Raw genomic sequence first — 144,179 nt, 5'->3', positions numbered from 1 at the left:
ATACATGGAAATGTAAGATGGAGAGTATTGTGTAGAAAACAGCAAGTAGTCCCAAATGGATACATCACAATGTACCAGAGGGAAATAATGTATGATAAGATTGGAAAAGCAGAAATGGACAGGTCATAAAAAAATAAATAACAAAGATATTTTTATTTTATCCTAAAGGAAATAGGGAGCCATTATTGAGTATTGAGGGTGCATATGCAACATAATCAGATTTTGATTTAGGATCTGACTATGATTTAAAAAAATAACATTGGGGATTTGTGGGGAGGATAAACTGCATTTGGGGAAAACTTGAGACTAAAGAATAGGCTATTGCAATAATCCATTTAGAGGAATGAGGGCATGAATTAGGATGGTCTCTATATTATTGGAAAGAGGAGGATATATATGAGAGATATTGTGGAGAAAGAGATGATATGAATTTCTAACTGATTGGATATGTAGAGTGAGAACTAGAAGTCAGTTATAAGACTCAGAACTCAAGCCTAGGTGATTGGGAAGGCTCATGGAATCCTTCATAGTATGTTGAGAAGATGTGGCTTTATAGAAAAAAAACCATTTGATTTTATTTTAGACATGTTGAGTTTGAAGTACCTGTGAGACATCCAATTTGAATAATCCAATAGGCAGTTCTTGATGTAGGAGTGGAGCTCAGAAGAGGTTACCTGATTTGGTAGTCATTTGTATAGAACTGATGATAGATAAAGTCAAAGAGGTGAGAGAGAGAGTGGAGCTAGGCTGGATTTGGGGGCTATGTGTATAGGTAGGTGGCATGACTGATAATAAAACATCAAAGACTAGGGGGTGGCTGGTTAGATGTTGTGGAGGGGAGGAATAGATGAGAAGTTTCTTGAAAGCCCCAAAAGGAGATGAAGGGTACATAGACCTTATCCTGTCCCTCCATGATTTTGATCTACTTGGCTAGTTCATTATTCTTTGAAAGCTGTTAATTCTGTATAGATTGGGGATAATGAGTACCTGGGATGACAGCATCAATTTTTGTTGTTATTAAGTAGCTATGTAATTCTACTTATACTTTTACCGGTGGCTAATGCATCGTTTCCTTTTTGTGATCTATTTTGTTTTTCTTTTTTCTCATTAGATCTTTCTTACAAGAGAACACTCACTGAGTGGAGTGAAAGGATATATGCTAACATAGATCCAGACCCTCTTTATGAAGAAACACCGAGAAAAAGAGAATAGACTTTGAAAGGTAGTCAATCAATCAATAAACACTTATTAAGCATCTATTATGTGTCAGGCACTGTGCTAAGCACTGGGGATGCAAATAAGCAAAAACACAATCCCTACTCTCAAGGAGCTTGCAATTAGATGAGGAAGACACCACATAAAGAAAGCTCAAGTTGGGAAGAGGGAGGGGGAGGGGGAGGGGTAAGGCACCAGCTGCTGGTACATAGTGGGTTGCCATTCAGGGACTACAGCCGGTGGAAAATGAAGAGTTGGCTGGCTTGGAAATCTGGATGAAATGATGAAATGAAGGCTTTGGGAGGGAATCTTTGCTCTGCCCTCCAGCCCTCCAATCAGAGAGGAAGAGGATATTGATACTGGTGAGGTGTAAGCACCACAGCAGATGTAATCTTTCAGGAGGGAAGTTTCCTGGTGATGAGTTTTCCCGGGGACATAATCGTGATCCTCTAGTCCAAGGAGTGCAGCTGGTGAGAAAATGGCAGAAATAAATGGAGAAGTCTAGAGCCTAGAATCTCAAACTGCATGTCTAGAGACTTCAGGGAATTTACCCTTGGGTGAAATTGAAGACTCTTTTAATTGAGCTGAGATATTTCATTCCTAATGAGGAAACTTACTAACTCTCTGTATTTTCTGGCATGTTATTACCTATGTACTATCTCTAATTTCTGTTTTCTTTAGGCTTGGATAATGGATTTATTCACCATTGACTATTTTTGGTGGTCTTTTTCAGTATTTGCTGGGAATGAATTAAGTCTATGGGCACAATTTTGGCTTACTCATTCCCCTCTAATGGACAATGATCAGGAAAGCATCTTGAACCTAAGAAGAAACCTCACTTCCACTAAACCAGAAATATAGGGGGGAAGCAAAAGGATTTAATTCTAGTTTTACCCCTTTCTGAAGAGAGCAGAGCATCCAGCCTTGTAGCCCTTTCTTATGACTCCAAACACGAATAAAAACCTATTGGATAGAGGTGGGCAAGATTTCTAATATTTCTATCAAAGCGTCCCCAAAATCCATGTACAGACATAGCCATGTAGATGTACAAAGAAGCTCTGTGAGTAACACCCTTCCACACACATTTGGACTTTAATCAGATAGAAAAACAAAATGCAACAATAAAACTAAAATAAATATGAAAGAAAGTTGTGCCAAAACAGAAAAGCCAAAGTCATCTGCATAACTCACTGCTAAATAAACTCTTTCAGTTCCTAAGAGGCAATAAAATGGAACAGAAAAATGGCCCTGAAATCAGAAGACCCATTGGGTTCAGAAGCCAGGCTATACACTACCGTTAGGGTTCTGGACAACCCTTTGAAATCTTAGCTTGAATTTCTTCACTGGTAAAACTGAGTGATTGTTACAGATGCCACTTTTAAACTATAAAGCCATTGCAGTCACTTCACTCCAAATGTTTAGGCTAAAAATAAAGAGATATTATTGCCTCAGCTACACCATTATTTGATGACCTTTTTTTTTAACCTGGTGTCATGCCACTCCCTGTAATACATGGATAGGTAGATATAAGAGGAAAAGAGAGAGAGAGAGAGAGAGAGAGAGAGAGAGAGAGAGAGAGAGAGAGAGAGAGATTGAGAGAGATCTAAGGGGTGTGTGTGTGTGTGTTTGTGTGTGTGTGTGTGCATGTATGCATGTATGCATTCTCTTCCTGGCCTCTCTTCAGAACCTCAGACCCTCTTTTCAAAAGACTGATAGATGAAACAGTTAACCTAGAAGGAAAGACCCTATCTGAGAAGCTGTTTTAGTATAACTTTTGAGACTCCTTTATATTTTCAAAACAATTTAAACTATGTGATATATTATAAATATATATAATATATATATATACACACATATACATATATTTGTTAAGCATATAAATACATATATATGCATATATATGTGTGGACATACTCATCTATACATATATACATGCACATATTTGTATAGCATATGTGTTGAGCAAACAAAATGATACAATCTCTTGGTGGTCCAGAGAGTTCTTAGCAAAATGAAGAAGAGTACAATTGGTATTTTCTATCCTCCTTTGTCCCACATGGTTTTTCTACCTCAAATCAAATTCTGGTTGAAAAATACGTAAACAACAGTGCACTGTATCTATAATGAAGCCTGATCCGCAGAAACTTTAGAAACCGAGTAAACATGTATTATGGGAGCAATCTTAAAGATTCTCAGTTGTTTATGAGAGCAATTATTTTTTTTCTTTCTCAGTTAAGATTCCCTCCATGTCTCTGGATCAGCATCTTTTCCCTATGTGAAAATTGAAAGGAAGAAACCATATTCAAGGAAGTCTCTGACTTGGTTCAAACAATATTATACTTTTCCAGTTCTCATCATGGCCTTTGATTCTTCCTTGAATCTTCCCTGGGACAACCGCAATAGGCTACAAAAGGAATCAAAAGAAGAAGAAAAAAAAAACTAGTGACTAAGATGCTTGCTGGAATCACCTCTTTGTCTTCGTGTCATTGCTCTCCCAGGCAGCCATAGCTGCTACTGGAGAAAGTCTGGCTGTGCCCCCATGTTTGGCCTCATTCAGTGACTAGGAGATTAGTGGAATTAAGTAAGTGTAAACAGCAATGATGCTGCTGATGGTAATGACCAGCTGAAACTGCAGCAGTCCGTGTATGGCTTTGATTTTTAATCTAGGGATCTATTTTAATATGGTGTATCTGATACGTCAAACAGCAAACCTAGAATTATGGTGATAGGAAAAGCTGTTCTGAGTATGTAAATATGCAAGATTAAATATTTACTTTTCATAAAGTACATTTTTGAAGGAGTTTCCTTATTCTTTTTTTCAACCACCATCTTTAGTTCGACCCCAAACACAATATGAAACATATAATCAAAACTATTTACATTGTAAAAGAAAAGAATATACATGATAGCAAAGCAATAACAACTCCTTTCTTCCATGTTTCCTTCTGATCTCTTCTCCATCTGCACACGGATCAAGTTTCAGTGGTAGGTTAACTTTGTAGGGAGCTATGGTCTGCACGGATGCTGTTCTAACTCTGCTTTCTCCACTTTGCATTATTTCAGGCCTTTCCACGTTTCTTTGTCCTTCCTCATGTTTTTCCCTTTTAATGATATTGTAACATAAGGGGAAAATGTTCCTTTACATTACTATAGATATAGATATATAAAAATTGGATTATTCACCAATAATTACATATACATATATATTTTTTTCCTTTATACAAATAAAGTAGGAATGAAAAATTTACTAGAGATGACTTATCTATTCTCAATTAAATTCTTAACATATAGGCTTAGTATTGAAATACCCAAGATAGATAGATAGATAAAATAGATACAAATGTATGCAAGTATATGCACACATATGTGTGTACATATGTATATCTATCATCTGTCTATCTATCTATCTATCTATCTATCTATCTATCTATCTATCTATATCTATCTATCTATTTCCATAGGTCTCTATCTACATCTATAGCTATATGTCTATCTATCTGTCTGTCTATCTGTCTCCTTGTCCAATATATGTACATATAGGTAGTATACAGTATGTAGATATGTATATATAAGTAGAGCACCAGCCTCGGAGTCAGGAAGACCTGCAAATCTGGCCTCGGACACTTACTGGCCGTGTGATCCTGGGTGAGTCACTTAGCCCTATTTGCCTCAGTTTCCTCACCTGTCAAATGAGCTAGAGAAGGAAATGGCAAAGCACTCTAGTATCTTTGCCAGGAAAATCCCAGATAGAATCATAAAGAGTCAGACATGGCTGAAAAATGAGTAAGCAACAAGAGCAGATGCAACGCATCAAAGCTGAGGAGATTGAGGGCGACGAGAAAACATTGGATAGGACTTCATGAAGCGACGAAACCAAAGCCAAGATCCAAGTACTCTGCATATATGAGGCAAAATAAATGAGAGTGAATGGAGAAATAAATCTGATGAGGACCTAGAAAGCATGACTGCAAAGTGGTTAGCTTTCAGTACTCATTGAAATTTAAATAATCATGAAGTAGCTACAGATGTGGTGATGTGAAGTATTCCCAGAATGTTCACGTTGTTTGCTTTCCATTGACGAGGACAAGATTTTTGCCGTCAAGATGGGAATTTTTTTTTCTGTCTGGCCTCCAGTGCCCGGCGCAGTGATTCCACACCTGTAGGTGCCTGTTTGGTTATTTCAGTCGTGTCAGATTCTTTGAGACCCCACTTACCATTTTCTTGGCAAAGACACTAAAGTGATTTGTCATTTCTTTCTCCAAATCATTTTACAGGTGAGAGAACTGAGGCAAACAAGGTTAAGTGATGTGCCCAAGGTCACACAGCTAGTAAGTGTCTGAGGCCAGATTTGAACTCAAGAAGAAGAGTTTCCCTGAGTTTCCACCTAATTGCTTAGTAAAAGCTTATTTGAATTTACTTCTCCCCATACACCTAATGGGGAGGGCTGGGGCAGTATCTCCCAAGGAAACCTGTTCCATTCTTGAATTGGTCATTTTTTGCTAATTCTTCCCCCCTTCTCATCCACCCCCAAGTCTAGATCTGCCTTTCTGTAACTCCCATTGCTTGCTCTTTGCATCTTCTTTGGAGTCAAGCAGAAAAGGTCTAACCTCTCTTCCACATGATAGATCTCCAGAAACTTCAGATTCCTATGTAATGGGGATCTGGCATATGTGCGGAGAACCACAGATGGCATCTCTCCACATAGAGGAGACTAGGGAGCTTGCTTCTTCCAGGCAGGCCCTGGAGCTACTATGGAATACCCACAGACATTCTTCAACTTGTTCTGTTTGGCTAACCACATTTCTGAAAGGAGACTGTCATTTTAAAAAGGATTGTCACGGGGCAGCTAGGCAGCACAGTGGATAGAGCACCAGCCCTGGAACCTGAGTTCAAATCCGACCTAAGACACATAACACTTAATAGCTGTGTGAGCCTGGGCAAGTCACTTAACCCCCATTGCACAACCGAAAAATAAAAAGATTGTCAGTTTCAGTGACATCCTCTTTGTTCCATTTGGTGACTCTAATCACAGTGACTGGTGAGAGACAGTACTATAAGAAGAGGCCAGGGAGCTTTCTCTCCTCTGGAGCCACACAATCCTGGGAAATGGGCCTCAATGTTTGTGTTCTATTCTAGGTGAAGGAAGAAGATCCTCAGTTTTGAAAAGTCCACAAAGCACCTCAGCATTCTGGTGTTCCAGAGTCCAAAGGATACATATGTGACTTATATTAACCTTGCAGTCCATAAAACCCATGATCTTCTTTTCTCAGATGAATTTGCACTTTTAAAGTGAATTACCTGAACATTTGTAAATCTTGGTATTTATCAGTCAATACTTAAAGAAATTAATTTAGGCTATTCATTGCAAGGTCAAATACTGAAGCTGAAGCTTAAATACTTTGGCCACATAACGAGAAGATGGGACTCTTTGGAAAAGACCCTGATGTAGGGAAAGACTGAAGGCTAAAGGAGAAGGGGATGAGAGAAGATGAGATGGATGGATCGTGTCATGGAAACAATGAACATGAAGTTGGACAGACTTCAGGAGGTAGTGCTATGGCCCATGGGATCACAAAGATTCAGACATGAGTGAACAACTAAACAACAAAAAATCATTGTATTTATCCTTCTGAAATTTCATCTTCTTAATTTGGCCCAACATTCTAGACTGTCAAGGTGTGAGAGGACCCTGTCCCCAACATGCTACCCATCCCTCTCAGCTTTGTGTCATTGACAAATTTATAAGCATGTTGTCTATTCTTTAAACCAACACATCGATAAAAATGCTAAACATTGGGGCAGCTAGGTGGCATAGTGGATAGAGCACTGGCCCTGAAGTCAGGAGGACTTGAGTTCAAATCTGACATCAGGCCAAACACTTGACACTAGCTGTGTGAGCGTGGGCAAGTCACTTAACCCAATTGCCTAAAAAAAAAATTTTAACCATAACAAGGTCAGATAGTTGAGGAACTCCATTTGAGATTTCCCACCAAAATGCCATCTGGTCATTAATGAGTACTCTTTGGGTTCATTCATTCAACCACTGATAGAGCTCATCTATCAGTGTAGTATACATCTCTCCATCTTGCCAGAAAAGAGAAGTGGGATATTTCAAGTTCTTTGGGAAATTTTCAAGTGTTTCTACTTGTAGACTTTATCTGATGTTTGCAACTTATCAAAAGGGGGTGGGGAGGGAATGAGGTTAGTCTTGTATGACCTGTTTTTGATTAAACTCAGGCTATCTTTTTGTTGTCAGGTCTTCCCTTTCCAGACCTTCAGCAACCATCACACTGATAATAAGCTCTATACTTTTGATAGAAACTGAAGACAGGGTCCACCTTTGGGTGGAGATTGTTTTCTTTTTTAATAATTGGACGTTCACAGTTTTTGAATTGTGCAGCAGCACCCCTCCCATTCTCCATGCTATTTCAAATACTCAGTTTTTTCAGGACCTTGGCATATAGTACCATTGGGCTTGCTGCCTAGAAGTCACTGAGCTCATATAGTATCTCCCTTTTACTTACTATTCCTAATCTTTTTTTTTTAACCTTTGTATCAGCCATTTTTGTTATATCTTTTTCAATCTAAAGGTTACTCTCTGTGGAAAATAATCACAGGGAAACAGAAACAAAATGAGAGTTGAATATTTATCTTCTTTCCATCACCTGTTTTCATCATTTCATTTATAATGAGTTGTAATCCTGTGCCTTCTTTTGCAAAAACCAGGTTTTCTGCTTCTCAGGTCAAGTAAGTATCTAAACTGTCTGAATATACTATTATTCTTCAATCTTCCTCTTTTCATATAATAATGCTAAAAACCCAAACCTTTTTTGGCTATCTTCATATTTTCTTGCCAGCTTTAGCTCATTCTAAGAGCCTCTAACTCTTGATACCGTAAAAGAGCAAAGTATTTGAGCTTATGGACATCAAAGTTTATCTGAGGGACAATATACCAATTCAAACAATTATAAGATAGAATTAAGGGCAGCTAGGTGATACAGTGGATAGAGCACCAGGCCTATAGTCAGGAAGACTTGAGTTCAAATTTGATTTCAGACACTTAGCTGTGTGACCCTGAGCAATCACTTAATCCTGCTTGCCTCAGTTTCCTCATCTGTAAAATGAGCTAGAGAAGGCAATGGCACACCACTCCAGTATCTTTGCAAAGAAAACCCTAATGGGGTCACAAAGAGTCAGACATGGCTGAAAAATGACTGAACAATAACACAGATGACGATGATGATGTAATACTTATTTAATCATTCACCAATCAAGGGTGCCGCCTTGGTTGCTTCTAATTCTTCACTACTACAAAAATAAGCCATTATGAGTATTTATGCATTTTGTGTCCCCCTTTTTTCTATCTTTGACATACTTGGGATATTTGTCTAATAATGGGTGGGATTTCTGGGCAAAAATATACGGACATTTTCTTTTCTTTTAAAACAGAGTTACAGCTTGATTGGACCAGTTTGCAGCTCCACCAACAGTTTATTTATAGATCTGTCTTCTTTCACTGACTTCTTAAATATCAAACCTCTGTTGTCATCTTCACCAATTTTCTGGGCATTATATCTAGCCTCAGAATTGTTTTAATTCATGTATCTTACGAATATTGATTTGGGTCCATCTTTCTCCCGTATGAAATAGGGTTTGTCACCAACATACTCACGCCTCACATTTCACCCAGGATTTGTACACACTTCAATACTTTCTGGGCTAGATTATTTACTCCAACCTGCCCTAAAGCTATCAGCTCTTGGGTCTCAGAGAAGGACCATAGTCATTTGGTTACCAAAAAGAAAACTGTACAGCATCCTAAGGGTAACTCTCTTATGGGGAAATATGTTAACCCTATTCACTACTGTGGCTTCTAAGACTCCAATGATGTCCTCCCATTTATACAAATGCAGAAATTCATAATGATGATGTTTAAATTGAATGTAATATTTGTTTAATAATGAGGTAAAAGACAAACATCACGGGTTCTTACGCATCAAAGCAAAGCAGGAATGACAAATTCATCACAGTTCACACTTAAATTTCAGTCACACTTAACCATCAATGCATCCAACAGCTGTGGGATTTTTTTTTTTGGTGTTTGCTTTCTGTCTTGGTAACAGTCTCATGAAAGTGTTCTCATAAAAGTAGCTTCTTTTTGGAACAGGTATTTTTACTTATATACTGAGATGATTCAGGCTATTCTTGCCTAACACTTCATTAGCATACTGGGCATGGCATCTCAGCCAAACAAATTGATCTCCTGGCTAACTTCTCTGATATTTCGCTTGTAGGATGGTGAGCTCAGCTAGGCCTATTCCTCAACAGCAACTGTAGTGTACGTCATTTGTAGCTTCAAGCTTAGTTGATGAAATTATGAAATCTGTCCTTTTGCCCTTCTGTCCCCATCTCCTCTTACCTTTCTAAATTCTCTCTATACACAATTCTACCATAACTCAGGTAAGAACAACATTCTCATCTTACGTTTATAATCAGATAAGTTATATTGGCCTCCCGATCAAAGGACTGTTATTGTGTTCACACTTCTCCACTATACTACAGCTTGTGTATTCAAAATGAATAATAACTGATCTCAGAACTCTGAGTCAGAGGAATTGCCTCCCAAACTGTTTCCCCCAGAATTCTGTTCAAAGTACACTTAACTCTGGGAAGCAGAGCCAAGATGGCAGAAAAAATGCAAGGATTTACCTGAACTCTCCCCAAAGCTCCTTCAAATACCTTTAAATAATGCCCTAAAACAAATTCAGGAGTGGCAGAACCCACAAAAGGATGGAATGAAATAATTGTCTAGCTAAATACAACTTAAAAGGTTGTCAGCATCAGAGTGAGAGTGGAGCATAGTCCAGTGTAGACTATACATGCACAGAACTGGCTCCATTGCAAACTAGGCTCCAGTAAAGCAGACCCCAAGAGCCAAGCCACTGAATCAACAGTGGCAGTCACTGCTTCTGGAGTTCTCAGCCTACCGATGGCAAGGAGGTGGAACAATTGATCAGAAGGAGATTACAGGGTTCTCTTTTTTGGCATTGGGGGCAGGACTCTGTTGCTTTGCCCATACTTGGATCTGGGTCACAGTCCTGAGCGGCAGTCCCAGGGTGAAGAGGAGCACTACCACACTACAACTTGAGGCCACAGGGGAGCAGAGACCTACATCATAGCGCCAGGACAGAAGATAGTGATTTTGGTCATTCAGAGATCAGAGCACAGACCAGGAAAGGAGTAAACACACCTCTCCTTAGATCATACCACCTTGGAAGAACTGAAAAGTTACAGGTCCCTAGAAGTATCTCTGAAAACAGCTGCACAAAACCCCTGAAGCTTGGGACAGCGTGCCCTCCACCTTGGAAGCAGAGCCAGACTTTAGCAAAGAGTTAAAAGTAAAGAAATGGCTGGGGGAAAAAATGAGCAAAGAACAAAAACGTTTTTGAACATAAAAAGTTACTATGGAGAAAAGGAAGATCAAAATACACACCCAGAGGAAGACAACAAAGTCAAAACTCCTACATCTAAAGCCTCTAAGAAAAATGTAAATTGGTCTCAGGCCATGGAGGAGCTCAAAAAGAATTTTGAAAATCAAGAACAAGAGGTAGAAGAAACATTGAGAAGAGAAATAAGAGCGATTCAAGAAAATTGTGAAAGAAAGAGTCAACAGCTTGGTAAAGGTGGCATAAAAATACTAAAGAAAATAACACCTTAAAAAGACTAGGCCAAATGGTAAAAGGGGTACAAAAATCCAATGAGGAGAAGAATGCCTTGAAAAGAAAAGTTGGCCAAATAGAAAAAGATTTACAAAAGTTCACTGAAGAGAAGAACTCCTTGAAAACAGAATTGTTCAAAAGGAAAAGAAAGTACAAAAGCTTACTGAAGAAAACAATTCCTTAAAAATTAAAATGGAGCAAATTTAAGCTAATGACTTTATGACAAATCAAGAAACAATAAAACAAAACCAAAATAATGGAAAAAATAGAAGACTCTGAAATATCTTATTGTAAAAACAATTGACCTGGAAATAGATGCAGGAGAGAGAATATAAAAATTACTGGACTATCTGAAACTCATGATCAGAAGAAGAGCCTAGACATTATCTTTCAAGAAATCATCAAGGAAAACTACCTTGATATTCTGAAACTAAGGGGTAAAACAGAAATGGAAAGAATCTACCAATCACCTCCTGAAAGAGATCCCAAAATGAAAACTCCCAGGAGTAGCATGGCCAAATTCCGAGCTGCTAGGCCAAGAAGAAAGTATTGCAAACAGCCAGGAAGAAACAATTCAAGTATCATGGAGCCACAATCAGGATAACACAAGGTTTAGCAGATTTTTCATTAAAGGATTTGAGGGCTTGGAATATGATATTTTAGAGGTCAAAGGAGCTAGGATTACAAACAAGAATCACCTACCCATCAAATCCTTCAGGAGAAAAATGGACATCTAATGAAATAGAGGACTTTCAAGCATTCTTGATGAAAAGACCAGAGCTGAAAAGAAAATTTGGCTTTCAAATACAAGACTGAAGAGAAGCATCAAAAGGTAAATAGGAAAGGGAAATCATAAGGGACTTAGTAAGGTTAAAGTGTTTACATTCCTACATGGCAAGATAATACTTGTAACTCAAGAAATTTCTCATTATTAGGGCAGTTAGAAGGAGCATATATAGACAAAGGACATAGGTAAGGGGGTGATGTCTAAAAAAAATAAAATCAAAGGGGTAAGAGGAATGCACTGAGAAGAAGGGAATGGGTGATGTAGAATGTGGTAAATTATCTCACATAAAAGAGGTAAGGAAAAAGCTTTTACAATGGAGGAAAAAATGGGAGAGGTGTCAGGGAATGATTGAGCCTTACTCTCATTAGAATTGGCTCAATGAGGGAATAACTTATACACTCAACTGGATATAGCAATCTATCTTATCCTACAGAAAAGTAGGAGGGGAAGCAAATAAGAGAAGGGAGATGATAGAAGGGAGGGCAGATTGGGGGATGTGGTAGTCAGAAGCAAAACACTTTTGAGGAGGGACAGGGTGAAAAGAGAGGGAATAGAACAAATGAGGGGAGGATTGGATGGAGGGAAATACAGTTAGCAATCATAACTGAAAAAAATATTGAAGCCAAGTTTCTCTGATAAAAGCTTCATTTTTCAAATGTGTAGAGAACTGAGTCAAATTTATAAAAAAATAAGAGCCATTCCCCAATTGATAGATAATCAAAAGTATGAACAGTTAGTTTTCAGATGAAGTAATCAAAGATATATATATATGTGTGTATGTGTGTGTGTGTGTGTGTGTGTGTGTGTGTGTATATATATATATATGATGTATATATATATATATGATGTATATATATATATGATGTATATATATATATATATATATATATATATATATATATATATATATATGGCCATATTAAAAAAATGCTCTAAATTACTATTGATTGGAGAAATGTAAATTTAAAAATTTCTGAGGTACTACCTCACACCTATTAGATTGACTAAGACAAAAAAAAAGACAAATGTTGGAAGGGATGTGGGAAAATTGAGACATTAATGCACTGTTGGTGGAGTTGTTACCTGATTCAACCATTCTGTAGAGCAAATTGGAACTATGTCTAAAGAGCTACAAAACCATGCATACCCTTTGACCAGCATATCACTACTAGGTCTGTATCCCAAAAGGGATTTTAAAAAATGAAAAGGACCTATATGCACAAAAATATTTATGGCAACTTTTTCTGGCGGCAAAGAATTGGAAATTGAGGGGATGCCAATCAATTAGGAATGGCTAAACAAGTTGTGTTATATGATTGTGATGTAATACTATTGTATTATAAGAAATGATGAGCAGGATGCTCTCAGGAAAAACAAAAACCTGGAAAGACTTACATGAGTAAATACAAAGTGAAATGAGTAGAACCAGGAGAACATTGTACACAACAATTGCAATATTGTAAGATGATCAGCTGAGAATGACTTAGCTATTGTAAGCAATATAATCATCCAAGATAACTCTGAAGGTCTTGTGATGTAAAATGCTATCCATCTCCAGAGAAAGAACTGATGGTGTCAGAATACAGATGGAAGCATACCTTTATTTTTTTACTTTATTTTTCACGAGGGTTTTTTGGTCTGTTTTCTCTTACAGTATGACTAATATGGAAATATATTTTACTTAAATGCTCATGTCCAACCTATACCAAATTGTTTGCTTTTTTGATGAGGAGAATGGGAAGGGAGAAAGGGAGAGAATTCGGGACTCAAAATTTTTAAAAATGAATGTTGAAAATTGTTTTACCTGTATTTGGGGAAAAATAAAATGCTAAATAAATATTTCAAAAAGCAAACTTAATTCTGGAACAAAGTGCTCAATCTTTTCAAGATTAATACCTTAAAGGAATCATACAATTGATAATAGTTTGGTTCTTTTCTCCTTTCTTTGAGAACGCTTGTTTATGTCCCTTGATTATTTCTCCACTGGCAAACAGCACTTGGCCTTATGTATTTGCAGGAATTACCTCTACGTCTTGGATATGAGACCCTTATAAGAGATGTTTGTTGCATTGTTGATGTTTTACTTTTCCCTCCATTCAATAATTTGCTTTTTTATCCTATGAGCTATATTGTCTTATTGATTCTGTTTGTGCAAAACTTTTCAGTTACATGTCACCAAAACTATTTATTTTATTTTTTGTCAGCCGCTTCAGGTATAATTCAGCTAAGAATTCTCCTTTCAGCTATAGTTGTTAAAGATCCCCCTACCTGTTTTCCTTTAGTTTTGCTCCCTGATTTTCAAAACATCGGTTATTATAGCACAGACCATACATTATAGTGATCTAAATCTTTTACAGCTGTGAAACACTCCCAATGTCCAATCCATCTGCAAAGTTTCTCTAGGAATAATGATGCTGCAGAGACCTAGCTTCTAGGGGCAGCATAAATATATTTGAAAACTTATTTGCTGTCATATTTTGCTGGGACCTAGAAAGGCAGAAATAGTTTAATCATTTATCTCCATTTATCAAAACTCCCTAGGCTTTGCGGGGTTCCAAACCAGTTTCAGCTGTGAGCCTGGGCTATACTATCAGCAGTTACTTTATGTGTCATAGATTGATATCTTTTTGCTTAACACTGGCCTATGTAAAAAAAAAATTTAAAAAACCCCACAAAACTTCCCTTTAGCAATGGGTATAATTTCCTTCAGGACTATACATGAATAGGATCCTAGAATATAAAGTGCTTCATCGCTTATGTTTCAATTTGGTTACTAATTATTGAATTTCCATTGAAAATAATTTTAGCTATTAAAATAATAATATAAACATATATTACAGGAAAGCATGGACTTGTTCCCAAGAAACACTTTCATCTCACACAGTTAGATATACCAATGAATGCATGATCTTGTTAATTAGGGAACTCCTTAGGTGATAACTCTCCCATATCTTCATCCTGCAAGATACATGTCTCTGTCATTCTTTAAATGTATTATACAGGACATACCCACTGTTTTGGAGGCTTTCCTCAGCATTTTGATATATCTAAGATACCAAATACCACTGAGCCTGATTTTTTATGAATCACTGGCTCACTAACACTCAAATCATACACATCCTCAGTAGCTTTAGTAACAACATTTCTACAAATTCTAACACAAAAGTCACAAACTGGTTCTATGGCTCTGGCTGCCCAGCCCATTCAACATCTTTCTATTGCCCTTCATTGTGATTCTCCTGAGATCATGGAATTCCATAGTTTAGAGTTACATAGTGTCAATAGGTGAATATCAGTGCTAAGAGATGGGCTTTAGCTTCTAGGAGAAACTTGGAATCACTGAAAGGAGTCTTACTTTCCCAATAAAGCCCAGCCAGTTTATCTCCTCTTATTTATCTCTCAGCCCCTTTCATTGTCTTATTCCACATTTTAAAAATAATATGGCAGAATGAAAATGACAGATCATTAAGTAATATCAAACTCTTCTCAGGAAGCAAACGGCCAAGCTCACAGTTATAAACAGTCAGAAAATATGAGGTGCTCTCGGCTAATTTCTGGCAAGTGAGTTTCACTGTTGGCAATGTGTCTAGAGGGAAATATTGTAAATTATACTTAAAAATGCAAAACACTAGAGTTTTCATTAAAACGTTATTTGCATATTTTTAAGAGTGTTGCAATTCTTTAATACAATTGCTATGTCCTCCTAACAGATCTTCTGACTTCCCTTTCACTTCCTTATATGCTGTCCTGTATAATAGTGTTTGTTATACGCAGCTCTTGTCAGGTCACTCTTCTGCTCAGAAATGTTCATTGATTGCTTGTAGCCTTCTGAGCAAAGTTCAAATTCCCTTGCTTCATTCTCAAGGCCGTTCATCGTGGGAGATCATCTTTTATTGAGGGGTTCAGGATCTGTCTCACAGTGTTTCTCCCCACCCACTCACAAACTAAGGATTTCAAAATAAAGATCCTTGCCCCCTTGAACACTGCGGACTTCCTTTCTATCAGTCTCTCAAGAACAATATTTTCACTTCCACTCAGCCACCTACTGGGATTTCACCACCACTCATAATCATGTCATCTCCATGATACTGACATCTGTAATCCCCTATCTCAGCATTTCCTTCTGTTCTTACATCTCTCAGTCTATTTGATTCTTTCTAAATCTACCATTTATCCACACAATAACTGATCTCTAGCAGGGCTTCTTAACCTTTTCCACTCACAACCCCTTTTCCCGTTTAGGCATCTTTCTGATGGCCTGAGGGCATGCATGGTGCAAAGTGTGCATGATTTGTGTTCTGAGCCAAGGCTGCAGTGAAGTTACCGAATGCAGCATGGACAAGTGCTGCCAGAAACGCCTCAGATTGAGTACACGTTTGATTTTGAATTAATTTTGGCCGTTGTGTGTTTTACTTTTGCCAATATTGTCCTGAGCCCAGATGGGGTCACGACACATGATTTAAAGAATGCTGCCCATGGTCAGTCAGTTAAAAACCAGTTATTAAGTGCTTGCTGTATTGAAAGCGCTGTACCAAGCTCTCAAAATCAAAAACAAAATGAAAATGTCTCTTCCCACAAGATTGTATCCTAATGGAGGGAGACAACCGGTAAATAACTAGGTGCATGCCAGTCATTTACAAAGTAGGTCCAAGGTAATGAGGAGGGAAGGTACTACCAACTTGGGGGGGGGGTATGGGTAAGTCCTCATGCGCAGAAGGAAGGATTGGAGCTCATCTAGAAAGAAGCAAGGAAAAGCAGGAGGTGGAGATAAGGGGGCATGGCACTCCAGACATTGGAGACAAACAGGGCCAAGGAATGCAGATGGAAGGTGGAGTGTCACATTTTAGGAATCAGAAAGCCAGTGTAGCTGGATTATGAAGTGTAGAGAGAAGAATGAAACATAAGAAGACTGGAAAGGCAAAAAATAAGTCAGCTATAAACAGTTTTTACTTATTAATTTTTGCAAGCAATCAGGGTTAAGTGACCTGTCCAGGGTCATACAGCTAGCAAGCGTCAAATGTCTGAGGCTAGATCTGAACTCAAGTCCTCCTGACTCCAGGGCTAGTGTTCTATCCACTGAGCCACCTAGCTGCTCCTACAATTTTAAATGCCAAACCAGAGTTTATTTTTACTCCTAAGTGTAACAGGAAATAGCTAGATCTCACTGAGCAGCAGAGTAACATAGTCAGAGCTACACCTTACAAAACGGAGGCATAATAGAAGGCTATTGTAATAGTCCAAATAAAAAGACCTGAGACCTGAACTCAAATGGAGGGCAGAAGACATAGAGAAGAGATGATGGGAAGGTAGAAACAATAAAATTTGACCATGGATTGAATCAACTATACATTATTCTCCATCCTTCAATTGCTTTGTCACTGCCCATATCTAACCAATCCTTAACCTAAGATATCCCCACTATCCACCTTTTCCATTCTTACATGCTGCTAAAGACTAAAATCATGAAACTTCGTAATGTGGATCCAATACAGACGTGGTTTAACTTAATTTCAATTCAGCTCTTGATATAGATATGTGTGTGTGTGCGTGTGTGTGTGCGTGTGTGTGTGTGTATATATACATGTATATATACACACACACACGCACACACACACACACATACATGTGTGTATGTGTTATGTATTTGTTTTTCCTATACTGATTAACTTTCTCTCCCACTTCCTATAACAGCTTTTGCTAACCTCTTCTATCCTGAAACCATCCTTCCCCCTTTGTACCAATGGTCATGAAGGCAGCTGAAGCAAGTACTGTGGCATACTTAGAGCTTAGTCAGACATTGAAGATGCCAAGGTCATCTACTGCATCTACTGCATATTAACTTTTGCCCTGCCACTGCACTTAGATGACTCTGGAAGAGAGAATGAGGCTGAGACTTTGTGCAACTCTGCCTCACTGAAGTCCAATTCATGAGCTAGTCAAGATATCGCCCACGGAGTCATTGGTCCTTGTCAAAAACAAAGGACTTCTCTCCTCCTCTGTTGAGAAAGTCAACTACCTGACTTGAAGGCTCTCTTGTCCTCTTCTCAAAACCTTAAACATCGCCCTAATAAGAGCCGCTCCCTTGTTTGCTGAAGTTCTTTTCGTTATATCTCTCTGAGGAATATTTACCAAGGAGACATTCTTACATAAGTGAAACCTGCTCTATTTGTCTATGATATCATCTCATGACATTTCCATTAATTTTCTTCTTTGGTCATCCCCTTTCATTTTCAATCTCCCTTTGTCTACTCATCCTTTCTTGCTGTTTCTATACATTCACAGCTTCCTGCCACCTATCATATTATAGAGAGTTAGCTTTGATCACCAAGGATTACATTTGGTATTTCTTTAATCATTCATTTCTGTCAATTTTTACAATGCCGTGTCCTATCGAGAGGCAACATGGCATAGTGCATGGGGACTTGGCTTTGAAGCCAAGAAGGTTTGGGTCCAAGTCCTGTCTCTGGCGCATACAATCTGTATGATCTTGGACAAATCATTTAAACTTTCAAAGCTCTAGGCAATTTTCTAAGATTATAAACTAGAGATAAGGTGCTGATCAAACTTGGTAAAGAATTCCCCACTTCAGAGTTCTTTATACAGTTTTCATATCATCAACCAACAAATCTTAATAAAGGATTATTATGGGGCAGACATCATATAAAATTCAATGCTTCACAATTTCTTTTTCTCCGTAGGTGAGATACTATCCCCTTCTCTCACAATTTTTAAAATTGTTTCACTATAGATATATAGGCATATGTGATTTATATGCACAGTAGCTGAGGAAAGAGTTGCATGAACTAGTGGATGATTTCAGAGAATCTCTCAAAGACAGATTTATAATAAATCTTAATGAAAAGCAGGAGCCAGTATCCTGTCAAATATGCCATACATTTGAACAGAGTTTTCCTAAGTAGAATCTTCTCAGTTATTATGAGGTGACAATGGGTGAGATTATGGAAGGCTGAGGGCCTTGAGGAGGGAAAGTGAGAAATTGATGAGAATTAAAGCAATAGTGATAGATCAGCCATAGAAAAGGAATTCTGAAACATGATGCCCACCAACTCTCTCCTCTGTAAGGTGAGAAAGTCACATTGTTCCAAAAGATCTCTAAGGCCCTTTTCAGCTCTAAATCCTAAAAACTGTGAATCTAGGCAAAGTTTTAAAATCAGGGACCAATGAGTAGGATTCCAAAAATGAGCACAATACAAGAAAGAAATATCAGTCAAAATGAAAAATATGTGAAATTTACCTCTATCATTTATATAATATATAAAGCATAACAAGTTGGCTGCTTTAACTGGAATGCAGTGTACATGAAGAAATCAGGGTGGAAAGTTAGGTTGGAAATAGACTATGAAGGGCCTTAGAAGCCAAACAGAAGAAATTGTATTTTATCTAATAGATATGTATCCAATAGAGCTTCTTGAGCAGTAAGGGACATGGTCATGCCTGTGCTTAATAAATCAGTTTGAAAGCTACGTGGCTTATAGATTGGAGAACAGAGAGAATGGATTTGTGAAGATCAATTGGGAGACTTCTGCAACAGTTAAAGCAAAAGTAGTGTGATGGCCACTGTAAGTGGAGAGAAGGGGACCAATAACAGACAAAGTATAGCAGTACAATCAACAAGACTAGGCAATTAGATGAAAAAAAGTGAGGGAGAAGGAAGAGTTGAGGATGACTCAAAGGTTGTGAATGGGGATGACCATGAAATTGATAATGATCATGACAGAAACTGGAAAATTAGGAAGATAGAATTGGTTTTTGGTCAAAATAGAATGAGTTCTGTTTTAAACATGTAGAATTTGAGGTACATAAGAGGCAGCCAGTTTGAAACATCCAATAGGTAGTTTGTAATGTGGTACTGGATCTCAGGAAAGAAACTAGGACTGAATTTATAGATCTGGGAAGTCATCTGCATGAAGATGGCAATTGAAGCCATTAGAACTGATCAGTTTACTGAAAGAAACAGAAAAGATGATCCACGATAGAGACCTGAGGTACAGCCACACACAAAAACTAGGACATGGATAATGAGATGACAAAAGAAGCAGAAGTAGCAAACAGATTGGTAACAGAAAAACAAGATGTGAACCAACATGGTGAAAACCAAAAGAGCAGAGGTTGTGAGGATGGTATACGGTGCCAGCTGTTTCAGAGAAGTTAAGATATACGAGCCTGAGAAAAGGTCATCATGAGATGTGGCAATTGAAAAATAAATACAAGACTAGGTTCAGTGGAGGGGATAACATAAAACTACTTAAAAATGCTTAGAATTGTAGAGCTAATGAAAAGAAGAACCATTTTTGCCCTTTCTAGCATTCTTGGTCAGCTAGAAGGCCTCATTCTATAACCTCTTTTATTTCATAGGATCATAGATTCATATCCAGAAGCTGAAGCTTGGGAATTTGGATAAAATCACCTGGACCTTCTCCAAGTCTTGCTGCTCCCTATGGGTATGATCAAAGATCACTTGCATATTAATATCAACTAAGGAATACAACAAAAAAAGACATTTCTCTCCTACTCTTAAAACATAAAACAAAACAAAATATATACAAAGCTAACTTGGCTCTATCATCTCTCCTACCTCTCCTCCTATAACATTGTCATCCTTCCAGAGTCAAACTTTCCATATCTCTCCAGTCATAAGACCACAAGTAAGTTTTGGCCCGTGCCACCTCTTGCTTGAACCATTTCAATAGATTCCTAAATGGTGCCCCTGTATCCAGTCACTCTCTTTTCTAATTGCTCCTCAATAATGCTGCCAAATAGCATTTTTTCCCTAAAGCAAAGGTCTGACCATGACATTATCCTACTCAATAGACACTGCTCTCTCTCTATTTTCTCTAAGATCAAGTGAAAACACTTTTATTTGGTGTTTTAGCTCTTTTATGATCCCATTCCTAACTACTTTTCCAGCTGTACAACATATATTTCCTTTATGAACTCTCTGATCTAGCCAAACTGGACTTCTTGCTGTTCCTTGTATATGGTATTTGATCTTCTATCTACATAACTTTTCCTAGGCTATCTACATTTCCAGAATGCACTCCCTCCTTATCTATGCATCTTAGAATCTTTAACTGCTTTCAGAATTCAGTTGACCGTGCTTGCCCCCTTAAATTACCTTGAAGTAATTTTGTATATATTCCTTATATAATTATATATGTACCTTTATTTCCCCCTCAACACAATATGAGATTTTGAAGGAAGGACGATTTAGCTTTTGTCTTTGTATCCTGAGTACCTAGCAAAATACCTGACACATAGTAGGTGCTTAATACACGCTTGTTTGTTGATTCAGCAATTGGTGGATGGATGGACATATGCTACCAAAAGTGTTTGCACTATGAAGTGTAATGGAACACGCCTATGCAGAGTCCAAATGAAAGTGGAATTCCCTACAGATAGTGAAGGTCTCCAGATGTCCTTTGCATTGTCACATTTGAAGGATTGTGTCCAGCCCTGGAGCCTTGCATAGCACCCTTACTTACATATACAGTCATTCCAAAGATATTGGCCTGACAACCCATACAGAAAAATAAAAATAATACTTGACATTTACATTGGACTTTAGAGTTGGCAAAGTGACCTATAGAGATTATAATTTGATTTTAAAAGTCCAACTTGATGTAGAATCTATATTGTCCAAACATAACATGCAGTTAGATAGACATTAAGTCATTCTTCAATATAATTTTCTTGGGCAAGTACTCCAGTTGAACCTTGGCCTACAACAAAGACTGTAGTAAGACTGAGTAGGAAGAAGAAAATAGGGTGAACCACATTTGAGAAAGTGTGCAGTGCTTCAAACATATGTACATGCATGACACACACACCCATCTTTCTGGGAAAAATTCTCTCTCAATAATGATACATGACTACAAATCATGGAATACCACATTATACAAACAGTTCAAATAAGTAGTTCAAGGAGGAGTGGAGAGATGCATGGGAGAAATACAGACAGGTCATGACTTGTGTTGGTTAAAGGAGAATATCAATAAGATAATGTTTGGGAACAGCTAGGTGATACGTGGAGTCAGGGCTTGGAGTCAGGAATTCAAATCTGGCCTCAGACACTTAATAGCTGTGTGATCTGGGCACGTCATTTAACTGTTTTGCCTCAGATCCTCATGCTAAAATGAGCTGGAGAAGGAAACGGTAAACCACTCCAGTATCTTTGCCAAAAAAATCCTAAATGGGGTCACAGAGAGTCAGACATGACTGAAACGACTGAACAACAACAACAGCAACAACAACAACAGTCTCTGTTTCTCTATGTTTTCACCATAATCATCAACATGACCATGGCTTCCATCTTTCTTCTCTTTTTCTTTTTTCTTTTCTTCTTCTTCCTCTTCCTTACCACCACCACCATTGCCATCATTATCATCATCATCATCATCATCTCACCATATTCCTGAACTTATAGCTAATTGTGATGACCTCAAGTTATGATGTGAGAGATATTTTCTAAGACATTCCCGATTTGAAAGGGAGATGAGTTGATGACAATAAAAGATTTAGGGCTGGAAAAGATCTTAGAGATCATGAAGTTCCTTATGGCCCCTCCTTTGTTTTAGAGAAGAGAGGTTCAGAGAGGAAAATGACACACACTTCAGGTGGTAAGTAGCAAAACCGAAAGTCAAATATAGATCTCCTGAGGCTACATTCAGCACTCTTCCTACTATTCACAGTACCCTGTTTACAGAGATGAAAAGGCTAGCAAAAGGCCTCCAGCAAGTTTATTTGATTCTCTGTAGAGGAATCATAGGGAGACATGGACAAGAATCACATAAGGTGAAAGCACACGGATGGATTTTATGCACATCTATGTAAAGAGTACCTACATTACCTAGACCCAGTAAAGTATAATGAAAGTTTAGTGGGGCAGTGTGAAAAAGAGAACATTGTATTGGATTTTCATGCACAAGACTAAATCACTACCACTTGCAGTGTGGATAAATTTGGGCAAGTAAGAACCTTATAGGCATGAGTTTTCTCCTCCACAGTATGAAGGATTTAGCCCATATAATTTCTATCATGTCTCTTCCAGCCCTAAATCCAATGAGTTCTAATTTTGGAATCTCCTTTTATTGCATGTCTTTAAAAAAATGACTTAGATACCATCTCATTATCCTGGTATGACATAAGTGTGATCCTGTCTGAAGTTAGAGCTTGACCTCTTGGGTTCCATTCCAGCCAAATTATTCTATAATTTCCATAACACAAGCAATGACTTAGACCATTACAAAAATACATAAATCAATAGAGAATATTGAAAATATTTGATCTCATAAGGGCAAAGTTTTACCATCTGACTCCACTGAAGCAATACTCCGAAACTTTATAAGACTATTTTAAAAAGTGGTCCTGATGACGTGAAACCAAGAACAGGTGCAGAGAAAAGAATTAGGTTTCAGCATATGCAGAAGGCAGCAAACACAATTGCTTACCATCTCATTAGAATAATGAATTGTGAGGCTCCAAAGATGAATAGTTAAAACCATATCCTTGATACTCTTTGACTCCAGGAGTCAGCTGCCAACATCTGCACAACAGAAAACCAAGTACCACAGGGCTTCCAGGAGTGAATGGGGCTCATGAGGACACTAGGACCCTCACACTGCTGATGGGCCATGGGCTTTTCTATGGAAAATTGATCACCTATAACTGATACCTAATCTACTCAGAGCAGCAAACAAGGCTGTTTGAATCACATAAGATTTCATTTACATCTGCAATTATAAATATCCTGGGTAAAAAAAATAAACATTCTAAGAGAATGAAAAGCTAAGACATCAGAATGGTTTTCTTGACATTAATTCAAGTTATCCCATAGACTTTGCGTCATAAATGATAGTTTATTACCTTCCAAAAGACTTCTTTTTCATTTTTACCTTCTAGAAACCATTGTACAAAATAAATCCAAACTTCCCCAGTTTGAAAGAAGAAACCATGAAATCAAATCAAAGTCTATATATGGTGAAACTAAAGTAACTCAGGACTTGTTACATTTTCAAGAAGACTGTTCACAGGGCAATACCAACTCCACCAAAGACAAGGTGCATATTTATCATTGTAGGGGTATCTTAGAGATCATGAAGTCTAACTAATTTCTTTTTACAAATGAGAAAGGTGAGACAAGAAAGGTGAGATGATTAATAAGGTTGCCTAGGTACCAAGTTTCAGAGCTGGGATTTGACTCCAGTTCTACTCATTGCAAACACACAGTTCTTTCTTTTCTTGTTCTATTTTTTAATTATTCTGCTTTTTGGTCTTACATCACCTAAATTTCCAGAATTAATCTTTTCCTCTCCACCCCCAGTTTCATCCCTTGCAATAAAAAAATAAATAAAATAAAACATGGTGTTGGGGGCAGGGTAGGTGGAATTGGCAGTACTGTGATCTATGAGTAAAGTAGAATGGCAGCATCTCAAAAGAAATGCACACTTTTAGAGACATCTCCACTCCAAATGTCATATGGACTACTTACACCCGACCATGGTAGAGCCTTCTGAGCTTTTATTGGTCCAATCAGCAACAGGTGGATACACTATAGCTTGACCCTGATATGTTGATGTCATTTTGATCCTCTTTGAGAATGGACAACAAGCGATAGGGCGGAGCCAAGATGGCGGAGTGAAAGCAGTGACTTGCTTGAGCTCTCCCTCAAACCCTTCAAAATACTCATAAAAAATGGCTCTAAACAAATTCTGAAGCAGCAGAACCCACAAAAAGACAGAGTGAAACAAATTTCCAGCCCAAGACAACCTGGATGATTGATCAGAAAGGTGTATCGCTCTGGGCTGGGAGCGCAGTGCAGCGTGGGCGCGCAGGCTGCAGCAAACCTGGAGCAAGCCTCAGAGGACTGAATCACAGGCAGCTGTGGAAGTTTCCAGACTCCTCAATACACGAATGCCAAAAACAACTTAGAAGGTCAGTGGGAAAAGTCTGTTTCTGCCAGTGCTCAGAGAGGAAGGTGGGGTTTCAGCTCCATTCCCCAAGAGCCTGGCCCTGGGTGGGCAGCTGCTTCCCAAGCTCCCGGCCCACAGACTGAGGGGGAATCCAGTGGCTGATCAGAGAGGGACTGCAGGGATCTCTTTGCCAGTGGTGATTCAGGAATCTCTTGCTTTGCCTGTGTGTGGTTCTGTGTCACAGTTCTGGGCAGCGGTGCTGGGGTGAGGAGGAGTGCTGGCATGGTGGAGCTTGTAGTGCTTTGTGCAGAGGAACCCCTCCTCACAGTTACAGGACAGAAAGGAGTACTTGTGGTCACAGTCCAGGAAAGGAGGAAACACCTCACCCTTATCATACCACCTTGCAAGAACTGAAAATTTACAAGTCCCTACAAGTATCTCTGAAAACAGCTATACAAACCCCTGAAGCTTGGGACGGTACACTCTCCACATTGGAAGCAGACTCTTACCTTAACAAAGAGTTTAAAACTCAAGTAATTGGCTGGAATCATGAGCAAGCAGCACAAAAAGAGTCAGACTATATTATCTTACTTTGGTGAAAAGAAGATCAAAATATACAACCAGAAGAAGACAACAAAGTCAGAGCTCCTACATCCAAAGCCTCCAAGAAAAATATGAATCAGTCTCAGGCCTTGGAAGAGCTCAAAAGGGATTTGGGGAGGCAAGAAAGGGAGGCGGAGGAAAAACTGGGAGAGGAATGAGAGTGAATGCAAGAAAATCATGAAAAACAAGTCAACAGCTTGCTAAAGGAGACCCAAAAAAATACTGAAGAAAATAACACCTTAAAAAATAGCCTAACCCAAATGGCAAAAGAGGTCCAAAAAGCCAATGAGGAGAAAAATGCCCTAAAAAGAAAAATTGGCCAAATGGAAAAGGAAGTCCAAAAGATTACTGAAGAAAATACTTCCTTAAAAATTAGAATAGAGCAATTGGAAGCTAGTGACTTTATGAGAAATCAAGACACTGTAAAACAAATCCAAAAGAATGAAAAATTAGAAAACAATGTGAAATATCTCATTGGAAAAACAACTGACCTGGAAAATAGATCCAGGAGAGAGAATTTAAAAATTATTGGACTATCTGAAAGCCATGATCAAAAAAAGAGCCTAGACATCATCTTTCAAGAAATTATTAAGGAAAACTGCCCTGATATTTAGAACCAGAGGGCAAAATAGAAATTGAAAGAATCCACAGATCTCCTCCTGAAAGAGATCCCCAAAGGAAAACTCCTAGGAATATTGTAGCCAAATTCCAGAGTTCCCAGGTCAAGGAGAAAATATTACAAGCTGCCAGAAGGAAACAATTCAAGTACTGTGGAAACACAATCAGGATAACACAAGATTTAGCAGCTTCTACATTAAAGGACGCAGGGCATGGAATATAATATTCAGAGGGCAAAGGAGATAGGATTACAACCAAGAATCACCTACCCAGCAAAACTGAGTATAATCCTTCAGGGGAAAAAATGGTCATTCAGTGAAATAGAGGACTTTCAAGCATTCCTGATGAAAAGACCAGAGCTGAATAGAAAATTTGACTTTCAAATACAGGACTCCAGTGGAACATGAAGAGGTAAACAGGAAAGAGAAATCATAAGAGACTTATTAAGATTGAACTGTTTACATTCCTGCATGGAAAGATGATATTTGTAACTCATGAGAACTTTGTCAGTATTAGGGTAGTTGAAGGAAAAAAATTATATGTATGTATATGTAGATAGATAGATAGAGGGCACAGGGTGAGTTGAAGATTAAGGGGTCATATCTGGAGAATAAAATTAAGGGATGAGAGAGGATGATACTCGGAGAAGAAAGGGAGAGGTAGAATGGGGTAAATTATCTCACAAAAAAAAACAGAAAAGAAAGTCTCTACAGTGGAGGGGAAACAGGGGAAGGTGAGAGGGAATGAGGAATCTTATTCTCATAGGATTTGGCTTAAGGAGAGAATAACATACACATTCAATTGGGTATGGAAATCTGTCTTACCCTACAGGAAAATAGGGGGAGAAGGGGACAAGAGAGCAGGGGGATGATAGAGAGGAGGGCAGATTGGGAAAGAGGGTAATCAGAAGCAAATACTTCTGAGGAGGGACAGGGTCAAAAGAAAGAATAGAATAAATGGGAGGGCAGGATAGGATTAAGGGAAATAGAGTTAGTTTTTCACAACATGTCTACTAGGAAGTGTTTTGCATAAGTGCACATGTACAATCTATATTGAGTTGTTTCCTTTTTCAATGAGGGTGGGTGGAGAGGGAGGAAGGGAGAAAATTTGGAACTCAAAGTTTTAAAAACATGTTTTAAAAAAAATGTTTTCACATGCAACTGGGAAATAAGAAATACAGGAAATGGGGTACAGAAGTCTATCCTGCTCTACAGGAAAATAGAAGGGGAAGGGGATAAGAGAAGGGGGGAGAGATAGAAGAGAAGGCAGACTAGGGGAAGGGGTATTCAGAATGCATGCCATGTTGGGGTGGGGGGAGGGGTGAGAAATTTGGAACTCAAAAACTTGTGGAAGTGAATGTTGAAAACTAAAAATAAATAAATGTATATTTTTTAAAAAAGAGAATGGACAACAAGCAAAACCAAACAAAACCAAACTAGCTAGGATTTTGAAAAACTTTGAAATTAAGTTTTGCACAATACCTTGTTGCAAAATTTGCTCATTAGTCATTCGACAATCATTTATTAAGTACTTACTGAGTATGAAGCCCTGTGTTAGGAATACAAAGGAATCCAAAAAAACAGTCCCTGCTCTCAAGTAGCTCACAGTCTAATTGAAGAGATAACATATAAGCAATTATGTACAAACAAGATATGTGTATGTATATAGTAGCTTGGAGTTTATCAATAAAGGGGGGGGGAGCAAACATTCTCTAGTTATTTAAACTGGAGGTAGCCATATGAGACACTCTGGAACCTGCTTCTGGGAGGTTCATGCCCTTTCATGGGGGAGGGCAGCCTCTTTCCATCAACGGCATCTTTAAAACAACACTCTCTGGCCAGCAGCATCCAGAGGAGTGAAGCAGAGACACCATTCACTGAGTTGGGTGTGGAGGGAAGGGTTACCTTCCCTGTCTCCTTAGGCTCTCTGGCTTTGAGGAACAGGCTTGGGGGGAATCTGTTTCATTTGTGCTTTCCAGGCAGTGGAATTCACCAATGCTAGAGACTGAGTCATGACGATCTTGGAGCCAGGATTATTGGAACCAGATGTTGCCGCCAACCCAGCAGAAAAGCGTTGAGAACCCATCATAATGCAATGGCTGGGGGAGGGCTAGTGCTTTGTTCAGATAGGACTGGTACTGGTTAGAAACTGAGCTAAAGTGTAAACATAACTTCCCTTTTGGCCCTGGATATTGAAGTGGTGTAGGGTGGATACCACAGGTGGGTGTTGCTGGTGCCAGTGTTTATCCTTCATTTTCCAAGAGGAGCAACCGCATCTTGAGCATGACTGTTTGACTTGCTAGTAAGTTGGATTTGAGTGAGGTATTGGGGTGCAAAGTCATGGGCCTTACCCTCTCCTCCAGATTCATCTAAGTCCAGGGGCAAGAAAAAGGTCGAGATGTGCTGGGCGAAGGTTTGTATGTTGTCCTTTTGAAGTAAATATTGCTTTTCAAAAGCTAATCTGATTGTTAAGTAGTTAAAGGGAACTGGGACTGGAGACCCCCTAAACCTGAAGACCACAATCAGTGGGGGACTGAGCCAATGGTAGAGATCACACACCTCCTCACCCCCTTAACATTACTGGAGAGAACTGAGGAAGGGCTGAAATTTAACACACCTGATCTGCAGGCAGTGGGAGTCAGAGTAATCACTGCTACAAAGATATAAGGAAAAGTGGGATGTAGCCAGGCTATCTACTATATACATATCTACAAAGGGCTTTGAACAACAAACTGATGACTTTATATTTTATTCTGGACTTGATTTGTTCAGTTTATCCTTAAATTTGTAAATTAAAACAAAAAGTATTGTCTTTTTTTATCATATTGGCACGGTCCAGCAACAAGTGAAGAATATCTCTCCAATTATTTGTTAGTTGCGTTTTTTTGTTTGTTTGTTTTGCTTTTTTAAAGGAGACTTGCGTAATTGCATGTGTAGAGTTATTAGATGTGGTTTGGCAGATTGGTTCCCTTGAATTCCACATATTTTATGCATTTTGTAGTTATTTTGAGTGGGACTTTCTATTTTTGCCTCCTGTATTTTTTATTGCTTTATAGAAATGTTATTAATGTTTATGGGGTTTTTTGTAGATTTGAATTTTACTGAAGTTATTTGTTTTCTCTATTTGTTCCTTTGCTGATTCCCTAGGAAATTTCAAATTGTTGCTATTATATTATCAGAGAAAAGAAATAGAATGATCTCTTCTTAATTTATCTTTAAAGATTTAAATTCTTTTTTCTTTCTTATTGCTGTTGATATGGAAAAAAATAAAATAAAAATATTGTGGGGTCCAAAGGCTAGGAAAATTCACTCTAGCCTTCAGTTCCATCTACTCTGGACCCAATGGGGTACACAGTTTGTTGAAGAGTTATTTTATATTTCACCTTGCTCTACATTGTCCTTTTCAAGGTCCATATCTTCTTTTGAACATGGCCAGGGATTAGAATCAGTCTGCATTTGGTTGCCATCTTTTTCAAGGGAAGAAACCACTCTTTCTCTGTTCACTTTGACTGAGAAACTAGGATATTCATTCAATCAGTTATCATTTATTTATTTATCTATCTATATTTTTTTGGGGGGGCAATCAGAGTTAGGTGACTTGCCCAGGGTCACACAGCTAGTAAGTATCTAAGACTAGATTTGAACTCAGATCCTCTTGACTCCAGGGCTGGTGCTCTAACCACTATGTCACCTAGCTATCACCGATAATCATTTACTGAGCACTTAGTATATGCCAGCCACTAGCTGAGTTCTGCAGGCACAAATAAAGGTAAAACCATCATCTAGTCCTGTTCATCACTTCTATAACTGACTTCCAATGTGTCTATTTATCCTCTAATGTTTAAGATTTCTTCTTTTGTACTTATTTTTATTTTGTTTATTTCATGATATTCTTTATAAAAACATATCATAATGTAATTATTTTTCTACAAAGTGGTGAATTTAAAGCTAATACATACGTGTGTGTATAAGTTAGGTTGAGAATGTAAATACATGTGTGTACACACACATATGCACACAGGGTGTATGGGGTGTTCGTGGAGGAGTAGCACCTCTGGTATGAGGGCTTTCTGAGCCCTTTTCAAGATGACTCTCACTTGTGGCTCCAAGAAGCTCTATCATCCAAGGCTATACTTCAATAAAAACCAAGGTGGCAGATGGGCTAAACCAGGTTGGGGGCGGACAGGTCTTAAATCTATTGGTGAGATAGGGGGTTGTCTACTCCAAGGATATGAAGATTCCCCCCAATTCCCCCAACAAATTCCCCCAATGGCCAAGAAGGCGGCTGAAGCTGGCAGTATGGAGTGCTTAGAGCTTGGTCAGACATGTAAGGCACCAGGATCATCACCTGCATCCTGGGCCATCCCCAGTTGTCCTGACTTTCGTCTTGCCAATGGATCTGATGACTCTGGAAAATATAGTGAGGCTGATGACTTTGTGCAGCTCTGCCTTGCTTAAATCCAATTCACCTGAAAGTTAGGACATCACCCCATGATGTCATTGGTCCTCTCTGAAGAACTGAAGGATGAACAACAACAACAACAACAACAACACACACACACACACACATACACACAGAGATGTTTATGGTCTGAACTTAAGCAACTCAAAACTAAGATGTGCATTCCCAGCAGATGAGAAAATAGGATCAAACACATAAGGCTGCAGATCTATATTATAAATAGCTTTCTTTTCTTTTTAAGCATATGACACATTCAGCATGGTTTTGTTTGTTTTCTTTTTTTAAAGATGTCTTGCTTGCCGGTTTCTTCTGTTCTTTTCTCTATATATTTTTAGGCAATTGGGGTTAAGTGACTTGCACAGGGTCACACAGCTAGTAAGTGTCAAGTGTTTGGTCTGAGGCCAGATTTGAATTCAGGTCCTCCTGACCTCAGGGCCACTGCTCTATTCACTGTACCACCTAGCTGTCCCCTTTTTCTCTATTTTTAACAGATTTCTATGACTCTTGCTATTTTCTTTCCTTTTCTTTTCACTTATTAGCTCTCCTTACAACTATTCTCTCCCCAAATTCCCTCCATCAAAAGAAAGAAAAACAAAATATTTGTATCAAGTATTCATAATCAAGCAAAAAAAAAAAGTCCCTAGTTTTCTGTGTCTGAAAATGCATGTCTCATTGTGTACATTAAATTGATTCTTTTGTTTTCAGGAGGTGGGGAATGTCTTTCGACATCAGCTCTTTGGAATCATGGTTGCTCATTGAATTGATCAAAATTTTTAAGTCTCTCAAGGTTGTTTGGCTTTACAATGTTGTTGTTGTCTGTATAACTTGTTGTCTGTATTCTGATCACTTCATTTTGAGCCATTTTATTCAAGCCTTGTCCAATGCTCCCAAAACTTGTTTCTTTCATCATTTCTTTAAGTATAATAATATTCCATTATATTAATAAGCCATAATGTGTTCAGGCATTCCCCAATTGATGGGCAGCCCTTTAGTTTCCAAGCTTTTTCTATAATAAAGAGAGCTTTGCAATACAGGCCTAGTAGGGATCTCTCTGATTCAAAGAACTACAAAGTTTCATGTCTTTGTGGGGCTGAGTATGGTTTTCAAATGATTTATACAATGTCTAGACCACTTCACGGCTCTATGATGAATGTCCCTGCTCTCTTTCTTCAACACTGAACATTTTATTCTATTTTTGTCATTTTTTCCCAATCTGTTGCACGTGAAATAGAACCCCAAAACTGTTTTAATTTGTTTTTCTCTCTAAAATGAAGGGGTTGGAATATATTACTTTTAAGGTAACTTCCAACTTTAAAAATGTGATCCTGTGATCTTATGGCTGAACAAAACTAGAATTAGAGAGTCAGAAAACTGGAATCCTAATTCTAACTGTACCACTTATTGGTTAGGGAAGAGATCCTAAGCAAGGCTATCGAGACTGTGAGCCTCACTTTCTTCATTTGTAAAATTGAAGTAATAATATGTGCCCTGTATATTATCTCATGAGTTTCATGGATCAGGATATGACTTTGTCCTTGATCACTGTGTGGAATCCCAAGCCATGCCTAGAAGTACCAATTCAGGCAACTTCTGTCTAGTGCCTGGACTTCTCTCTGTTGGATAACATCCAATACTGACCTCTGGTTAAGCAATGAGAATGTCCCATGACTCACATTTTTATGCGCTCTATAAATATTTCTGAAGCCTCGTTAATTTTTGCAGTCCTTCTTGTTCCTGGCCCCAGAGAGAACTGAATGAGAAGGTGGATTAAAAAAGAACCTGTCAAGTACAGTAGCAGCATAATGGGGAGATTAAGGTTAAAAGGCTAGATGAACTTTTTCATTCCAAGGTTTTCTTCAGGTCTAGTTTAAGACCTCATGATAATTTCCATGGCTCTTGACTTGGGAGTGTCTAGATGAGAACACAAACCTCCATTCCAGTAGATCCTGTTCTAAAGAGTCTTTTATCTTTTAAAAATTTTTCCTTATCTTTCTCTCCTGAGAAAAAGAATGTTCTCTTCAGCCCTGTTAGCACTGGTTAGAACAGCTTTCTAGGAGAGCAGTGACAATGTTCTCTCCTTGCCTTTCTTTGTAGCATGAGTGATCAGGAACCTGTGTTTTTTCTAGACTGGAAAACTTGTTTTTTTCCAAAATGGACTATGCTCTGGCCCTTTACTTGGGGATACTAAATACTTAACACAGAGACCAGCCATGGTATGTGCTTTATAAATATTAACCAATTGATTAATATGTGTTTCAGCATAACACAGTAACCATGATTGGTCTCCAGTGACTGTGGAGAGATGGTTGCATCAAATATGATTATTGATTTAATGTCAGGGAGGATGAACTCTTATGGAGAAACCTCTCACCTCTGTATTCTATATCAGGTACTATGGACACAACCTCAATCTTTTTTTTTTAATACCTTTCCTTTTGTATATACTTTTTTTCCCTTTGGTGTTATAGACTAAATCAAACTCAGGCTGATTGGATAGTATAAGTTTGAGACTGGGATAAAATAAGAAACTTGTAGATCTTATTAACAAAAGGGAGAATACTGAGCCATCACATGGAATGGATACTCAACAAGGCACCAATTGAAGTTGGTGTACCCTCTCCTTTACCCTGCTTCACCACATACCTTACAGTAATCCAGTATTCATCAGGATACAGTGTGGTGACTCACATGGCAGCAGAGTAGCCACCAAGTCTAAGGGGCATTGACTCTTTATGTCTTGGCTTCTTCTGTGCCCTGGGTCAACGGCTTGAGCTTCAGGCCCCTGAGACTATTAAGGTTTCAATACCTTTTAAAGAAAAAAATTAAGCATAGCTTCTGTATATTACTACTAACACACCTTAACATTTAAGTTCTATGAGATTTATTTTTTCTGCTGCCCCTCAAATGAATGGTGACTTGTAACAAAGGCCATTCAGAGTCTAAGAGACCTTCAGTCCCTGGATTTCTTATACTTCCCTCTTTCTTTCCCTAAGCACAGGCCATTGACCAGGAATCTGAAGAAATGGACATTTTCAGTCACAGTGATTACCTTGAATGTCAAGAGCTCCTGACTTCAAGATTGAGGCATCATCTTAATAAAGGAGGTGATTTCAATGACATCACACTTTTCAGAGTAGAAGAGCACCATACCCAGAAGGATCCTGCACTTGAAAGCCTAAAGGAAGCTATAACCTTGCTGGCTAAGATATCTAGATGTTGTTAATTGTGCCAGAATTGCAGACCTGAGGTAGCGAAATGCCTGGTCAGTAAGCTTTCAAAGTTGGCTTAATTGAGCTTGACTGAATGTCAACATTCCAAGGGAGAAATAATGTATGTAATGCCCATTTGACTTGTTTTTTTCCTGCATTTCCCCTTTGAAGCTTTTGTACTCCCCTGAATCTTTAGGATGCTAAAAAGATTCATGTAGCAGTGGAAATGAGCAGCTAGCTGTTTTGTGTGTGAATACCTACAATCACTGAGTAATTTGTCTGGAAAGTCCCTGGTACCACATTTTTAGGGAGACAGTAGACATAAGCCATATCTAAACTTTGTTTTAGAGATTTCCTTGGAATTGGGAAGATCTAGAGAGATCAAGAGAAAGCCAATCCTGGTTGGAAATCAGATATTCCAGGATTAGACCCAAACTCTGTACAAACCCAGAGTTCCTTCATTGTGGCTACCTGAAAGATGAGATACACAGTTTCAAAGAGATCTGGAAGGCTCATAAAGTTATAGAGCCATGAGAAAATAGATGGAGAGTTGGAAGGGAAATTAGAAATCATTAAGTCTATTTCCTCTCCCTCCCCCCATATTTTATAGATGAGGAAACTGAGGTCCAGAGAGGTTGTTACTTTTCCAAGTTCACACAGCATGTAAATGGCAAAGCCAGGATTTGAAGCCAGGTCTTGTGACTTCAAAGTCACTGTCCTTTCCACTACATCATGAATCCTGGAAATACTGTCAAAGAAAAGATACTTGGTTCCAAATGATTGGAAGGCCACCTTTTAATCCCAGACAAATTTAAAGTTCAACTTTCAAACACATCATTGACTCTCTAAGTCATACATGAACCTGTTATATGTAGGTTCTCAATGTGGAAAGAAATGTGACTGGGGCACCCTGAGATCTATCTTAACTAGTCACAAGTGGCATAGTCTTATCTATTGCAGTTTATGATAAAATTTCAGAAAAGAAAGATAAACACTTCATGACTTCCTCTCTACTCTTCTAGTTTGAATTTCCTCCTTTTTACCTTCTGGGCTCCCCCTCCCTTAACCTTGCAAAATATGCTAGGTTTAGACTGAAGTTTTAAAGGCAAGGGGGAAAAAAATTCCTGGACTGTTTTTGTCAGTGACTCAGTATGCACTCTAGAATATTTTTGGCTAAACTCCTTAGCCTCACTGAATGCAAACAAATTCTCCATAATTTATTCTTTTTTTCCCTGAGAATGCTAGGCTTTACACTTCATTTGCATTTGCTGTTTATACTAAAGCATAAAGTTGAACCAACAAGTTTACTAGGAAAATACTTAACCCTTGACAAAGGAAGTGAAGAGAAATTTGCTAAGAGTGGACACAGAATGAAGCCAATATGGCTCATAAATATTTATAGAGTTCAAAAGAAAAAGTCCCAAGATAAACAGCTGCAAGCAGAGTGGGGCCACTCTACTTCACATACAAATCTTATGGACTGTCCCTCTTAACTACATTGTTAATCCTGAAATGAATGGACATTAGGAGAGTCAGACTGTACCAATTCACCCAACCACAAAGAAATATTAGACACCATTGGCAAGACTTGGGTGAGGAAGTGATTATATCTATCACTCACCTCCCACATCCACTAGAAGCAATATTAATAGAGTTTGTGAAGCCCTATTCCATCTTATCCCAAGAAAAGTGAAACTAGGTAGCATAGAAAAACAGTCCTTTCCAATCTGTTGTCCAGTGTTGTGCTCAGTGATACAACCAGCAACTTGAATGCAAGCTTTAGAATCTTTGCAGTTGAGTCAATGACTAGCCTCCCAGAATCATCAAATGAGAGAGTATACAAAGAAGACAGATCAGTCTCCTGGTTGCCAGGCCACTAAGATGTTCCAGAAGGAACTATCTGTTACTACTGCTCACTCCTTACTCTCTGGGAAAGGGAGTTTATTTTATTTTGAGTTTCAAATTCTCTCCCTCCTGCCCACCCCTCCCTACCCATTGAGAAGGTAAGCAATATGATATCCATTACACATGTGAAGTAATTCAAAACATATTTCCATATTAGTTGTGTTGCAAAAAAAAATGTCAAGAAAAATAAAGTAAAAAACAACATGCTTCAATTTGCACTCAGAGTTAATCATTTTTCTCTCTCTGGAGGTAGATGGCATTTTTTATCATGTATCCTTTGAAATTATTCTGGATCATTGTATTGATCAGAATAACTGTTTTCACAGCCAATTATTATTGCAATATTACTATTACTGTTTATAATATTCTCCTTGTTCAGCTCACTTCACTTTGCATCAGTTCATATGAGATTTCCCCGGTTTTCTGAAACCATCCCCTTTATCATTTCTTGTAGCACAATAGTATTCCATCACGATCATATGCCACAATTTGTTTAGTCATTCCCCAGTTGATAGTGAGTCACCTCAATTTCTAATTCTTTGCCACCACGAAAAGAACTGCTGTAAATATTTTTGTATAAATAAACACTTTTCATTTTTCTTTGATCTCTTTTAGATACAGATCTAAGAGCATTGTTGTTGGTTCAAAGGATATGCATAGTTTTATAACCCTTTGGTCATAGTTCAAAATTGTTCATCAGAATGGTTGGACTAATTCACAGTTCCACCCACTGGGTAATATACCTTAGTATATGCCTTAGTTTTCAACATCTCCCTCATCCTTCATCACTTTCCTTTTCTGTCCCGTTTGCTGATCTGTGAGGTATAGGGTAGTATGATGGAGTTGTTTTAATTTGCATTTCTCTATTAGTGATTTAGAGTATTTTTATATGACTATTGATAGCTTCAATTTCTTCTTCTGAAAATTGCCCATTCATAAGCTTTGGCCATTTATCAGTTGAAGAATGGCTCTAAATTTTATAAATTTGGCTTGGTTTCCTATATATTTGAGAAATGAGTCCATTATCAGTGAAACTTTCTGTAAATTATTTCCTGGTTTCCTGCTTTCCTTCTAATTTTGGCTACATTGTTTTTGTTTGGGGCATAGGCATTCTTTAGACCACTCAAATTACAAATTGTCTTTTGGAAGTCAGCAGACTCTATTTCCAGCTTTCTGAAATACACTTTCTTACTAACAGACTGAAGGATTATAGGCTGATAAATTTAGAGTTGGAATAAACCTCAGAGCACATCTAGCTCAACCCTATCATTTTTCAGGTGTGTAACCTGAGAGGTCAAACAACTTTCCCAAAATCACACAGGACTAAGTGGCAGTCATAGGGTTTGAATGTAGAGTCCTTGACTCCAAATCCAGGGCTCGTTTGGAGTCAGAGTGTCTGCATTTGAATCTCAGCATTATCACTTATAAATATGATCTACCTCACAACTTTCTCTTCAGCTGCCTTCCCATCCTGGAGAAACTTCCACCATGAGGTGCACTCAACGAAATAATCACTTCCTGGCCCAGACCACCAGGTGAAGAGACTCCCCAAAGTGTCAGTGATAGGGTTCTGAGGAATAGGGAAATGAAGGTTGAGTTGTTACAGAGGGCACTGCCAATGTGGGTAGTAGATTGAGGAGAAGAAAGTGGACTTTGATTACTGCAATGCTTTCTATGAAGTGTCATCTCTAATTTATTCTTCTTCTCCAGTCATTTTTCAGTCATATCCAAGTCTTCATGACTGCATTTGGGGTTTTCTTGGCAATAATACTGAAGTGGTTTGCCATTTCCTTCTTCATCTCATTTTATAGATGAGGAAACTGAGGTAAATAGGGTTAAGTGACTTACCAAGGGCCACATAGCTAGTAAGTGTCTTAGTTCAGATTTAAACTCATGAAGATGAGTCTTCCTAACTCCAGGCCCAAAATCCTATCCACTGTACCACCTAGCTGCCCCCATCTGTAATTTCTATGACCTGTTAATTATGTATACAAGGATATGACTGCTTCATAGAATTCTATAACTGCAAGTGCAATCTTTACTCACTCTGAAAAAATGTGAATGACTTAATAGTGTTTGCTATAGAATACAAATACATATAAACCTTCATATATATATATATATATATATATATATATATATATATATATACATATACATATATATATATATATATTTCTAAGTAATCCTTTATATCCCTGCTAACATCTCAGTGCATTAGAAATTTTCTACCCCTCTCCTATAGAATCTGAGTCAGTGTATCCCATGTAGAATCCCAGAGAAGAGTGGGTGGTAAGGGGACCTTAACAATCTGTATGAAGCCTTTGATTCATTATTTGAGAGAACTCAGGGCCATTCTTCTGGCACTGGCAAGAATATATACCAGATATTCCAAGAGTCCCTTAAATGTTCTTTGCTTTTTGCTTTTACCCTTACAAACATCTGAGAACATCTCTCCTTTTTGCTTGGTAATAACCTCATTCTTGTCCTTCCAAAAATTTCCCAGAGGAGGATCTCTCAACATTCTGTAGAGATTCCTTATGACATCCTGACATTGTAAGGCTATTGGGAGAGTATGTGAACCATCCATCAGTTGTCCTTCATTCTCCTAACATTATTGGCCTCCCTTCCTTTCCTGTAATCCATTTTTGGTGACACTTCTCTATTTTTTCCCCATGCAATTTGGTACTTACTTATAGCAATAACTTGAAGCCTGCTCATAGGCACCATTTATCTGTCCATTACCTTTTTGTCTTTTCCAGCTTCACTTCTTTGATGCTTGTAGTGTACCATGATGTGGCATTGCATTTTGGGGTTAACATGATGGATGGGAGGAAGGGAGGAAGAAGGAGGGAAGGGAGGAAGAAAGGAAGGAAAAAAGGAAGGAAGGAAAGTAGAGGGAAGGAAGAAAAGAAGAGGGAAGGAAGAGTGAAGGAAGGAAGGAAGGAAGAGGAAAGGAGGAAGAAAGATGGAAGGAAGGAAGGAAGGAAGAAAGGAAGGAAGGAAGGAAGAAGGGAGAGAGAGAGAGAGAGAGAGAGAGAGAGAGAGAGAGAGAGAGAGAGGGAGGGAGGAAGGGGAAAAGGGAAGGATTTATTAAATGCATACTATGTGCCAGGAACTGTACTAAGCACTTTATAAATATCACCTCATTTTCTCCTCACAACAACCCTTGGAGGTGGGTGCTATTATTTTCTCCATTTTATACATGAGGAAATTGAGGCAAATAGATGTTAACCCACTCACCCAAGGTCATCATAGCTAGTAAGTGTGTGAGGATGCATTTGAACTCAGGTCTTCCTTACTCCAGCCCTGTAACCATGACACCACCTAGCTGATGTGCCTTTGTTAATGATAGGGTATGAGCCCAAGCTGAGACCTTTGCCCCTCGCCCCAAAAAGAATTTGGCTTCCATTTGTCTACAGACCCAAGAAAACCCTTATACCTCACTCAACTGGCCTTTCCTTATTTCTTATTCTTATTCTGAACTCTATCTCTCTAAGAAGCTGGTCCTTGAAATCCTAAGGAAGAAGCCTAGTCATTGATCTCATCTTTGATCTTATCAACCTCTTACTTCTAGTTCTTTATTACCCTAATAAAAGCCTAGCCCTTCCCTATTTGGACAGTCCCATTCTCTCTAAACTTCTCCCCAAGTCACCCAGACCCTCTTCCCAGCCCCTCCTCTGGTCACCCAAAATTACTTGAGTGTATATAAGATCCATCCTGACCCCCATTTAAATGCTGAGACTTTCTCATGCCCACTCATCCTTATGGGCATCACTAATGTTCAGATTCCTTAAGAGTCTGGCCTGTATTGTTTATCTCTAATAAACTTTTTCTCTGGCTGAAAGAAGATTTGGGCTGAATTCTTGCAGGTAGGGCCTATGTCTCATGATTTTGGGGTTCCAGCACCCCTAAACCTCTAGACCTCATCATTTGTATTTGAAGCTTGAATTCAATAAATGAGACCATGGTAATTTAGCCTTCTTTCTTCCTCCTATAAATACTGTAATGATCATCCTCTTTTTTCATGTGTGGGAATTGAGACTCAATTGGTGAAGTAACTTGCCCAAGATCACAGACAGGAAAATGATATTCACCCAAGTCTCCTGACTCTTTCCACATCCCCACCTTGCTCCTCTGGAATTAATAATAGCTACGTAACCCAGTAACCACTTTGTGTGGAGTTAAATCACCATACCAAGAGAATGGCCCAACAACAGCGCCTTAAAGCCTTGCAGCTTCAGTGGAAGTTGAGATGCAGAGTTTGGCTCTGGAATGTTGGGAAATAACTACGGTAGAGAAACTAACTAGAATGAGGATGATGATGGGCCAAAGTGAGACCAAAGGCAGTGGTGATGCAGAGCTACCCCAGAAGGCAGGATAAACTTTAAAAACTTTATAGCAGGCTTGAAGATGGGTTTTCTTTGTAAACAGGTTCTAAAGATCCTTCTACTCAGCCTTATATTCTTCAGGCTAGCCCACACAGAGGAGAAAACACAGGAAGCAGCCACAGGCAGCTATTCAAAAGTGAAAAAAAAATTAGATCTTAAATTCAACCTCCTAATTATAAGACATGAAAATATATATATATATATATATATATATATATATATATATATATATATATATATTATATATTTAGTCTTTTGAATGATAGTATCATTTGTGCTATATTATTTTCCATTCATACTCTGTCATGGTCATATGGCATGAAAACCTGCTATTTAAACTTTCCAGAAAGGGAAGAACTTGGGGAAAACATGAGTATTTATGGAAAATCTGTGAGCTGTTGTTCTTAGTGTTTTAAAGCAAGACACTTTCATAATCACTAGCATATAACACACAAGAAGGGAGATGAATATTGAGTCTGATCATTAGAGTTTAATTTTTAAAACTCAATGTATAGACAAGAGAAATTTAAAATGTTAACCATTTTGGAGCACAAAAATCAGCAATTAGGATATGAATAAGACCTGCTATTTCTTGGTAGAAGGAAACTTCCAGGTGAGGAAATTCCAGTAGAACATTTGCACATTCTCTTCCACTTAAAGTTTTAGAATTGTCTAAATAACCATGAGATTAAGTGAGTTGCCCAAGGTAAGACAATTAGTATATGAGTCAGAGATGGGATTTAAACTTTCTGACTTTTAGGCAGATTCTTTGCAACTAGGTGGTGCCATAGTGGGTAGAGCTCCAGGCTTGGAGTTGGGAAGAATCATCTTCCTGAGTTCAAATCTGGCCCCAGACACTTACTGTGTGACCCAAGGTAAATCACTTAATTCTGATTGCTTCAGTTTCCTCAATTGTAGAATGAACTGGAGAAAGAAATGGCTAACCAGTCCAGTATTTCTGCCAAGGAAACCCCACCTGAAACCATGAAGAGTTGGATGCAACTGAAAAATGACTAAACAACAATAACTCTGTCCACTAGGCTAGGCCATTTTTCCACATAAAGAAAAGCTAGGGGGAGAAAAAAGAAGAAAACTAATTACTGAATTAACCATAATTGCTTACAATCAGGTTGTTGCATTCATTATAGGAAGGCATCAAAAAGGGGTGAATTACAGGATCCACAGTAAAGAAGATGATCTGCTTGGGAGTTTAGAGGGGACAGGGGCGATATTGGAACCAAAGAAGATTAGATTCTTATGGTGAAATGTTTTTGGAATTTGTGTTACTCTTCTTGAATACTCTTCTTTTTCTCCTCCTTCTCTTCCTCCTCATCCTCCTTCTCTTTCTCCTCCTTCTCCTCCTCCTCCTTTCTTCTACTTTTTCTTCTTATTGTTGTTGTTGTTATTATTATTAATTATTATTATTATTATTATTATTATTATTATTATTATTATCATGACTCAGAACTTGAGAACTGAAGGATCCATAGAAGGATTGGAATTTATGGCCTCTAAGGTCCCTTCTTTCCATTCAACTATGAAATTCTAGAGGATAAAATGTACAATTTTGATTATATAAAATTAACAGATTTTGCACAAGCAAAACCCAATGTGGTTAAAACTAGAAAGGAAACATGTACTGGGGGGTGGGAAGGGAGCATTGCAAAAAAATTACTCTGATGAAGGTCTCATTTCCAAGATATCCAAGGAACTGATTAAAATTTATAAGAATAAAAGCCATTTTTGAATTATTAAATTGTCAAAGGATATGAACAGACAATTTTTAGAAGAAATCTGAGCTATCAATAGCCATATAAAAGAAAAAATGCTCCAAATAATTCAAAGTCAGAGATACAAAAAATTTAAAAGACCCTGATTTTCCACTTCACACATGTCAGATTGGCCAAGTTTGCTTAAGAAAAGGAATGACATACATCAGAGGATTTATAGGACAACAGGTACTTTAATGCACTGTTGGTGAAGTGATCAATTGTTTCACCTATCCTATAAAGGAATTTGGAACCATGGCCCCAACATCACTAAGTTGTGAATATGCTTGGACCCTGTTACTACTTTGTTCCTAGACTACTAGATCTATATTCCAAAAAAATTAAGAGAGAGAAAGAGAGTACCAGAGAGAGAGACACAGACACACACAGAGACACAGAGAGAAGAGAGACAGAGAGATAGAGAGACAAAGAGACAGAAACAGAGAGACAAAGACAGAGAGAGAGACAGATCCAGGGAGAGAGAGAGAGAGAGAGAGAGAGAGAGAGAGAGAGAGAGAGAGAGAGAGAGAGAGAAGAGAGACAGAGAGACAGAGACAGACAGAGACACAGAGAGAGACACTGAGAAACAGAGACAGAGAGACAGAGATAGGGAGAGAGTAACAGAGAGAAAGAGAGAGACAGAGACAAAGACAGAGAGGCAGAGAGAAAAAGAGAAAGAACCCATATGTACAAACATATTTACAGTAGCTCTTTTTGTTGTTGCAAAGAACTGTAAATAAACAGGTGTGCATCAGTTGGAAGAATGGCTTAATAAATAATGCTATATGACCGATATGATATTATTGTGCCACAAAAACCTATAAATGAACATTTTCAGAAAAGCCTGGAAAGATTTGAATGAAAAAGAAGTTCACAGAATCAAGGGAATAATTTATGAGATGGTAACAACATTGTAAAGGCAAACAAACATGTAAGACTTCAGACTTCTGATTGATGCAATCAAAAATCACAATTCCAGAAAACTCATGATGAAGCATGCTAATCATCTCTGGATAGAGAGGAGATGGACTCAGGTGCAGATTGAAACATATTTCTTGGCCATGGTCAATATACAAATTTGTCCTGCTCAACCATGCCTATGTGTTGCAAAGTGTTTTTTTTTTAATTACCATTTTAAGAATTGTCCCAATATAGTGCCGTTTAATATTTAACACTGTTAGGTACCATTCTTTCCCACTTTCTTTTCATTATTTTCTAGGAGATTCTTAATCTTTTGTTCCTTCAGGTGTATTTCATTTTTAATTATTCTTGTTCTATAAAATAAGCATTTTGTAATTTGATTCATATGGCATTGAATAAGTAACTTAATTTGAGTATTATTACAATTTCATTATTTTGGCACAACCCACCCATGAGCAATTAGTATTTTTTTCCAATAATTTATTATATCTTTATTTCTCTAAAGAGAGTTTAGTGGTTGCTTTCATATTGTTCTTATGTGTATCTTGCTAGATAGACTCCTAACCATTTTGTATGTTCTAGAGTAGTTTTCAATGGAATTTTTCTTTCTCTCTATTCAGTAAGAAAAGGTTTTATTACTATTCAGTAAAAAAGGTTTTGTTGCTAATATACAAGAATGCTCATGATTTGTGTGTATTCATTACATATCTTGCAACTTTGCTAAAATTGTTAATTGTTTCTTTTGTTTTTTAATAAACCACCACGTCATCCACAAAAAAGTGAGTTTTGCTTCCTTTTTACCTATGTTTCTTCCCTCCATTTCTTTTTTTCTTGTCCTACTGATATAGCTATCTTTTCTAACTCTATATTCAAGAGTAATGGTGATAATGGACATCTTTGCCTCCCCCCTGATCTTTTTAGAAAGGACTTTCATCTTTGTTACACATAATATTTCATCTTGGTTTTAGATAGATACTACCTATCACTTAAAGAAAAGTCCTTTTATTCCTATGATTTCTATTTTTAATAGATATAGGCATTGGGTTTTTCATAAACCTTTTAACATCTATTGATATCACAAGGTTTTCGTTTTTGGTTGTTCTTTTTAATGTGTTCTATCATGTTTATAGTTTTTCTAATATTGAACCAACACTAATGCCACCCTTTAGCACCCTCCAAGTAGTTCCCAGAGGATGAATTTTTCAAAGATCTCTGGGTGATGTACTGGCAGCAATGTGCAGGCACCAAACAGTTCTACATTTGTTGTTGTGTTTGACTCTTGGTGGCCCCAGGGACCAGAGCACACCAGGCCCTTCTACCCTCCATTATGTCTTGGAGTCTTTCCAAGTGCACGTTCATTGTTTCCATGACACTATCTATCCATCTCATCCTCTATCACCACACCCTCCCCTTTCAGCTTTCAATCATTCCCATCAGGGTCTTTTCTAATAAGGCTTTTTTCCTCATTATGGGGCCAAAGCATTTAAGCTTCAGATTCAATATTTGACCTTCCTGTATGTAGTCTGAATGAATTTCTTTAAGTATTGACCAACTTGATCTCCTTGCTCTTCCAGAGACTCTCAGATATCTTCTCCAGCACCACCATTTTGGAGGTGTTGATTCTACGGTGCTGTTCTCCTTATAGTCCAGCTCTCGTAGCCGTGTTTCCTCAGACAAATTTAGGCCTGGGAAAGACCTTCACTCAGAAAGGTAAAGGTCACCCACTGCATCTCGGGCCATTGCCAATCATCTTGACTTGTGTCTTGCCAGTGGTCTTTGATGGCTCTGGAAGAGTGATCCTGACGATTTTGCACAGTTGTGTTTCACTTAAATACAACTCACAAGCAGGTCAAGACATCATCCTTGTACTTACTGTAAATGGTCCTCTTTGAGAACAAAGAATCAACACCAACAATGGGTTTTGGCCATCAGCCCCATCAGTAAGGTGATGCTTCTGCTTTTTGGCATGCTGCCCAGATCGGTCATAGCTTTCCTTCAAACAAGCGAGCCTCTTTTCATTTCACAGGAGGAGTTGCTGTCTGCACTGATCATTGAGCCCAACAATGTAAAATCTGACACTGCTTCAATTTCTCCTTCCTCTACTTGCCAGGAAGTGTTGGGACAGTTGTCAAGATGTTAGTTCTGTATTGTAGGAATCAAAGGACTATAGTGGACCTTCCTTTGCCAATATTCATACCATGCTCACTCTGCTGCGTCCCGTGCATGTGCCTTCTCTGTTGCTGTTGTAATCCTCAATGCTACTCACTGCTGTTATTACTGGTGTCTAAGCAGTGGCCCATTCTACCTCCTGCTGACACAAACACCTGCCCCCTTCATCCTTTGCTAGTGTAAAGTGATATCCCCATACCAGGGCTGAATATTACCTCCTTTTATAACTCTTTACTATGTCCTGACTACCCCTCATGAAAGGGTTAAACACTTTCCCCTATATTGGAACATAGAATCAGTATTAGAGTGGTTGCAAATTATGCAAATAAAATCAATAAAGTGTCCATACCTTTTGACTTAGGGCTTCAAATACTAGGAATATATCCAAAAGAAATCAGTGACTTAAAAAAATCTCTATGTACACCAACATATTTATAGCAGCATTGGAAACAAAGTATATATGCATCAGTTGAGGGATAACTAAACAATCTGTGATGAATACAATGGAATATTACTGTGCTGTAAGGAACAATGAATAAAATGAATGCAGAGAAGAACAGAAAGACTTGCGCGGACTGCTAGAAAGTGAAGTCAACAGATTCAGGAAAACAGTGCACACAATGACAACAGCAACTTGAATGAAAAGAACAATCAAGAAATTACTAAAAGGGAATATTGCAAAATTACAAAGTACAAGTATGGCTACAAAGAAGAAATAGGAGAAGATACCCCCTCCCGCCTTTGCAGGACTGAGAGACCAGAGATGTGGAACATCGCATGTGTTTTCGGGGTGGGGTGATGCATTGATAGTTTTTTGATGATTTTTTTCTCTTCTTTATGTTTCTATTTTTAAAATATGCTTTGTTATATGGAATATCTCTCTAGGAGAAAAGGGGGAAGTGAAGCAGGGAGAACATCAGCAATGTAAAATAAAATATATCAACAAGTTTATTTTAAAAAATAAAACCAATAGCAAAGCTTATTCTGATTTTTCAAAGGCATCTGGGAACAAGAGTCACTCTAGTTAAAGTGTTGATGGGTCTACAAAGGCAGAGAGAATGTTCTCACTGAAGAGATTTTTGATCCATGAAAGAATCCAATGATCTAGTGCCCAGAAGCAAATAATTCATTCATCAACATGACAACATGTTTACACAAAGAATTTCTAGGACTTGTAATACATTTTAAGAGGAAATATGTATATATAATATGCATTCCAAATGAATACATACACAAAACTTATTTTGTGAGAATATTAAAATCTTAAAAGTTATTTCCTCTTTAACTACTAATGGGATACTCATTAAAATGTTTCTTTTTCATTAAAATTATGACATTAAAATTTTAAAAAAGATATCTTTCAGATATCTGATATCTTTTATTGTGATGGTGAAGAGAAGAATTCTTAATCAAACAAGGAATAGAGGGAATCACAAAAGAGAAAATTAGGAATTTCAATCAAATGACATTGAAAAACTTTTGTATGGATAAAATCGATAAAACCAGACAGGATAAGAAGCTAAGCAATTGATTATTATTTTTTTAAATTTTAAATATATGTGATAATAATATGATACCTAAAGATAATTAAAGAATTACCACATACATAAAAAGCCAGAAACCACTCTTGTGTGGATAAGTGGTAAAAAAGATTTGAACAAGAAGTTCTCAAAATAATTGCAAACTATCAAGGCCTACATGACATATACCTCTAAAACACATCAGGGAAACACAAATCAAAACTACATTTCACCTTCTACCCAGCAGATCAGCAAAGAGGATGAAACACTGAAATCCTAAATGTAGAGACTGTAGAAACACATGCACAAGAAAACACTGTTAATGGATCTATGCATTGGTCTTCCTATTAGAGAAAGTAACTTGAAATTATGCTAATAGCAAACATAATTCTAAACTCTTTGACTCAAAAATCCAATGGGTAGGCATAAACTCTAAGGATGTCAGTGACAAAAAAAAAGGCCCTATAGACACCAAAATGTTTACATCAGACTTTTTTTTTCTTAGCAAAGAACTAGAAATAAAGTAGATATCCATCCAATGGGAAATGGATACATGAATTGTCAAGAAATGTCATGTCAGTCAAGTCAATAAAGAAGCATTTATGAAGTTTTTGTTGTGTACCAGGTACTCTTTTCTTTGCACTGGGAACACAAATATAAGCTCAGAAAAAAAGGAAATTTAAGTTTCAAGAAGTTCACTTTCTAATGGGAGACGACAACACAAAAAAGGGAGCTGAAAGGGAAGGGGGTTGGGAGCTAAATGTAAAGAATTAGGGATGACTGGTCTGAGTCTGAAAAATGGAGGTCCTGTGTAGACCTCACCAATGAGAAAAGGGCCCCCACAGCCAGAGTCAGGAGTTATGAATCTACCACAAGAAACAATAATGATGAAAAATTCAAAGAAGCATGTTATGATTTATATGATGATGCAGAAAACAAAGTAAGTAGAGCTAGGGAAATAACACACAGTAGAGCTAAAATGATTTAAGTGGAAAGAGTAAGCACAGTGGTGTCAGAACTGAATGGCATGAAAAAATAATGGCCAATCTTGGACCCAAAGAACAGGTAGAAAGAAGTACTTTCCTCCTTCTTTGCTGAGATGAGGAAATGAGAGTATGTAACACTACATGTAGTGTGAGACTTGGTGAATGGTTACCCTATGGTCCTATGAGCTATGTTCCTGTGATCCTAGTTTTACTGAATTCTTTCTTCTTTTGCTTCTTTTTTCTAATAGATGCCTTCTTGGGGTGAGGAACAAATCACATATTAGGAAATTATGGTAATATAAAAGCAAAAGATATCAATAAAATTCTAAATTAAACAAACATTTATCTTTCCCTCCCAATCTTCCTCCTTCTAACTATCCATCTACCCATCCAATGTAATATTTACAAAGCAGGCAGAACAGTGTCTGGTGCATGGTACACACTAAATAAATACTTATTTCCCTCCTTTTCCCATCCAAGCAGCATATTGAGTGTCTTCTGTGTCTAAGAGATTGAGATTAGAGATAAGAAAGAATATTTTTTTAAAAAAATTAAAACAGCATATTTTACCAAATGAGATTTAATCATTACTGTTCCCTTAAAAGTGTTAGGTTGTCTTATTTTTTCCAGATCAATGAAATATTTCAAAATAAAACTTCATATTTATTTTTTTAAAAATATTTGGCACTAGATTCAGCAGAGAAACCACAGAATTTTTCAATTAATACTACTGTGTGTTGATTTAATTAGGTGGTGTGACTTTTTCTTAGTGTATTAGACAGTTTAATGTTTTATTTCTTACCACTTGGCAACATTTATTTACTTTGGACCTACACATAGAAACTCAAATGACTTCTCTTTTCCCTAAAGAGGCTATCACCTTCCTTGGTATTTGCTTTTTTCTCCGACTATGAAAACAAATATATGGGAGAGTTCTTTAAAAAAATATGGGGTCTATATGATTTGAAAATCAATTAGCCTGATCAGTGAAGGAGAGAAATTCATTGTTGTATATTAAAAACAAAATATCCAAGCTCAAAAGCAAATAATCAATGAACCAAAATATCCACTACCTCCCTACCCTAAGAACAGCAGCACACATTTGCATCGCAATTTCAAAGTATTTTTCTTTTATTCATATCATTTTAATATTTCTTTATTTTCATGCAGTGCATAAAATGCCAGGCCTGGAGTCAAGTAAACTTGAGTTCAGATCTGAATTCTGTGTGACCCTAAGCAAGGCACTTAACTTCTGTTTTCTTCAGTTTCCTCATCTGTAAAATGGAAATAATAATAGCACCTTCCTCCCAGGGCTATTGTGAAGATCAAAGGATATAATAATTGTCAAGCACTTAGTATAATGCCTGGCACATAGGAATCACTCTATAAATATTAGTTATGATATTATTATTATTATTATTATTATTAATTGCAGGGGTAGGGAGAAGCTGAACAATATGGATAAGTTCTTGCAGTCAGCAGAGGGATTCTCTAACTGGTTCATTCCTTAGAGAGTGCAAAGATACTCTGCCCACTTCCAATCTATCCATATGGAAACTTTGGGGAACCCATTTCTAGCCATGAGCATCTCAGTGTGATGATAACGTCTTCTCATTTTCTGTAAACCCAGAAGAACTGACAACTCAGGAGTTACTGAGCCAGAACTGAGTGTCCACACAAACAATGAGACCGACCCATCTCTCAGTCTCTTTATTTTGTGTCTGCAAGTTATCAAATCTCACCAAAGAAACACAACATGAATAAATGGATTGGGGGCTGATTAAGTGTCCTCTCATGCTTGGGAATTAACTTTTTACCAGCCTCAGTCTCTGCCTCAAGTGATTTCTTGGCAGATAGAAAAATAAAGCCACAGAAGTAAAGGAAATTCTGGAAGCAGAGATTCAAAAAGTAATAACTAAAAGAAAATATGATCTCTATTCAAGGCAAACGTTAATTTCAAAAATAATTTGCAGACACTACTTAAATAAGAATTAGAGGATTCCCAGAAGAAAAAAGCATGTCAAAAAACCTAATGATCATTAAGCCATAATACAAACTGCCTAGAACTTCTAGACAGAAAACAATGTGCAAACTGAAAGAATCCACAGATCCAGAAACAAAACAAAACAAATAAACAAAAACTGCACTGCAAATTCCAAGACACACAGCAGTTAAACTGAACACTTCCAGTAACAAACACCAAATTCCCTAGGGATCAAAGATAGACCTTGAAATATAAAGGGAAGGAAATTCTAATAACAAGACATGAAGTTAATGGGATGATGTGGTCCAAAGATCAGAGGAGTTCACGATGCAACCGAAGGAGATGTACCCTACAAGACTGAGCATAATCACCTGAGAGAAGTTCAATAAAAAGAGGTCTTTGAAGAATTCCTGCAAGGAAAATGATTCTGGAACAGATTCTTGGCTTTTCAAATGCCTCACACACAGAAATACCAAGTAAGTAAATGCAGCTACTAAGGAAATCACAAAGAATAAAAGAATTTACCCCTGTCCAACAAAAAGAAAAAAAAACCAGAAAGAGACAAATACTTATGTTTTTTTTAAATACCAACTGAGGTGTGGTTAAGAAATTTCTTTCTAAATTTTTGTACATAAGTAGACAAGGGTTAAAGTGGCACTTAAATGAAGCATTGAAGGTGGAGGAACAAGCCTGAAACACCACAAACAAAGCCTCACACCACCCAGCTGCAGGGTAATCAGTGTGGCCTTACTTTTGCAGGATTAAACTGAAGACTAGAGGTTCCATAAAAGGGGAGGGGGCAGGAAGAAGATAAGAGGGGGATGTGTAAGGGACCCAAATCAAGTCAGTGGGAAACAGTGAAGGGAAAATCACTCTGATTGGAAGGAGAAAGCTGATAGGTCAAGTGAGGTGGCAAAGGATGGGATTGAAATAGGGAGGGAGAGAAAAAATCTCAATTCAGTGGTGGGAAGATGTTCCACTGAAGAACATTCCCATGGAGGAAGAAAGCTATAAAGATAGATAGATAGATAGATAGATAGATAGATAGATAGATAGATAGATAGATAGATAGACGAATGGATGGATAGATGGATGGATGGATGGATAGATGGATGGATGGATGGATAGATGGATGGATGGATGGATAGATGGATGGATGGATGGATGGATGGATGGATGGATGGATGGATGGATGGATGGATGGATGGATGGATATGGAGACCTTACAATGGATATAACCTGTAAGGCTTTGTTGCTTATAAACCATTGCATCTAAGACAATGCTGTGCATGTGTAAACAGTATGTTGTCTCAGGAGAAGGGGAATTAGAGCTCACAGGGGAAACTGACATCCAGAAGCATGGAAGGGTATGAAACCAAAGAGGAAATTTCATGGTAAATGGGGGAAAATATCACAAGAATGGCAAGGGTCAATAATGAATGCATAATCAGAAACACATGAAAATTTGTACCATAGGGGCAATACTTCTACCCTCTTGATTTCCTACAGGAATTGATATTTATAAGAATGAAATACTAAATATAAAAGGAAGAAGGGTAGACAACAAAATCTCTAAGTCAAGAACATGGAAACTTTATAAGAGGGAAATCAAAGTAGTTACCTTAGATGTCAATATGGACTATTCAATTTCATTTTTCTCAAAGGCATCTACTAATCTACCTGAAAACACAGTTTCCTGAAGCAAAAAGAGTACTGGATAGACAGTCAAAAGAACTGGGGTAAGTCTTAGCTCTGCTACTTATTGCCTGTGACCTTGGGCAAATACTCCACTGGTCTCAGTTTTGTAAGGGAGGTTTGACTAGTTGAGCTAAGGTCCCTTCTTAGTCTGAAATGCCCTCATTTAATGAAGATAAAGTGAAGTAGCATTTTAAACCAAATTAAAAAGGTACTCTTGCCTACAAAATTAGCAATCAATTCATTATGTACAAAAACTTAAGGACCTGATAGAAATGCATCTTTTACATCCATCAATTACATGCATCTCCCACAAAGTCCTTCTGTAATGCCTCACCCTCAATGAAAAAATACATAAGCATTTATTAAGTACAGATTCTGTGTATGTGGAGGCAGCTAGAAGGCCCAGTGAATAAAGTGCTAGGCCTGAACTCAGGAAGACCTGAGTTCAAATCTGGCTTCAGGAATTTACTGTCTGAACCTGAGCAAGTAATTTAACCTGTTTCCTTTAATTCACTGGAGAAGGAAATGGCAAAACACTCCAGCATCTTTGCCAAGAAAACATCATGGACCATGTTGGCATGCTATGGTCCATGGGGTCATGAAGAGTTAGACATGAAGACACAGAAGCTAACAGAAGTTAAGTGACTTATCAGGGATCACACAGCTAATGATTGTCTGTGGCTACATTTGAACTCAGGTCTTCTTGACTTCTGGCCCAATGCTGTGTCTACTACACTACCTGGCTGCCTTTGTATAATAGGTTATGATCTTCATGGTTGAAGTGAACATCTACATTGATGAAATAAAAGATCCGTGAAGCATCCAAGATAAATTTAAGTAAACGGTCTTTGGCCTTCTTTTATCTTTAAACAATTCTACTCAATCTTTTATTTATTTATTTATTTGTTTGTTTGTTTGTTTGTTTATGGTGAGGCAATCAGGGGTTAAGTGACTTGCCCAGGGTCACACAGCTATCATTCAATCTTCAAAAAGATGGAGCCCTCAGCTTGGAAATTTCTTGAGTTGACGTATACGTTTGAGTTGGTAACTTTGCTACTGTTTATTAGTATTATTATCTTTAGTTTTAGAAGTATTAAGAGCAGAGAAAGAAAATACTTGAAACTGGGCTAGGCTAGCAAAACAAAAGGGACATCTCCAAATGGTTTTTTATTCTTTAAAGAGGACTAGAAAGAGAAGAATGATAATTGAAAATTTTCAAAATATTCTATATACATTATTTTATCAGTACTCAAGGCCATCCTATAACTACTGGCATTAATTTTATTCCCCTCTTACAGATAAACAAACTAAGTTTCAGGGACATTAGTGATTTAACCTCCAGCTGACAGAAAAGGACAGATGTAGGAGCATTCAGTGGAAATTGAAAAAAGAGTTAAAGTTATGTTTAACATCAGGGAAAACAAACAAAGAAAACAAAACAAAAGCCTTTCCACAAATGAGAGCTATCCAAAGTGGATATCCAAAGGGGAAGCTAGGTGGCGCAGTTGATAGAGCACTGTGTTTGGAATCAGAAAGATTCATCTGTCATGAGTTCAAATCTGGTTTCAGATACTTACCAGCTGCCTGACCCAGGCAAGTCACTTAACTGTGTTTGCCTTAGTTTCCTCATCTGTCAAATGAGCTGGAGAAGGAAATGGCACACCACTCCAGTATCTTTGTTAAGAAAACCCCAAACGGGGTCACAAAGAGTCTGACATGACTGAAACAACTGAACAACGATAATCCAAAGTGGAATGGTTGATACCAAGAGGCAGTGGGTACCTCTTCACTAGAAGTCTCTAAGCAAGGCTGGATAACCACTTCTTTTGCTAGGGATTCCATTTAGTATGAGTTGAAGGAGAAAGCCACTGAGGTCCCTTTCTCCTAAAGTGCAGAAATGCTAGATGATGAGCCTGTGTCTTCCCCAAGTCATACATCTAATGATGTGTTAAAGGTGAGATTCAAACCCAAGTCCTCCTGACTTCAAGTCCAACACTCCTCCTACTGTGCTACAGCAGCTCATACTTGCTTTATAACTGGGGCCTGAAATTTTTAGCAATGTGAGATCCAGTCACAAGTTCTTGATGTGGTCTTCTCTTTAAGAGAGTGCCAACAGTTTCCAAATCAAAACTGAAAGAATTTTAATACTAGACTGAAAAAGGCACACCACATATGAGGTTTGCCAGCCTCTGATAAGCTATCATAGGCAGTATGGGGCACAGCAAATCCACTGTCCCTACTTAAAATAAATTAAGAGAGATACACATTTCAGTCAAGCAAATCAATGTACTGTACCACTTTAATTGATTGCAGATGCCATTGACTACAAATGCAGGCATGTAGCTAGATTCCATGGGAACCGAACCATGCAAATTAAAGCCCAATTAGATTCCGAACCCAATCAGTGCATGTGGAAAGAATTTACATGAGATTTGATCCACCCTTCATCCAGCCAATTTTTCAGTGCCCCAGCCTCCTACAACATTCTTCCTTATTATTCTCAGAACCCAGACTAACAAACTTCTTCCACTTTGACCCAATAACTTTGAGGAAGTACTAGGTTTTATGAAGGAAATAACTGTCCACTGGTTGGACTTCATTTATATTAGTAAAAAAAGTTGAATATTTTCCAAATCAGTCTGATACAGTGAGATACAGTCCAACTGTAGCCGTGAGAATAAGCAAACCCCAGAAGGTATATCTGTAAAGGAAACAAGTCGCCTTGGCTAAAACGGTAATGACTTCACAGCCTTGGGTGAAGAGAAGAGACCAGCCTTCTCATCCACATAATAACCCAAAAGGAATCTACCCAAGGCCACATAAATTCTATGTCCATGTGTGTTGGCTTTACATAAGGAAGTAATATTTTCCTTGTTGGGTTTTTCTTATATGCATAAAGATAGTAAAACCAACCAGCAGAAAAACAGAATTCAAAAAAAATAATAAATTTCACAAGATATGATGACATTTTTTTTTCCTTGGAGTTCCCTTAACTTTCTGGTTACAGGGGAAAGGGCTATAGCTTTCTGGCTACAGGGGAAAAGGCTATGGGAAAATGCACATTCTCTCCTTAAAGGCATGTCTGGAGAACTTTTTCATTTTCCTCATAGCTGAAGTTAAAATAGTTTTGAGTGAAAATCCTTTTAATGAGGTCTTAGGTTGGAATACCAGGGGAAGCATTATTTGAGCATTGGATTTTTAGTCTGAGGAACTGGACTTAAATAATGGTTATGCTACTTATTACTTGTGTGATGTTAGGCAATTAATTCATCCTACCTGGGTCTTGTGCAAAATGAGAATGTCAAATTAGATAATTGCTGAGGTTTCTTCCATTTCTAGATAATATTCCATTCAATCCTATTTACTTATTAATTTATTCATTTAAGCATGATCTATGATGTAGGATCCTGATCAAGGAGCTGGCATTCCAGTGGAGAAGACTACACACACACACACACACACACACACACCCTTATCTATCTATCTATCTATCTATCTATCTATCTATCTCTGAATATCTCAGCTATATTCAGAAAAGATGGAAGGTAACATTAGAAAATAAGGCATTAACTGCTGGAGCAACTGAGCAAGGCCTCCTATGGCAGATGGTTCTTGAGTTGACTCTTAAAGATAAGCAGAACTCTAAGAGGCAGAAGTGATAGAGAACATTCCAGTAGTGGAGTGATAGTACAAAAGAAATAAGACATGAGGCAAGTGCTGCACACGAGGGACAGCAAGTTGGCCACTGTGACTGATACTGAACACATTGTGGGCAGCAGGGAGCTATAGGTAAGAAGACAGGAAGCACAGGAAGAGGCCATATTGTCAAGAGCTTTAAATACCAAATAGAGGATTTTCCATTTGAACAAACAAATAAGAAAAGAGGCCTTGCTTCGCTGCTAGTGGTAATGGGTAAATTAAAGGAAAGATGTAAATACTGACCACAAGGAGATCTATTATCATAGCTTGATTAAACAAAGTAAAAAACAAACAAAAAAACACAAAACCAAAACATTTTAATGTTTTATGCATATAATTCAATATTTCAAGTGATTTAATCAGTGTGAATATTCCTTTCAACATGGAAGAGCACAATAATTCTATGCCTTCATGCATGCTCTTTTGAGTTGCCATTTCCAAAAGAAAAGCAAGATTACCACTTGATGGCCAATGCTCTGAAAGTGATATTGTTTGTTGTCCAAATGCAGCTGTAATTAGTCTTCGAATGACAGACACAGGCCATCGTTGGGTTGTTATGCAAAGTGTTTCCATTTTTGCAGGAGTTGCCAATGCTCCCATTCCACAGTCTCAACCTTTGAGATCCCTCTTCTTGATTATACCTGTGTGGGAATTCCATCTGAAGTGGGCAATATTATCTCATGGATGCCCTATGTAAATATGAAGAATTGAAAATGATCATTCAAAAACCAGTAAAAGACTAACAGGAAACAGGAAATTAGACACAGACATTTGGGAGGTACAGTGGATCAAAGACAGAAAGTGTGAATCAAGAGCTGACTACTGAAGAAAATGGGAGCCAATAGAAACTGACATGGATTAGAAAGATTTATGGAGAGAAAAGTTGGCAAGATTTTGGAACAGGAGTGTCAATGTAAACTCATGAATTGTACCTGGAATCCAATTTTCCTCATGGACCAGGGATTAAGAAAATAGCTTAGTGGGAAAGGAAGTAAAAGTGTGGAACTGAAAAATAAGCTTCAGGTTCTGTGAGGCAAATCTGTATTCCCCAATTTATGTATCCATTAATTGAGATAATTGTGGGAATTGAGTGAACCACACTGACTCCATCTTGTGATTCAATTTTGGATATAGCTCAGTTGTCTTTCTATTCAATTATGGATCTAGTCCAATTTCTGTCTTGTGAGAACAACTCATTGTGTTGTTAGAACCTGGCTCTGCATGACTGGGAAGTTAGACCACCTCTAACTATTGTGTAGAGACCCACAACTAAGGAGCTAGGTTATGCTGATCAGAAATCTGCTCAGATCTGAAGATTAATACATCATAATTCTCAAACAACCCATATGTCTTATCTGAAAATTGGCCCTGTATTGGTCAATCAGTTATTATTTCCATGTTCCTTTGATTGAACACAGGCACTGGTGGGGGGCAGGGAGACCTCTTTTTTTTCTGATTTCAGGGAATTGAATCTATTTGCTTTTCTCCTCCCAACTCAGAAAGCCCCTAATCTTTTCTCCAATTAGAAATCAGATTACCTAATTTTGCATCCTGGCTAACTGTTTTCTTTTAATTAGTTGGATTTATTTGATTAGTTGTTTTAATACATAAAAATTTCTCTCCTCCTATATTTGGAGTTAAGTGCCAAAGCTGAGGAGGCCTGGTTTGGATTTTTCATGCAATTGGCGTGCATTGCTTAATAAATCAGTATGCTCAGAAGCTCAAACATTTATTTCCTCAGTTATTTCAGATTGCATCCACCACATAGATAAAAGTCATTATGGTAGAAACCAAGGAGAGAAAGTTAAAAAATAATGCTATGCATGCCCTCAGGGAGCTTATATTTTCTTGGATCTACTAGAGATCATACTTCCCTGGCTCATTCCTGGAGATCCCTCATATTATAACAAATGAAGTTTTGTTTCTCGAATGAGAATATTTAGAGTGCTAATACAGTGCCTGGCACATAGTAAGCAGTCAACAAATGCTTATCCCATTGCATTCCACAGAATACTGGTTGCTGCTTTTGAAACTCAGGAAATTGTTGAGCAGCGTCAAAGTTGCAAATTAGAAGTTTTCGAAGGAAGGATGCGTCCATCCTTTCGTGTATTCAGCCCTGAGGAAAAAAACTTTTTCTTTGAAATGGATGGAACAGTTTGACTTTTGTTAGTAGTATGCAATGGAAAATATGACTTAGCTTCTCACGAGGAACAACATCAGAGTTAACTGTCTAGGATGCATGCGATCTATCAGACATGCTCTTGATTTTCTTCCCCACCCCTCCCCACTCTTCTAACATGAAGAACTGCTGCTAGCCCCACGCACGCGGTCAGACAGCATTCAGTCGTTGATGAACTTGGCCTGTATGAAGGGAATTGGGCTCCATTTTCCTATGCTCCCTGCCTAACTTGTGAGAATCTCTTCCCTGAAGATTTCCCCAAGAAAAAATTGCTTAAAACTTAAGTGTTGTCTCATGTCTAGGCCTGGGACAGGTATTTACTTCCTACATACAAAAGAAATGGTAAAAAGAAACAAAAAAACTTAACTAATCAGTAATTTCTAACCTGTAATTTGTGTTACACTATTCCTATAGTTTAAATACAAACATCAGAACATTAAAGTCATTTGTATAACCACCAATTCCCATGGTCACATTTCATTTCATTTATACACTGTCTGAACAACTCCAGTAACCCTCTACTGGTGGTATCATCTCCAGTTAAGAACCCTGCCCCCCTTTCCAATGGGCACCTTTACCCAATAGACCCTAAGGGTGGGGACACAAGGTCACCCCAACCTGAGCACATCCATCTCAAGAACAGGATTTGGAAAGGAATCTACTCAGGAAAGAAACCACAGAACACAAAAGGGACCCAGGGGCCCAGGTTCATGTTCACCTACTTGAAAGTCACTGTCCATGTGGGAGCAGCAGAAGGGTAGGGCGGAAGATGACAGATACCCCCCAATACTGACTCATTACTTCTAGTGACTGAGTCCAAGGAAAAGAGTGAGTTGAAAGCTCTCTTTTCTTTTTATTTCCTGCAGTAACTACACGCTTCATCCCCCGCTACCTGCTGTCACCACCACCTCTTATTGTTATGGGTGATGAGGACAACCCTGGGAATATGGAGTAGTATACCACATCATACCAAAGTGCTTATATTATCCCTAATTTACACTAAAGATTTGTCTCTAGAATTAGCTTCAAGATTTCAGTTCATGATCATTCCCTCCATAGGACATGGAAGTTGGGGGATTGTGGATGGGCATCAATTGACCATATAAATTTCATGAGTATAGCATCCCCTAAGGGAATGATCTCTTTCTGAAGATAGCTTAAGAGCTGAGCATCACTTAGTGACGTATTACCTGTGCTTTAAGGTGAGGGTGTGATTCTGTCCATGGGACCTAATTATAGTATTTGTTTGTGACTGTGACATTGCTGCTCAGGTCCAAGGCCAAGGGTTGGGAAATGGAAAGCTTTTGCCAGGCCTTTCTAGGATATACATTAAGTCTCAATTGCTATACTAAGATCTAGATGACTATCCCAAGGATGGTGGACAAAGTAAGAATTCAACCAGATAGAATCAGGAAAACAAAACTAAAGGAAGTGTAAGTCCAAAAAAAAAGGGTTTTTTTCCTTTTTTTTTTTTGGCAATTGGGGTTAAGTGACTTGCCCAGGGTCACACAGCTAGTAAGTGTCAAGTGTTTGGTCTGAGGGCAGATTTTAACTCAGGTCCTCCTGACTTCTTCAGGGCCAGTGCTCTATCCACTGTGTCACCTAGCTGTCCCCCAAAAAGTTATAAGCTAGAGAAGGGAGAGATTCCAGAGACCAGGCCAAAGTCATGTAGTCCTTATTTTGACAATTGCCCAAGCAACTGCAGGGCTGATCCAATACTTGCTTGTGGAGATTAAAGCAGTTACTGGGGGATATTGGTCTTATTTTGTAAGAATCTTCTCATTCCCGTGGGCTGTTATCGAGCCCCTGCTCAAATGAAACCCGCAAAATAGTTGAAAATTTACCTATTTTTCAAGATCCAATTTAAATGTCATATCCTCTGTGAAGCCGTCCCGTATCTCTACGGTCAGAGGAGGTAGCTATGATGAGGAAGTTCTGAGTTTAAATCCATCTGCAGACCATTTGTAGGTATGTGACTATAAGCAAGTTGCTTAACCTCTGTCTGCCTCAGTTTCTTCAAGTGTAAAAAAGGGAACAATAATAGTACCAATAATAGCACCTCTCTTCACCCAAGTGACACTGGTCTCCTTGCTGTTTCTTGACCAAGATACTCCAGCTCTTCGTTCCAAGCATTTTCTCTGGCTGCACCACATGCTATCTCCAGTCATCCTGATCTCTATCTTGCCACTGGACCCAGAAAGTGAGGCTGGTGACTTTCCGCAGCCCTCCCTCACTTTGAGCCAATTCACTTGTGTGTTATGGCATCACTTCCCTGATGTCATGGTCCTCTTCCAGAATGAAGGACAAGTAACGAGAACAACAACAACAATGCACAGGCCTGGAAGGTTCTCACTCCTCATCTCTGCCTCCTAGCTTCCTTCCAGTTCCACCTCAAATCCTATCTTCCCCAGGAACTCTTCCCTAATCTCCATGAATTCTTCTGCCTTGCCTCATTGACTCAATCCAATGCATCCTCTGTATCTTGTTTATATGTAGAGATTTTCTTGTGGAGACAAAATTTAGATGGGGAATTCTTTGAGAACAGGTCCTATCTTGTGCTTTGCTCCTGTTTAGGACTGTCCTTGGCATACAGTGGGCTGTTAATAACTGCTTCTTTCCTTCCTTCCCTTCTACTAGCAGTTTTTCTTTAGTTTTCTTCAGGACTTTTTTGTATGGACCAACTGGACCAACATCAATACCAGCAAACACAAACATTTCAAAATCTAAATATCCAGGAAAAAAAAAAAAGACCAAGGATCATGTGTCCCCTTTGTAGCATCCTGGTCAAAGCACTCTGGGTTTCCACATACTCTCCACCCTCACAGAGCATTGTAGGTGGGCCATCCTTGGGCAGAGTCTCTGGGAGGTTTGCTAATCTTTCTACCTGAGTTTTCACAATTGTCCCTGGGGGCTCCTCTCTTCCAGCACCCACAAACTTCTGCCTATATTTTATGCAGCCCTGGGGTGAATAAAGGAGGTTATTCTGATTTCATTCTTTTGGTCAATATTCCATCTAGTGCCCCCTTTTAGGTACTTGCTGAAATATATGTGGGTAAGCTAGACACCTATATGACTTTTCATAGTGCTATCTTAACCAAAAGCAAGGAATTGCATTTTTGGGGATAACATAACATAACTACCCATCCTCTGAACCAGTTAAAGTCTGTGTTTCCTAAATCTAGGGTATTGTATTTATCTTTCCTTCACCTCACTAGGAGTTCTAAAATGTAGGTGCTATTTCATGTAAAACTCTCTATCATTTCCACCCCTCCCCCATCAACCAATTCCTTCTTATAAGTGAGAATTAGGCACAGAACTGTGTACAAGAATTAGGTAGAAATTGTCATTCCTGATGTTTTGAAGGATGTCTTATTATTTTCAAATGTAATTATCACTACAGCATATATTCATGCCAACAGCAAGAATATATAAACATTAAGGTAATAATGATAATGATGATGATAATGATAATCATAACAATAATAACAATAATTGCACATTATATAAACTGGTCACAACTCTACGGGAATGCTTTTGGAATAAGCAAACATCTTTTTCCTGAACAACAGTAAACGTTGATAACTTGTGCACATGATTAGAATGTTCCAATGCAACCAAAAACAGCTGACCTCCAGAAGAAGACTGTGGGACAACTACAACTCAAGAGTGGGATCAATGGGCCTTATATGAATGAAATTTTCATGAACTCACTCCACCAGAAGTTGATAAGAAAACTTCCTACAAATGGCTGGCATATGCATTGGTTCATGGAAATGAATGGATTTATATTCGTGGTTCAGGAGCAGGTCACTACTAGCAAAAGTCAAAGAGCTTATCCCTAAGGAGTCCATACTGAGCAACTGGTGTAAATGATGTAAGGAAATTGTAGCTGTAAGTAAAGCATATCACTAAGTGCTATAAAACTTTAGCACCTATGAAATCTCCATCAAGATGTGACCCGGTAGTCACAGCAAATCCATACATTACAAATAGAGATCTCAGAATATCCTGGCAAACTCAGCCAACAGATTGTTCTAAATCCAGCCCATCATCAATGATTAAACCATTGCTCATAGTTGCCCCTACTCATCACTTACTCATAAAAAACTTGAGGACAATATTTTTAATAGATTTTGCCTTCTCAAATACTCTTAATCTTCAATTTTTATGGAACAAAGTGTTTTCAAAGTATTGGCTGAGGAGGACAAAATCATATGGAAATAATATGAGGCCCATATCACTCCTGGGTTCTGTCTGCTACTGTATTGTACTGAGTGACCCCATAGAGCATGAATGTATATCCTGACATATTTTCTGGACCAGAAAAACTGGTTATTTTGTTCTCTTATGAAATTGATCATAGGTTGTTAAACATAAAGAAAAGTAGATAACTTTATCTGAAAAGAATGCAAGTTCAGTTGTAGTAGTAACAATATTAATAATAATTGAGAACAACTTCTACTTACAGAAGATGTATGGTTCTCATAATAGCAATGAACAATCAAAGTATTGCACTTATTTTACTGATGGAAAACTTAAGACTCAGGGATTTGTGTGCACATACACAGCTGGCAGGTATTTCCATAAATATCTATGTTTTTATTATCATTCTGTAAATTCCATTATGGCGGGGTCTTTACCTAGCAGAGTGCTCTGCAGATAGGAAGTGGTAAATAAATATTTCTTGAATTAATGGCATTTCAGAGTAGAACCTGGAACTTGGGTCTCCCAATTCTATCTCCTCCTATTTTTATAACACAATCACATGCGATTCTATAGGTTACATAAAACAAGAAAGATTGACCATCTTTCTTCTGGTTGTTTTAAAGTGTGGGGGAATATATGTCTTACTGTTCTTAAGAAAATGAACTACAAGATCATTTTCATTAAATCTTAGTGAGATCTTTTGTGGCCCTCTCTACTTTGCCTCAGTGACTCATCAGTTATAATATATATGAATATTATAAATGAGTTGAGCATGTTTGAAACTGCCACCTTACGTAATTCATTTCCAAACTAGAATTATTTGAATTAAAAAATTGTCATTAATATTAAAGACACCTATAATGTGTCCAGATGTTCTATCATCTGGAAATTCTTTAAAAATGGCCAGGGACAGCTGACAGTTGGAAGTGATGTAATTTCACAACAAACAGAAAAAATGACAATAAAAAGCTACTTTGTTAGGACACTGAAATGTCTCAATTATGTTTTCTAAAGACACCAAGTAACAGAATTGGCATATTTGTGCTGATATTTTCATGATTCCAATAGTCAGACCTTTGAGAGAAAGGAAATGGTCTATTAAAAAAACCCAAAGAGCTAGTGATTATTAGGAATTTTTTTTAAAAAGTATATTAACTAGCATTTATATAATGCTTTAAGGTTCTCAAAGCACTTCATGAACATTATCTCATTTTATTCTCATGATAACCCTGGCAGGAAGGTAATGTTATTTTCTCATCTTACAGGTAAGCAAACTAAGGCAGGAGTTTAAGTGAACTGTCCAAGATCACAAAGCGAGTACCTGGGGCTTAGATTTGAACTCAAATTTTCCTGACTCCAGGCCCAGCGCTCTATCCACCATGCCATTGATCTGCTTGTATTATACCCCATAATTTGTCTGTTCCCTTCAGCATTTGATTGGTGTTTAAATCTTGGGATTTGCTCTTGGTGATGTAATTATTTTTTGAGTAGAGACCACCAAGAATGCGTTATATCTATATCTACCACATACAACCTGAGGCCTAGCCTCCTAGCACTCATTGCGAGAATGAAGAACCCTCTGGTTGTATGGAGCAAGCCAGTGTAGAGATGGTTTGAATTGGTCATAAATCACCCAGGCAAGAGGAAAAAGGGGGGAACATAAAATGTGAAAGAAAGGAAGGTTCAATCAGACTGGAAAGGTCAGCCAGAGCCAGATTGTGAAAGGCTATAAATGCCAAAAGAGAGGGGCTTGCATTTGATCCTAGAAACAATAAGAAGCATCAGACTTCCTGCTCAGCAGAGTGGTACGCTCAGACACAGTCAAACACAAATAGCCGAAAATAGCGTTTATCTGCTCACTCATTTTGACGAGGTTATCTGTGGTCATGGACATCTCATTGGCCCTTTTCTATGGGACACAAAAACTGGACTCTTGCTGAGGGTCATGTGCCCTCCTTTGGGATTACACAACTCCTTCTGCTGGTTCCTGTGACTGGGAGTTGGGTTGAGGTGACTGGGGAGGGACAGAAAAGATCTATGCCTCTCTTGGGAAAGATCTATTCACAGCTTTCCCTTAATATTGGAGGGGTCGGAGAAGGTGAATTCTCCCACCATACACGCACTCACACTCACACACACCCACACCCACTCATACACTCACACACACACACACACACTCACACACACACACACACACACACACACACACACACATACACACACCTGTTACTAGCATAGCAACAATTAACAATGGGTGATATCATTTCAGCACATAGCAGCAAGAACATGAGGTGAGCCTCAGCCTGGACTTCAAGTCCCTGACTGTCTACTGAGTTTTCCTTTTCTTTCTCAAACGCTCATCACTGATCAGCAATACCACAATATGGATAGTTTGATCCATGGAGGAAGCTTCATGAGTTTGAAATGTTGCACGTTCCCAAATCTGTGCCAGTGGCTGAGCAGGGGGTGCTTCCTGAAACCTACATGAATCCTCAGAAGAGAAGGGGACCTCGAAAGCATCATCTTGCACCCAGAGGAGCAAAAAGCCTGGCTGCCCAGGAAGTCTGGTGCTTATTTCATCCAGGCCAGGTTCCACAGTCATTGTAATGTCCACCAACACTCCTCCCTCTGCATTCTGATGCCTCTGCCTGCTGCTGCCTCCACTCCCCTAAGCTGTCAAATTATGGTGCACTGCAACCCTTCCCGGCTACCTGGAGAGCTTTCCATGCCTCTAGCAGCATCTGGGTTTTCCTCTCACATGTATTCTTTCAGCAGCATTGGGTCTAGAGCAGATAAAAATGCATCACTCCTTGAGGAGATGTGTGAGGAGCAAATGAGAAAAGCACTCTGCAACTCTCAGGAGGTCATATCATCAATTCTGCAGACTGAGGAAGGGATTCCAAAGAGGAGATTCCCAATGGATTGTGTATTAGCAGGGTCATGGGGATCCTTGGGAAATCCACTCATTCTTAAAAGTGATTTCTTAAAATTGAAAAAACTTTTAAAATGCTTCATCATTTTGGCCATGCCTCTTCTGCAATAAGGTGCATGTTTACTGTTCAGTCACATGTTTATACTCTGATATTTGATAACGTTTTTTCTCATTCACTTTGCAAATTGTCAATTTACAAATATCAAAGCATCTGATGCATATTGTATATATGCACATCTGTATAATATACATATATACACATGCATATGTATATGTATAATACATATACGCACACAGATATATAGATAAGGGCATCTGTATGTGTGTATATATGAAGATATATACATATATATATATATATTTATGCGTTTTGTGTATGTACATCTATGTTGAACTGAGGGCCAGTCTTCCCAGAGTCTGGCAAGATTTTTAAAATTTCTCTTAAATTTCTTTTTTTAAAATTTTTTTTCATGTTGAACTTAAATATCAATAAATTTGAACATTTGAATACATAAAGAACAAGAGATTGAATCTGAATCTGAATTCTTTTCCATAATTTTTCCCAGCATGTATTAAATATAAAACAATAATTTGTCCTGCTTGTCTATGTCTCCATCTACACTTCCCTCTACCCTGTTCCATTTATTTTTAAATGTTTCATGGATATTCTTTTCCTCCTTTTTTGGAAGCACATTTAAAAGACACTTCACACTCAATTACTCCTTAGATGGTGAGTTGCTTCTATTTCAGGGAGTTCATAGTCCTTTGGGTCCTCCTTTCTACCCTCCTTACATTGCAGTGTAAAGAAAAAGATTGGCCAGATTGGAGCATCCTGTATACTTTCTCATATGACAAGTTCATGTTGTTTAATCTAAGGTAAGTCTTAGATGGGAATCACATATGCAAAACCCTTGAAACCAACCAGTGGCATTAACAAACATCAGGAAATCAAATTGGACATTGGGTTTCCATTTCCCTTTTTTCCATCCCAGGTCTGCAGAAACTTTAAACCCCTCTGTTGGGATTAATTTTAGGCTGAAGGGGAGAACAGCTTTATTCTGTTTCTCTTCAGAACAGCCAGCTCCAGTTTTCAACAAAATAAAGTGTGTTGAGTATTAGAGGGCAGAATGATGCCTTTCTGGTCAAAGGTGATATTGACATGATACAAAGTGAGGAGAAAAACATAAATAAATGGCAATGAGAAAACCTCATGAGATCAAACAGTTGAGTGAAACCTAAGCATATTTTCAAGTGAATAGATATTAAAAAAAAATCTCCAGAACCCTGCCTGGCTCGCTACTTACCCAGAATTACCCATTTGGTTTTTACTCAAAGATAAGCTAGCATTTTGTCTTATTTTATTACTTTGAAAGCATCAAAATTATGACAGAACAAGAGTAGTTTAGAGGAGATTGTTAGTCATAAATTGATAGAAAGGTTGACAGGGGAAAGGACATGATTTGTACCTTAGGAGACACCGGTGTATAAGGGAAGTAGGTAATTCAGTTCCCAAACTCCAATGGTTGATATCTCTTCAGGATGTACTCACAGACAACAGCTGTTGATAGAGTAACAAAGGGTTAACAACTAAAGTTCCCTTTTCATTAAATTTGAACACCTTTCTCTACTTAAGTCAGAGGAGGCATCCAGGATTAGCTGGTGGAAGATGGCCATGTTCCTAAGAGTGATCCTTGAAAGATAGCTTGAAAGTTCAAGATATGGCAAGAGAGGAACAGCCTTTGCAGTAGATCCCAGCAGTGGAAAGGAGGGATTTTTTCTCTTTATCCCACTGCTGGACTATTGGCTTCAGTTATAATCACCAGAGTTGGTAGTCCAGATGGAGACTTTCCATACAGTAGTGGAAGAATTAGTTCAAAATAATTCAAGTCAAAAAGAAGGACATGGATAGAGAGACAGTTTCTCAAGGGACAAAGCAACTTTAAAAAGGAGGGGCCTTGGGTATCAGAAAAGAGAGCTAGCTATAAAAATAAGAAAGGGCTAATTTTTGCAGTTAAGTTAGAGAGAGGAAAAGCAGCTGGTATCCCAGCCAAGAAAGGCACCCGGTAGATATGTCGAACCCAGGGAGGAGCTTTATGAGGACTCTACCCTGCAGTCATGAGTTACCTCAGCCACATCTATTTCCTATGTTTCTACCTCACAATCATCATACTTAAAACTCTTCCCACAAATGCTAGATATACTTGTGGGAAAGTGTGCCCCTAGGTTTATGGGAAAAATGTTTTGTAGCCACATATTCTTGAGTCCTTAGGGGCTCTCAAAACTCCCCCAAATAAGAATTATCCACACATGGTAAAGTGATTGTAGCTGTCTCTGAAGCCCAAGACACCAAGAACCCTAACAAGTTAAGAAACTGATCATGAACAGCAGAGAAGTCTAATCCCTAATTCCTACGGCTCCCACTCAGCACCCCCTCCTCCACTAAACCCCATCCTGCAGCAGGGTGATGCAAACCAATCTGCAGCCATTGCCAGGCATTTAGCCATTTGAAACCGTTGTAGTCTTGGCCAAGACATCTTGCCTCTAAATTCAACTGTGACCCCAAATGTGACCACCACCATCATCTCTCCTACACAACCCTGTCACAATGCAGATGCAGAAAGATGCAGGAAAGCAGAAGTATGCTTTGCTTGGAGTGGCAGTGTGATCTTAGAGAACTAAGCTAACAGAGAAAACTGTTTATACAACTTAGCATAGTGCCTGGTAAACAGTAGGCACTTAATGGTGGTTATTAAATGACTGACAAGCTGATTAAAGAACATCAGCTTGTGTGGCAGGGCTTCACAAGGCCTGGAGGAAAAAGAACTGGCTTGAAGCTGAAGAGAGTTCTATCCCTACACAAATTACTCAGGGGTATCACATGAGTCTTTGAAAACAAAATTGTCCCAGCAATCCAATCCCATACTGGTTAAATTCATTAATTCTCACAAAAAACAACAAATTTTGAAAAGAACTAAAAGGTTAGTCAAACATCAAGGAAAGAAAATTAAAACAGCACAAGATTATTCCATATTCCACTAGAAAATCCAGAAGGGAATGGAAACATGTGTACCAAATATAAAGGAGGTCAAGATATTACCCAAGGTGAAACATCTTGCAACCTTGAGTTCAATCAATGAAAAAAATGTGGCTATTCAATAAAATAACAGGCATTTGAGGCATCTCTACTTCAAAAACAAACCCTGAGAAACAAGCATATTATTCTCTTTGCAAAAACCCCAAATAACAGAAAGTTTGATAAATATAGCTACCAAGGAAAGCACAAATAATGTAATAAATTATTCTATGTATAAATACTATTAAAAAAAACTGAAGAAAAGTGACAATTATGGATGGGGTTATAAACAAATAACAACAGCATAACAACTGAGGACCCATTAAGGTATTTCTTTCTAAAAGTGTACAAGGAGATGAAGATGAAAGCAATACTTAAATTGAAGTGACAATAGAGGAAACAGCCCTAAAACATCATGGGCTACATGTTACAGCTCTCTTCCCCTTTCATCTGTCCCATCACTGCAGATAAATCAATATTTTTTTTTCCATAGGACTAAACTGTAGAATTAGAGGGTACATAAAAGTGAAGAGGGGAGGAAAAAGATAGAGAAAAATGTGATGCAACCCAAGTCAGTGGTAAAGAAAGAAAGGAAATTAGCTCTTTTAGTCTCCAAGGAAGAAAAGAAGATACAGGAGAATTGATTAGGTCACAAAGGGAGAAACTGAGATGAGGAATCAAAGGCAGAAATTTCTGTTCAGTAGTGGGAGTAGGTTTCCCACAAGTGTACTCTCACAAGGGAAAAAGTTATAATAAATAGGCAAAATCTGAAGGGATTTGGTACCTACAGACCTCTAAGTGAATATTATGCCCCAGTGAACAGAGCGTTTCTCAGGAAAAGAGAAATCAGAGCTCCTAGGGGCAAACCCGGAAGAGTAGGAGGACACAGACCCAGAGGACAGATTTCAGGGCAAATTGAAGAGAATGATCATAGGCAGGGCAGGGGGCAAATCATTCTTGGTTATAAGCATGTATCTTTTATCATTGAGATTACTGTATTTTAAGCTATCTGCTGCTTTGAAGTGATGGCTGATAACTCATGTGTAGCCACAAGGGAGGCTTCTCTGTACATGAGTTCTTTCTTTCTGGTTGATTTCTGGCTTTTTCTTTTTACCCAGAAGCTCTGAATTTTGGGTTTATTTTTATTGGGAATTTTCATTTTGAGATGTGTTACAATCACTAACTGGTAGATTATTTCTATTTCCGGCTTCGGTGAGCCAAGATGGCGGAGTGAAAAGGTAGTCGTTCTCACTCTCCCCTATCAACCTCTGCAAACCAAGAAAATATCAGCCCAGGAAAAAAAAATAAACAAAAAACCCTGGAACACCTGAACTATAAGAAAGACAAGGAGCAGCAGTGCAGTAGCTCAGCAAATGGATCTCTCAGTGCCTCAGCAAAAACAAGGGGTCCCAGGCAGATAAGTACCCTGTGGCATTCATCTGAAAGAAGGTGAAGAAAACAACCTAAAGGCTTCCTAAAGCCCCGGTCTTGCTGATACCAACCCAACACCAGGTGAGCTGTAGGAGCCCTGAAGCCCCCAATTGTGAAGAAATCCTGAAGCCCAGGTGGTAGAGCAGGCAAACACCAACACCTGGACCTCGAGTGCCTCAGTGAGGGCAGGGGAACCGGTGGAAACCAGCTCAGAAAACCACCAGGAGCCTGGCACTCCACTGCAAAGGAATCTCCCATTAGCAGAACGAGGGAGACAACACTGCAGGGGGCCCCAGGCAGATAAACATCCTGCAGCAGCCATCTAAAAGGAGCAGAAGAAAGCTAAAGGAAAGGAAAAGCAGGCAACCTAGAATTGCCTGAAAGTTCCAGCCTTGCTGATTCCAGCCCAACACAAGGTAACCTGCCAGAAACCTACAGCCTCCAATTCCCAGCATAAGAGGCCCCAGAACGCAAAGCCAGTGACCAAGACCTAGGCTCCCAACACAAGAAGCTTGGGTCAGTACCCTCTGTTCCCCAGCAGGAGAGCTCAATCTCTTTAAAGGCCAGGGAATAAGAAACACCATGAGTAAAAAGAAACGTACCATAGATTCATATTATGAGAAGAGTGAAGATCAAGACAGAAATTCTGAAGAGGACAACATTGTCAACAAACCCACATCTGCAACAACAAAAGGGAATATGAACTGGTCTGAAGCCCAAAAAGCCTTCTTAGAAGAGCTCAAGAAGGATTTTAATAGTCAAATGAGAGAGGTAAAAGAGTCCTTCAAAAATACAATTGGCCAGTTGGAAAAAAAATACACTGAAGAAAACAAGTCCCTAAAAAACACAATTGGCCAATTGAAGAAGGAAGGACAAAAACTAACAGAAGAGTACACTGAAGAAAACAAGTCCCTAAAAAACACAATTGGCCAGTTGAAGAAGGAAGTACAAAATCTAACAGAAGAGTATGCTGAAGGAAACAAGTCCCTAAAAAACACAATTGGCCAGTTGAAGAAGGAAGTACAAAAACTAACAGAAGAAAACAATCTGTTAAAAACTAGAATTGGACAAATGGAAACTAATGTCTCTATGAGAGAGCAAGAATCAGTCAAACAGAAACAAAAAAATGAAAAAATCGATGAAAATGTAAAATACCTCATCAGTAAAACAACCGACCTGGAAAATCGACTCAGGAGAGACAATTTAAAAATTATTGGACTACCTGAAAATCATGATGAAAAAAAGAGCCTGGACAGTATCTTTCAGGAAATCATAAAGGAAAACTGCCCAGAAGTCCTAGAACCAGAAGGGAAAATAACCATAGAAAGAATCCACCGATCACCACCTGAAAGAGATCCCAAATTGACAACCAAGAAATATAATAGCAAAATTCCAAAATTACCAGATGAAAGAGAAGGTGCTGCAAGCAGCCAGAAAGAAACAATTTAAATATCATGGAACCACAGTCAGGATTACACAGGACCTTGCAGCTTCTACATTAAAAGACCGCAGGGCATGGAACATGATATTCCTAAGGCAAAGGAGCTTGGAATGCAGCCAAGGATTAATTACCCAGCAAAAATGAGCATCATTTTTCAAGGGAGGAGGTGGATATTCAATGAAATAGGAGACTTCCAAACTTTCCTGATAAAAAGACCAGAGCTCAACAAAAAATTTGATCTTCAAGTACAGGACTCAAGAAGGACTTAAAAAGGTAAATGGGACAGAAGGATACAATATGTTAATAAGGGGGGGGCTGTTTAAACCCCTACAAGGGAATATGAGACTTGCAACCCTTGAGAACTGTATTGTTATTACACCTTGTTAAAGGAGTATACATAAAGAGGGTGGATATTAGTTGACTTTGATGTAATGATAAAAAAAAATCTAATCAAGTTAAATGGATCCAAATAAGTGGATCAATCTAATCTTAGAAAAGGTACTGAAAAGGAGGAGGCAGACAAGGGTAAATTACATTACAGGAAAAGACACAAAATCCTATTACAGCAGAGGGAAAGGGGGGGGAGCATTGTTTGAACCTTACTCTCATCAGATTAGACTCAAGAAGGGCATAACATAATCAGTTAAGTATAGAAATCTAACTTGCCCTATAGGCAGTAGGAGGGAAAAGGGGAAAGAAAAGGAGGGGAAAGAAAAGGGAGGGGGAAAGAAGGGAGGGAAGCAGCAGTAAGATAAAGGGGAAGAAAAGGGAAAGGGATAATAAAAGGGGGAAGGGACTGAAGGAGGGTGGTCAAAAGCAAAACACTAGTGAAAGGGAGAAAGGAAAAAGGAGAACGAAAAGCATAAATGGGGGGGGAAAGGATGGAGAAGAAGACACAGATAGTAATCATAACTGTGAATGTGAATGGGATGAACTCTCCCATAAAACAGAAACCGGATTGCAGAATGGATTAAAAACCATAATCCTACAATATGTTGTTTACAGGAAACACATTTGAAAAAGAGTGACACATACAGGGTAAAGGTAAAAGGCTGGAGCAGAATATATTATGCGTCAGCTGAAGTAAAAAAAGCAGGGGTAGCAATCCTGATCTCAGACAAAGCAAAAGCAAAAATAGATCTAATCAAAAGAGATAAGGAAGGAAACTACATCCTGCTAAAAGGCACCATAGACAATGAAGTAATATCATTACTAAATATATATGCACCAAATGGTATAGCATCCAAATTCTTACAGGAGAAGTTCAGGGAGTTACAGGAAGAAATAGACAGCAAAACTATACTAGTGGGGGACCTGAACCTCCCCCTCTCGGCACTAGATAAGTCTAACCACAAAATAAACAAGAAAGAAGTTAAGGAGGTGAATAGAACATTAGAAAAGTTAGGTATGATAGACCTCTGGAGAAAACTGAATGGGGATAGAAAGGAATATACTTTTTTCTCAGCAGTACATGGCACATACACAAAAATTGACCATGTACTAGGGCATAAAATCCTCACAATCCAATGCAGAAAGGCAGAAATATTAAATGCATTCTTTTCAGATCATGATGCAATAAACATTATATGTAATAAAGGGCCATGGAAAGATAGACTAAAAAAAAATTGGAAACTAAATAATCTAATCCTAAAAAATGATTGGGTCAAACAACAAATCATAGAAACAATCAATAATTTCATTCAAGAGAATGACAATAATGAGACAACATACCAAAACCTATGGGATGCAGCGAAAGCAGTTCTTAGGGGAAGTTTTATATCTCTAAATGCTTACATAAATAAAATAGAAAAAGAGGAGATTAATGAATTGGGCATACAACTAAAAAAAAGTAGAAAAAGATTATTTCTATTTCCACTTGCCCTGTGCTTCTAAGACCTTTGGACAGGTTTTCTGTAATGATTTCTTAAATTATGCTGTCTAGGCTTTTTTGTTGAATTTGGTTTCAGGTAGTCCAGTGATTCTTAAATTAACTCTCTTTGATCTGTTTCCCAGGACAGGTGTTTTTACCATGAGATTGCATACATTTTCTTCTATTTTTTCAGTCTCTTGACTTTATTTTGATATTTATCGTTGTTCCATTGGGTTATTTTCTCTTTTGGGGGCCATTCTAATTTTCAAGAAGTTTGTTGCTTAGGGAAGGTTTTATACTCTTGTACCAAACTGTTCATTCTTTTTCTCATGTCCTCATTTCTTCTCCATTATTTTCTTCTAGCACTCTCAATTCATTTATATAAATATTTTAACTTTTTAAAATCTCTCGCTACATCTCTTCCAGAATTTATAGTTGAACTTGTTCACAAGCTTGGTTTTCATTTGAGGCTATGCTTGTAGATGCTTCACAGTCATTTTCTTCTTCTAGGTTTGTGTCTTGAGTAATCCTGTCGCCATAAGATCTTTATATGAAAGGATTCTTTACTTTCTGATTTCAGACTTTTTATGTTAGAGCTGGGCACTAAATCTGCCTGGAAGGGATGCCTGGGCTACTCACACTGCTGATTGGTTAGACTATTAAGTATTGTGTTATTCTTTGATGTCAGGGACATTTCAGGATGGGGACTTGCCAGCTTTCAGAGAATAATTGGTGAAAGGGTTACTGGGGGAAAATGTAAGCTACAGAAACAAAATAAATTTTATTTTTAAATGTTCATGCATTTCATTAGCAGTGTCAGAAAGCATTAAAAATAAATACAAATGGGTATTCTAATGCTATAGAGCAGGTTGCAATAGGGATTCCAGTCAGGGTTGAATTTTCCTTTCACGTTGATTCTTCTTCTGAGCTGGTCAGGTGACACATTGGGAAAGAGATCTAGATTCAAACCCAGGTGGAAGGTTTCTTGGTGCTGTACTGTGCTATGAAGAACCTGGGAGAGAAAGGAACTCTGAAGGGCACTTCCCTTGCTATGACCAAATTCTATTTGGCTCACTCTGACTCAGTCCTAGTCTCAGTCCCTTCTCCTCCTCCCCTAGTCATTCCCAACACATTCTCCAACCAAGCAGAACTTCCTGTCTCTGTTGATGTTGCCTTCTCTCTAATTCCTCTGGCTGGCTCCAGTTCATTTCAGGTCTGCTTATCTGTTCTTTCCTCATGTTTGTTTCTGCTTTCCCCTATTCACAGTCACAGAGTTAGGTCTTGGCACCCTAGACATTACCTTACTAGGTAGCAGAACAAGCTCAAAATATTCCAAGTAAATCTCTTTCTTCTTCTCCACCTTGCTGCCACCTGGCCCCTAAACCTGAGCAGAAGTCAGTCTTTCACACCCCCTGAATCAGAACCCTGAGGAACTCTTGAGTACTCGTGTACTTTCTATCCCATGAACCACATGCGGTCTGTGAGCCTCTGTTGTCTCTATGGCAATGGAACGAGACACATGGTTCTAACTGGGGATACATGTGTTTTATCTGCAAGCAGAAAATAAGCATCCAGAGGCCAGAGGTCTTTTAATTTTTGCCTTTGTATTCTGAGTGCTTCACACATATTAGCTACTTATAAAATGCTGCTCATAGAATTGTTGAATCTTACAATGTATTAATAAGCACATGCACAGTTCCTTTGTTTTTCATGGTATGTTTTTAGAGGCAATCTCTCTCACATCTATTCATTCAAGTGCTGGCCTTGGACAAGGCATTTCACTTCTTGAGTCTTTTTCTCCATCTATAAAATGGGAATACCAACTGCCTATTCCTCAGAGGGCTGGTGTGGAGGTCAAATGAACAAGTCATGTAAAGAGCTTTGAAAATATTAAAAGGCCATATAAAGACCAGGAATGATTAGTGATATTATCAGTCTTTGCTTAACTAAGAAACACAAATACTCATTTGTGTAAAGAACAGCAAAAGGAAAAAAGCTTCCATGCTATTGACAAACACCTTTCTTTTCTTTGTTCTTGGTATTTCTCCCCAGTGTATACTGGTATTTTCATTTATTTTTCATTTACTTCACATCCTTTTGTGTGCTCACAAGACTTTACATCAGCTGTAGCCCTTTTTCTATCTGTACTTATAAAAATAATCCTATCTTTCACCTAAATGGCAAAGAAGTGAAAAGGCTGTAAATGCAAGAGCTCTCAATAATTCCCCTTCCATCTGGGCAAGACTCTCATACTTTCAGAAAATGAGATCCAAAAGTCATTTTTAACCTCATACATATTTCCTTCTGGAAGCAATATAGCCAGTGTAAAATAATTGTTCATGCATTTTCTGCTTTGAAAACTTAAAAACACGTTGGATTTTCTGCAATAATGTGCTGGCTCACCTATGGACCTGGCTCTGTGAGATCTTTACATCCTTTCCATTGGGGTCTCTCACTTTCCGGAGGCTCACACCTGGTCATTGAGAAAAGGAAGAATCACTATCTTTGCTGTCTAGGGGAAACAAACTAACCAATAAGTTTTATTCATTTGTCTTTGTCATGTTTTAATTCTTCTTATTATTTTTTCAGCTTAAATAAAGATCTTCTCCATGGAGGAAACTAGTGGAAATCTCTAAGTGTCCATCAGAGAGAAAGTCAACACATCAAATAGAATCTTTGAAGGTTTTCTTCCCAGGTGCAAGATGAATCCCTTCTTCGAATTTTTCTGAAGCTTAACACTGAAAGGAGATCATTTTTCCTTCTTGTTTTGCTTATATTTGTCTTTATGATTTGATTTTTTTTAATTAAAAAGGGACTTGCTTCACCTCTTGACAAAAAAAGTGAAAGTTACACTTACTTCCTGTGTGTCTCTCCTATGGTTTCCACAGCCTCTTCATACCTCCAAAGGTCATAGAAAGAATACTTTTCTGAAAATATTTCTAGAATCTCAAGGTCATCCTGGGCCAGAAAAAGACATTCACACTTCCCTGATTACTTCCCATTCAACCCTATCATCCACACAATTGCCAAAATTATTTTCCTAAAGTGTTGGTATATCTATAATACTCCACTGCTCAAGATTCCTTAGTGACTTCCTCTTCCTTCTAGAATAAAATGCATACTATTCATCTCAGCAAAGAAAGCACTTTATCATGTGTTGCCAACATGCTTTTCCAGAATTTTTCACATTATTACTCTTTACATGTGCCATCTCCATCCCCGCCCCCCATGCCTGTAATACAATCCTTACCTCTAAGTCTTAGAAATCTTAGCTTCCTTCATGGATCCACTCATGTGGCATCCCCTATGGATATCCTTTTCTTTTTTAAAATTCTTTCTTTATTCATTCTCTCTCCCTCCTCAAATCAACTCCTATTTCCTTACCGATTGGCCTGCTGTATTACCCCTCCTAGACTACAAGTTCCATGGGAACAGAAACAGTGTTTGGCTTGTGTCTTGGAATACCTCAACCCAACACACAGTAGACACTCAATAAATGCTTATTGAACTGAATGATTCTTTTGTTTCACTTATTAGTAGAACAGGACTTAGAGCTAGAAGAGACCCTAGAGATTGGCTTGTTCAAATCACTCACTTAACAGTTGAAGAAATTGAGATCCAGAGTTGGGAGATTAGCTTGTCCAAGATTAGTCAAGTAACATATTATCAAGGTGGAATTTAAAACTAAGGTCCTCTTGAAAATCTTCAAATCTACTGTTTTTTCCACTGGCACATGATGATACTCAAACTTTCTCATTTTATGTGAAAATATTCTTTTACACAAGACCACCAAATACTGAAATTTATACCTCCAAAGTTCTTGCCCACAAGTAAAATTGTATCCCCAGAGCTACTTGTCTGTTTGGGAAATTTGTTTCTGAACAATGGCAACTGAATTCCAGCTCCCAGAAGTGTGTTCAAGTCTGGCTTTGATGTGCGCCATCACCATGTGCAAAAATCTTTGCCTATTTTCATCCTATATTCCCAGAGTTTTGTTTGGTTTGGGAAACTCAAAGTCACCTTAAGGGTTTATGTACAATATTTCATTTAAAGTATCACAGGATTTTTGAGTTGTAAGGGACCTCAGCAGCCATCCAGTCGAATCAATGACCAAAAAAAAAATCCTCACTCTAATATTCTCAACAAGTCATCATTCAGTTTCTCTTGAAAACCTCTAATGAGGTAGAATCCACTACTTCCTGTGAAAACCCATTCTTCTTTATGATAATTCTGTTGGCTAGAAAGCTTTTGTTATACCAATATGAATCTTACACTTTCCTCTTTTCACCTTCTATTCCTTGCTGTTGGAGAAACACTGATTGTTGTGGATAAGTTCATTTACATTGGCTATATACTTTCCAGGGATATACACATAGATGATTAGCTTGAGGCATGCATTGCTAGAGCTAGCTCAGTGTTTGGGAGGCTTCAAAGGAAAGTGTAGGAGGGTATTAGACTGCCTACCAAACTGAAGGTCTACAAAGGTGTTGTGCTGAACTCATTGTTGTATACTTGTGAAACCTGGACTGTCTACCAGTACCATGCCAGGACACTGAATTGCTTCCATTTGAATTTTCTTAAGAAGATTCTGAAGATTACCTGGCAAGATAAGGTACCAATCACTGAACTCTTTTCTCAAGCAGAACTGCCAAGTATTCAAACTCTGCTTCAGAGAAGACAGTTCCACTGGGCTGGCCACATTGTTTGAATGCCAGAAGTACATTTGCCTAAAAGACTACTTTATAGAGAACTCACACAGGGCAAGCACTCTCCTGGTGGTCAGAAGAAGTGATACAAAGACAGTCTTGAGGTCTCTCAAGGATTTTGGAATCAACTGTGAGAAATGGGAGACTCTGGCACAGGAATGATCAGCATGTCATGTCAGCATCATAGAAGATGCTGTACTGTATGGGCAAAGTAGAATTGCAGTAGCTCCAAAGAAATATGAGATGCACAAATTTAGAGACGTCTCCACTCCAAATGTTCATAGGGACTACGTGTGCCCAGTCTGTGGGAGAGCACTCTGAGCTCGCATTGGCCTGATCAGCCGCAGCTGGACACACTGTACCTGAACTCCAACATGGCGATGCCATTTCGGTCTCTTCAAAAACAAAACTACAACCACCAGTTCCTTGTTCTTTGTTCTACCCTCTGGATCCTAAAAGATCAAGCTTCCTCCACATGAAAGCCTTTCAGAACTTGAACACAGCTATTCTCTTCACTCCAAGTCTCCTTTTCTACAGGCTAAGTCTCCCCATTTCCTTCAAACTATCTTCACATGACATGGATTCAAGGACCTCTGCCATCCTGATTATCCTCCTCTGGATACTTGCTAGCTTAGTGATGTCATTCTTAAACTGTAGCACCAGCTAAAATTCTTTAATTCAGCCTAATATCACATTGTTACTATTTTGTGGGTTGCTATATCACACTTCTGACTTTAAATCTGCAACCCACTAAAGTCTCCAGATTTTTTTTTTTGGAGAGTGGGTAACGTATGACAATGAAAGTAGGTCTCTAAGGAAAGCTGAATACTATAGAATTGATGCTTTCAAATTGTGGTACTGAAGAAGAATTCTGAGAGTCCTTTGGACAGCAATGAGATCAAATCAGTCAATACTTAAGAAATCATTCAGAAGGCAGCTAGGTGGCATGGTGGATAGAGCACTGGTCCTGAAGTCAGGAGGACCTGAGTTCAAATCCAGCCTCAGACCAAACATTTGACACTACTAGCTGTGTGACCTTGGGCAAGTCACTTAATCCCAATTGCCTAAAAAAACAAAACAAAAAAAACCCAAGAAATTAATTCAGGCCAGTCATTGGAAGGTCAAATACTAATGCCGAAGCTTAAATACCTTGGCCACATAACAAGAAGACAAGATTCATTGGAAAAAAACCTTGAAGTTGGAAAAGATTGAAGGCAAAAGGAAAAAGAGATAGCAGAGGATGAGATGGATAGATAATAGCATGGAAACAGCAAATATGAATTTGGACAGACTTTGAGAGATAGTAGAGGATAGAAGGGCTTCATTTGCTGTGGTCCATGGGATCACAAATAGTCAGATGTGACTAAATGACTGAACAACAGCATCCCTGGCTTTACAGACTGGAAGTTCAGTGGTGGTTCACGTGCTAAATCTCACTAATGATTGACATGGGACCTTTGACTTACTTCATTTCTGAACCTTGACCAATTTGTTTCTCATCAATTGATCTGGTGTTCCCTTCCCTTTCCTCACCAGGAGGAGCACATTGTATTGTTATCAGAATTGATGTGGACACCTGATAAGCTTTATCCATATTGTATTTCAGAACTTCTTAGCTCAAGAAATCCTACATCCTTGGCCTCTCCCAGCATCAGGGATTAAAAATGCATGAGTATGGGAAACCATGCAGGGTATCCCCAGATTTTTGTTTCAGAACAAGGATGATATATCATATGGTACTTTTTGGGTACTGAAATATTAGGACTTAACATTTCTTACTATTGAATTTGATGTTGTTAAATTCAAGCCAATACTTTAGACTGTTAAGATGGGTTTTTTTTATTGACAGTCATACAGCATGTTATCTGACTCCTCAGCTTTGTATTAACTGAAAATTTAATGAGCACACTGTCTAGATTTCATCTAAATCATACATACAAGTGAAACATCCCAGACCAAGCGCAGGACCCTGGAATTCCTTACCTGAGTCTTGCTGTCACAGTGATATTGACCCATTAACTACCATCCTTTGAGTCTAGTCATCCAACTGGTTCTGACCTCATCTAATTAAATTATCCTCTGCCCCCCCCACTTCTCCATTTTCTCCACAATACTAGGATACTGTATCTTATGCACTGGAAAGACCACAGGCTCTGTATTCAGAGGAGTAGGGTTCAAAACTCACTTCTGACAATTACTATCTGTGTAAACTCAGACAAGTCCCTTAACTTCTCTGGTCTTCAGGTTCCTCAATTTTAATTGATGAGGCTGGACTACATGAGATCTAACATCTTTTTTCAGTTTGAAGTCTATGATCCTATGCTAAAAATTAGGTGAACTTTTTCTGTAGAATGAACCTTTCCTACTACTTGAGTAACCTGCTAAAAAATTTTAGTTGTACATGACCTGTTCTCAATGAAGTCATTCTGTTCCTTGATAATCACTGCTTTCATTTCTATAAGTTGCCTAACCATCTCTTTAATAGTTTGTCTGAGAATTTTCCCAGGAATTAAGTCTAACTTGTTGGACAATAATGTACAAAGTCTATTTACTTCCATTTTTTTGAAAATTGAGAAATTATCACTTTTACATTCTTATGGTACTCTCCCATTCTCCATGATCTTTGAGATATCATTGAGACTGGCTCATCAGTCACATTTTCCATGTCCTTCAGTAACTAACGATGTAGTTCCTGTGGATCAGATGGCTTGAATTCATCAAAAGCAACAAGATGCTCTCTTAAATAAGAGACCAGGAGATAGCCTTACTTATCATAGGTATTAATTTTCTGTTAGCTATTTTTGTTCCAAAATTGTTGGTATTTCCAATGCAAAGAGGATGGAATAAATACAAGAACTGAACAGCTCTACCCCTCTTCTGTTGTCATCATCCTATCCACCCCAACCCCAGGGATCCTATTCTTTGATCCACCTCTTTACCCCTAATATTGCTCAAAAAACAAACATTTCTCTTGTTCTGAAATTCTCTGAATGGCCTCCATTCATTTTGAGCTTTAGCATTCTGAAATTGTTTTGAGAGTACCATGATATACTCTTTTATTGATCTTATTACATCTTGTTTCACCATATATGTATGTATGTATGTATGTATGTGTGTATATAATATATATACACACATACATATACATATATATAGAGAGAGTTTATATAAATTTTAAGCTGATTAATAATAAAATACCTAACTGTTATTTCTATATTATTTACTACATGCCAGGTAAAATTATTTCATTTGATCCTCACAACAACCTTGGTAGGTAAATGTCATTATTGTCCTCATAGTTGAGGGAAATGAGGAAAACAGTTTAAGTAAGGTGACTTGCCCAGGGTCACACAGCTAGTAAATGTCTGAGGCCAGAATTTGAACTCAGGCCTTCCTACCTCAACACTCAACTCTTCTTCCACTGTACCACCTAGCTACAAGCTAAAATTAGTTAGTGAATTTTCCATGAAGCCAAATAGATATCTTTAGATAATGTGTGATTTTCCTCTTTGTTGGAAATGCTTTCTTTTGTATATACACAATTTCATTCTTGAGAATTTCCCATTCCTCCTGAGCTGATTTCTCCTGCAGATTTTTAGTACATGGAATCTTGCCTCTCCTTTAAAGTCTTTGAATTCCCACACACAAAAAAAAAAAGAAAGAAAAAAATTATGGCATGTGTCAGATTATGCCCAGCGTACCTCTCCCTCCCTTTTTCCCAACTTCGTTATTTCTGTTGAGGGCTCCACAAACTCTTTAGTTATCCAGCTTCATAATCTTGGAATCATCTTTTATTTTGCCCTCTCCACATTCTCAAAGTTAGTTAGTTGCCAAGTCCTGTCAAATATAACTCCACAGCATGTCATGCATTCTTCCCTTTCTCTACACTCACACACTTACTAACACAGTTCAGGCCCTGTTACCTCTGACCTGGAATATTGTAATAACCATTTATTTGTTGCGGGGTTTTTTGGACTCTTGTCTTTCCCCTTTTCAATCCATTTTTCCACTCAAATGTCAAAATTAAATAGCTTAAGCACAAGTCTGAACAAGTCATTTCCTACTCAGAAGCTGTCAGTGACTTTTTTTTTTTCATCATTTATTGAATAAAATACAAACTCTGTTTTGGGATTGATTTAAGATCTTACACAATTTGATTCAAATTGTCTGTTTAGACCAATTTCACATTACTCCTCTTCGTGTGCTCTATGATTCAATCAAACTGAACTAATGATTGGTTATTACAGTCAATATTTGATTTTTACATCTGAAAATTTAATTAGTCATTTTCGAATGCCCAGAATGCTCCACATCCTCATGTATCTCTCTCAGAATGATTATCTTTCTCTATGGATAAACTCATTGTACAATACTTCCTACAGGAGGCCATTCCTGATTCTGACAATTTTTCATGTTTTTCCCTCTTAAAATTACCTTGACTTTAATTACTTGCATTCCTTCCTACAGAATGTGCTTAATAAAATTCACTTGGAAGAATGAAAAGCCTAGAATCTTAACAGAACTAATTGGGGAGCAGGAATTAAGGAGGAAGAAAACTTCCAAACTGTAAATCACATTATAATGTAGTAATCAGGAAAACTAATTGATACTGGTTTTAAAAACAGAAATGCCCATCACTGGAATAGATTAAACAAAGAAGGATCAGAAGGAAATAAACTTAATATCTCAGTGTTTGATAAAGGCAAGAATATACATTATTTGGTAAACAACTCTCTAATTGATAAGAACTACTGGGGAAACAGACTTCCTGTGATCACCTCACTCTTGCTTGTTAAAGAAACTTCTCACAGCTATCAAACATCTTAGAAGAGAATAAGATCACAAAAAAGAAATAAACGACTTTAATTGCATGAAATTATGAGGATTTTACATGAACAAGACCAATGCAACTAGGAAAATTAAAGAAAAAACTAATTGGAAACTTTTTTTTTAATATTATATCTAAGGGGCTGATATCCAAGTTATTTAGGGAACTCACTCAAACAAAAAAAAATATCAAGAGCCATTTCCCCAATGCATCAGTGTTCAAAAAAAGATGAGCAAACAGTTCCCAAAGGAAGAATTATAAATTATACATAATCATAATAAAGATTCTTCTAAATCTTTAGAAAGGAAAATCAAAGCAACTATGATATTTCATCCAATGCCGAAAAACACTGATAAAGATGACAAGTGGATGTCACATTTGGAAAGTCTTTATTTGAGGAGCTGCTGAAAGATAGGAATACTAATGTATTGCTGGTAATCCTATGACTTAGCCCAGGCATTCAGGAAAGCAATTTGGAATCATGCTAAGTGAGTAAATGTATGATATCCATGCTCTTTCTCACAGGAACTTAAAACAAAAAAGAAAGTATCTACATACTCCAAAATGTCCATAATGGAACTTTTCATGATAGCAAAAGTGGACATGAAGCACATATTCATCAATTGACAATTGACTAAACAGATTGTGGCAGATAGATTTAATGAAATATTAACTGAACTCAAGAAATGATAATAATGAAGTGTTCAGAGAAGCATGAGAAGACATACATAAAGTGATACAGAATGAAGTAAGTAGAACTGGTGAAAACAATATACACAATGGCTACTACAGGGTAAATGGAGAGAACAAACAACTTACAACAAACACTTTGTAACTGTAATGACCAACTGTGTCCATGAAGAAGAGTTTGGGAAATCCTCCCCCTCCCCACTTTGCAGCACTGGGGGACTCTGATAGTAGTACATTTTGTACACTGTCATATTAGTTCGTGTCAGAAGTGGAAGTGATAGAAAACAAAATATATAAATGCTTTTAAAAAAAGACTTTAGTAAGTTCCTTGCGAGCTTTATTTTTCATCCTCACATTAATAGCTGGTTTTATCTTTAGTCTTTATATTCCCAGTGCCTAGTATAATGCCCAATCACAAAGGAGGATTTTAATAAATGTTTAACAAATTGAATATTAAACTGTTGAATTTCCTCCCAATCATGTGCATTCCTATAGGAAGTTATGAGGGTTCCAGAACCAATAGCAACTCTATGGATGCAAGATTGGGAGAAACTAAGTTCTTATCTCTGTTAATGATGCCCATAAACGCCACATTGAGCACAACTCCAAGAGGTAGAGGAATTTTTCAGAACGAGTTTCAACATGAAGCAGTAGCCCTAGGGGATGAGTTTGCAATTGAGGACAGGGACAGTAAAAACACAGACTGGATTATTTAGTACCGTAATGTAAAATTATATGCTTATACAAAATGACATTATTTTTAAAGACTTAGTTTCAGGTTCCCCATAGTACTCTGGACTTTGTCTCTAAAAGTATTTTGTTCAATGCTCTAAGAACACAGTAAGGTTAGATGCTGAGAGGTGGAAGAAAAGTGATTTAAAAAGTCACTTTCATTTTTACTTTTTTCCCTCTCCAGTGATATCAAGATTGGCCCTGTAAATTAATTGAATATTTATGAGAGTTTGTAGAGTTTCTTGTTTTTTATCTATATCTCCCACTTTGACATGATCAAAAGTCAAATAAATTTCATACGATTTTCTTTTCTTGACCAAAGCTTATTTTCCCTGTACCCTGTTTGGGGATTGTATTTCCTCTCTAGGATTTCCTTCTCCCATCAGTCAGGTACTCAGCACTATAGGTACAAGTACAAAAAAAAGAAATAATCTGTATTCAAAAGGAGTTTAAGTTCTGTTAGTGTAGACAACAAATTATATATATACACACACACACACACACACAGATACATACATATATACCCATACACATATACCCATATATACATTTGCACATGTACATATATGTATATAATATACATATGTATGTGTACATCACATATATATATATGTACATATAAGTATATATATATTTATTATGTAATATAATATTCTGTACGTAGCATAAATATAAAGTGAATAAACACGAATGAATCCAAAACGGTTATATACATTGTAGTTTGAATACTAGTAGTTAGGGGGATCAGGAAATGCTGCATACAGAAGTTAGTGTTTGAGTTGCATCTCAAAGGAAGAGAGGGCAAGGCAGAGGTGAGGAGAGAGTGCATTCCAGGCATGAAGGATGACCAGTGCAAAGACATAAAGATGAGAGATGGAGTGTCAGGTGTGAGGAATGTGAAAAATGCCAATTTGGCTGAATCACAAAATGACGTCTAATTTTGCTAGAAAGTCAAGTTAAGGCTAGGTGGTGGAGGGTTTTAAAAGTTTAACTGACTCACATTTTGATTAACTTTTTTCTCTTTGATTTTTTTAAAAAATATTTTTAATTTATGAAATTAAACAAACATTTCCATAACATAGTATAATAAAAGTTAACTAACTTTCATTACCATGATGATTTTCTTCATTACCAGTCTTCCCATTTCTTAAAAAATATCCTAATTTTATGCATTACTTTATGTTTTCTTTAACTTCAATTTTGTTAATCTCTCCTTTTATTTTCAGGATTTTTATATTGATATTTAATTGGGGATTTATAATTTGTTTGTTTTCTTGGGCTTTTTTTAGTTGCACATGCAATTTGTTGATCTGCTCTTTTTATGTTTTATTGATGTAAGCATTTAGAGATATACGTTTTCCACTAACAACTACTTTGGCTACATACCACAGATTTTTCTACATTACCTCCCCCCATTTTGCAATCACTAGAACAATGCACACAATAGTAACAATTTCTACATGACTTGGATGGCAATGATAAAAGTGCTCTTTTTTCCATCTGGACCTCTGATTTCATTTATATGGATAACTCCCTGTTGGCAATGCCTTCACCAAAGCAAAGTATGAACTTTTCTGACAGATATTTTAGAGAGCTGACTAGGAGAACGAAGTTATTAAATTACTTGTGCAGGGTCAAAAAGCCAATAAAGACAGTAATTAAACCCAGGTCTTGTTGACTCAATGTCCTGTCTTCTATTTACTATGATATGGTGCCTCTCAGTTGGGAATGTCTATGTTGAGAATTACTTCACTATTAGTTTATTCATACAAACACAACATTGATGAAGGTCCTGCCGAATATACACAGAGGACTCCATAGTCTTTGAGGTGGATAAGATAACATCACAAATGATTGCAATGCATAATCTGATAAAGATATTTGTTGTTCAGTCATGTTGCATTATTCATGACACCATTTGGGATTTTCTTTGTAAAGACACATAGTGGTTTGCCATTTCCTTTTCCAGATCATTTTACAGAGGAAGAAACTGAATCAAATAGGGTTAAGTGACTTGCCCAGTGTCATACAGCAAGCAAATGTCTGAGGCTGGATTTGAATTTCTGAAGATGAGTCTTCCTGACTCCAGGCCTGGAACTCTATCCACTGCACCACCTAGCTGTCCTGACAAAGGTATTAGTGAAGAAGAGAGAGAGAGAGAGAGAGAGAGAGAGGAGAGAGAGAGAGAGAGACAGAGAGAGACAGACAGACAGAGAGACAGAGAGAGACAGAGAGAGACAGAGACAGAGACAGAGAGAGAGACAGAGACAGAGAGAGAGACAGAGAGAGAGACAGAGAGAGAGAGACAGAGAGAGAGAGACAGAGAGAGAGAGAGGGAGAGAGACAGAAAGAGAGAGAGGGAGAGAGAGAGAGAGAGAGAGAGAGAGAGAGAGAGAGAGAGAGAGAGAGAGAGAGACAGAGATCTGAGCTCCATTGTAAATGGTAGAGATGGAGAGAAAAATCAGAGAAGGATTCCACCACCAGAAACATTTGAGTGAACAGAAGGAAGGAGGGCATTCCAAACATTAAGACCTCAGAATCACCAAACCACAGAATTCTGAATTTGGAACATTCCTCAGTGGACATTCTAACCATTTGTAAGAAACTAAGTCTCTTTTTGAAGACTTCTAAAGAGGAGATCATGTAGTATCTACCACCTCCAAAAGTAGTCCATCCCACTTTTGTGTAGCTTTAATTGATGTGATTATCTGACAATAAACTTAAATTGTCACCTTCTTTGCAACTTCAATGCCTTACAGTTCAGTCTGCTGGCATGAAATCAACTCAGACTAATCCTCTTCCCCCAGGGCTGCCCTTTAAAAAAGGCACAGAAGTAAGCAGATACATTAGAGGGACAGAGTATAAGCAATTCATAGGCATTTATTAAATACCTACTATAAATCAGGCCTCATGTTAGGTCTACTGTGTGTGGGGAAGATTAATATGAGAAAAGGCTGGAAAGACAGATTGAGTGCCTCTAATGCTAGGCAAAGGCAGCTAAGTGGCAGAGTGAATAAAGCACTGAGCCTGGAGTCAAGAAGACCAGAGTTCAAATCTAGCCTCAGATACTTAACTAGGTATGTGACCCTGGAAAAATCACTTAACCTTTGTTTGCCTCACTTTCCTCAACTATGAATGGAGGATAATAATAAATAATAAAGTCTGACACAGTAGGCATTATATAAATGCTTATTACCTTCCCTTCCAAGGGAGGTTGATGAAGTCATGGAAGATTTTTGAGCATAGTACCAATGAGAATATAATTAGACAGTGAAGGCTTTTGCTGGTAAACAGACAGCACAAAAATCATAGAACTTTGCTGCAGACAGACAAACATAATAAGGAAAGGAATGCGGACTAAGTCAGTAGAGAAAAATGGTTTGGTCTCCATTTACCTTTTGTTCCAGATTCAATGCATTTTGCTGCTAAACCACAAGATGTAATGGCATGTGGAATTTTGTTCAATTTTCTCTGGGCTTCAGTTTTCTTGTCTACAAATGAAAGCTTTGGGCAAGATGACATCTAAGACACCTTCCAGTTCTAAGGCTGTCATTCTTTGATCCTGTATGGCCAGGAGACCCAGGTGCTGAAGCATATAGAACTGAGCAGAAAGCCCAGGGTAGTGCGTGAAGGGAGCAACAGAAACACAATACCCACTAGGGGACTAACAAAGGCCTAGTGGCTCTCCCAGGTGTAGACCCAAGCATAGAGAGAGAAGCCCAAAGAACTCTTCAGAAGATATTTGTAGGCTCCTTCACATGTGTGGCCTTGGCACACCTATGTCCGGGATGTGTGTGTGTCATGTGAGATCTCAGTTTGTATCCATACTTCCCCCCCTTCCCCTCTGTTGCTGTGTATATTTCTATGAAAATGTGCTCAAGGCTTGTGGGAGGCATCATCTCTTATACATTCAATATTATAAAGTATTATTAAAATTTTTTAAGTAAAATGTTATAAAAACTTGTTAAAAACACATCTTTTAGAAACCACTCTTATTTTCAAAAGAGGGAGTTCACTAATGGAACTGGCTCTCTAAAATTGGTTGTTGTCCTTCCAAAATGACATGACACTATGCTCTGAGAGGCAATGCACACAGTTCATTGCAGAGGGTCAACATCCCATGAAAATCCCATGATTAAATAAATTTTCTTCCTAAAACAGGTCACCCGAAAGTAGCCATACAAATATTGTCCTGATTTACCAAAGAGAGACAGAGATAAATTCTTCAAATTCTGGGTACATAAGATTCCTTGTAAAATTCTAGAACCCATTATTAATGGGAAAGCACAGGAGAACTCAGTGGTCACTAAAAGCCTGCATGGGCTCATGAAAACAAGTCTGTTGAAGAAACTTGGCAAGACTCGGGGTGTCATGATAGCTCTATTTATGTAAAAAGGGTTAACTTGTGGCAAAAAAAAAAGATTAGACTTTTTCTGTTCATGCCACAGAGGACCAAAACAAAGAGGTCAATTTAATTTTGATGTCAAAGAAAACTTCCTAACATTTAGAAGAGCCCATAAGTAGAAAGAACTGCCTATGGATTCCTTATCCTTCAACATCTTCAAACAGTGAAGAGATGAGTACTTTTTGGACCTGTTATAATGGGTCTTCTTTTCACATATGAGCCAAACTAGACAGAAACTGAGATCTCTTCCAACTCCTAAATTCTGTTATTCTGTGATGCCATGGCAGATGCTAGACATTTCCTAAACACATAAATAGACTGGTAGATCAGGAAACACCATGGACATAATATTCCTGGATTTCAGAAAGTCATTTGACAACACTTCTTTTACTGTGGATAACAAAGAGAAATATTGACTGGATGATAACACATTTGGATAGATTCGGAAGTAATTGAGTAGAAAAACCAATACAGAGTTGTTCTATCATCATTTTACAAAGATTTTATGAAATCATTGTTTAAAATAAACAAGACTTATGTCCTTACTTTGAATTACTGAAGTCCCTCCTTTAATATAGTCTGGATGAAAGTCTTTCTTTTTGCTAGATAATGGGGCTAAGTGACTTGCCTAGGGTCACACAGCTAGTAAGTGTTATGTGTTTCAGGCCGGATTTGAAATCAGGTCCTCCTGAATCCAGGGCTCTATCCACTGCACTACCTAGCTGTCCCAAAAAGTGTCTAGAGCAATGCTACAGGGTTCTGTCCTAGGCCATGATTTATTTGCCAATTTGATCAATGATTTTGATAAAGGGATAGACAAGATACTTATGATTTATGGATTACACAAATCTTGAAGGAATAGCAAATATGTTGGACAATAGAATTGTGATCCAAGAAATTACTGAGGCTAGATTGATGTAAATTTACAATGAGAATGACACCTAGAATTTATACAGCTTTGAAGTTTGCAATATATTTGACACTTTTTTTATTTGAATAAAATTATATGATATTTTGTAAGGATAAATGAATGGTTGAAAACAGCAGCTTCAGAATCTCACACAGAGAAGGTTCTTACTAAATGCTTTATTAAAACATGTATGATCATTAATTGATAGTGATTTGACTGAAAGCAGTTCAAAAGAACAACTAGGGGTTTCTGTGGACTCCAAGTTCAATGTAAATTAGTGATGAGGCCCCCGAAAAAACGAAATTTAACAGCCTGAATATAGAATTGATGTGTACAGGTGATAGTGCTATTTTACTCTGCCTTAGTCTAGGACAGACCTGCACAATCTGCAGTCCACAGGTGTGGGCCACTTGTAGCGCCAAAGGAATTTGGGCAGCCTGAGAAAAATGTCAAGGAAAAGCTCTACACCTTCCATGGACCACTACAAATCTTTAGCATGCCCACAGGCCATGAAGCCAAAGGGCTGCACATTGTGCAGGTCTAGGATCTAGAGAACTGGGCCCACTTTTTGGTGACCTATTTTAGGAAGAAAATTGATTTAATTATGGGATTTTCATGGAATGTTGGCCCTTCACAAGTAAATGTGTGCATTGCCTCTCAAAGCACTGTATCATGACTGCTCATGTAGAAGAGGCAGTTATTAGTGAACTGCCTCCCAAGGCCATATGTTTCTCCATCATCTCTTCCAAGGTTCCCATGAACTTAGGTCCTTTGACATTGGCAGTAACCTATCTCAGTGGATGATAAAGCTGACAACCTCTACTCCACCCAATCATTCAGTCAACATTGGCTTTTGGAAATAAGACTGTATTTATAATTACAGGCTTTTTAACATTATATTGCTCATTTGGGGGAAGTTTTAACTCAGAAACAAAGATGAAAGTCAGTATTCTGCAAAACTGGAATTAGCTCAATTAGGAGATGTGGTGGAAAGAAGACTGTAGGATCTTGATTCACAGCCCTACTGTGACTTACTAGGTGTATAATATTCAGTAAGTCACATCCTCTCTCTGATTACCAATTTCTTACTTTGTAATGATTGGGTTGGTGCAGATTATCTGCAAGTCCTTTCCAGTTCTAAATATTATCATCCTAATAGTAATGTATGTACGATAGTTGATCAATGAAAGAATGAAAGGAAGATGGACGGTGATAAGGTTTAGAGATCACTCAATCAACCATTTTACTAAGCACTTACTTTCTGAGCCAGCCATTGGGTAAAGTTCTAAAGACAAAAACAAAAGTGAGGTGGTCCCTTCACTCAGGAAGCTTTCATCCTATGAAGGCAATATAATACATTCACCAATGAATAAACAGATTATATGCAAAAATTAAAACAGTGATTTGCTGGAGATGGTACTAACCAGTAGCGGATCAAGAAAGACCTCTCAAAGGAGAAACACTTGAACTGAGCTTCAAAGGAATCTCGGAGTTCCAAGAGCCAAAAGCAAGGATAGAAAGAATTCCAGGAATGGGGACAGCCTGTGAACAAGCATAAAGGTGGGAACACGTGCATGCACACGCACACACACACACACACACACACACACACACACACACACACCCCACACCACATCTTTCTCTCACACGCACTACACATACGCATGAAGAAAAGTAGGAAGAAAGGGAAGGTTACATATTTAAGGAAAGGCCCTGGGGGAAATAGATCAGAGCAATAAAGATATTGTCTTCTTGGTTTTTTTTTTTTCTTTCTGAATTGTTATTTCTGCTTATGGAAAAGGAAGAGACTTTGAGCTTCCAAAAGACGAGAAAGAGTTAGAGGCAGGGAGATAGTGTCCTTTAGATGCAAACTAAGGAAATAAACCTCTCCAAACACCAGAAGCAGCAGCAGAAAGCTACATAGACAACAAGAAGACAGAGGCTTAAAGAACATAGAGATCAAATGCTCTCAAACCCCCTTCAATGCGACCAGCAGGTTTTGCTCAACAAGACAAAGTGCTTTGAATCTCCTCTTCAATCTTTAACACTATTTTTTTCTCAATTGCAAACTAGGTATCTTGGCAGCCCCTAATTTCCCAGAGCAGGGATGTGTAAGAAGTGCTCTTGTCTCACAAGTGTGGCAAATCACCTTCTCAGATACCACCTTCTTAATCAGCTGAATCTATCTTTCTTTTGTAATGTAGCCTTCTAGCAATAGTGCTGAGAAAAGTACCAAATATGGCCCTACATTCTTCCTTTTCTTGCTCTTAATTTCATAGGATCATAGATGTAGAGCTGAAAAAGACATTAGAGGTCATCTCATGCCAACCCCCTCCCCAATTTACAGCTATGAAAACCAAGGCCCAGGGCTGTTTAATAACTTACCCAAGGCAACATAGGTAAAAATGGCTGTCTAGTCTCTGACTTCAAATCCAGCAATCTACTTTTCTTATAGATTTCCATGTTTTCTATAATTTCAATAGTATTTTCTTTTATTTGGAAGAGATTACAAATAAACGTTATTTACTAAATGGGCTTTCTAGCTTTCAGAATCTTTAGCCCACACTAAGATCATTTTCCAAAGTTGTATGACATATTTAGATTTTTTTTCTCAATTCATGCATTACCTCATCAGTTTGGCACTCCTTTGTCTGGTACGGATTGTATTCCATGTACGCCTTTTAATCTTGGGTGATTCTTGGTTATATTTTCTAGAAGGACTTCATGTAATATCTATCCAAAAACCTAGGGGCCTTTCTTCACTTCACAGATCCATCACCCTGTCCACTGCCTCTTTAGCAATGCAATGTAGACAATCAGATTCCTTTCCCATTTTATTTTCTTTAATAGCTTCAATAGCTCCCCCTGTGGAACTTGTAAATAAAGTTGTTGTATCTTTTAGAGACAGTGGAATCATGGAAAGGACAATTTTGCTGTCATTCTATGTGGACTGTGAAAGAGAAATGGACATTTAACTGTTCTCTGGTGGGGCTGTTAACTATGATGGCCGAAGAGATTACATAGAAAAAATCACTGAGAAATTATTTCCTAAGACAACTAGGTTTAAATTTTATCTTGTAAAGAAAAATGAAGAGAATTCTTGAGAAAGGACACTAGCTGGTATCCTGAGACAACTGTATGGTGAGACTATATAACTAGAATTGAAGAGTAATCAGCAGTTATGGTGACGATTAAAAAAAAAACTTTAGGTCTGATCTTTCTGGAAGCTGTTATATTGCAAATAATGATTATTAATTATTTTACCATTTGGTGTACTTAAAAAATAGCATAGCCAGTAAGTTAAAATTTTATTTCAGCTTAAAAATATGATGTAGTGGTGAGAGTGGTTTGTATATGTGTATGATATATGTATGTATGTATATGTGCATGTGTGTATTTGTAAAATACAAACGTATGTGTATATACATATATACTTGTAAACACAGGAATATATGTATACATATATAGAGAGATAGAGAAAGATGAGTAAGTGTTTATAGGGAAAGAGATTTCTCCAATTTGCTAAATAAATGTTATTTAATAAGCTGGGGTACGGGCTGAGTAAATTGTTTAGCTAGTGAGAAAGATGGTGTCATGTTAGTAATTAATGTGTAAATATCAGAACATACTTCTTAATTACCTTAGAACCTGGGATGAAAATTAGTGTGGAAAACAGTAATATTAATACAGCATAGAGAGAGGCGATCATCCACTCATGCTACATGTGTATCTGATGTTCTTTAAGTCCCTGTTCTGCTTTCATGATCTAATCCACAATTCTTTGGAATCATGCCTTGCATTTAACTAGTAGGTTCAGGTTTTGTTTTGTCTTAAATTCTGGAGAAAAAAAAAATATTGTTTTTTGGAATATAGTATTAAAAGTATTCTCCCTTTGTGACTATTTTCTCTCCACATTTTTCATATAATTTTAGGTTGTTCCTCTCCAATCATAATTCAAACTTCCCAGTTTTTGTTTTCCTTGGAATTTAGAATTGGAATGGACTCTTAAAATATTCATCCTGCTATTAAAATGTCTGAAATCATGAATCCAAAAGAACCAACCTCTGGAAGTCCAGAATCATCATTTTTTTAATCCATTTTTCACCAAACACACTTTAATAATTGATTAGAGGGGTTTCATTGTGAAAGGTCTTCAGACTGCTTGTTCTATCAAAGAAGCTTACACAGAAAGTATGAATGCTTAGGAATAATATACTTCCTCCAGAGCTACTTGGAAGGAACATTTAGTGTAATGAAATATTTAGAGCAATTTAGTATTTAGTAATTTAGAATAAGCAATCAAGAAAGCAATCCTAGTATTCCTGACAAGTATTGCAGTTCCTTCATCTCCAGGAATTTGCTCCCTCACTATATTCAAAATCTCTCCTTTTTCTCCTATAAATCAGGGAGTAATATACATAGAAAGAGTGCTGAACCCACGAAATGAAAGATGCATAAGGTACAATCATTCTCAACACCTTAATTATGACAAGTGGTCATAAAACTAAAAAAAGAGATACTGCAATAATTAAAAAAGGAATATATATATATATATATGTTTTTTAAAGCTACATAGGAAAAATTGTTCATAAGATTAAAGATTGAAAGCTAGAAAGGACCATAATTGCTGTCAAGTCCAATCTCTCATTTTATATTTCAGAAAACTAATGTCGGGCAGCTAGGTGGCACAGTGGATAGAGCATCGGCCCTGAAGTCAGTAGGACCTGAGTTCAAATCAGACCTCAGACACATAACACTAACTAGCTGTGTGATTTGGGGCAAGTCACTTAACCCCAATTGTTAAAGAAAGAAAGAAAGAAAGAGAGAGAGAGAGAGAGAAAGAAAGAAAGAAAAAGAAAGAAAGAAAGAAAGAAAGAAAGAAAGAAAGAAGAAAGAAAAGAGAAAATGAATATCCCAAAACACTAACTTGTTTAAGGTACCAAGTTTAATAAGTATATGAGGCAGAATTTGAACTCAGGTCTTATTAATTACTTGCCTAAGACTCAATCCACTGTACCACCTAGCTACCTTTTAATAGACAACAGAATGAAAGAGGCCATATTCTACGCTACTGGAGCTAGTCAAAAGACTTGGACCCAAAAGGCATTGTATTAATCATGGGATCTCAGCATTGGAAAGAGCCTCAAAGTTTGTGTAGCCTGTATCTGACTAAGAATCCCTTCTATGACTTCTCTGGCAAGGCTCTGCTTGGGGAGAAAGAGGAACAAGGAATTTATTTCCCTTTTAGGGCAGAAACTCTATTTTTAGACAACTTGAATTACTAGGAAAGTTTTTTTTTCCTACCCTAAGATTGAGCTAGAATCTTTCTCCTTGTAACTCATAGCCCTTATTCTTATTTCTTTTTTGGGATGGGGGAGGGGCAGGAGGTCTTACATATGGTAACCATTCAAATATTGAAGGTAAAGACCCTGCCCTTGGTTAAGTGTTTTTGTTTCAAATTTTCTAGGTTAAACACCCACAATTCCTTCAAGAAATCTTTGCATGACTTAGTTTTGAAACCCACAACTTCCCTTGTCAACCCGGTCTAAGTGCTTTCAAGTTTGTCAGCACCTTCTCTCAAATATGGTAACCAGAAATGGACACAATACCCCACCTATGGTCTGACAAGGTAGACAAAAATGCATAGATATCTTGTTCTGTCCACTTGAAATGATTTCTCTTCTTGCCATTGACTAGCATTATGACCACAGACAAATCACTTAAACAAGTATCCTCAGTTTCCCCATCAGTATAATGAAGGTAATACACCTGGTCCCCCTATATTACAGAGATTTTCATATGCAAAGTATAAACCATTTTTTCCCAAAATTTATACAAAATAATTCCCCCTAAGCATAATATTGTTAGGGGAAAAAAAACATTAGAAAAAAAAAGAATGTAGCAGTCCTCTTTTTTTTTTTTTTGACTAGGCAGTGGGGTTAAGCGATTTGCCCAGGGTCACACAGCTAGTAAGTGTTATGTGTCTGAGGCCAGACTTGAACTCAGGTCTTTCTGAATTCAGGGCCAGTGCTCTATCCACTGCACTATTTAGATGCCCCAGCAGTCCTCTTTATATCCTCCTCACCTCTACTGCTAAAAACAAAAACAAAAACAAAAAAAAACTTCCATGAAAGTCTAATTTCAATGGAAACTTGGCATGACTCTTCTTCAGGGCATATGTGATGGAGAAGCCTTCCCCTACCTCCTGCCAGATTGTGCAGGATATATTTTTAGAATTTCTGGCCCTATAATCCTCATGAAATTCCCCTTAGGTATACCAGGAGTTCACTGGAACCAGTCTTAATTGGTGTGTAGAGCCCATTGTTAAATTTCAATGTGAGCATTTACACTTTAGAAATCAATATGGTTACAAACCACAACTTTGTTTATTGTTTTGTTGATTGTCTAGACCTAAGAAAGTGCTAATAATGTAAATTAAACTTAAAAATGTGTGTGCATAATCCCCCCCTCCCCACCTAGAGTCTAGTTTTTAGACTTTCACCAGCACATCCCTATAAACATTGCTTGAGTCCAGCTGGTATGCAATAGAATGCTCAAGGAAAGAAATTGTAATGAGGCTGAAGGCTTGGTGAGTAATATTAATAAGCACCTATAAAGTGCTTTGTTGTTTACCCAATGCTTTACATTGTCTCATTTGAGTTTCACAAGATCCCTGGTTGTAACACTCTCTTCTGGGCTCAGAGGACTTCTTGGTGCCTTTCTAGAGTACATAGACAGCATTCCTCTTGGATGTGAGGCCTCACAATCCCTGAAGCTGACAGTATCCTGGGGGGACGGCAGAGTATCTTTCCACCTCTGTGTGTAGTTGTGTCTACTGTCATTGGCCACTGCCCCTCTAGCAGACTCTTCCACTGACTCCAGTTGGTGGGATCTCTGATGGATTTCCTGGTCACTTGCACATTTCACTCTCAAAATTCTCCTTCAGAAAAGAGTAAACAGAAAAAGAAACAGGAAACACTGGCTTACAGACACATGGAAGCCAGGTGGAGTCAATACAGCTCACTATTCCTCCACCCAGCAGCTCTCAGCAGTTTGCAAAATCTCTTCTGTTTCAATGCCTTCTGGGTCATCAGTTCATCTGGGTCTTCAACCAACCAGGAGCCTCCTCTTTACCACATGATATGAGCTATTTGGTCACCCATGGTCAGAATTAGGCTCACCAAGCCTTCTTTTATGGATTGGAAACAGGCTGGACAGTGTTCCATTTGAACAAGGAGAAAGTGCACATCTAAGCATGCTCTAAGGATCTGAAAGCCAGTCCCCCATTACGTTAAAATCATATAACAGGAAAGTAAGAATTATTCTTAGAGATCACCTAGTCTATCATCTTACATTCTGAGAAATAAAATCTTTCCCTTTCTAGTGCATGATATTCTTAGAGGGAGGAAGTGATTACTTCTTATCTGTTTCAGAAAATAATCTCAAGTAATTTGGATAACTCAATCTAACTGTCCCAGTAGTGATTATGATGAGCAATTTTGTAGAGTGGGATGCTCTGGGAAACCATAGAGAAAATTTCATTCAATCTGTAGAGGACGAACCTCCATGAAGAGAAAGTGGTCAGGAAAATATGGAGAGCTGGGACCAAGATGGCGGAGTGAAAAGGTAGTCACTGTCACTCTCCCCTATCAACCTCTGCAAACCAAGAAAATATCAGCCCAGGAAAAAAAAAAAAAAAACCCTGGAACACCTGAACTATAAGAAAGACAAGGAGCAGCAGTGCAGTAGCTCAGCAAATGGATCTCTCAGTGCCTCAGCAAAAACAAGGGGTCCCAGGCAGATAAGTACCCTGTGGCATTCATCTGAAAGGAGGTGAAGAAAACAACCTAAAGGCTTCCTAAAGCCCCGGTCTTGCTGATTCCAACCCAACACCAGGTGAGCTGTAGGAGCCCTGAAGTCCCCAATTGTGAAGAAATCCTGAAGCCCAGGTGGTAGAGCAGGCAAACACCAACACCTGGACCTCTGAATGCCTCAGTGAGGGCGGGGGAACCGGTAGAAACCAGCTCAGAAAACCACCAGGAGCCTCTGCACTCCACTGCAAAGGAATCTCCCAAGCAGAACCGAGGGAGACAACACTGCAGGGGCCCCAGGCAGATAAACATCCTGCAGCAGCCATCTAAAAGGAGCAGAAGAAAGCTAAAGGAAAGGAAAAGCAGGCAACCTAGAATTGCCTGAAAGTTCCAGCCTTGCTGATTCCAGCCCAACACAAGGTAAGCTGCCAGAAACCTACAGCCTCCAAATCCCAGCATAAGAGGCCCCAGAACGCAAAGCCAGTGACCAAGACCTAGGCTCCCAACACAAGAAGCTTGGGTCAGTACCCCTGTTCCCCAGCAGGAGAGCTCAATCTCTTTAAAGGCCAGGGAATAAGAAACACCATGAGTAAAAAGAAACGTACCATAGATTCATATTAAGAAGAGTGAAGATCAAGACAGAAATTCTGAAGAGGACAACATTGTCAACAAACCCACATCTGCAACAACAAAAGGGAATAGGAACTGGTCTGAAGCCCAAAAAGCCTTCTTAGAAGAGCTCAAGAAGGATTTTAATAGTCAAATAGAAGATCAAGAAGGATTTAATAGTCAAATGAGAGAGTAAAAGAGTCCTTCAAAAATACAATTGGCCAGTTGGAAAAAAAATACACTGAAGAAAACAAGTCCCTAAAAAACACAATTGGCCAATTGAAGAAGGAAGGACAAAAACTAACAGAAGAGTACACTGAAGAAACAAGTCCCTAAAAAACACAATTGGCCAGTTGAAGAAGGAAGTACAAAAACTAACAGAAGAAAACAATCTGTTAAAAACTAGAATTGGACAAATGGAAACTAATGTCTCTATGAGAGAGCAAGAATCAGTCAAACAGAAACAAAAAAATGAAAAAAGGTGAAAATGTAAAATACCTCATCAGTAAAACAACCGACCTGGAAAATCGACTCAGGAGAGACAATTTAAAAATTATTGGACTACCTGAAAATCATGATGAAAAAAAGAGCCTGGACAGTATCTTTCAGGAAATCATAAAGGAAAACTGCCCAGAAGTCCTAGAACCAGAAGGGAAAATAACCATAGAAAGAATCCACCGATCACCACCTGAAAGAGATCCCAAATTGACAACGCCAAGAAATATAATAGCAAAATTCCAAAATTACCAGATGAAAGAGAAGGTGCTGCAAGCAGCCAGAAAGAAAGAATTTAAATATCATGGAACCACAGTCAGGATTACACAGGACCTTGCAGCTTCTACATTAAAAGACCGCAGGGCATGGAACATGATATTCCTAAGGCAAAGGAGCTTGGAATGCAGCCAAGGATCAATTACCCAGCAAAAATGAGCATCATTTTTCAAGGGAGGAGGTGGATATTCAATGAAATAGGAGACTTCCAAACTTTCCTGATAAAAAGACCAGAGCTCAACAAAAAATTTGATCTTCAAGTACAGGACTCAAGAAGGACTTAAAAAGGTAAATGGGACAGAAGGATACAATATGCTGTTAATAAGGGGGGGGCTGTTTAAACCCCTACAAGGGAATATGAGACTTGCAACCCTTGAGAACTGTATTGTTATTACACCTTGTTAAAGGAGTATACATAAAGAGGGTGGATATTAGTTGACTTTGATGTAATGATAAAAAAAAATCTAATCAAGTGGGTTAAATGGATCCAAATAAGTGGATCAATCTGATCTTAGAAAATGTACTGAGAAAGGAGGAGGCAGACAAGGGTAAATTACATTACAGGAAAAGACACAAAATCCTGTTACAGCAGAGGGAAAGGGGGGGGAGCATTGTTTGAACCTTACTCTCATCAGATTTGGCTCAAGAAGGGCATAATATAATCAGTTAGGTATAGAAATCTAACTTGCCCTATAGGCAGTAGGAGGGAAAAGGGGAAAGAAAAGGGAGGGGGGAAAGAAAAGGGAGGGGAAGAAGGGAGGGAAGCAGCAGTAAGACTAAAGGGGAAGAAAAGGGAAAGGGATAATAAAAGGGGGAAGGGACTGAAGGAGGTGGTGGTCAAAAGCAAAACACTAGTGAAGGGGAGAAAGGAAAAAGGAGAAAGAAAAGCATAAATGGGGGAAAAGGATGGAGAAAAAGACACAGATAGTAATCATAACTGTGAATGTGAATGGGATGAACTCTCCCATAAAACGGAAACGGATTGCAGAATGGATTAAAAACCATAATCCTACAATATGTTGTTTACAGGAAACACATTTGAAAAAGAGTGACACATACAGGGTAAAGGTAAAAGGCTGGAGCAGAATATATTATGCTCAGCTGAAGTAAAAAAGCAGGGGTAGCAATCCTGATCTCAGACAAAGCAAAAGCAAAAATAGATCTAATCAAAAGAGATAAGGAAGGAAACTACATCCTGCTAAAAGGCACCATAGACAATGAAGTAATATCATTACTAAACATATATGCACCAAATGGTATAGCATCCAAATTCTTACAGGAGAAGTTCAGGGAGTTACAGGAAGAAATAGACAGCAAAACTATACTAGTGGGGGACCTGAACCTCCCCTCTCGCACTAGATAAGTCTAACCACAAAATAAACAAGAAAGAAGTTAAGGAGGTGAATAGAACATTAGAAAAGTTAGGTATGATAGACCTCTGGAGAAAACTGAATGGGGATAGAAAGGAATATACTTTTTTCTCAGCAGTACATGGCACATACACAAAAATTGACCATGTACTAGGGCATAAAAACCTCACAATCCAATGCAGAAAGGCAGAAATATTAAATGCATCCTTTTCAGATCATGATGCAATAAAAATTATATGTAATAAAGGGCCATGGAAAGATAGACTAAAAAATAATTGGAAACTAAATAATCTAATCCTAAAAAATGATTGGGTCAAACAACAAATCATAGAAACAATCAATAATTTCATTCAAGAGAATGACAATAATGAGACAACATACCAAAACCTATGGGATGCAGCGAAAGCAGTTCTTAGGGGAAGTTTTATATCTCTAAATGCTTACATAAATAAAATAGAAAAAGAGGAGATTAATGAATTGGGCATACAACTAAAAAAACTAGAAAAAGAACAAATTAAAAATCCTCAACTAAACACCAAATTAGAAATATTGAAAACCAAAGGAAAAATTAATAAAATTGAAATTAAGAAAACTATTGAACTAATAAATAAAACTAAGAGCTGGTTTTATGAAAAAACAATAAAATAGATAAGCCTTTGGTTAATTTAATTAAAAAAAAGAAAGAAGAAAACCAAATTACTAGTATCAAGAATGAAAAGGGAAGCTACCACCAAAAGAGGAAATTAAAACAATAATTAGGAATTATTTTGCCCAACTATATGCCAACAAATTTGACAATCTTAGTGAAATGGATACATATTTACAAAAAATAAATTGCCCAGATTAACCAAGAGGAAGTAAAATACTTAAATAACCCCATCTCAGAAAAAGAAATTGAACAAGCCATTGATGAACTCCCTAGGAAAAAATCTCCAGGGCCAGATGGATTTACATGCAATTCTATCAAACATTTAAAGAACATTTAATTCCAATACTATATAGACTATTTAAATAGGTGAAGAAGGAGCCAAATTCTTTTTATGATACAAATATGGTGTTGATACCTAAACCAGGAAGAGTCAAAATAGAGAAAAAAATTATAGACCAATTTCTCTAATGAATATAGATGCAAAAATTTTAAACAAAATACTAGCAAGTAGATTGCAGCAACTTATCACAAGAATAATACACTATGACCAGGTAGGATTTATACCAGGAATGCAGGGTTGGTTCAATATTAGGAAAACTATCAGCATCATTGAGCATATCAACACAAAACCAACAGAAACCACATGATCATCTCAATAGATGCAGAAAAAGCTTTTGATAAAATACAACACCCATTCCTATTAAAAACACTAGAAAGCATAGGTATAAATGGAGTCTTCCTTAAAATAATAAATAGCATATATCTAAAACCTTCAAGCATTATATGTAATGGGGACAGGCTAGAAGCATTTCCAATAAGATGGGGGTGAAACAAGGATGTCCATTATCACCACTGTTATTCAATATTGTACTGGAAATTAGCTTTAGTAATAAGAGAAGAAAAAGAAATTGAAGGCATTAGAATAGGCAAAGAAGAAACAAAGCTATCACTCTTTGCAGATGACATGATGATATACTTAGAGAATCCTAGAGAATCAAGTAAAAAACTACTTGAAATAATAAACAACTTTAGCAAAGTTGCAGGCTATAAAATAAACCCACATAAATCATAAGCATTTCTATATATTACCAACAAAGCCCAACAGCAAGAGATAGAAAGAGAAATCCCATTTAAACTTACTGTAGACATTATAAAATATTTAGGAGTCTACCTCCGAAACAAACCCAGGAACTCTATGAACACAATTACAAAACACTTTTCACACAAATAAAATCAGATCTAAATAATTGGAAAAACATCAGTTGCTCATGGGTAGGCCGAGCTATAATAAAAATGACAATCCTACCTAAGCTAATTTACTTATTCAGTGCCATACCAATCAAACTACCAAAAATTATTTTATAGAGTTAGAAAAAATAATAACAAGATTCATTTGGAAAAACAAAAGGTCCAGAATATCAAAGGAACTAATGAAAAGAAATGCAGGGGAAGGTGGCCTAGCAATTCCAGATCTTAAATTGTATTATAAAGCAGCAATCATCAAAACTGCTTGGTACTGGCTAAGAAATAGGGAGGTGGATCAGTGGAATAGGTTAAATATGCAAGACACAGTAGTCAATGACTATAGTAATCTATTATTTGATAAACCCAAAGACCCCAGCTTCTGGGATAAGAACCCACTCTTTGAAAAAAACTGCTGGGAAAACTGGAAAAGAGTATGGCAGAAACTAGGCATAGACCCAAATCTCACACCATATACCAAAATAAAGTCAAAATGGGTTCATGACTTAGATATAAAGGCTGATACCATAAGTAAACTGGGAGAACAAGGAATAGTTTACCTATCAGATCTATGGAGAACAGAAGAATTCATGACCAAACAGGAGATAGAGAACATTATGAAAAGCAAAATGGATAATTTTGATTACATTAAATTGAAAAGTTTTTGCACAAACAAAGCCAATGCAACTAAGATTAGAAGGAAGGTAGAAAATTGGGAAAGAATTTTTACAACCAGTCTCTCTGATAAAGGCCTCATTTCTAAAATATATAGAGAATTAAGACAAATTTATAAGAACACAAGCCATTCCCCAATTGATAAATGGTCAAAGGATATGAACAGACAGTTCTCAGATGAAGAAATTAAAGCCATCTATAGTCATATGAAAAAATGCTCTAAATCATTATTGATTAGAGAAATGCAAATCAAAACAACTCTGAGGTACCACATCACACCTATCAGATTGGCCAACATGACAAAACAGGAAAATGATAAATGTTGGAGAAGATGTGGGAAAATTGGAACACTAATACATTGTTGGTGGAGTTGTGAAATGATCCAACCATTTTGGAGAACAATTTGGAACTATGCCCAAAGGGCTACAAAAATGTGCATACCCTTTGATCCAGCAATAGCACTTCTAGGGCTATATCCCAAAGAGATCAAACAAATGGGAAAAGGACCCACATGTACAAAAATATTCATAGCAGCTCTTTTTGTGGTGGCAAAGAATTGGAAATTGAGAGGATGCCCATCAATTGGGGAATGGCTGAGCAAGTTGTGGTATATGAATGTAATGGAATACTATTGTGCTATAAGAAATGATGAACAGGCTGATTTCAGAAAAACCTGGAAAGACTTGTATGGTCTGATGCTGAGTGAAATGAACAGAACCAAGAGGACTTCGTACACAACAACAGCCATGATATGCAATGACTAATATTGTTAAACTGAACCCTTTTCAGCATTACAAGGATCTAAGACATCTCCAGAGGCCTCGGAAAATGCTGTCCACATCCAAAGAAAGAACTATGGAAGTCGAATCGCTATCACTTATTTTTACCTTCTGTTGAGTTTTGTTTCATCTTTCTGATGGTTCCTCCTATTGGTTTTAATTTTTACTTACAACTTTACTAATGTGAAAATATGTTTAATGGGTATGTAAATGTAAAGCCTATATCAGATTGTGCACCATCTTGGGGAGGGTGAGAGGGAGAAAGGGGGAGAAAAATTTTCAACTCAAAAGCACATGGAAGTGATTGTTGATAAATCAAAATAAATTAATAAAATTTAAAAAATATGGAGAAAATCCCCCTTGGTTTAGGGGGAAAAACCCTCTAGATTTGTGTGACCTGTTGAAGGAATTAGAAGATATTCCAAGCCTGGGGTAGAGAGAGAACATCTCGCTTTGATAAGTCATCTTGAACCAACACAAAATTGTCACCCAGTGCTTTGCTTGTATGATATGAAGAGATGTTTTCTTCCAGACCCAGAGAACTCATTTGTGTCACAGTGAGTCTCTGGTGAAAAAGAAGACTTGATGACCAGAATCTCTCTATAATAAAAGAGGGCAAAGATGCAAAGAAAGCGAGGTAGGCTCCCAGCAGTAGGAACAACTGCCATCTGCTGGAGACTGCGGGACAGTCAGAGGAAGTATGAGCTCCAGAGAAGGGCAGAGAAAGGGACCCAGAGCTACAAAGACAGTCAAGGAGCTAGAAAAAATAGCAGCACTATTGAGCACCAGCTGCCTCTTCCTGGAACCCTACCTATGGCAGCAGTAGAAGTGAGAGGCACGCGCTGTTAGGTTTAATGAGCTCCAAACTCTCCCTATTTCCCCAGGCCTGTATATAAACTAGTCTATAGCTTTAGCCTGTGTGCTCCTAAAGGAAGACGATGGCTATATCTTAAAGGTATATCCTAAGAGGAAGGAACATCATTCAGAGATTGGTGGCTTTAGATCATTTGTTTGGAGCAATGAAGCAGACAAGAGAGAAGTCCCTGGAACAGGAAGGGGGGCTAACAGAAGTATTACTTATCTGAATAAATGAATCAAGAAATGCACGAAAAAGCATTTGTTAAATTCTTATCATTCCAAGTACTGCCCAAGTACTTGGAATCAAAAAGACTCAAATTAAAATACTACCTTAGACACTTATTAGCAGTGTGACCTTTGACAAGCTGCATAATCAACTTCAGTTTCCTCATTCATAAAATGGAGGAAATAATAACATCTACTTCACAAGGTTGTTGTGAGGATCAAGTGAGCTAATAGATATAAAAACACTTTTCAAACCTTGAAGCACTACATCAATATTAAGTTTTTGGCAAGTAACTCATCTTCTATTAGTGGTCATGTCTCTTCCTTCTGTTAATTTGTAATAATATTTATTCCTTCATCTAAACACAAGACAAGAAATTGTAAAGAGAGTATAAACAAGCCAGCCAGCTTTAGCCCATATTTGAATGTGTAATCTTCCCCAGTATGTCTTGGGGAAACATGGTGCCTCCGGACTTCATTCCTTTGGCTTTGTCTTCTAATAAACTTTAACATGTAATGCTCGACGGATCCCAGAACATACGTTTGAGAGTGGAGATTACACAGAACTCCACATATCCCCACCAATTACTTCTCTAGAACCTGAAAAGCAAAGAAAATAGGTGAAACATCATCGACTCTCATATGAGATGAACCCTTTTCCGTGAAGAGAGGGAAAGATGGAAAGGCAGTTATAGCTCATGAGCTGCACAGAAGATTTTGCATGGGCTATTGCCACAGAATTCTGGTTGGTCTCCTGGCTATACATCTCTCCTTACTCCAGCCCATTCTCATTATAATCAGCTGTCAAACTGATCTGCCTGAAATACAAGCCTAACTATGTCACCTCCCCCAACTGCTTTCATTCAGTAAACTCAAGTGGCTCCCTATCATACTTTGGATCAAATATAAAATATTCTGTTGACATATAAAGTCTGTTATAACCTGGCCTCTTTATAATTTTCCAGGCTGCTTACACTGTGATTCCCTCCCCACCCTCTCCACCACCATCACATCCTCTATAATCTGGTGCCACGCAATTCGTTAGGTCTTGCATAAGACATTCCATCTCCCAGCTCTAAACATTTTCACTGTTTGTCCCCCGTGCTTGGAATAATCTTCCTCCTCATTTCTGCCTCCTGCTTTCCCTGGTTTTCTTCAACTCCTACCTAAAAACTTACCTTCTAGAAGAAATCTTTCCCATTCCTGCCTAATTCTAATGTCTTCCTTCCATTAATTATCCCTAATTTAACCTATCTATATCTTGTTTGCATATAATTGTTTGCAAGTTGTCTCCTTCTTCAGGCTGATCTCCTTGAGAGTAGTGACTATTTTTTGCCCTTCTTTATATCCTGAGAGGTTAGCATAGGGCCTGGAACATCATAGTTACTTAATAAATGCTTGATAACTGATAGATTGGGCAAGTCATTTAATTTCACAATGCTTCTAGGCAACTCTCTTAACAATATAAGTTATAGTAAATATGGATTGCCAATCTTATTGGTAGAGGAAGCTCTCATATTAGAATTTCCCTACATCAGTGTAATCACAGGACCAAACCACCCTCAACAATAAATATTAATTTACTTGATCTTTGTAGTTTTTGAGATTTTTTATCCATATTCTCTCATCTAGTATAGTAGTTATTCCTCTCAGTTTGGCCTCATGTGCAAATTTGACAAAAAATGTCATCTATGCCTTAATCCAATTTATTGATAAAATAGTGAATAACGTAAGACCAACAAAAAAATCTCTGAGGCATTCCAAATTCCTCTAGCTAAACAACTCTTATTAATAATTAGTCTTCTGGTGCAACCTTTCAACTAGTTCTGAATTGGCCTAATGTCAAGCACACATCTATTCTCATGCACAGAGATTTTGTGGACTTTGACTTTGTCAAGGGCTTGCTGGAATCTACATATGTCTAATTCTAATCCTGATTTACCAGTCAAGAAGGTTATTTAAGATGGAAATGAATTTAATTAGCTATTAACTTCTCTTAGTGAAGATATACTGGCTTGCAGTTATTTGAGAATGTACAATTTTTATTTTTGGTAATCCCAAGTATAAGGACCAAGAGAGTTTCAGGTTAATAAAATATTTGTTGTGGTCAAATGAAAGACAATACCAGATTCAATCACATGTATTATGATATAGCAGGCAAATTGAGGTAGGAACATCTAAGTTCAAATTTGGCCTCTCATAGGCACTGGCTTTGTGACCATGGAAAACAAAGGAGCTTACCTTCCCAGTGTCCAAGATAACTCTTTAAGCCCATGAGAAGTGTGGGTTCACTAATATCAGAAATCCTAGCATGATAACTCCCTTCACTAGTGCAGATCAGTAATATTGGTGGCCACTTTGAACACTGCTAAATGGAATCTCCATGCTACAAGATCCCCAAAATATTCAGGCCAAAATAATAAATAAATAAAGTTTAATCACTATATATGAAAAATACTCCAAAACCAAAGATAGTGGTAACTAAAGCTTCCACATCATTTAATGTGCATAATTTTGTGCAAATTTTAATATATTTAATAATAATTTTATATATTTATTTAATGTGCATGAATTTATGATATGTAAATTCTGTATTATAAAAAGCTATGAAAATGTTTAATAGAAGTAATACAATATAAATTATTATAATTGAATTTCTTATTTTAGATTGACATAATAAGCAAAGAACATTTATGATCTGAACTATCTTCACATTTTAGAGAAGAGTAGACTAAAGTCACTAGATAATTTCCAATTCATTTTGCCCTCATTAAACAAAGAATCTTAAAGATTTGTATGTCAAATTCAAAACCAAATAAGGATTCTCAATGACTATGTTGAGAGAAAAAGATTCTTATCCAGAAAAGAAAAAAAAGAAACAGGGAAAAAAATTTGGCTACTTTAGAAAAATTGGTGTTTTATCACTAGAACAAGACAGAATAAAAAGGCATCATGCCATAAAAGCACTGACAATAAAATGTGAAATATTTGTGAAAGTCATCTATAATCCTATGGCTTAACATAATCACAACTTTGGGCGGGATCAAGACGGCAGAGTGAAAGCATTAGAGTCTAGCTTTTCTCCCATATCTCTAGAAAGATCTAGAGAATGCACCAGACTGAATTCTAATTGGAAAAGCCAAGAAGAAGTCACAGTAGGTTATTTTTTCCAGCCAGGGTGACAGAGAAATATGTAGATGCAGGGGGAGGATGTCTGGTCAGGACCTTGTGACAACTTAAAAGAAAGAGAGAGAAAGGGGAAGAGAAGAGAGAGAGAGAGAGAGAGAGAGAGAGAGAGAGAGAGAGAGAGAGAGACTGCAGCAATATATCACAAACTTCACACCTGATGACCAGGTCAAATTTATACTACGAATTGCTTATGAAAACTGTAAATTGACCATATTGATAACAAAACACATACACACACACACACACACACACACACACACACAGACTTATTTCAATAGATATAAAAAAATTAACAAAGTACAATACCCATTCTTATTAAAAAATTAAAACACTAGAAAGCATAGGAATAAAAGGAGTTTTTCTTCAAATAATAAGTAGTATCTACTTAAAACTGAAAGCAAGCATTATATGTAATGGAAACAAATGAGGAGCTAAGGAATAAAGCAAGAATTCCAATTTTTACTTTTACTATTTAATATTGTACTAGAAATTCTAGCCATAGTAATAAGACATGAAAAAGAAATGGAAGGAAAAAGCAAAGGCAAAGAGGAAACAAAACTATTATCACCTTTTTTGTGGGTGATGTGATGGTTTACTTATAGAACCCTAGAAATTCAAATAAAAACCTTGTAGAAATACTTAAAGACCTCAGCAAAGTGACAGGATATAAAATAAAACCACACAAATTATCCTCACTTCTGCATATTGCCAACAAAATCCTACAGGAAGAGATAGAAAGAGTAATTTCATATAAAATAACTATGGAAAGTATAAAATATTTGGGAGTCTACCTGCTAAAACTTACACAGGAACTACATGAACATAATTACAAAACACTCTTCACATAAATACAAACAGATCTAAATAATTGAAGAAATATTAATTGCTTATAAGTGGAATAATCTAATGTAATAAAAATGACAATACCTAAATTAATTATTCATTGCCATACCACTCAAACTATCAAAAAATTATTTAGAGCCAAAAACATAACAAAATTCTTCTGAAGGAAAAAATATCAATAATATGAAAAGAATCAATGAAAAATGGGAAAGGAGGCCTAGTAGCATCACATGTCAAATTGTACTATAAAGCTATAAGCTTCAAAACAGTGTGTTTCTGGGTAAGAAATAGAGCATTTCATCAGTGGATTAAGTTAGGCTCACAATGTACAGGAGCAAATGAGCGCAGTAACTCAGTATTTGATAAATGAAATCATTCCAACCAATGGGTCAAGAACTATTCAACAAAAGCTCTTAGGAAACCTGGAAAGTAGTCTGGCAGAAATTAAGTATAGGTGAACATCTTATGTGATATACCAATGTAAGTTCAAAATGGATTTAGACATGATTTAAACATAAAGGGTGTCATCATAAACAAATTAATGGAACACGGAAGAAATTACCTGTTAAATCTATGGAGATGGAAAGTGTTCATAACGAAACTGGTGATAGAGAAGTTTAGGGGAGGTAAAATGGATAATTTTGATTACATATAATTAAAAAGAATAAATAAAATCAGGGAAAGAAATTTTTAAAAAAACCAATACATCTAAAATTAGAAGAAAAGTAGGAAACTGGGGGGTAACTTTACAGCAAATTTCTCTAATAAAGGTCTCATTTCTCAAGTATACAGGAAACAATTAAATTTACAAGAAAATGAGCTATTCCCTAGTTGATGAACAGTTAGGGGATACATAAAGGTAATTTCTACAGGAAGAAATGCAAATTATCAATAGCCATATGAAAAACTATCTAAATTACCAATAATTAGAGAAATGTAAGTTTAAAAGTTCTGAGGTACCACCTCACACCAATCAGATTGGCTAAGATGACAAAAAAAAGGGAAAATGACAAATACTGGAGGGGATGCCAGAAAATAGATACATTAATGCACTGTTAATAAAACTGTAAACTAGTCCAACCATTCTGGAATGTGATTTTGGAACTATGTGAAAAAAAACTACTAAATTATGCACACCCTTTGACCCAGTAACACCACGACTAAATCTATAACCCCCACCCCAAAGAAATCAGAGAAAGAAGGAAAATACCCACACGTACAAAAAGTGTGCATAGCAGTTCTTCTTGTGGTGATGAAGAATTTGAAAATGAGATCATTTAGAATGCTCCATCAACCAAGGAATGGCTGAAGAAGTTATCGTAGATGAATGTGATTCAATGTTGTTGTGCAGTAAGAAATGATGAAGAAGATGGTTACAGGAAAAACCTGTGAAGACTTGTATGAACTGATGCAAAGATTTACCATAACCAGAGAATAATTTATAAAATAACAGACCTAAAAAGATAATACAATTTGAAGAACAGTATGTCTGATGAACCCAATAACCAAACACAGTTCTGAAGGACTCATGATGAAACATGCTCTCCACCTCCAGAGGGAGAATGCAAATTGAAACATATTTTTTTTTTCTTTTTGGACAGGACTAATGTCGGGATTTATTTTTCATGATTACATACTTCTAATGGATTTTGTTTTTCTTATATCTCAATTAATAAGGGAGAGAAAGAGATAAGGGAGAGAATTCAGACCTAAAAATAAAATAAAATTATATTTTTAAATCAAAGAACAATGTGTAAATTGAAGGAAAATGTTACCCTTTCAAAATATGAACCAATAATTTGGTTTCACATTATAACTATGGGGAGCTATGCCCAGACATCACTGTTTAATTGAAGGAAGTTTCAGAAATAGTTACAACATCTGGATGATAATTTATCAAGTGAATTCAATCTTTTGTCTAGCATAGGTTGATTGATTATGCATGCAGACAACTCTACCTTTATTCATCTGAATAATGCATTGGGATAGTAGGCTGTTTATTTTGAGATATAAAAATGAGCTGTGACCAGGCTCTGAGAAAAAGACTTTCCTCTTTTCATTTCTTTTCTTTCCTTTTCTCTTCTCTTTACTTTTATTTATTTATTCTCTTTTCTTTTTAATTCCATCATCTACTGGAATAGCTAATGGGAAGGATTTAATCTTCTTACCTTCAAATTTATATTAGCTGAAAGCATCCCAGCAAATATAAAGGCATCTCTATTAAATGAGAACTAGGAATAGTTCTCATGTAGTGACATTCAGAGACTTTCTTTATGAACTTCAGTGAAGATTTTAAGTGAATTTCCCTGCTCACATGGAGAACTTCATTTCAATTTCACAGAACTCACAGGAATTTAAAAGAAACCTTTAGAAGGAAGACATCAACAAATGATTTACTACCATGTAAACACAGATATGAATATCACTTCCTATGAACCAAAGCCCATATAGTGGGACTACAAGAGGAAAACATTAGTTAGTTAGCAGTCATCAGGAAGCCATTATCCCATTCCATTCAGTCTAAGAGCAATCATTTATGAACTGCCTTTGAAAGCAGCAGACAGTATGAATGGTCAGATTGTGAGTTAATAATGGGACTGGAGCAATAGTGTTGACCAGGTATAACCCAGGAGGAACCATGATGTTGACTTGCAGACTCACTCTGGGACAGTGAGAGATCTTAGTTTTATTAATAACTCCTTTCTTCCTTCTCTTTCTCTGATCACTCAGTTACTCCCACTGCTTCTGAAGCCCCAAAGCTTCATGCTTTTGTCCTTTATCCTATGTGGAAACTGAGAGATGGCAATGCTAATTCTTTCTTTTTTTGTTGTTTTCTTTTTCTGGGAGTCTATATTTTATTTGTTTTCAAATTACATATAAAAACAATAGTTGGAGGTGGAGAAGGAGAAGGAGAAGGAGAAGGAGAAGAAGAAGAAGAAGAGAAGAAGAAGAAGAAGAAGAAGAAGAAGAAGAAGAAGAAGAAGAAAAGGAGGAGGAGGAGGAGGAGGAAGAAGAGAAAGAGGAGGAGGAGGAGGAAGAAGAGAGGGGATTAGGCCTTTGTTCCAGTGTCAGGATTGGTTTCCCCTGCTGTGTGGAATGGGAAGGGTAGAGTCAGATCTTGTCTCCCACTTCAGTCTGCAAGCTACTGGCATTTAGTCCATGGGTGGAAACTGCCTGAGATTTTATTACTTCCTTATTCCAGAACCCTAGCCTGGGATGACTATTCAGTATTTGTTTTCAGCCCTATGAACATTGTTTTCAGCTTCTTCTTCTAGGATTTCTCCCAATTCTGGTCATAATGACCTCCATTTCCATTTAGGCCCCCACCAGAGATCATTGGTCAAGACCTTAGCTTCTGGAGCTGATCACCAGAAATGGTGCTAGATTAATGATGGGCTCTGAGATTGTCCCCAAATCCCTGGTTACATGGACATTAGCCATGTTTCCTTACACTGCCATCTACTATGAGTCCTCAACTCTTGGTGCAACCCTTACTATAGGTCCCAGCTCCCTGGGCTTCCTTTCTGGGATAGAGGAACTCAGTGATATTTTCCTTTCCTTCTATTATTGTATTTGTTCTCTTCTTCATTGTTAATATTCTTTAGGGGAGCAAGGTTCACCAAGAGTCTTTCATGTCACAAATGTAATAAAAAATCCATACATCTGTGATTATATCTTCTATATTTAATTGTGAAGAAAATTGAAATTTGATAGTATATGCAGCTATTTATACCCACAGTGCATTTCTTCATTGCCCTTTGGGTAAACTATAATTTTGATTATTCAAAAGTTATGATATTCCATGCTTAGTAGCCATGTAGTATCACCAGAACCCATGCCTCAGATACTTCCTCATTTTGGAAGTTTTTTCAGTATCTCTAGTCTTCTTAACATGAAATATACCTCCACACCTGAACCCTCCTTGCCCCACTGGTGAGTTCCTCACAGCATCATCATTATGAAGAATGACTTAGGCCTGTCATCCTTCATTCCTCTCCCAGATCTGCTATTGACTCTTCAGACTTGGCCCCTAGACAATGGTCTGGGAACCTTCCTTCACTTCCCATTCCCTTGGCTTTTCAACTAGCTTTTTTGTGTTGTTTTCTCCAGTTATAGTATAAACTCCCTGAGGTCAGTAATTGTCTTTCTTTTTGCTTATACCCCAAATTTTGCATCATGCATGGCATACAGTAAATGCTTTGTAAATGCTTGTTAATTTGACACAATCGAAAGGTCATTTGTATTTAAATGCTGTCTATAAACTGAGGTTATTGAAAGCATTGTACCATTTTGCAAAGATAGTCCCACTTACTCCCTTCCTCCTGAGCAATTCAAGAGGGTCATTATCAATTTGCAGTGTCTGACCAATACACAAGTACTAAGGTGTCAACTTGATAGATCTGATTGCACATCACAATCTGTCTAAGAAGCATTCCTTGACTATTTAGTTTTCCCTATTTCAATAATTAGACTAAACTCTTTTGACTGATTATGCATTTGTATACGTTGTTCTGGGACTTGATATAATGAGCACAATGTCATCTTCAAACAGAAGCACCATGTGTCTTTTACCAAATAAATGGAATATTTATTCCATTTAGAACCTGTACTTGACATCCTGAATGAGTGAAGTAAATACCTTCTGTAAGTATTCATGTCCCAGTTTTATTCTTTCTTTGATATCCATAAGCAGAAAGACATTGATGAGAATTGGCTCTGTGGTTTCATTTCTAAGGAATCATGTATGATTCTATAAAAGATGTTTGTTATTTCTGCTTTTGCACATAATAATTTATTGTAAAAGTTCCATGTGGCACTGGGAGATCTGCATTTTTAAGTTATATGCATTTTTTCAACAATCTTATTTAGAAGGGCTTTTAAAAGACCCATTTAAGAGGTCAGTTAGAAGTCTTTTAGCTCATTTTGTGAGCAATCAGGTTGAATTCTATTTTTTTTATCAGTTAGATTTATCCAAAACAGAAAGAGGTATATTGAAGTTTCCTACTTCTATTGTCTTACTGTCAATGTCTTCTTATACTTCAGTTCATTTTTTTAATGAATTTAGAAAATACAGTGTCTGTATCATATAAATTAAACATTCATATTTGTTTGTTGTCTGAGGTTCCCTTTAGCATAATGTAATTTCATTGTTTAATCTCTTTGAGTTATTTATTTTTGTTTTTGCTTTGTCTGAGAGCATGATCTCATCTTCTGCTTAATTAGATTCATCTGATTCATATATATTTTGTTCCATCAACTCATTTTTAGTCTGTGAATATTTTTGTTTTTGTAAGCCACACATTATGGGATTCTGGTTTTTTATTCTATCACTTTCATTTTATTGATGTATTTAATCCATTAACATTTAAAATTATAAGACCAGGGGTTATATTTTTCTCTTTGTTTTTTATTTATTTATTTATTTATTTTTAGGTAATTGGGGTTAAGTGACTTGCCCAGGTTCACACAGCTAGTAAGTGTTAAGTGTTTGGTCTGAGGCCGGATTTGAACTCAGGTCCTCCTTACCTCAGGGCTGGTGCTCTATCTACTGCATTGCCTAATTGCCCCAACTCTATTTCTTTTCAATAGATTTTATTTCTGAATTAGTACTTTTTATTGCTGCTTTTCCTCTGTAGAGACAGAACTTTGTCTTTTCAGCTATTTTCATTTAATCTGCTTTAAGTCAATGTTACTCCCACAGACTCTCTTCCCCTAGCCCTTAAGCCCTCCTCCCTGAATTATTCCTTCCATGAATTTAGAAATTTTGTTTAGCTTATTCTTTTTTCCTTTCTTCCTTTTTTCTATTTTTTAAATTCTTCCCCACTTTTTCTCAGTTATTAAAGTATATTCCTTTTCATTTCTTCCCCTTCAACATTTTTTTTAATTTTTTTTCTGTGCTTGTTTTCTAAAAAGGATTTCTTCCCTTACTCCCTTCATTAGTTCTCTTCCCTTTCTTTCAATTCTGGGTTTTTATTCTTTGATTCATGATCTTTATATTTATTTCTTGTTTAGTCTCTTTATTCCCTGTGGAATTAAAGCTTCTAAAGTAATTATTTTGAGCTGTCTTTTCCATTTTATTTTGCTTTCTTAATATGAAATCAACAGTTTCTATGATATTGCCTTATAAATCTTGCTCCTTCCCCCTTTTTGTTGTATATATCTCTCGTAGAATTATCCATTTCTGCAGGAGATAGTATTTTTCCATGGTAAAAATTTTCCTGTGTTCCTAATTGTGTAATTCATTAATTCCTGCCCTCACTATGATCATTATTTTCTCATTTGCCATGACATCTTCTCTCTAGGTACATGTCCTTTTATCCTTCTGAATGTCCATTTCCCAAGGAGCTTGGATTCTGCTTCACCTGAGATAGGGTGATGTCCATGGAGGCTCAACATTCTCTCAGACATAAAGATCTCTCAGCACCAAATCTCTACAGATTACACCAATGTAAGCTTCCCATCTCTCATTATAGAATATCCTCCCACCACCACATGGGAATATTCTTCAGTAGGACCTTCTCCTCCTATTGCAATTCAATTTCTTCCTTTTCTTTCCTATGTCAGTCCTTTCCTTGTCCACCTCATAAAATCTCTCAGAGCCCCTCTTCTTTATAGGAAATGAGGAGTTTAATTTTCCCTTCATTGTTTGCCATTGACTAGATTAGGATACATCACATATTCTCCTCTACCTTCTTGCTGCCCTCCTCCTTTTGTGCATCCTCCCATTGAGCAGTTTAGTCCCTCCCCCCAAAATTTAATGGATTCACTTATAAAGAAGATGTTGTGAGGTTTAGTTCTTGATGTTTCAGCCCTGTTCCTCCATTACCACTGCTGTTTATGTTATGTTTTTATACTTGTCTCCTAGCACACTTTATGAAAGAAATTTCTTGATGGTGCCTCTTGTTATTTTGTTGCTGCTGCTGCTGTTTATTGTTCGTATTGTTTGTCTTATAGTTTTCTTTCTCTTTTAAGTTTTTCTGTCTCTTTTATTGGGGTAGTTTATTTTTTCTTGTTGCCTTACTTGGTTGCTTTTTCTTTGCCTTTCTTGTATTTCTATTGCCTGGGGTGTTTTAAAAGCATAGAATCTATTTATATCTAGGGGTTTTTTTTGGGGGGGCAGAGTGTAGGAATGCTTCAACTGCTTCTTTTTTAATTTAATGGACATTTTTTAAATTGCTCTTCAGGCTCCTGCTTGCAGGGTAAGTCATCTTGGATTGGATGTTGGCCTCCTTTGCTCTTCCATTCCTTCCTGCACTTTCTTGTCGGTGCAAACTAGTCTTGTGTTAATTCCAGTTTCCTTTCCTTTCTGTTTGAGAGTCTTTCTCTAGTTACTTCCAGAATTTGTTGTTTGTCATTGGAATTGTGAAATTTATCTACCATGTGTCTTGGAGTTTGTGGCCTGTTTTCCTGCTGCTCTTTCTGCTGCTACTCTTATAATGACAATTGATGGATACTATAGATTGGACCTTTGTTTTTCGTACTCAGAAGTTCTTGCAGGGTTTTTTTTGTATTATTAGTATTATTTGCATTGTGATAATCAGGTTTTTGACTTTTGTTCTTCTGGGAGTCCTACAATCCTTAAGTTGTCTCTACATATCCTGTTCTAAGGAACAATGTATTTTGATTATTATAAAGATGACATTTCTTTTAATTTTATTTCTTGCTTCTCTTCTTCTTCTGTGAATTTGTTTTCCTAATCACTTGTTTCTCTCTTTCATTTCACCAAAAAGACCCACCATTATAAATTCAAGGTTTTCTATTCTGCCAATTATTTCAGTATACATGTCATAAATTCTTCTACATATGTATACACACATATATAGGATAGTGGGAGAGTTCTGTTGCTTTTTCCCTCAGAATGTAGTAGCAAGGACAGGACTGAAGTCTGGTTTGATAGAGATTTCAGCAGCCACAATGAAACCCAGAGAATAAGCCTGTGAGGTCTTGTTGTACAGCTCTGTCCCATCATGGGGCTGGTAGGGAAGGGAATACTGATTGGGAGTGTAAAGGATTAGGGACTAGGGATTAGCCTTCTCTGTTTTCATTTTACAATGTGTTCCCTCATTAAGGTTCTGGGTGACTTAGCTAATGGGGACACCTGACATTAGCTTACTTACTTGAAGACTTCTAATCTCGGAAATATTTGAGACATGACAAGTATAGGAGAAAATATATAGTCTACCATCTTGTTGGTCACACTTTCCCATGTATGATCCCAACATGTGCATGAGACATTCTCTAATGGAGAAGTTCATTAAAGGTAGCATTTGGTTTTTTAGGGTCAAATGCAATTCATAAAATAAATAAATGAAAAAAACAAACAAATGAATGAATGAATAAATAAATGAATGAATGAATGCATAAATAAATAAAACGTCAAGAGTTCTTGTATTTTCAACACCACTCCATCAGTTACATGACTGTGAAGATGTTGTCTGTACTAGAATACTGTTTGATGAAGTCTATATTTTCTCTTCTATATCCTTAATAACACATTCCCAATTTACCTTTGTGATTATTTGATTTAGAACTGGAAAGCACCATAGGTTTCATCTAGGCCAACTACCTGATATTTACAAAGGACAATGTTGCCCAGAATGAAGTGACTTGTATAAATCCTTATAGATCTGGTATTAGAACCCTCAAAAGTAAGTGTCCTTTCCATTACTCCAAACTGCCAATTACCTACCTAAACTTTGTTAGTTAAAAAGAACCATGACCTGGTCTACAGTGAAGCTTCCGATAATATGTAGCCTCTTCTAATAATCTGTATACATATGGTCCCTTCATTTGATTTGCAATTGTGCATCCCATGCAAAAAGAACAACAGCAGCAGCAGCAGCAACACAAAGGTTATCCTTTCAGAGTTGAGGACAGCCTCAGAGAAGTTGATGGTTGACACATTTTAACTTTTGCAATAATAAAATTCCCTTATTATTTTTATATATAATACAGATATTCATTAAAGAAATATCCATCTTCTATCAATGGCATGTCTTTCTTGGACCAGAGTTAATGATATCTTCCTGCCTGCACTGTCCTCAGGGCACCCAAATATAAGAATTTACTTGGGTAAGTTTTCTCATTATTAGAATGAAGCACATTTAGCCTTTCTCTGGCATTTTCATTAACTTGGATTGTATTGGCAAGAAGACGACATTACAGAAATGATGAAAAAAGTTTTTGCCAGATGGATATGTGGGGAAGGCAAATCAAGGACAAGAACAATCCTGACAAATAACAGAGATCATTGAATTTGAGAAAGGAAAGGAACCTCGGTGATCATTTTGTCCAACCGTTCCATTTCACAAAGGAGGAAAATAGTACCCAGGGGAAGAGACCTGCCCAAGCTCTCACAGGTCACATCAGAGCCATGGCTAGAAGTAAAATGCACTGGGTTCAGTCAGTTCAATTCATCAAATATGTATTATATCCCTACTAGGAATCTGGTACTATCCAGGTACCAGTGTTCAAAGACAAACCAGTCCCTGCTCTCAAGAAGGTTACTTTCTCCCAGTGAGAAAATAAAATATGCATAGAAAATTGTAATAATGGTGGATGAAGTGTTGCTGCAGAGAGCGGGAGGAGGGACAAGGATGACTGTTCAGATGACTAGCATTAGGTGTTTTCATCACCCTTCTCTCCCTTACCTTTGTCTCTGGATATATAATCAGTCACATCCAGTTGCAACAATTTGCTCACTTTTTAGCTTAGGAGTAATATAATGGCCTCTCAGGTTTGTGTGGTTCTCTCCTCTGCTGTTTCATGGAATATACATAAAATTAAAATTGAGGAGTACAGTAAAAATTGCTCAGAAATGCTGGAAAAGAACATTTTGGCATAGGTCTGGCTCTCTGCCTTAATTTAAATATGTGTTGGAGGGGAGGTTATACCTATGGTTATAATTATAGTTATCTCTTCCCTCTTTATAATTGAGTCATAATTAAAATTACTGGAAATATTTGTGTAAAAAAGCTGAAAGAGGGGCAGCTAGGTGACACAGTGGATATAGCTCCAGCCTTGGAGTCAGGGGGATCTGAGTTCAAATCCAGTCTCAGAGACTCAACACTTAACGCCAATTGCCTCACCAAAGAAAAGCAGAAGAAGAAGAAGAAGAAGAAGAAGAAGAAGAAGAAGAAGAAGAAGAAGAAGAAGAAGAAGAAGAAGAAGAAGAAGAAGAAGGAGGAGGAGGAGGAGGAGGAGGAGGAGGAGGAGGAGGAGAAGGAGGAGGAGGAGGAGGTGGAGGAGGAGGAGGAGAAGAAAAGCCATAAAGAAAAAGAATATATTACAGAGTTTGTTAAGAGACAGGAACTGAGAAGGAAGTTGGAGAAAGAGCAAACCTTTTCTTGGAACTTTCTTCAGTGCTCAAAGAGGTGTGTAGAACCACTGGCTTCAGCTTCCATCTTCTTCTCAGAGATGAACATAGGGACAATGGCCCTTCTTGATCTCTCCCTTTTCTGCTACACCTAATTCTGACTTTCCCCTCTCCTTTTTCTGTTACCCATATGTTTGGTCTTTTTGTAGGAGGTGGAATTTGAGCTGAGACTTGAGGGAATCTTGGGATTCCATGAGGCATAGGTGATACTGATGGCATTACAAGCAAGAGGGGTAACAAATAATCAAGTCTGGTTGGAACATAAAGTGTATATGGTGGATTAATGGCTAAATATAGAAAGATAAGTTAGAATTCAATTGTAAGAGACCTCAAATGCAAGGATGAAAGTTTATTTTTTTTTTAATCCAGGAGGCATTAGAGATTCACTGAAGTTTCTTGAATAGAATAGTGACATGGTCAAACCTGTGCTTTAGGAATAACCATTTTGAAGGCATGAAGAATGGTTTATAATGGACAGAAGCTGGGTGCTGGGAGATTTATTAAGAAATTGCTACAGGAGTGCAAGCAATAAATTATTAAGTAGTGATGTAGAAGTTCAGGGTGAACTGCAATGGTGACCATATGAGTGGAGAGGAGATAGTTTTGAGAGATACTGAGATGGTAGAATTGACAAAATCAAACAACTGAATGAAGATAGAATGAAGAATTGAGGTCTATTCTAAAGTTGTCAACCTGAATAAATGAAAGGCTAATTGTGTTCTCAATAGAAATAGAGAATATAAGTTAAAAAAAAAGTAGATTTAAAGGGAAAGATAATGAGTGCCATCTTGGAAACATTAAGTCTGAGATGATGATGAGGATGATGCTCAGGAGAGAGACAATGACTGAATATATTGGTCTGAGAATCATCTGCATAAAGATGATACCTGAGGCCATGGAGGCTTCAAATAGAGATAAGTATAGAAGAGGGAACAGTTCATCATCCTGGTGTATACCTATACATAAGAGAAGAGTGAGTTATGGATCCTAATCCAAAAAGGGGATTGATAAGTAGAAGGAAGACAGGTAGGATAAGAATATCTAGGAGATGGCAGTGCTACAAAAACCCAGTGAGTACAGGAAGGACAGGAGTTATGATGAAAAAAATAAACACTTAGGGGATAGTAAAAATCCAGGCTATGATTGTCCCTTGTGTGACTGAGGTGGAGTGGAAGTGGGAATCAGGGTGATCAAAGAGGATGATGAACTGCAAAACAAGAGCATATGAAGATGCATTGGCAATGGAATTTCAATTTGAATTTAAATTACAGTATAAAAGCTAGGGTTAGGGTAGAGAGGAAGACTGTGATTCAGGTTCTGAATCCCTTGATGAAAGATAAAAGCATGAACAAGGGGCTATTAGAGAATTGGCCCCAGGATATAGATTTTTTTTTTTAAATCTTGATGGAGTGAGTCTTGAATGAGGAAAGGTTACAGAAAAATGGGTTCAGGGGCAGGATCTGGAGGAGTAGGATCCCTCTTCCTCCTTACCCAATTGGTCAGGGGGCATAAAAGGACATGAATCTAGTCCAGAAGAGAGAGAGGGTGGTGACAATTCAGTGACTTCTGATATGAACCAGGTTTTCATGATGACAAGAAGAAGGAAGGAGTATGAGAGGAAGAAATCTCACCAAAGCAAAGCTCTCTACATCTGCTCTTGATCCCCTAGTCTCCTGTCTCCTGCAGGTGTTTGACTTCATTTATCTAATATCTCTTCCAAATTTCAGTCTCTTTTTTATTTTCTGTCTCCTTCTCTGCTACCACCAAACCTGCCCAAACTCCACCTTCATACCCTCTACCCTTAAAGGCCCATTCAATGGGTTAGTCCCAATTCAGTGTTCCTTCCACTGCATTTGAAAAGATTTGTTATGTCCTGTAATATCATCTTATTTTTAAAAAGCATCTTTCCTACATTTCATATGTAAAATTTCTTTCAATATTTCTCTTGGACAATGATCTGTAGCTAATCTTGCTTCAGGCTCACATAACAAAATCCACACATGCCCTTCTGATCTTTTCCCTCTGCTTCTTTTCTTATTTTTACATACCCTGCACATTTAGAAGAACAGCAGCTGCAGATACCAACACCACACTCATTTCCCCATACAGCTCTCTCTTAAAAAAATGCCCAGTGTATTATTTTTCAAAGGATATGCATATCTTTCAGTCCAACTCCACACAATCTGTTTTTTTAACTAGAGCATTTCCATTTAAATCTCCCATAATCTGACTTTCTGGCCTTGAAGAAGAAATAGATGATCAGGGAGAAGTTTATAACTTAAAATTTACTGGCATTGTTATCTTCTGCTGTGAGATCAGAGTCTTGATATTTACAGGGGATAGTTTCAGAGTAGATGTTTCCATAATTGTTATCAGCCTTCTGTGCCAAAGGAAAGGGAACAAGAAACTTTCCATATCTAGATCATAGCCTTAAGCATCACGGTCAATAAATACATTTCTTTTGCTAAGTTTATTTCTCCCCATGTTTTTTCTTTTTTAATTAAGGAGGGTTTTTTTATGTTTTCATTTTTCTTTGATATCTGAGTAGCCTACATGTGACCTTTGAGGCACATAGAGGCACTGTGATATATGAGTAGTCCAAATGAGTTTATGTACTACTTTAAGCCTACCAAAAGGCAGAGAGTCACTGTAATATTTATCCAGGGAGGGAGTGCAAGGTCTTTTATGTCCACCAGGTGGTGCTCTCCTTGACACACTCATCTAAGTCTTCTCTGGTGCTTAAGTGGTATAGCTTTTTAAAGGATTCAGTGTAACTCATGGCCACCAGAGGATGTTCAGTTTGCAATTCCCTAGGCTACTCAACGTTAAGCAATTAAAACTGGTGTGATTCAGACTTAAATTGAGGGATCAAATACACACACATGCATGTGGATGGAGAGAGAGAGAGAGAGAGAGAGAGAGAGAGAGAGAGAGAGAGAGAGAGAGAGAGAAAGAGAGAGAGAGGAAATCCATGACTCTGCATCCTTTATCCTCTGTCTGTCCTTTTTTCTGGTCACAACCCCTGGTATCTATCAAACTTATCTCATATACCCAACTTATTTTGTCCACATAGTGAAAATAAGAAGGGGGGTGGATCAAGTGTTCTTATATGGAGGCATTTGCTTCTAGCTATATTAAAAATCTTCCTCTAACTTGTATTCTCAATTCTTTAAGTATGAGTGAAAAAATTCCTGAAACACATGTGCCTGCAGATTGTGGGAAAACAATAGGCAGAGGATGTCTGTATATGGAATCCAGCCCCAGGATCATAGAAAATATGAGGAAGTCAGGAAAAGAGTAGTGATTTAAAGAAAAAAAAATGAAATTTTTCTCCTTCGGTTCATTGGCCTGGTGTGATTCACAGTAGCTGCCAGTCTCAAGACTCTGAACCAATCTGAATGAGCTCCACTCTACTGGTCCCTTAGAGGCTCAGTAGCATGGCAGCCTAATACTCATCCACATGGCAATGAGAAAGCCTGCTCCCAATAGCAGCCACAGATCACAAGAAACCACTGCATTGCAATCAAGAAGTCAGAATCTACAAAACTACATCCACTAGGCCACATGGAAATCAGCAAGGGCAAATCTCAGAGGCAAGGAAATAAAAGAAAAGACATAGAATCCTGGATGCTATAGTGTGTGTCATCCACACCTCCTCCATGCCCATGATTTCCTGACCCAATGTCTTCTCAGCAATATACAACTTGACTTGCCTCTCTTTGTCTTAGAAAAGTTCAGGGCAGTATCACTTTCAGTGGTAAATTATCAATTCCATTTTCCTCTATGGCTATTTTTAGATAAAACTTTGATGAAGAAACATCTGCTACATTCACATACCACTGCCATTTCTGAATTTCTCCCCTTACCTCATTTCAGCATCAGCAAAGCTTCCCTCATTTCAAAGAAAAACTAGTAAGCAAATCAGCCAAAACATTGCAACAACAACCATTTCTGACAGCATGTGAAGTATCTGCACACATCATCTTTCATCTCTCCAGGGAAAGGAGAAAGATAGATTTCCTTTTCTCTAGAGCAAAGATTGGTCCTTGTGATTACATAGCATTCAGGGACATTTGTTTCTTTTCATTTCTGTTATTGCAGTCATTGGGTAGAACTTCTGGTTCTACTTACTTCTCTCTGTAGCAGCTCATAACAGTGTGATGAGTGAATTTTCTAATGAAGTCCCATTCCTGAAAGCATGATTAGATTTGATCTTCTTGGCAGATTGTTTAAAGCATGTGTAGATATTTCTTAGCTTTCTTTCAATCCAATCACATGTAGGGACTTCATGGGAATTATTTGGGCCATCGGGGATTGGTGTTATATTTGGACATTGAGTCATTTGCTTGGATATGGAGCTAGAGAAGACAGTGAGTCAGGAGATGCTGAGCTTATTTAAAAAAAAAAAAGGATGAATAATGCCCCTCCCATGATTCATTCTGATCATTTTCTTTCTGGCTGTGAGGAAGGGAGAAGCCACTGTGACCTACTTGTGTGGGAATGGCAAGCTATTTTCCTTTACCCTACTATATGAGTCAATGATTACCACCTCTGGTTCTTTTCTGTTTACTCTTTCCTAATTTTAGAATAATGTGTATCCAGGAATGAAATTTGTCTGGTTATGATTATTCAATCTTTGAAAGATTGGAAGAACTATCAGAGGTTCCCCCAACCACCCAGCTGCCCTTGGGAAGCAAAGTTAGTCACAGAACCCACTGATGATGGTAGCAGACCCCACTGGAGGTGGTAACAGAGGACAGTACTAGAAGAATTAACCTTCAGATGGAAGTGGAAAGTTAGTCATCTGAGTATGACATAAATGTCAGGGACATCATGGGGAGACATGCCAACTAAGAAATAGAGAAAGACACTGATCATTGGACCCTGGCAGAGTTACAGCCCAGAGAAGCATTGCATAAAGAGAACAAAGAACTCCTTAGACCTAGAATTCAGAAATACCTCTTGTCCCAATGTTCTTCTTGTTTTTAATCTCCGTAGTGTATACACAGAGAGTAGAAATGCTGAGTCAAAGGGTATGGAGAGCTTAGTGACTTTGTAAAAGGAGTTTTGTAAAGTCAAATACTACATTGGTTTGATGGATGGATTAAATCAAATGAGATCACCATCTCATTCATGAGATCATCATCTCATTGTCCACATGCTCCTGTAAAGGGGGAGAGTAGGGGTCTACACATCACACTGGGGGCCTTCCCCTAGATCTTGTTACATTGTATGGACTCTGTGGGCTGACTGGGCACACCTCTTTCTCAACAAGTGACTCTCTCTCTCTGTCTCTCTCTCTCTTCTCTCTCTCTCTCTCTCTCTCCTGTTCATACATTTTCTCTGATGAAGTCCTTTACGTGCACACATAGCTGTTCCAGCACAATTCCTAATTTATAACAGGAGGCGAATTGCTTCTGCCCACCATCAGCACCTTTGTGACATTTTGTGTGGCCCATAACTTAAATTGTTCGGAGTCTGTGGTATCCCATGTGTCACAAACATCACTGGAAGAGTATCTGGAATGTCTGAAACAAAATACGTCAACTATACTTTGGAAACAACTGAAGGAGAGTTCTGGAAAAATCCAACTTCCAATAATGTTTTTTCTGCTTGCAAGTTTGTATAAAGAAGTAGCCTTTGTCTCATCAATGATTGAGAAATCCTTTTTTTTTTTGTCTAGTAGCACAACAATTTCTTAAATGCACTGTAATATAAGCTAACAAACAGATTTTTTTTTAAATAGAGGCTTAAAGTTGCAGTAGCTTACAAAGGGGTTCTTCTAAATCTTCTAAGAACTCAGGCTGTTAATGATTTGAGGTCAGTATCAGTTGGTTAATATTCTCAGAGCCTAGCACAGTATCTGGTACATAGTGCTGGATTAGTAACTATGTGTTGATAGATTAGCAGGGCAGCTAACGTTTGAAGGAAGTCTACTTGATCCATACTCAGCCTTTTGGGGTTGGAGTCCTCATTCTACATGAGCTGGGATCCACCCATCACTTCCTGTCCCTGAGGTCAGTTTCATCCTTGTCGAAATGTAAAATGCTCACCAAATTGCTATACAAGATTATTGTGAATCCTTGAAGGGTGGTTAGAAATGGCAGCTGATGATACTCAAGCAACAGGAAAGCTGTGTTTCCTTATCTACTAATGCTATTTCTTCATCTTTTCCTCATTGCATGGAAGCAAATGAAGCATTTTTACTCATATAAACTTTTGAATTCTGTGAATCTCTAGGCTTAGCTTTGCTCCCCGCCCTCTCTCTTTGCCAGAGAGTATAATCCTAGAATAAACCATGATTTTGCAATTATTCCCCCGCCAAACTGTGGTCAATCAAAGCATCATATAACCTTGAGTTCTTTTTTTCCCTCAGTCTAGCCCACAGAAAGAAACACAATTACAGACAATCTGAAGATGCCAAAAATCAAAACAAATCAAGCAGGATTTCAGTTTGGGGCAGAGATATGTTTACCTATTTCCAGCCAAGAAAATATTGTCTCAATATCCTGACATATTATCTCTTGAGTGGCACTGTGAGAGTTTCATAAAGAAGGGTCATTTTAATTTAATTAAATGACCTCAGAGGCCACAAAGCCAAACTGAAGCCAGAGAGGATAAGGGACTTGTTTGTGTTCACGAGGATATTGAATAGAAGTCATAATTTGAACTCATGTCCTCAGACTTTCAACCCACTACTCTTTCCCACTGTATCATGTCTAGCATTATTCAAAATTATGACTCTTTTTTTAATCCCATGTGAGGTCTGGAAGTGAAAAGTTACACTACCCCAGAACACTAAATTGTTGGGTTTATTATCTCTATCAACACTCTTGCCTAAAGGGATGTGTTAAATTTTGAAAGTTCATCATGATATTTGCCAGTCAAATATAAGCAAACCAAAATGTGTCTTTCTAGTTAAAAAATGATAATAATTCCTTAGAACTTGGATATAAAAACTTAAAATGGATGAGCAAAGTCCTGCCAGATTTTCTTGAAAGTCCCTTATCCACTCTCAGATCCTGTTAAGATAATCTGATTTGGTTGAAAAGAAACTAGAGACCTAAAGGATGTAAGATTTGCCTAAGGATAGGAAATGAAGAAAATAATGTGGGGTGTTTATTTCTTTGGACTTTTTAGTATGCTTTGTCCATTTAACCAGAAAGTTTCCTAATTATGCAAGCAATGAATGGTGGGAATAAATACTAGAATAATAGATTTAAAGATGAAAGGGAATGAAACTGTTTATTCCAACCATCTCGTTTTACAGATGAGGAAACTGAGGCCTAGAGAGGTTAAAATCCTTAGGATCATAAAATGACTGATTTAGAGCTGGAAGGGAACTCAGACAGCATTTGGTCCAACCCTTTCATTGTATAAAGAAGGAAACTAAGGGGCAGAGAATGCAAATGAATCTTCCAAAGTCATAATACGCACACATACGCATGCATACACATATACGCACGCACACAATACACCCATGCACACAATACACATATATACACACATACATATATACACACAAACATACATACATACATACACACACTTAACAGAACCACAATGTGAATCCAGATAGCTTAAGCCAACACTATTGCTACTACATAATATTTCTAATAGTCTTATTAAAGTTGTACATAATATGGCCTCAAATTAGAAGTGAACCACTCAATCCCAGAAGCAGTGATACAAGAAAGGGGTAGAGTTTCCCTGGTAGGTTGGTGATTGAGCCAGAATCAGAGGATAGGTCAATCTGCACATTGGAAGACCCAGATCAATGAGAAGAATCATTCTACTTACAGAAGTGCAGTACTGAGGAGAGAAGCAGCCAGCTGAAAGCTAGAGAGAGCCTGGTAGTTACCATAGAGCCCCCACTGGCACTGTGTATTGCAAATGGGCATGAATATTTGAAAAACAGCACTGAATATTACTGCTACCAAGGAAGAAAAAGCAATGGTCTCAGTACCCCTGGCTGCTATAGAGATAGAATGACTATAATAATGTGAATTAAAACAATAATAACAGCATGAAAAGACATCAGAATTGTCATTGTATGAAATGTCTAATCTTGGTCCCAGACAAGTGATAATGAAACACAATTCTGTCCTTTGCTTACAGGTGGTAGAATATAGGTAAACATTGTGGCATACACTGTCAATTGAAGTAAGTATCTTTTTTTTTGCTGAAATTTTTATTTTCTTTAGAATAACATTGCAAAATATTATTGCTGTAAAAAAGAAACATTTAACAAAATCAACATGTCTAAAAAACCAAAGTTGTGTTACAATGCAAATGTCCCTCCACTACTGGCACAATTATAATAACCAAGACAAATTAAGCCACCATAGTGGGCTGCATACTAAGTAGACTATCTAATTGATATGGTCCTTTTTTTTCTTAGCGGGCCTGGAGGATAAGAGCAACATGTGTAATTCGTTCTTTTTCTTAAGTTTAAATTGGGTGGAAGAAAAAAAGGACCCATTCAGTCCTCCAGCTTTCTAAGGATGTTCACCCCTGCCCCAAGTGTATCGGCTACTATCTGCCTATTATTGAGTGCCAGAAAGGATTCTTTGGATAAACTGACCCTCCTGGCCTCTTAAGAGTCTCTAAACAAGAGGCTAGTGCCTTAATCACCAGCACTGTCTCCCTCTTCAACACATCTTTAGTATGCTTGCACCATCAGTAGCCTACATCACTACCGTCCCCAAAAAGAGATTTTTTTTGTCTCAAAAAGTTTATTTCTCAAAACATCAGCACTGTACATGTTCACAGTACACATTCCATGGGTGAGAAAATAGCATATCTAGATAAAAGTCCCTCCTCCCCTTCTTCATGAATATACAGAATGATTCGTGGGTATTAAAGACATTTAGCTGAACAGAGCAAATAGATTCTTCCTTTTCCCATTCACAATGGGAAACACAGCTGATGTCCCTTAATTGAAACAATGGGAAGAGAGACACAGGGCATGTAACTCTTACAGGAAGAGTAACCCTTAAAAGAATTTTGGCAAGAGGGACCGTGAGAAAAGAAAGTAGATAAATGGGCTTTGGGTGTCTGAAATCCCATATAATCCTTTATAAAGTGAAGCTAGCAATCTAGGAGGTCACTTAAAGAAATGTGAGTGGCATGACAATCAATCATTCCTCCCTACACCCATCTTCTGCAGCAAGGTTCTAAGAAGCATATTTAGTGCTATTTGTCATCCTCTCCAGATCTATTATCTATCTATCTATCTATCTATATATCTATCTATCTATCTATCTATCTATCTATCTATCTATCTATCTATTATCTGTCCATGCATATGATTATACATTTTCTGTATTACCTTTATTTATTATCTCTTAACTCAGGTTCTTTTTTACAACAGTAATGGGCCAAGTACAAAATCGCAACCAGCCTCAGTGGTTTTCCAGCCTGATGTTTTCTGAAGGAAAATGCAACAAATTAGTGGAATGATAACATTCAGAACTCTGTTTGGGAATCCAATAAGCTTAGTTTACCTTTTCCACAACTCCAGCTTTGATGCTTTTGCCAAATATACAGCTTGCAAAAGCAAAACTAGGAGACTGAGAAAGAAAAAAAAGAAAGGAAGGAAGGGAGAAAGGAAGGAAAGGAGAAAGAAAGAAAGAAAGAAAGAAAGAAAGAAAGAAAGAAAGAAAGAAAGAAAGAAAGAAAGAAAGAAAGAAAGAAAGAAAGAAAAGAAAGAAAAGAAAAGAAAGAAAGAAAGAAAGAAAGAAAGAAAGAAAGAAAGAAAGAAAGAAAGGCAAGAAAGAAAGGAAGAAAGAAAAAAATGTATGAAAACTAAAAAACTTTGGATTTTCTACCTCTATTCTAACTGCAGGAATGTCTTTGATTGGTGTCCGGTTTTTCAGAAGTGATTGTTTACAAGGATCATTCAAAAAGGAAATCTTTCTCAGCATAACAAAATTAAGTAGGAATGTCTCTACCTTGGGGAAGCCCCAACTCTACTATTGCTCTCCTAACACATATAATGGCTTTATTTCCTTGTAAATTGTGGGAAGAGGTAGGGTATTTCTGATGGGGGGGAAACAGCTAGCTTTGGAGTCTGCAAGACCACAATTCTAGTCCCACCTCTGCAACATACACTTCTGTGATCCAAGCAAATCTCTAAGACTACTAAGTTAGAGATGAGTTGCTGTTTGGTGAAGGGTGTTTTTACAAACAGTCAGCTCTGTATAGTGATAAAATCCTAGTGACATATGGACCTCAAAGCATGGGAATCCTCTTTTATATTTACCTCTGCCTGACAAAGATCATAATTCTTTATTGAAAATAATTGCTTTGGAACTGAATATAAATTGATTGGGCCTGATTCGTAGTGTTGAGCCTTGGAATCCTACAGGGCCTGTCAGACTGTGGGCAGAGTCCTATCTAGAATTCCAGGTTCAAATCCAGCTCTGAGATTGTTCTCATTATACCATATGGGACTGGTTACAGCCAGCCAGCCAGAGGCAAATGATAGCATAATAGCTAAACAAAGGATTCTCCTGAACAGCTGGGCTGATTTTCTCAAAAACAAATAACCAGTTTGCTACTTACAAAAATAAGCCCCCAAAGGGAAGCAGTATAAAAGATACCATCAGAGAGATGGATGACCCCTTTATCCACTCACACAGGGAGTGTACAGACCCTCATCACCCAATGCCTGGACTTTTGCAATAGTCTTCTGATGAAGTCTCCGCATCTCAAGTCTCTCCCTGCTACAGCACATTCTCCACTCAGCTGCTCAGTAATCTTCCTAAAGCACAGATATGACCAAGGCATCTTCTACTGAAGGAAGTCCAATGTTTTCCTAGTACTCACAAAAGCAAATGTAAAATCTTTGTTATCTGCTTTCCAATTTCTTCATTTTACCAAAACTGTTCTCTGAAGTTACCAATGATCTCTTAGTTGACAAATCCAATGGCCTTTTCTCAGTCTTCATTCTCTTCCAAATCTCTCCAGCCTTTGACCTTATTTATCACCTTCTCCTCCTAGTTATTCTCTTCTCTCTAGGTTTTTGGGATGTCACTCACTCCTGGTTCTTCTCCTACCTATCAGATCACTTCTCAGTCTTCTTTGTTGGATTCTCAGATCTAGATCATGACCTCTAACCATTGGTGTTGCACATGCCTTTGTTCTAGGTCTTTCTTCTCTGCTCCCTCTATACCGCTTCACTTATGGATCTCATCAGCTTCCATGGATTTAATTACCTTCTCTATATTGGCAATTCTCAAAAACACTTTTCCTGCCCTAATGCCTCTGATGGCCTCCAATTCACACAACTGCCTTTAAGACATCTCAATTGGGTGTTCCATACATGTACCTTAAACTCAACATGTCTATAACAGAACTCATTCTCTTTCCCTGAAAGCCTTCCCCCACTCCTAACTTTGCTGTTCCCATAGTGGGCAACATCACCAACCCGATTTTTAAGGCTTCTAACCTAAGGTTCATCCTTGACTCCTCGTGATTTCTATCCCTCCATATTAAATCTGCTGCCAAGGCCTGTAGATTCCATCTTTGCAGTATCTCTTTTAGATAGATAGATAGAGATAGAGACAGAGACAGAGATAGAGATAGAGATAGAGATAGAGACAGAGACAGAGACAGAGATAGAGATAGAGATAGAGATAGAGATAGAGATAGAGATAGAGATAGAGATAGAGATAGAGATGGAGACGGAGACGGAGACGGAGACGGAGACAGAGATAGAGACAGAGACGGAGACGGAGATAGAGATAGAGATAGAGATAGAGATGTATGTGTATCTATCTATCTATCTATCTATCTATCTATCTATCTATCTATGACAATTGGGTTTAAGTGACTTGCCCAGAATCACACAGCTAGTAAGTGTTATGTGTCTGAAGCCAGGTTTGAACTCAGGTCCTCCTGACTCCAGGGCTGGGGCTCTATCCAGTGTACCACCTAGCTGTACCTGCAGCATCTCTTGAACACACTCCCTTCTCTCCTCTGACACTGTCCCGACCCTGGTGCAGGCCCTCATCACCTCACCCCTGGACCCTTTAGCTGCCTGCCCCAAATCTCTCCGTTCTCCAATCCATCTTTTATTCAGTCAGTTTCCTAAAATGCAGGTCCAACCATGTCACCAGACACACACACACACACAAATCCCAGCGGCCCCCTCTAACCTCCAGGATCAAATACAAAATCCTCACTTTGACATTCAGAGCCCTTCATAACCTGCCTCCGTCCTCCTGTGCCAATCTTTATTCACTTTACTCCCTTCCACATACCAAATGACCCAGTCACACTGGCCTTCATAAAGTTTGTTCCTTGCATGGAATACTATATTTTCCAGCATTTCACTGGCTGTCCCCCATACCTAGACTGCTTTCCCTCTTCATTCCTCCCTCTTGGTTTCTCTAGTTCCTTCAAGACTCAGCTCAAAATCACTGTCTGGAAGAGGCGCGTGCTGCCTCCCTCGCTATTCACACCTTCCCTCTGGGATTACCTCCCAGTCACAGCGTATATAGCTTTGTCTACAGCTGTGCACATGTTGTCCCTCCCATTAGAATATGTGTTCACTGAGGGTAGGGAACATGTTTTTGTCTTTGTATCAGCAGCACTCAGCGCTGTGCCTGGCACATGCAAAGAACTTAATCAGTGCTGTTGACTGCCTGATTTACTACAATAGGAGGCAGGCTCGTTGTGTAGCAATAGCAAGAGTCTAACAGACTTTATGCTCCATCATTATTGCATTAATAAATAAAGTTCTGGGCCTGAAGTCAAGAAGCCTCAGACACTTACTAGCTGTGTGACCTTGGGCAAGTCATTTAGTTGTTGTCTGCCTCAGTTTCCTTAACTATAAAATGAGGATAATAATAGCATTTACCTCATCTTGTGAGGATTAAATGAATTAAATGAATTAAGCTATGTAAAGTGCTTTGTGAACCTTGGTGAAACCTCTTATGAACCTACATGAATGCTAGCTATTATTATTATGAGGAAATTGAGGCACTGAGAAATTAAGTAACTCAGAGTCACATAACTAGAAAGTGTCAGAAGAGGGATTTGAACCTAGGTCTTCCTAACTACAACTCCAGCGCTGTATCTTCTATATCTTTCTGCCTTGAGCAAATGTATTGCCTATAGCATCTTCAAGACTGTATTTGTTCTGTGGGGGGGAAAAATCCACTTTCATTTGGTGAAGTATCTGAATAAATCGAGGCCTCTGGTCTCTAGAATGTGACTCCATTTCCCTACTTTGATGTGCAGTTTGGCAAAATGGGGCCATAGAAACCAAATTCAAAGTACAAGGCCCCTAGGTGCCTGTTAGGCCCAATTGTTTTACAATGTCCAAGAGAGTCCTCTGACTCTAACCCTATGTATACAATTCTTAATCAAATGGGGCAGATGATCTAATTCCTTATTGAGTACATCAGAAATAGTACATCAGAAATAGCAGCAGATTTGGAGTTAGGAGGCTGGGATGCGGATCTTGTCTTTTTAACTTATTATCTGTCTCTAAGCATGATCTCTCAGAGGCTCAGTTTCCTCCAGGTGAGGAGGTAGCCTCTAAGGCCTCTTTTGACCTTTAAATCAATGAATATCTCCAAATAAATGAAGATCTATATATTTACTAGTCTAAGCAGTATGTAAAAGTGAACATTTAAGAGGAGTTGAGATGTGTGTTTTTCCCCACATTACGACTCAAATTTTCTTATCAAAACTGTCTTAATAGAACATGTCACTTTAATGCTTACTCATATGCAGTAGCAATATTACAGGGCTGTTGTGATATTCAATCAATCAATCAGCAAGCATTTATTAAGGGATTACCATGTTCCAAACATTGTGCTAAGTGTTGAGAAATACAACAAAAGGTAAGAGTCCCTACCTTCAGGGAGCTCATATTTCAAAGGTGGAGACAATATTTAGATGTAAAAGTATGGATGACATATATGAATCAAACACAAATTAAGATTTGGGGGATGGTAGATGCAGAGCCAAGATGGCTGAGTAGAGAAAACACTCAGCTGAACTCTGCTAATATTCCCCTCCAAATAACTGTAAAATAATTTCTCAAATCAAATTTTGGAATGGCAGAGCCAATAAAAGGTCAGGGTGAGACATTTTTCAAATCCAAGTAAGAGGTTGGAAAGAGAGATTGTAGAGGATGGCCCAGAGCCCACACGGATGAAACACCAGTGGTAGAAAGAGGAGGTGGCAACAGAAGCAGCTTGGGGAGCTCTCAAACCAGAGATGGTAAGGGGACCTAGCAACCAGTCAGAAAGAAATAACAGGGAATTCCTGTGCTAACACTGGATGCCTGCCTATACTCACTTCTGGGTCATAACTCAAGTGCTAAGAGGAAAACTGTCAGTCAAGATGGAACCATAGACCCAAGGGGCAGTAGTTTGGCAATTCCATTGTCTATACAACTCCTAGTCAATAGTCTTTAGGTCAAGAGGGAGAGGTAGTCCTGAGGGACAGTATTGCTTTTTGTCACAAGGGATAGGGAACCCTAAGGAACAGTATCTCTTCCCTTCCCAGGAGATCAAGGGCCCTTCCTGGGTAAAGACCAGAGTACAGATCAGGAGAGCATGAATACACCTCTTACCAGATCCCATCACCTTGAAAACACCAAAAACTTCCAAAGCCCCAGAACTAGCCCTAAAAACAGCAGAGTGGAAAAGCCTGAAGCTTGAGACAGCTCCCCTCAGACCAGATCAGAAATATAAAAAAAATTAAAATAGGCAATGAGAAAACAAAACTATGACTCTTTACAGATGATATGATGACATACTTAGAGAATCCTAGAAAATCAATGAAAAAACTTGTTGAAATAATTAACAACTTCAGCAAAGTTGCAGGATTTAAAATAAATCACCAGCATTTTTATATACTCTAACTAAAGCCAGCAGCAAGAGAGAGAAAGTGAGAAATTCTATGTAAAATGACTGCAACAATATAAAGTATTTGGGAGTCTACCTGCCTAGACAAAGCTAGGGATTGTATAAACACAATTATAAAACACTTTTACATGAATAAAGACAGATCTAAATTATTGGAGAAATATTTATTGCTGAGCCAATTTGATAAACTGACAATTCTACTTAAGTTAATTTCTTATTCAGTGCCATTCCAGTCAAACTACCAAACAACAATTTTATAGAATGAGAGAAAGATAATAGCAAAATTCATCTGGAAGAACAAAAGAATAAGAATATCAAGGAAATCAGTGAAAAAAATGGTAATGAAAGTAGCCTCCCAGGTCCAGATTTCAAACTATATTACAAAGTGGTAACCACCAAAACAATCTGGTACTGGCTAAGAAATAGAGTGGTTGATCAGTGGAATAGATTGGGTACACAAGATATAGTAGTAAGTGACCATAATGATACCTAGTTTTGATAAATTCAGAGATCCAAGCATTTGAGTTAAGGAGTCAACATTTGACCAAAATTTCTGGGGAAAATGGAAAGCAGTTTGGTAGAAACTAGGCATGAACGAATATCTCACACCATGTAACAAGATAAAGTTAAAATGCATAAATGATTTAGACAAAAGGGATGATATCATAAGCAAATTAAGGGAGTGTGGAAAAACGTACCTCTCAGATCTATGGATAAAGGAAGAGTTTATGCCTGAACCAGAGATAGAGAGGATTGTGGGAAGTAAAATAGATAATTTTGATTACATGCAATTAAAAATCTTTTGCACAAACAAAATAAATGCAGCCAAAATTAGAAAGCAAACTGGAAACTGGAGGGGGGGTTACAGCAAGTTTCTCTGATAAAAGCCTCATTTCTCAACTATATGAGGGTACTGTACCAAATTTATAAAAATAAGAGTCATTCCCCAATTGATAAATGGTCATAGAATATGAACAGGAATTTTTCAGAAGAAGAAATAAAAGCTATCAATAGTCACAGGAAAAAAAATTCCCTGATTAAAGAAATGCAAATTAAAACAACTCTAAAGTACCACCTCATATTTATCAGATTGGCTAACATGACAGAAAAGGAAAATGACAAAGGCTGAAGGGATGAGGGGAAAATAGGAACACTAATGTACTATTGGTGCAGTTGTGAACTAGTCTAACCATTCTGGAAAATAATTTGGAACTACTCCAAAGGGCTATAAAATGAGGCATACCCTTTGATGCAGAAATAGCACTATTAGGTCTATATCCTGAAGATAACAAAGAAAAAGGGAAAAGGACCTATTTGTACACAAATATTTAGAGAGGCTTTTTTTTGTGGTGACAATTGGAAAATAAGTGAATGCCCATCAATTGGAGAATAACAAGTTATGTATATGACTATGATGGAACACTACTGTGCTTTAAGAAATGACAAACAGGATAGTTTCAGAAAACTCTAGCATGACTTTATAGGAATTCATGTAAAGTGAAATAAGTAAAACCAAGATGAAAATGTATACAATAACAGCAGTATTGTAAGGATAATCAACTGTGAAAGACTTGGCTACTCTGATCAAGATAATGATCCAAGGCAATCCCAAAGGACCCATGATGAATAGTGTTATCCACCTCCTGAGAGAGAATTGAACTCTGCAAATTGAATCATACTTTTTTTTAGACTTTCTTAACTTTCTAGTTTTATTTTGTTTGTGTTTTCTTTAGTAACATGTCTAATACAGAACTGCTTTGCCTGACTTCACATACCAAACAGAAGACTTTGTATTTGATATTATATAGAGAGGGAACAGAGTACCATTGGAGTTTAGTGAATGGTGAGTGACATGGTCAGATCTGTGCATAAGGAAAAAATCACTGTGATAGCTCTGTAAAGAGCAGATAACAGTGAAGAGAGAGATACGAGGGAGGGAGACCAAACAGGAGCTATTAAAATAATCCATGCCATACAAGAAGCAATGAGAGCCTAACCTAGGGTGCTGGCTAGGTGAGAAGAAGAGTTGAAGGTGACAGTGAGGCTGCAAATCAGGGTGACAAGAAGAATGTTGATGACTTCAACAACAAAGGTTTTTTTCCTGAAAAAAGCAGAAATTAGGGATGATAGGAAGAATGATAGGATCTAATGAGGGTTTCTTTAGGAGGAAATAATGCATGTAAAGAGCAGTGAGAACATTAGTGTTATACCTGCTATAGCTCTTATTAGGATTGTAAGATATAACATTAAATTCTACCTTTGTTGTTGAGTCATTTTTCAGTTGTGTCTGACTATTCATGACTCCATTTGGGGTTTTCTTGGCAAAGATACTGGCATGACTTGCCATTTTCTTTTTCAGCTCCCTTTATAGATGAAGAAACTGAGGCAAACAGGGTTAAGTGACTTGCCCAAGGTCACACAGCTAATAAGTATCTGAGATTTGAACTCAGGAAAAGGAGTCTTCCTGATTCCAGGTCTGGCACTCTATCCACTGTGCCAACTAGCTGTCTAATTTTACCTTTACCCCAAAATTGTAGTTTCCTTTCCTAAGTATTTTGACTTTGTTTCCATGAAGGCATTTGCATACTAAGAATTGGTATCTTTCTTAGCCTCCACAAATCCCCAAGGTAAAAATGAAGCAGTGCTAAGGAGGGCCAATGATTTGGGGAGATTTTTCTACTTGTCCCGACTGGCAGGGAATCCTCTGATAAGAAAGAGTTAAGTTCAAGAGCACTTGGTCAGGTCTTTATGTATTATTTCATGCATATTATTGTATATGGCATAGTACCCTGGTCCAGCAGGATCAATTAGCATCTATTGCCTGACTGCCAGTCCCTGAAGGTTGGAACAAGGCTGTGGTTTACAGCTGGCACTAGTCTCAACCTTAAAAGGAAGGATGAGGCTGTTCTGGGTGGTTCTAGAAGAAAAGCTGACACTAGTCTCTCAGGGAGGAATTGCGAGGTTTGTATTTTAGATAAGCTCTTGGGTAGAAAGGCAATTTGGTACCATAAAGAATCCCCAAACTGGAGTCAGAACACTTGGGTTTGAAGCTCCCTCTGCTATTTACTCACTTTGTGAAGTTGGGTAAATCACTACTCCTCCGCGGGTTTCAAATATCACTTTAGTAAAGCAGGGGATTAGGACAAAGGATCTTTAAGGCTCCTTCCATCTCTGGACTCCTGATGTCAGACTAGTGACATAATAGACAGACAGACAGACAGACAGATAGATAGATAGATAGATAGATAGATACTTATATTCAGTGACTTTCAGTGATGAAATAGGTTGCAAATAGGGAACATAGTGTTGTTAATATATTATATTGTTATGCATATTATATATATATAACATATATTATTGTGTATTATATATATATGTATATGCATGCATGCAAATGCACATATATTTGCCCTAAATGGTGTCATTTTTTTTCTTCCAAAGGCACCCAGAATAGACTGATTCTTCCTTGTGAGGTTAGGGCTTGGGCCAACTGTCAGCCATGGTCCACCTGGTTCCAATAACCAGGCACTGTATGGCAGATGATAGATGCTAATTAATGCTGTTATACAAATATTCATATATGCATTCATACATACATACAATTAACTTGTGTTTCCTAATTCCTACTTCCTACCTTGATATGAGATATATATATATATATACATATATATATATGTAAAAGGAAATATATATGCATGTATATACATGTGTATGTAAAGGTATTTTTATACATATAGACATCTGCTTACACGTATGCACATGCTTTATATATATGTACATGTCTATGTGTATATGTATTTCACACATATATGTAAAGGTAAAGTAGGACATAGGAAATGGGTTAGCTCTGATTCCTCTTTTTCTTTCTTTCCTTCTTCCAAAATTCTATAGTACTTTTTCTTCCTTTCTCTTTCTTTCTTTCTTTCTTTCTTTCTTTCTTTCTTTCTTTCTTTCTTTCTTTCTTTCTTTCTCTTTCTTTCTTTCTTTCTTTCTTTCTTTCTTTCTTTCTTTCTTTCTTTCTTTCTCTCTTTCCATTAGACTGTAAGCTTCTTGAGGACAGGGACCCTGCTTTTGCCTTTCTTTGTATCCCTGGAGTTAGCACAATACCTGATACATAAGAGACCTTAATAAATATTCATAGACTTTTTTAAATGTCAGTTTTAGTTGCTAACAAAATAGTTACTTGCCTGGACATATCAATCAAATGTTGATTCAGTTAAATTCTATTGAATAAGCATTTATTAAGCACCCATAATTTACAAGGTGCTGTGCTATGTTCTGAAGTTACTGAACTCAAAGAACTTCTAGTAGTCTGAGCCAAACATAAAACAAAGTAAATATTCTCTGTCTTATGTGAGAAGAAGCATGGTGTAGTAAAACGACTAGAATAAAGTCAGAAGTTGGGTGGGTTCCTAGTGAGTCATTTCATTCAAGAAAGTCATTTCCCCTCTCTAGGCTTCAGTTTCCACATCTATAAAATGAAATGGTCGGACCAGATGATTGTCAAAGTTACTTCTACTTCTACACCTTATGAATCTATATTTAAGATAACGAGTGGCCAAAGGTTGGCTCTGAAAGCAATTTCATGATAGATTTTCATCACTTCCCCACCATCATTTAATTGTGACCAGGAACAGTTAGAATTTGGTTCCCAAACATAAAAAGGAGGATACTTCCTTGGGCCAATTAAAGAAACTGACAACAAAAAATAAAGTTGATAATATCAAAGAAAAAAATTCTTTCCTTCCCAGATCAAAGAGAACAAGAGATCAGCTCTTTGGGAGATGAGCAGTGGTTGTTTTCCTGAAACATTCCAAGCATTTACAATATGAAGGAAATGGTAAGAGGCCATCCAACGCTTTGTCTGATGTGACAGCATCTAATCAGATGTAACACAGACCAGACACACAGGAACAATTAGCACTCACCATAAGTCACTAAGCTGTGACCCTTCATTCTTTCTTGATCCTCACCCATGGCCCAGAGCCACAGACTTTGGTAAACAATTCAGATTTCAGCCTGGAAAGTCCTCAGGGTAGAAAAAGCTGAAGGAAGCCGCCAATGCAGACTGTAGTTCAAAAGAAAGATGGACAGAGAGAATTGTGAACATTAAGTATACAGTATAACCTAATTATAGCTCAGTATACATGTGTTGCATGCATAAAGACTGGGGATGAGTTAGCTCAGTGGAGTCTACAGTCAGGTCTGCAAGCTGATTTTCCCCTCTATTATCCTTCACTGTTTTATGAGGAGATACTATTCATTATCTACTAATACAATCCTCTATAGAATTCTACATATGACTTTTAAAAGCTTGAAATCAGTGCTGCTCTAAGCTCCCATGTCTCTCTGCTTGGCCAAAGATCAAGTATTTGCTGATTAAGATTGATTCCAGGATCTTTAGGTCTCCCCACTCAGGTGATGCTTTATCAGTTACTCTTCTGTAAGAAATGCTGATTCATATCAAAACCAATGTCTTTCTCTCTATCTGTTTCTCCTCCATCAGGCTAAATAGCTTCTTTGAATAGGTCTGGTTGGAGCTACCACAGTTGCACATTGTGTCAGTTTCTTATTTTTGTTCCTTCTTTTAGTTTGGGGTTATCTTAGCACATAGCACAGAGGCAATTGACTTGAAATGACTTCCACATCTACATAAACAGTTGTTTCCTGACTGGAATGACAAAGGATAATATGTTTAGAGCTAGAAGTGATCCTAGATGTCATCTTATCCAATTCACTATATTTATAGAGGAGTAAGTTGAAGCCCAGAGAAGTTAGGCACCTTCCTAGTCCCTTGGCTTGTAAGTAGTTGAGCTAGGACCCAACACCTCAAAGTCCAAATCCAATACTCTTTCTTCTCTACCACTATGATTCTCAAAAATGAAGAGGAAAACAAAGTTTAAACCTTTAAACCTTCATTCCAGGAGGGAATATTTGGAATCAAGGATGTGTTGTTACCATCGCAGTAGAGTCTGCTTTTAAGCAACCTTACTCAGTCTCAGACCCCAGAGAAGTTTCAGGAATCATTTTGACCCTTGGGAATTGGAAGCCTGAAATGAGGGTGAAGTGGTCTAACAATTAAAAAGGCTGAAGAAAAAAGGCAGCTGATGACTGACAACTGGGGAGTCTCAGAAAATATACTGTCAGGGAGGCAGAATAGATTCTAGCCTCCCCCAGTACAGATCGGCTCATGGGTCATAAAATTAACTTCAGATTTTACTGTCTCTCCCTTCCAAAGCCTAGGAGATAGCAGGTGCCTGGGACCAGGGAATGGAAAAGAAGGGTTGGGGATCTGCCCCTCACTGATGGTGCCTGGGCCCACTGTCCTATGGCCCTGCAATACTTTATTCTCCATCTGTAACCCCTCTGCCCAACTAGTAGGGCCAGACTTACCCACTGTTACTGTTAGCTTTGGAAGACTAGGGGTAATACCTAGTCATTCATATAACAATCACAACAATAAGCCATAGGAGACAAAACAGCCAGAAATCTAGAACTAGAAGAGACTGTAGAAGACATCTTCCCCAATCTCTTCATTTTACAAATGAAACAACTGCAGGCCAGGGAGATTAAGTGACTTGCCTAGCCTCACACAGGTAGTAAGTGTCAGAGGTAGGATTTGAATCCAGGCCATTTCTTACCACCCCACCACCACCTCCCACCCCCTGCCATATCACACAGCTTTCTCAAAAAAAAAAATAAAATAAAAAAGCTAGCCAAACTTACATTTCTATGGCACTGTAAAACTTCACAAAGTTCTTTTTCATCACTACCTTTTTAAAAAGTACTACACTTTTGGGAAAAAATAGTGCGATTGAGTTCAAATCCTGAGTCAGACACTAGCTGTGTGGCACTGGGCAAGTCACTTAACTTTGTTTACCTTGGTTCCTCATCTGTCAAATGAGCTCAAGAAGAAAATGCAAATCACTCCCGAATCTTTACCAAGAAAACTCCAAATGGAGTCATGAAGAGTCAGGCATAACTGAAACAACTGAACGACATCCTCATTTTACAAATGAGCAAATTGAACTCAAAGATGTTCATTCAGTGTCTTGCTCGGTGCCTCACTGCTAGTTGGTGTTTGAAAAAAATAAAGCATAAAGAGATGGGAAATGGAGCTCGCCTGGAGGAGCCTTAGAAGTTGGTCTTCAAGAGGAGGGGATACGTATTTGCAAATCTAGAATACTTTCTCTTAAGTACCTATGTGGATGGGACAACATTTGTAGCTCCTTCTTGTATGAACAGAGGGAACAGTACCAGGCAAAAATTAAATAAATAAAGCTTTTGGTTTGTATACATGACCTTGGTGTCCTAATGTCATGTGTGAGTCTACTCTAGAACAAAGTTGGACAATGCTCATCTCAAAGTTTCCATTCCTGTCAGTCAAAATGAATTAGATTATCCTTTAAAAAAAACATTTCTTTCAAAAAAAGTTTTTCCTGAAAATGACCATTTTTTCTCCTCCCCCATAGAGATGATTGGCAGCCCACTATCTTTCTTGCCAAACAGTTCTTTCACATATCCTTTCAAAACTCAACTTAGAAACTTAAAAAATGATTTTTAAAAACCTCTTCAGAACTGCTGCAGCTGTCCCCAGAAAACACTGGCACGATAGACTATTTGGATATAGCAGTCCCCGAAACACTACTGCTTTTAATTCAGTTTCATTTCTGCAGACAGATTTGAAGTTTTGTTTGAAAAAGCTATTTTGGTCATTCAGCCTTACCAATTTGTTACCAAAAGGAAAAAAAAAAAGGATTTTTCAAAGTAAGATAGTTTGCCAAGACTTTTTTGAGGAAGAGACCATATGGAAAGTTTTATCTTGAAATTCAACTGCTCTTTTCTTTTAAAAAAAAATATACAGTGAATGAGCCAAAAACAAACAAATCAAAACCTTGCTTAAAATATATTTTTAAACTTTATTGAGTAAGAGTCATTACTTTGAACTCACTGGTTGTCTGAGAACAGTCATACAAAGTCTTATATTGAAAGGCTTTGGCTTCAGAAACTTTCATCTACTGTACTTGGGGGTTAATAAGGTGCTAGTCACAATGTTAAACAACATATAACTCTCAAGCATTTGGGGAGTAAATTTTCACAGTACACTTGTATGTGGTTTTGTTGTTCAATCATTTTTAGTCATATCTGACTCTTCATGACCCGATTTGGGGTTTTCTTGGCAAAGATACTGGAGTGGTTTGTCATTTGTTTCTGCAGCTCACTTTACAAAGAGGAGACTGAGGCAAACAGGGTTAAATGACTTGCCCAGGGTTAAAGAGCTAGTGTCTAAGGCCAAATTTGAACTCAGTAAGATGAGTCTTCCTGCCTCTGGATCAAGCATTCTATCCATTATTCCCCTAGCTGCCTGGTTTATGTTGAGGCAATGCTGAAGATATTATATAGTTAAACCCAATCCTTCTGAATTTAAGATTAACTTTAGTCTGAGGAGTAGGAGGAGTAGGAGTAGCAGCAGCAGCAACAGTAGTAGTAGCAGTACCAGCACTAGCAGTAGTAGTAGCAGTAGCAGTACAGCAGCAGTTGTTAGAGTAGCAATAGCAGCAGCAGCAGCAATAGTTGTAGTTGCAGTAATCTTAATATAGTGGTTATGATAATAATATTATTAATGTAGTAGTAATATAATAGTAGTAACAATACCTCAATAATGATATTGAATGTCAAATGGTTTTGTTCAGGCATATAGATTCACAATAGGAAGGGATCTTGAAGATCATCTAGTATAACTCTCTCAACTTTTAGATGACTAAACAGAAATCCAGAGGCAGAAAAGATTTTGTGCAAGGTCATATAGACAGTAAGTAGGTCTTCTAATTTCAAATCCAGTGTACTTTCCACTACACTCTATGTCCTTAATGAATAATGAAATTTTATTTTTTTAATTAATTTATTTTGATTTTTCAACAATCACTTCCATAAGCTTTTGAGTTTTAAATTTTTCTCCCCTTCCTTTCCTATCTCTTTCCCCAAGGTGGTACACAATCTGATATAGGTTATACATATACATTCCTATTAAACATATTTTCACATTACTCATGTTGTAAGGAAGAATTAGAACCAACAGGAAGGAAGCACCAGAAAGAGGAAACAAAACAAAACAGAAGAAAAAAATCAAATAGTATGATTTGATCTGCAGTCAGACTCCATAGTTCTTTCTCTGGATGTGGATGGCATTTTCCATGATGGAACTTTTGGAAATGTCTTAGATCCTTGCGTTGCTGAGAAGGTCTAAGTCTATCAAAGTTAGTCATCACACAACAACATGGCTATTACTGTGTACAATGTTCTTCTGATTCTGCTCAATTCACTCAGCATCAGACCATACAAGTCTTCCCAGCTTTTTCTGAAGTCTTCCTGTTGATAATTTTTTACAGCATAATAGTATTCCATTACACCCCTATACCACAACTTGTTAAGCCATTCCCCAGTTGATGAGCATCCCAACAATTTCCAATTCTTTGCCACCACAGAAAGAACTGTTATAAATATTTTTGTACATGTGGGTCCTTTTCCCATTTGTATGATCTCTTTAGGATACAGTCCTAGAAGTGCTATTGCTGGGTCAAAAGGTATGCACATTTTTATAGCCCTTTGGACATAGTTCCAAATTGCTCTTCAAAATGGTTGGATCATTTCATGACTCCACCAACAAGGCATTAGTGTTCCAGTTTTCCCACATCCTCTCCAACATTTATCATTTTCCTGTTTTGTCATGTTGGCCAATCTAATAGGTGTGATGTGGTACCTCAGAGCTGTCTGGATTTGCATTTCTCTAATCAATAGTGATTTAGAGCATTTTTTTTCATATGACTATAGCTTTAATTTCTTCATCTGACAATTCCTTGTTCATATCCTTTGACCATTTATCAATTTGGGAATGACTTGTATTCTTATAAATTGGACTTAATTCTCTATATATTTTATAAATAAGGCCCTTATCAGAGACACTGGTTGTAAAAATTATTTCCCAGTTTTCTACTTTTCTCCTAATCTTGGTTGCATTGGCTTTGTTTGTGCAAAAACTTTTCAATTTAATGTAATCAAAATTACCCATTTTCCATTTTGTAATGTTCTTTATCACCTGTTTGGTCATGAAGCAAAATTTTCTTGAATATTTTTCCTCTCTCTGTCAAAATGTCCATTAGAAATAGAGAATAAAAACAAAGCATGAATAAACAGAAAATAATAACCAAAATTTTCATAACTTGAAAAATGTTTCTTGATGTATTAAACAGAAAACTTTAAAGGCTTCTTTATAATCCTATATTATTAACCATTGGAATCTTGAGAATTTCAATATTCCTAAAATGTTCATGTTTTAATAGTTTAATATCCATCTATCAGTTCAGATCTTGAGCCATCTAAGCCTTCTCCTCCTGTATAACCCCTAACTTATGTTATCCCTAAGTAGGATCTACTCAACATGAAAGGGAACATCCTGTAAGACTTTTACCATTCTACACTGATCAATCAGACTTTTATTCTGCAAACCTCTACCTGAGATGGCACATTTACTTAGTGAGAGACTTCTTGTCACTTCTTCTTTCCTTCCTTCCTTCCTTCCTTCCTTCCTTCCTTCCTTCCTTCCTTCCTTCCTTCCTTCCTTCCTTCCTTCCTTTTTCTTTTTAAGGCAATCAGGGCTAACTGAGTTGTCTAGGTCATACAGCTAGTAAGCGTCTGAGGCCAGATTTGAACTCAGATCCTTCTGACTCCAGGGCTGGTGCTATATTCACTCCATCACCTAGCCTTCCCCACATCACTCCTTTCAAGCATTTTTGATGAAAACACCAGGACTGAGTAGGGACTTAGAAACACAAACACAAGAGCCAAGGAAAACCTAGAAATGTAAATTTATTTAATCAATTGCAAGAAGCCATGTAATGTGCCACTAGCATTCTAACAGAGGAAAAAGAAGAGTGTCTTTTCAGTCTTCAAAGATATTGAGGGTCTACAAGGGGAAAAAAGTGGACCCCAGAGTCAATTTATTCTGAGGGTTTTGAGAGAGAAAAGAAAGAGAGTGTGAAAAGAATACACTTCTGGGAAAAAAAGGAGGGGTTGCATGTTACTCTTCTCACTCTACTTTCCATCTGCAGCTCTGCTTGGTTTCAAGCTCACAGAACAAAGTGCCCCTCTCAGGATAAGTGCTAACCCAGGCTTGGATGTTCAGGACCCTCCCATCTTCCTCACTCTCCTCTCTCCTCCTCTCAAAGTTTTCCTTTATAAACAGCAGGAATTAGACTTCCAGCTCACTCTACTTTCTATCTGCATCTCTACTTGGTTTCAACTCCAGGCTGGCTTATGGTGCTGGCTGCCTCCTTCCACCTTTTGTGTGTTGTTTTCCTCAATAGATTATAAGCTTCTAGAGGCCAATAAACATCTCTCTCTCTCTCTCTGTCTCTGTCTCCTCTCTCTCTCTCTCTCTCTCTCTCTCTCTCTCTCTCTCTCTCTCTTTCATCTGTATTGCCAGTGCTTAGCACAGTGCCTGACACTTAGTAAATGCTTACTGAATTTAATTGAATTCCTCTTAATCAGGGTACATGTGAAGAAGGCTATACAAACATGAAGGAAAAGGAGGAATCAGGCATTAAATGAATTTACTATTATCTGACACTGACAAAAGAGGATTGGTCACACACATATTTTGGTGCAGAAACACATTAAATTTAAGAGAGAGAATAGGAGATGGAAGAATGGGAACAGCTGCAAGAAAATAAATTTCCTAATCCATAAGAACAGATTAAAGGGAAAGAAAAAGAAAAGAAAAAGAAAAAAAGAGAACAGAAATAAAATCTAAGGGTCTATGTGGGGTGCCTTGATTTCTGTTAGACTACTGGGGAATGACTGGACAAAGTGTGATATTTGAATGCAATGGAAAATGTTTATTTCATCATAAG

Source organism: Phascolarctos cinereus, unplaced genomic scaffold, assembly GCF_003287225.1.
Source record: "Phascolarctos cinereus isolate Bilbo 61053 unplaced genomic scaffold, phaCin_HiC Scaffold_9;HRSCAF=440, whole genome shotgun sequence".
NCBI classification, from domain to species: Eukaryota; Metazoa; Chordata; class Mammalia; order Diprotodontia; family Phascolarctidae; genus Phascolarctos; species Phascolarctos cinereus.
The sequence above is the reverse complement of the archived record's forward strand: the minus strand, read 5'-3'. Positions refer to the sequence as shown.